Source organism: Hyaena hyaena, unplaced genomic scaffold (genome assembly GCF_003009895.1).
Source record: "Hyaena hyaena isolate Hyena2069 unplaced genomic scaffold, ASM300989v1 scaffold_549, whole genome shotgun sequence".
Classification (NCBI taxonomy): Eukaryota; Metazoa; Chordata; class Mammalia; order Carnivora; family Hyaenidae; genus Hyaena; species Hyaena hyaena.
Window position 1 is genome coordinate 655,806 of NW_024081180.1, and position 144,179 is coordinate 799,984.

A 144,179-nucleotide genomic window follows, 5' to 3' on the forward strand; every position below is an offset into this window, starting at 1 on the left:
CAAACAAAAGAAATGAACATGACAGGAAAGTGCAATTTTGAGGCAGCGCCTGATGTCCTAGACACTTGGAGATTGCAGGTGGCCTGTAGAGTTCCTTGTGGCAATAACATCTGGCCTTGCTACCACATCAATAGCTTCACACTAGTTTTAGAATTTGTCAGGTGTAAATGTACAACTTTAGTGTTGTCTTCAGAATCTACCTTTGTTGCCTAGGATGGGCCCTGTGATTTAGGCAAAAGAAAATATGTTTTGGAAATAAGGGAATTTTTAAAAAATGAGCAGTTTTGAGAAAGTGATAAGAGAGAATTTATTTGTTTATAAATGTACAATGGATATGAGAAAATTGTTTGATTTTCTGATCTGTGTATACTTGATTTTATGATTTGGGATCTGACTTGAAAACAAGCATTCTTCCTTTTTTATTTATTCAGGGGAACTGTAAAGATAGGATATTTTTACTGGTTTCCAATGTTTCTATTGAGCAGAAGACTAAAATTCTGTATTTATCAATGGATCTATACCATAGCATTATATTAGGTTTTTGATTTTAGACATCAAATAAGTTAATGGAGACAATTTAGCTCTATTTTTGCTGAATATGCTGAGCACAAGATGCTTCCTATCAGCAACTAAACACATTAATAAAACATCTAATTTTTAATAGCATAGCTGAAAGTGTGCCAATATGTGAAAGATGGTGTTATAAACTATAACAAAGTAGAACAGATTTCATTACATAGGACTGCATACAGTGGGCTGCTGCTGCATGTATTTGAAAAAAGAAAAGCAAATATGGAAGAAATGTATGCTTAATATAAAATAATACTTCATAGATATTAATTGATTTTAGTAATTTTTTTCTATTCGGTAGAAATTGACATAAACAGTTTTCCTTCTTGTTAATGATTTCATGTTATTTATGTTTCAAACACTGGCTGACAGTGTGTTTGAGGAGGCAAAAGGCATCCTTAAAATGATATTAGTAATATTATTACACTTTATATTTCTATACTTTATATTAAATATGTATTTTATATATTTTATTATTGAACTTTGTATTTCACATTTTTAAAAGGACTACTACATCCATTTTTATTGTATCTGTAATTCTTTTATAAAGTAACATAAAAAAGTAGAAATTCATGTAAATTTTGGGCAAAAAGTTGAGTAGACAGTATTGCCTAAACATTGAGAAACGTGACCTAGGTGTTAAGGAGGGCAGTAATATTGATTGGTTTCAGATAGAAAGACCAGTTAAGGTGAATTAGCATTACCAAATGTGTTTTTATAGAAAAGAAGACAGTGAAATAAAAGAAAAGGTAAAAAAAAATTATCTTGTTGAGAATTACGAGATGATACAGGCATTTGAGAGAAAACTGGAAGATGTGTTGGGATAAACAGATTAGAATGGCAATTCTGTTTAAGTTCATATTTGTCCACCATGCTTAATACAGTATTTTTAGTTGCACTTTTAGTTTATTACAGGTTTGCATAAGTCTACTCCTTGTCTATCAAGCTAGGAAATTCCTTCTTCTCTTTTGCTGTAATGATTTAACATGCTCCAGTCTAATTTCTTTCGTCATAAAGCAGACCCAAGTAAATCACACCTTAACTCCAGACCCTGCTCTGAGAGCCCCTCCTCCTGCACCACAAAATGGCTCCTCTCTTGCATGGCCCACATTTCACATCTGCAATTTCCTACCTCCCATTCTGTTCTCAATACAATGAGGTCTGAATCCTGTCCTCACAGCTTTTTTGAAACAACTTCTGAGAGATGACCAGATGACCAGAAGAATATCCAGAAAGATGTTCCAGATCACAGGAACATAGGGTCTTTAGATCAATTGATTTTGTTGTGGGATTTGATATAATCACACCTTCTTTTAATTCTCAACTCCAGCATCAGTGTGTTATCATTTGCTCTGTTCTTTATTTACCTCTCAGTCTGTCTCAAGTTTCCTTCACCACTTCCTTAGCCTCTGCTCTCTGGTTAAATATTGATAGTTGCGTTCAATCTCTTCTCTTTAACTGTATTCTCCTAAGGCCTACTCACCCATGCTCTCAGATTTATTTATTAGATGATTATTATTCTTCAATCGATATCTCCACATTTCATACATTTTAATCAAGAACAGATTTATATTTCAGATTCCCTTGAGTTCATCTCCAGCGAATGTCTCACACATCTTAAAAAGAACAAAACAGACAAGCAATTCTATTCTTGCCTGTGGTAGATTCCCTGGGTAGTGATCTTGTCCTCTCCGATCCACCAAGAGAAACAAGCCCTTCACTCACCAGCTTCCTCCTTCTGGTTACCACGTTTTGTGGCTACTACTTCCAAATAATCTCTGGTATCCATCCCCTCCTCTCCTTCACCTCTTTATGAGTTAATTCATGCTCTAGCTATTTGGAAGTTAAATTATAGAATTTTATACCCACGATTTTATACACACTTAAAACTGCTACTCATGGGAGTCTCCTTCTCTTTACTCATTAAAAAATTCCATCTAGTCACTGACACCAAAGGCATCTTGTAAGGCAAAAAGAAATCATCACATTTGCTCTTCTTAAAATCCTTACCAGGCTCATCACTGTTTTCAAGATAAAGTCCAAAGTCTTGTGCATGGCATAGAAGGCCATTTGCCATCTGTGCCCTGCCCACACACCTCCCCAGTTTCTTGCCAGAGAACACAAAAACTACTTAGAGTTCCCCAAACAGAGTATGCTTTTTCATGCCAGACTCATGGCCTGTGATGCCATCAATCCTCTCCTATCTTGTTTCACTGGCAAAGAACTACTCATACTTGAGAAATTAGTTCAGGTTATATAGTCTGTACTAATACGTTCATTTTATATAAGAGGATACCAGGACTCAAAGAACTTAAATTACTTTTCTAAGGCTAGTCTATCGTGAAAGGATTTGTTTTTATTTTATTTTATTTTATTTTATTTTTTGAGGGTCTAGTGGTACTTGTGTCTTTACTTCTACCTATTTTGAATTTTCTGAAATAAAGCTTTTCTTTTTAAAGCCACCCCGACCCTACCCTGGCTGCTGGATGCCTACTGGAAACATGGGGCAGAACGGAAGCAGTAAACACCAAACATCTGGGAGGGAGAGTCCAGTGAGGCGCGAAGGAACAACAAATGCCCCCACCTCCCTCTAGAGGGCGCTAGAACAGGGCTATCCTTCGTGTTCTGAAGATGGGTAGGCCTCCTACTAGATCCCATCAGGCGTCGAAGCCCTGAAAGCTGAGCCAAGGACATGGGTCAGTTCAGGGTTCATATCCAGGCCTCTGAGCTGCGTGTAACCCTGAGCGAGCCTCTCCAGCCACAATTTTCGGCCTCAGCTATCTCTGCTGGAAAGTTGGAGCACCTGGTGAGTTGCGGAGAGGGGGGAATTACAGAGTTCACTGTGTATATAGCACACCAGGCGAGCCACACGCTTTCCCGTCGTCACATCACCATCGGGACCACCGGAGTAGGGGACCACCTTAGTTACCTCATTTTACAGAAAGACATCTTTTCTTGTGGGGTCCCGGTGACGAGCCAGGGTGGTATCCTGCAGCAGAGCAGCCCACTGCGGGGGACAGTGAGGAAGGGGCCGCAAGCGCCAAGCCTCTGAAATCCCACTCACCCCCCAGCAGTTTGGCGTGTCCCCAATTGGTCTGCGGTCTTGCTCTCAAGCGCTGGTGACCAGCAACTTTTGCGGCCCCAGACGCCCCGGAGGGCCACCAGCCGACCATGGGACCCATCTGACTTACAGTGCAGGGACCCCCCACCAGAGAGTGAGCCCTGTCTGGCCTCACCGCCCACTGTGGTGGGAGGATTTAAATGCAAGTCTTCCTATCTCCATAGCACGGGCTCTTTCCAATACCATTCACGAAATAAGGCAACCCCAGACCTATTTCCTAGTGTTCTCCAGTGACTTCATTTATTCAACTTGTTACAACTTGTAGCCTGGGTAAATTTGACCTACCTCCAACCTTTGCAGAACTGTATCTGATAAAAGGTAGACTAGAATTTAGAACATCCTTTAACAACGGGTATTTGGGTTAATCAAAAAAATCAGCAAAAAAGAAAAAAATGTGTCATGATATGACTTATTTTCAAAAGATAATTTTCAGGGGAAAACTGAGCCCCCCATTTTGCTGGTGTATTGTAAGTCATATGTAAGAAATACAATAAATATGTATTGTGGGGAGCAGATTGTTAGCAGATGCTAAGGTATCTCAGACCATGTCTCATCATTTTTCCTCTCCTAAACACTACTGCTTATGGAAAGAAAAATAAGTACACTTAAAATTTTTTTCAATGTTTATTTATTTATTTTTGAGAGAGAGAGAGAAAGAATGTGAACAGGGGGAGAGAATGTGAGCAGGGAGAGAGGCAGACAGAGAATCCTAAGCAGACTCCACAGGCCCAGGACAGCTCAGAGCCGGAGGAGGGGCTGGAGATCACCAGCCAAGAGAACATGACCTGAGCCAAAATCAAGAGTTGCTTAACCAACTGAGCCACCCAGGCGCCTGGAGAAATAAGTACCCTTTTTAAAGCCACTTATACAAGATTAAATATTTTTACATACTTATTTGACTAAATGAGAAATATTTATTAGCCCACTAGTTATTAACAGGTTTGTTTCTTTTTTTAAAAAAATGACGATTTATGGGGGCGCCTGGGTGGCTCAATTGGTTGAGGATCCAACTCTTGATTTTCAAGTAGGTCACGATCCCAAGGTCATGGGATTCAGCCCTGTGTCTGGCTCCTTGCTGGGCATGGAGACTGCTTCGAATTGTCTCTCTCTCCCTCTGCACCTCTTCCCTGCTTGCGTGCTCTCTCTCTCACACTCTCTGAAATTAAAAAAATAATAATAATTTATGAACTGGGGATAAGAAATAACAGTATATGAGTTTGGAATAATTTAGCAGCTTATTATTATTATTTACATAAATGAAGCATAAACATTTTTAGAAGGTATTACAATTTACTTACAAATGACGTAAGTTTCTAATGCTTTCATTTCTTTGGCATTGGATATAAAGTGTTTATTGTGTCACTGACAAAAATATTATCAGAGCATTACAGAAAATAAGCAGAGTGACTCCTAGGCAAGTACCTATCTAACAATCCTTAAATGTTATTAGGAGAAACTCAACTATTCCATGTAATTATTTTGCAAAGGAAGAGAGCCCGACTGGGGGTTGTAGGGTCTGCCTAAACAATTGAATGGATCACTATACCAAGCTGGATGCTTACGAGAAGCACATAAAACATGGTCTTTTTGCTTGTCATTGCAATGAATAACACTCAAATGTAATATTTACTATAATATTCTCTTATAATAGAAGTGTTTCATTTTCCTTGTATATTATATTGGAGGTTTTGATTTCCCAAGGCAAAAAGATGATAGTTTCTTGTTTACCAGTGGCAATAATAATTAGAGCTAAAAATGAACCATTTTCATATTTAAATGTATTGGCTTAGTAACTGAACACTTCTTATCCTACCTTCAAATAGTAAAAAACAAAAGAAAGTATCGCTAAGATTAGCCCAACTTGTGAAAAGACAGTATTACATTCTTTGGGATTTTAAATTAAAATCAGTATGTCTTTGGTTTGTGTTTGGTTAATAATGGAAAGCATTTCCTAAATAAAAAAAAAAAGAAATCTATACTGTATTAACCGAACTAAGAAAAATTATCACTCTGTTACTGCATCCTACCAGACGTTTTGGGTCCAGATGTTATTTTGTATTTATTTTGCAGTGTTTATTACGACAGACCAAGCCCTTTATGTTTTAAAGATACATTGGTCAGTTTATTTATAGAGAGACAGCTTCTCCAAGTGAAGACAGTTTACTCTGGGTGTGGGTTAAGCTACAGAGCACGAGAAGCAATGGGTGTGTCTGGGTTTCTCTAGTGTGTTCTCTATCACTCTTTTCATTTCCCTTCATTATGAGGACTCTTCCTTTCTTTTCTTTTCTTTTCTTTTTCTTTCTCGCTTTTTTCTTTTAATCGTGTAAGGTTTTACATCGTTTACTTGTGAAGAAGAGTTGCATTCCTGCAGCAATTACCTTGCACAGGGAATGAAAGAATCCCAAGATAGAATGGGTGACTGGGCCTCCATGCATTTGCTTACAAATCTGGCTCCTGTCAGAGGTGAAACTGGAGTTTGTCCCAAGGCACCCAGGTTACAGAGCAGATAGTTGGGTTTTGATACAATCGCTAGTGTATCTTGAACCGAGCTTAGTACTGGCTGTTGGGCAAGGGGAGTGCAGGGGACTGGGTGGTTGTGTTTGTGCAGTGAAGCTCCATCAAGGGTGTGGAGGCCCCCTGCTGAAAGCTTCTGTTATCCTTTTCCTCCCTGTGTTGCAAAATAAAACAATATTAAACTGTAACACCAGTATGAGAAAGTTCAACAGACTTGTCATTTTTCCCATTGTGACTACTTCCATGCCACTTTGGTAATACTGAATAGCATTTTCTTTTCAAAAATTGTTTTGTAATATAGAAGAGCATTTTTTTCCCCCAAAATTGTTTTCCTTACCTCTGTTGTGCAGAGTGCCTCAGAGCGTGCTTAGTCTTCCTGTTGGGAAATCCAGCGCTGAGCTGTGGTAGAGCCTGGGGGCATTGCAAAACAGAAGCCAGGAATGTGGTATCCGGTGAAGGCTGAGGGCAGTCTGGGATTCGGGCTGGTGAGGCATCTTTAGAAAGTTAAGTGCAGCACTTTGCAGTAAGATTGAAGCTTCATCTTGCAAATTTAAGTACATAGGGGATTTCACTTTTCATTATTTTCTTCCACTTTAGTATTATTTTTCTTCCTACATTTTAAGAAGTGATTTGAGAATGAATTGGTTTTCTGAAGCATTCTTCTCAATTCATTTTTAACTTAATGATTGAGTCTTGCATAGTTTCACTGGCTAGTTTAGTGGTTCAGTCATGATTGCCTTCACAGATAAAGACATTTTCCTTCAAACAGATAGTTAAATAAATCACTTTATCTCTGCAAAGTTAGGCCTACATATTTTCACATTTCCTGATTTTTTTGTTATCAAAACTAATAAAGTTATGTGACTGCAGAAGCAATAATATGTTTTCTTTATCTTTGTACAGCTTGGAAAACATTAATATTTATGAACACAAGGGTTGGTAAAGCAATTATTATAAAATAACACAAAGCATTTAACCTCTACCCAGAAACCTGCTAGAAAATTTTAGGAAAATATTTATGTAGCCTATGCATATGAAAATACTAAGTCTAATTGGGTAGCTCTTTTGGCCCCTTCAAGCACTATTGCTAATTAGCTATACAATAAGAAAGGCAGTTTCTATAGTTTCATTATTCATTTATTTAAATGATACTTCATTAATGGATGGTGCTATGGTCTAAATGTGTCCCCTCAAAATTTGTATGTTGAAATCCTAATTCCCACTGAGATAGCATTAGGAGGTGGGTGGGGCCTTTGGGAGGTGCTTAGGTCATGATGCCAGAGCCCTCATAAATAGGACCAGTGCCCTTATAGAGGAGGCTCCAGAGAGGCCCCTAGCCCTGTGCACCATGCAAAGACACAAAGAGAAGGTGCCACACATGAAGCAGAAAGTGAGTCCTCACTAGATACCAGATCTGCCAGCACCTTGGTCTTGGACTTGTAGCCTCCTAAAGTGTTATCTATAAACTAACCAATCTGATATTTTGTTATAGCAGCCCAAACAGACTAAGACAGGAAGGAAGTACCTCTATTGATTGCTTTTATATTCATTTCCCAAAGTGATTTAGTTCCCAAAATATTAAACCTGAAACAAATGATGCTCTTCTATAGTAATTGCTCTTTAAGTTTATCAATTTTTAATTCTTCTTTGTCAATTTGGCTTTTATTTATTACCTAATTGACTGGTTGTTTTGAAGAATGGAAAGAGTAGAGACAAGGAAACTGATACTTGCCCGGAATTTCAAATTGCTTAGGATTGCAGGAATGTCGATGACCAAACAATCTATTCTGGTGATTGTGGGAAGGATGATTTTTCATAATAAATTTAGAAATCTGGAGACCTAGAACAGCATGTTCTAATGGTCTCTTCTTTTCTATAAATAATACCATCTCAAATTTGATTGGATCATACAGATATACAAATTCTATTCTTTTCGCCCTAACATGTTTGTATATTAACCTATGCTTTAAACATTCCACAGTCAACAAGTGGAAATATTGGTTTATCCCAATAATTCATTTTTCTCCTTCTATTCTAAAAACTCCAACATTTAAAAGAGACTAGGATGGCAATCAAGAAAGCTAGATTTCATTTGCATGAAAATAACTCCCTTTCCTAAGGATTCTATTTCTCTATTTTTTTTTTTTTGAATCATAAACTATTCTCACTGATGGTTTGGATAAAACTAAAATCTATTTTCCTATAGCATTAGGTATATGCCTAAAGTGAGTCATAATCATTTTAAAAAAGTTCATTTATTTTTAGAGAGAGAGAGAGAGAGAGCGCAGAGGAGTGTCAGAGGGAGAGAAAGGGAGAGAGAGAATCCCTACCAGTCTTTGTGCTGTCAGTGCAGAGCTATATGAAGGGCTCAATAGCATGGACCGTGAGATCATGACCTGAGCTGAAATCAAAAGTTGGGTGCTCAATCCACTGAGCCACCCAGGTGCCCCACCATTTTTTTTTTTTTTTTTTACTATGGGAAAAAGATCAGTAGGAGCACTTAGTGATAAATAGGACCTACTTCTAAATAGTTACCACATGAGGAAATTTCCTTCGATGTTAAATACCAAGTGTTCTTATTTTTGTTTTCCTAGTTTCCTTTTGTTTTGTTTTTATTAAACTACTGCTTTAAGACGTGTAAATAATATTCTTTCCTTAGTTTTATATTAAGAGTAGAGGAACTTGCTAAATTATTTTCCAATGTATTCCTACATTAATTTTTAAATCATTGGGTAATATTTTTTCTTCTCAAGCTAGTCAACCAAAAAACATAAACAAGCAAGTACAGGACTGAAGTTGGGAAAGAGGCCAAAGGCTAGGGTGATTGACACTATCACCAGGGAGAGGCCAGTGTCCCAAGGCTAGAAGCATTTTTTTTTTTTTTTTTTTGCATAGCATTTTAGGGGAGAGGCAATGCATAGTTATCATAGAGTAGCTTTAAGGATGAAAATAAGACCCCTCCCTTCATTTCAGAATCAGAAGTTTTGTATTGTCTTCTCTTTTGCTTTCTTCCCTTCCCTTCCCTTCCCTTCCTTTCCCTTTCCCTTTCAAATACTGAGGCTGTCATGGCCAAATGCTTGACGGAGATGGTATAAAACTTCCTTCCTACCTCTTGGGAGGTTGGAAACAACCAAGAGTATGCATGATCTGGGGAGAGAGAACATGTACAGTACCATCAACTAACTCAAAAAGGTCCCTGGTATAGATTAAAAATTTCATTGTAGCTTATGTTTTTATGTCCGGGCACCACAAAATTTACAAAGTGAAGTGGTGGTGGTGACTCCTGCCCCATTTTTGACAAAGTTCCAATGATAACATTTAAAGAAAAATATGCCGAAGGAAAGTCTGCATGCTGCATTCTTAAATATGTGGTGACTTCAAGCATTAGTACTTTTATTAACTCCTTCTTGGGAAAAATATGAATAATTTCCTCTATGAGTAAAGTTTCCAGTGAGGCCAACAGTGTGAGGAATGAGGAAAGGCAATAAATCTGTTGTTGCAGCTAGTGACAGGCTAAAGACAATAGTAGCTTATATATATATATATATATATATATATATATAGTTTACAATTTCAAAATATTTATAAATGTGTTGTATTATTTTAATTTTATTATGGAGGTAGATACTCCTGTAAAATTTTTAATGAGCTGTTAAATTGTTTGAAAAAATCTATCTCTTATTTAAAATCTATTTGTGATGGAAATTTGATAGGGAGAACTAAAATAGTAACTGATATTAAAGTATAAAAGCCAGTTCATCAGTTAAACCTCAATTAACCATAAATCTTTGATAGTTAAATTTATTACTTATTCCACTTAGCTTAAAATTTTTCTAATACATACTTGCCAATTTTCTATTTTTAAAAGTAAAATGTAATCTTCAGTAGATGATTCAATATCTTTGATGGTCTCAAAATCAGTTTCAATAATATTTTTCATTGCATGCAACTGTAGATATAGAAGCATAAGATTATTTTTCAAGCTGTTGGTATATCATATTATTTTATGGTCATGCAATTCTGTCTTCTGAAATTATCATGTTGCCAATTTTCCCAGTGAATGGAATATTTTTGCTAGTTGAGTTTCTTTTAAAAATATATTTTGATGACTATAAATAAAAATGTTTACTATTTTTGGCCTCCTTTCTTCTTTCTTCCCTCCCTCCTTCCTTTTTCTTTCTTCCTTTTCCCTTCCTTTTCCTTCCCTTTCTTTTTTTAACCTGCTTATATGATGGATATGTGGACCTATGAAATGCTTGAGAGACAATATGGGTAAGAAAAGGGATGTGACAATTAAAATATTGATACTGAATGTCTAAAGTCGTGGGGAGAAAATGAGGTATTATCTGCAGGAAGTTGTTTTGGCAGTTCCATTAGCAAGAAAGACTTGTTGATGTTTCTTCCTGAATCATTTTAATTCTAAGCAGAAATTCAAGGAAAAGATGGTTGTATTGGCAAATACCCTGCTTACAGTGAATGAGAACTAAAATGACCATCAGTCCACAGGCATAAAGGGCTGCAGTAATCCATGACTTCCCCAAGGAGCCATACCTGCTGATCTGCTGTTCCTTTTCTGTTTAAACTTTGGTCTTTTCTGATGGCACATAATTCTCATTTCTCCTTACCTTCTGAACATACTTGCCTGCTCTCATCCACTTCCCCACCAGGTAGCCCACACACAGATACAGGCACACATATGCACCTTTATACACACATTCAGAGTTGAGCCTTATCCTGGGTTAAGGCCTCTGTGATTTGACTTCTTAGCTTCTTCTTCATGAGGTACTAATTCAGATCACAGAAAAATACTTCCATAGTGTGTGCCATGGACATTCTTGGAATTAATAATAAATATGATTTTAAAGGAATATGATCTAGGGGAAGGAGCATGGGCTTTGGAGTCAGCCAGAGCAAAGACTGACCTCGAGGCTTACTGGTTGCTACTTGCATGACTCTGGATACTTCCCTGTGCCCCAATTTCCTCATTTTTTTCTTCCAAGATTTTTTAAAAAATTTAAGGTAGTTAACATATTGTGTAGTATTGGTTTCAAGAGTAGAATTTAGTGATTCATCACTTACATATAATACCCAGTGCTCATCACAACAAGTGCCCTCTTTAATGCCCATCACCCATGTAGCCTATCCCCCGCCTACCTCCTCCATCAAGTCTCAATTTGTTCTCTGTATTTAAGAGTCTCTTACGGCTTGCCTCCCTTTCTGTTTTTATATCATTTTATTTTTCCTTCCCTTCCCCTATGATCATGTGTTTTGTTTCTTAAATTCCACATATGAATGAAAAAAGGAGATCAAGAACTCAGACTGCTTTGGGGATAATTACAGAATATAATTTAGTCAAAGGGTAAATGGCTAGCACAAAGAAGCTACAATTCTATGAACTCTGATTATAAGAAGCAACAAATCAGCCTTAGAAAGAGGACTTTTCCCTCCTAATTTGCATAGAAATAGTTGCCATTGTTTTGAGAAAGTCTAGTCAGTTCTGCTATTAAAATATATTAATGGGAAAGACAGGGTGTCTTTATTTACACTAATTGATAAAATATGTATGCATACTGGAAAGAATAAGTAATTTCTCAGTTTTAAGAGGATTTAAGACAAACTTGTATTTTTAGTTATTATTATTGATTTAATTTCCATGATTCTTACATATATAACTTGAGATTACTACGTGTACACTTATATGGATATTATCACTTACCAGCAGTTAAGAAATAAAATTGATTTATATGTGTGACTTGTGAAATTAGTCATTACTTTTTTTTAAAGTAAAGGTGTAAACATTAAAAAAATATGTTTATTTATTGAGGGTAGAGAGGGGCAGAGAGAGAGGGAGAGAGAGAGAATCCCAAGCAGGCTTCACACTCAGTGCAGAGCCCAATGCAGGGCTTGATTGCATGACCATGAGATCATGACCCAAGCCCAAATCAAGAGTTGGATGCTCAGCCAACTGAGCCACCCAGGCTCCCCCAAATTAGTCATTACTTTTTTATTGTTATTTATTTATATACAGAATAGTTATTTTATATTGAGTGATGAAACTTTTAATTCTCCCAACAACTTTGCAAGGTAGGTGTTGCCATTTCCATTTTGCAGATGAAGAATGGAGGCTCTGAGAAACCATACAACTGGCTCAGGGTCACACAGGTTATTACCAGTTAAATAACAGAACTAAGATGTTAACCTAGACCACCTAACTTTAGCTAAGGAGAATGTCCCACTTTTTTTTGAGATCTCCCTTTGTGGAGAAATCTTGAAACTTTCTGGCATTAGTTGCATTTACATATTCCTTTTTTTCTTTCTCAGTGCTATTCATTTCAATATTTTAACAACAAGGAATGTGAACAACTTTTAAGTCAATAACATCAGACTTCAATCTGTGTCCTTTAAGAGCCTATAACCTGCATTTTTTTTGGGAAAAAGCAGAGTTGAAGAACCAAAGGACACTCCCAACTGAGGAGTACTCATTAAGGGCACCTTAAACTAACAGAGAGGTCACATGCTTCCCTGGCAGTGATCACCTCCAGCCGACTTCTCTCAGGTTGCACTTAAGAAATAGAAACCCAGAGCCATTGTGTTTTGCCAATGGTTAACACCTGGGACCAGAACCTAACTTTTGATGATAGAAAAGAGACTCTCCTCAGTTATAAAGCAGAATTTGGAGACCAGGAGTGTAGATCTGACGTAGGCAGATTAATATTGCTGTGCACTCACTCTCCATTCTCTGAATCGCGAATTTATTAGCCAGCCATTACCATCAACAGTTTACCAGTTCCCATAGACAGAATGATGGTAGAAAGCTAATGCATTCTGTGACTAATGTGGGAAATTTCCAGAAGGTGATCATGAGTTTTTGCTCAAAGGTGAGTAGGCTGCCAGTTTGAAGATCACAATGATTCAATGTTCTCAAGATCTATTACAGATACATTTAAAATTAATGTTGCCTTTGTCTTCATTATATTTCACCCAAGGTGTGTATATTAATGCTAATTTTTATTTTTCTTTTGTAATAATTCTAATTTTATTTAAGTGCTGCATCAGGGATTTAGATTATATGCTATTTTCTGGAGGATCTTGAGGTATAAGTCTTGAGTCAAAACACTTGGGAAGACATGATAGTCATTGTCACAACTTTTGCATCCTTGTTGACTTAAACCTTTTTCTAGCACCCCTTTTGCAGGCGTAGACATTCCCAGTAATTGGTTTTTGAAAGAATGGAGACAATGATAAACATAGAAAAAGACACAAATCATTTGCCCACTTAAGCTTGATTAGATAAATTGAGGACAAAGATGGTGTCTGAAACCATCCAAAAGTTCTAGAACATGGGAATATGCTTCCATTTAATGTGGTTTTCTAGGAAAATGTTTATTTCTCCTTGGTGATATAAGTAGTAGTTGAAAATAGAATTTTTTGTGCACATTGGGAATTGATCTAGTTGATTGAAACACTTATCTCATGCAGACTAGGAAAGAAAACACCAGAATAAGAAACAGAAATGCATCATTCAAAAATTTTATATCTTGGAAGACAAAAAAAGAAGTGAAAAACGAATTAAGGCAAGCAGTCCACATGAACAGTACAGTTGGTAGGAAAAGAGTGACCAGAGACAGGCAGCCAGAAGCCAGATTCATTGCCAATTCTTCAGAAACCATGATCTTTAGAGGGCTGGGCAGTGTAGTGGGCAGACCAGCCATGCATCCTTCCATTACAACAGGAAGGTTAAGGTGGGTCATGAGCTCCTGAACTGCTTGCTCAGAGATGCCTCCTCTTGCCCTGGGCTGGCTGTGTCCTCTGTGAAACACTGGTGAGGCCTTCAGCTAGGGTGACTTCAATCCCCAAAAGAGATCCACAGACTGAGAAAATACGGAGAAGAAAAGGCCAAATGTTCAAGTTGCAGGAGGAACTAACATACAAGGAAAGATGCTAATTTCTAAGCAATGAAAGGGGAGCAGTGAAATAATTTTGGGAAGCCTATGCATCTGTGGTAGAATTTTGTTGAGTAAGAGAAAAGTTGAAAAAATATCTCCTAATATTCTATAAGTAAATCTCTAAGTACTTACATAAAGGTGGATTCAAAAAGCAAACACTGAGAAAAGTAATATGTTCATATTACATAGGATACAGAATCCTCTTTCCTAATTCACGAGTCTGTAAGAGTTACAGCTTTCCAATAAAAACAAACAATGAAACAAAATGAGCAAAACTTTAAAAACTATCAACAAATATATTTATTGTGGTGGCTTCCCCCCTACTAGATACACCTCGTTAGAAAGTAGGATCCCTTTTCGTTCCAGGTGGACCATTAAGCAGGTAATAAAATTGTTTTTCTCTCAGAAAACACATGACTTTGCAAACATGTTCTATTCTCCTGGCTTTAGTCTTTGTTTTCTATGAAATCAGAATTTTCTTCTAATAAGTATGATTTTGTTTTTGGAAGTTACAGGTACATGTTTACAGATTTATATAACCCAAGGGGTAGCAGAGGCTGAACCACACAGTGCTGACACAGATTGGAGACCTGTTCCCAGTAATCACAACCCTTCACAGTCTTGTAAAGCACGGAAGTCATCTCCAACGCTATGGTTTCTTCCACATTTTGCCTTTCTCCAATCCCACAGGGTGTCCTTAACTCTGGTGTGCACTCTCACGTTTCTTGCAGAAGGACAGGGTGAGGGCAATAGAACCAATCTTAACATGGTTGTTTCTATAGTGAGGATTCCTAGGATTCCAAGTGCCAGGCCCTACTCTCTGAGCACTCTCTAGATCTCCTGGAAAAAAAACAACAACACTGTTCTTTGAAAGATGTTTCTCTTCCCTGATCTCCTATATTACTTTGAAGGGATACTGCATTTTTGAATTTGCAGAACTATCTTTCGCTTCTTAAAGCAATAGCTTGAACAATTATTTTTATAGGGAAAAGGTGTTGCTTCTCCAGATGTCATCATTATGTTGTTACATCTTATAGCCTATTGATAGTTATGTACAAGATTTCTTGTCTCTCAGAAATGCACAGAAGCAAGTAAGATAACCATTTGAAAACATCCCTTCTTTGAACTTTTGGCTCTTTGTTGTTAACTACGCTTGTATGAAGATTATAGCAACTATTTGGAATGTTGTTTAGACTGAGCAGTAACTGACACGTTGTCCATTTGTGGTCGTAATGGCTAGAGCACCTGTCCTGGGCATCTGGTTGAGATAGCAGCATCATGAGTTTACAACAATCTCATGGGACCCTCTAATGTACAGTGCTGACTGATACCGATTTCTGTTGTTTGTCTTGGACCCTTCGCTTCTTCTGCTGCTGTTTGTCTTTGTTTTCTCGCTGTTCTGGAGTTTCTCTGCTGGGTTCCAGACCTTTGTTATCAGGTATTGCGTCCTTACTTTCTTCTTTATTAAGTTTTTTTCTTTTCCTCTCCCTTTCTTTTTTTCCTAAAATGAAAGAATACACCTTTAAAAATATATTCAATTATGCACTCTTTGGTTATTCTAAGTTTTAAAAAATGAGTTAAATTTTTCTGTTGCGTATCATACCCATAGATGCCAAATATCTACTATTTAATTTTTTTTGCTTTTATTATTTATTTTTGAGAGACAGAGAGAAGGAGTGTGTGTGTGTGTGTGTGTGTGTGTGTGAGGGGAGGAGGGATAGAGAGGGGGAGAGAGACACAGAATCTGAAACAGATTCCAGGCTCTGAGCTGTCAGCACAAAGTCTGACGCAGAGCCTGAACTCACAAACCGCGAGATCATGACTTAAACTGACGTTGAACACTCAACTGACTGAGCCCCCAGGCGCACCCTAAATATCTCCTATTTAAATCACTCAACTACTTTTTATTATGTCTGTCTTATATTTTAAGAAATGTAAGCAGGAAGCACAAAACATAAGGAAGCAATGGATATATGGTAGTTCTGAATAGTAGAGGGCTCTATAGTTAAAGTTTGATAACTATTTTACATGATAGTTGTGAATATTTACTATAACATTTTGAGTACATTTCTTGCCATATAAGAAATTTTAATTGTATTTTGTTATCTGGCTCCTATTTAAGCCACTATTTTGTATTAAAAATTTTCCAAGTAGCAGTTACATATTTGCAGTTTGCTGATATAACTGCATGCCATCTATTAAAAGAGAACTGGTTTGCATAACAAATATGCAAATCCCAGGATAACAGTACCTTATTTCAACACAAATGTTTATATGTTGAAATTAATTTCCTTTGCAATTACATGCAGGGGTGGTGGTAACTATAACTTGTCAATAACCCTATGGTATAAGCTACAAAAGCAGAACATTGTGTCTCTATCAATCAAATGAGCAAATATTTATTGGATATGCACTGGATTCCATGGAGGTCTCTGCTCTTGAACTGGGTTTGAAATATAGATTTAGTTAAGAGTCACAGTATGGAGCATTTTAAAAAGCGAGTCAACACGATTTTAAGGTTTGGATGTGGAAAGACATACTGCAAGGGAACCTAGAGCCAGGGCAGAGAACTGAGTTTCATTCTGTTGGTATTGGAAAATTGCTAAGAGTTTTAGGGGAAGAAAGTAATCTGAGCAAAGTGCATGAGACTTGCACCAAATTGGATAGACTGTTTTTGTTTATTTCTAGACAGCAAATTAACTGTCTATTATCATGTAAACATTATACACACACACACACATTCTAAAGTGCCAAATAATTTCTGAGGGAATGGTTTTAGTAACGTCCATTACTACCTATATCCCAATGAGAAAGTACTGAATTAAATCAAAATCATAGGAAATGAAAACTAGGAAACTACTAACTCCTTGATGTGGGACAAATTCTAATAATGCATATCCCTACAACTGAGATGTATAAAATTTGAAATTAGTATCTGTCTGTAAAGAATCATGTTGGACAAAAATATTCTGGAGACTTTATTTGCATGAGAGAACCAAAATATTTTCATGTCCTGAAATAGGCTACAAATATTGAATTCAGTGGTTTGGCTTTCTTTTTCTTGAGCTCTGGTTACAGAATCCTAGGGAGCAGTATTATTAATACTGCATATGTATCCTTAGCCAACACAGTCTCCTTGGATTAATGATTTTATGCCACAACTAGCTTTGTCTGAGACTATATTTATAAAACCTTCCAACTGATTTATGAAAACCTGCCTCGTTGGGCTCGACATAGTGCACCTCCAAATTCTAAACTCTAAATAGACAGTTAACAAAAATTCAGACCACTGTAAGGCAGTCAAATTGTTTTGGATATGAACAAAAAATGTTAAAGAGTTGAGTATTATGCCTAGAGCTGAGCTAGTGGTACACTGATTCACCAATTCCATTATTCTTTTCACTTAAAAGAATATTGTTGGATTTATAAAGTTTCTGTGGAAGGAATCCAGGGTTTCCCCCCCCTCGTTCTGGCTTTAATTATTACACCTTTGAAGTGTTAACGTGAACTTGGTAACATAACAGAGAAAACTGAAGAGTAAGTTTACCTTCTTGAATATGTTGCCTAATGTAACTTTCATGAAAACTGTACAAACTGAAAGAGAGAAGTGCTGGTTTTCATGATATGTGCCTGGTTTTCAGAAGGACATGGCTGCAAAGGTTAGATTACATAATATTTCCATTTGAGGAGCATTTTGGAGGTGTTCAAGTTCAACTGTAAAAAAATCGTCGGTGAAAATCATTCCAGAATTCCATAAAAACTACTGACCCCAAACAAAATTTTTATGGAAATTATCCAAAAGTTAGTGTTTGACATTGTTTTCTTGGTGATGGTCCAACATCTTACAGCTGTGATCTTAACCATAATGTCCCGGACACATAAGAAATATATTGTTTCTTTCTTGGTTACAGATTGATTTATATGGTTTTTAGCCACGAGTGACAACATACTCAACTTACAGTGCATTTCTGCTTATTAGCAAACTGATATGATTATTTCTTAAGACAGGCAGAAACATTTTTGGAAGTAGCTTGAAATTCAGTATTATAGTTTTATTATCCAAGGAATAACTATTTAGTCTGGGCGGTGAGTGTAAGGGGAGGCTCTAGTAAAGCAACAGGAAACTAGCACATTGTACATTGTTGTTGCCCAACAGAGGGTGATTGCACAATAGAAAAATGGGATTATTATTTTTTACATGCCATGTGTTAGTGGTTGGAAACACTAACTACCCTTTTGCATAAATAATATATTTTCTTCTTGTCCAAGAAATAAAATAGAAATGAAGAAAAGTGGCTGCAGTCCATTAAAAATCATGTGCAATTGGGGAAATTTTGTAAGGTTTTCATTAAAGGGGACGTTTTTCTATTCTGATGACTTTTTACTGATGTGACCAATAGTTATTTTTATACTTTTTTTTGGATAATTTTGCAACCTAGGCATTCCAGTTATCACAATATGTTTGTGTTTTGCCATTCACCACTTATGCATGTGTACACACACACACACACACATACACACACACACATACACACAGAGGCATCGGAATTGGATTGTAGGGTGTTCTAATGATTAAAAGAATGGTCATCATCCCTTGATGTTCCAGGTATGAGGGTGGTGTTAGATAGACACTGTCCAAGAGAAATTACTATTAGCAATCAAGTATACTCTGAGCCTTTGCAGAGAAGCAATATTATGCAAATATTTGTCTAACAATGCTGTTTTTAAAGTCAGAAAAACACAGTGTTCAAATTCTAGGCCTGTCACCAATGAGTTGTGTGGCTTTTGGCAATTTTTTGATATCTGTCAGGATTAGTTCTCTGATATTTAACATATGGATAATCATTACTACCTGCTAAATGTTGTAAAGATTACGTGAGATAAAGCACTTAGCATAGGGCCTGGCACACATTAATCATGGGAGAAATAAAAGCTAATGTTATTAACTCATTACACAAATGTGAATTAAGCCTCTACTCCATGTCAAAAAGTGCACTAAAACTTGGGGATACAAATGAGATATGGCTACGGGCATAACAATTATAGTTACAAGCTAATGCTAAAATAGAGGGAGGCATGAACAAGATCCTACTGGGAGCACACAAGGAAAGCACTGAACTCTGCCAATGGAGATTGAAAAAAATTCCCTAGACGGGGTGATGTTTCAGCTGAGCCTTAAAGAATGAATGAAGATTTGCCAGGTCTCGGAGGGTAAAAGGGCATGTCAGGCAGTGAACAATATTGTCAATGAAGGCATGCAAGGACATGGTGGATCTGGGGAGCTGAAAAAGTAAACTCCCTTGGTTTGATCAGAGTCTATATATAGGACATTACTCAGAGAAGCTGGAACGATATACAGGACTCAATTGCCATGTTGGGAGTTTGTCCTGAGGATCAGTGATACTGAAAACTGGAAAAGGGCAAGAATCAGAATCTGAGAGCAAGGCAGAACTTGGATGTTTCCGTGACTAGTTTACAAAAGACCAATGGCATATTCTGACATGTGACATTAATTCTTATTTCAGGGACACTTTTGAAAGTAATTAGAATCCATAGAGGGAGTGGAGGCAGTGACAGGTATTTATTTTTGAGCCTTAAGCTTTAAAAGAGTAGCTAAAATCCCTGTGCATACCATCTAGCCACATATAATTTAAGATTTCATTGCAAACCAGTATCATGTAATTGAATACATGATTGATATTTTTGTGGTAATGAAATTATTTCTTATTAATACAGAAATATAGAGTCATTTATCTAAGCACTTCCTAGGGCCTTCTGCAGTCCAGTTTTCCAAGAATAGATGAGTTTGAAAAATACATATTCCTAGGCCCCACCCTGGAGATTATGATTCAGTAGGTCCTATGATAGGCCCAGAACCTATAGTGAATAATAAGTTCACCCCTAGTTTATTCTGATGTGCAGCCACAATTAAGAACCATGGCCGTAGGGGCACCTGGGTGACTCAGTTGGTTAAGTGTCCGACTTTGGCTCAGGTCATGATCTTGCAGTTAGTGAGTTTGAGCCTTGTGTCCGGCTCTAGGCTGACAGCTCGGAGCCCGGAGCCTGCTTCAGACTCTGTGTCTCCCTCTCTCTCTGCCCCTCTCCAGCTCATGCTGTCTCTCTCAGTCTCAAAAATAAATAATAAAATATTTTTAAAAATTAGAAAAAAAAACCATAGCTGTAGACTGAGAGGAGATCCACGTTTTCTAAATGTATACTCTTAGAAATTATTTCACATCACATGGTTTCTCATTTAATTTCTTATATATAAAGTATGTTTTTTTTTTTTTTTCACGTACTGTAGCTACTAATTTTTCAAGGCAAGTTTTCTGGTTAGGTGTATTTGGAATAGACACCTAGATTAGATACAAAATGAAAATTAGTTGCAGATTGTTTTTTAAAAGCCTGTTCAAATAGAAATGTAAAAAAGAATGAATAGAGAAGGGAATGGTCCTGAATTATTTTTCCTAAATTATGTATTACATATTTAAGTTCCGAGTGAATAATGAATACTATGGAAAATTCTCAATTATCTTTTAAAATGTAATAAGGTTATAAGTGAAATTTATATGAATATTAATTCACAATTTTCTGAATGTTTAGAGATGTCTGTGCAGAGGTCTTTATGAAAGCGGCTTCTTGGTGAATTTCTTGCAAGACATCACTAAGGGGAGCCATTGAGCTTTATGGAGCTCCCCTTCCAAGGAAAGTTGTTAAAAATTTTCTCCAAAAGCTAAAAATGTATCCCACACTCTAGACTGAGGTTTAAATATCAGTCTATAACTAAAAACAATTAGGTAAATATCCCCTTAAAATATAAAGTTTATTTCTAGGTCTTTTCTCTTTATTGGGTGTGGAATGAAGTTCAACTGGAAATGCATGGCTTTATACCTTAAAAAAGCACCAGTGGTGTGAAAATGGGGATAATCTGATGATTTTTAAATCTAGAATTGACCTGATTTTTATATAGAGAGGATGGAAATTCCAAATATTCATCTTTTTAGTTAATATATCACTGGGGAAATTTTGCAGAGGGGGAAATTGCTACAGTATAACTTCTCCAGCAATTATGATCTAGTAGGTAGATATATACTTAAAGGCTTTTGAATTGTGGGCTATACAAACACAGGACAGCCTGACCCACTGGTAAAGAACAGGGTTGAAAGTCAGAAGGCCAAATTCCTTGTCAGCTGTATTATTACCAAGTAGAATTAACTTGAGAAATGCATTCAAACCTTTTGTGTTTTGTTTGTTTTTTAAAAAATAAATTAAAATACTCATTTCCTTGCTATTATTTTAATCTAGGAGTTTATAACAAATATAGTGAAAATATAAAAGAATGGGTAGCTTTTAAAAAATAGGCACTTAAATTATCCAAATTGAAGTGTAAAGCTACCTGCATTATTTACTCTGTGGTTTAATACCTGAATTAATTTAATTGTATTTCTATTTAACTTCCAAGATGCTTCTGATTAATTATTCACATAAAAATAATTTGGCATAGCATTACAGACCCTACCAAATGCTGTTAATTTGGGAAATTACCTTGAACGGTTTTTGCAAAGATAGCTCTGATCATTAAAACATACTAAGACCAAGATAGCATTTCCCCATCATTCGAAAAGGTAATATATGAGAGGCAATCTATATGTGTCACATTCTTTTTGGGAATTCAGAAACAAGATTGCCCTGACTGTAAGACACCGAGTATAAATTTTAGAAGGTGAAAGCAGGTAAACCCAAGTTTCTTCAATGGCCTCATACTCCTCTTCTTACTCACCCCTGCACTTCACTCACCAGAACCCACGGTTTACTGACCCCATGTGTTTGATACATTTAGTAGAATGCATTCTCTACCATCCCTTGCTCTAAATCAGATTTTATGTTTAATTCTCTGCCCACATGTCATTCCTTCCAGGGAATCTTCCTCTCTCTCTCACCTTTTCCTGCGCCAGGTTATTTATACGTCTACCCTTTTTGCCCAGTAAACTCCCAATTACTAGCTGGATGCAGTAACCACAGTGAAGATGACATACCAGTCTGTTTCTAAAAATAGTAAGAGTAATGATAATTAAAGTTTAATGGACACTTACACATACCAGACACTTACACATACCTCTAAGTGAGAGCGCCATATCTATAAACTCTACTATCACCTCCATCTAACAGTGAGGAAAATGAGGCTCTTAACCACAGTGCTCTTCTGTCCCCACATCACATCTCAACAGAGCACGCGGTGGCATAGCATCCTGGATTTAGTTCACACTTAAACTACTGAGTAAAAATAAGGGAGGCAAGGGTAGGGTGTGGACTAACTTAACACAACAGAGAATTTTATAGAAATTATGTTTTAGAATATGCTTTCTTAACCTCTTGAAATTTGAATTCTGAGCAGCAAGTTGCTCATCAGATCCTAACAGCATTTTGAAATAGATGTTTTATGCCAACACCATCCAGTCACCTCATTCTTTCCTCTCTTCCTTCTTTCTTACTGCTACGGATTATTTATTTTTCCATCACCTTCCCAGTCACAAAAAGGTAGGATGTAGTATTGTGAGTTTTGGAAATTATTTACATATTATGCCATTTATGTCTAATTTAGAAACTTTATTTTACCTTAAACTACCACTGCTACATTTCTGAAATCCTAATAAAATTATCAGAGATGTTTATATTTTGTTACACTTAATACCAAAAGAGAGAAAGAGAAACTCTATTAATTTCAGTTTAAAAACCCCAGTAAGGCATGAATGCAGTCCTAACATAAATCATTTTGTTTTATAGCAGACATCATAAATATCTACAATCACAAAGTTTTAGAACCTTTATTTTCTTGATCTACTTTAGCACAATAAACTTTCTTTTATGAAATTAATTACTTTCTTTAGCAACTGATTATTTTCAGTATGCCTTGACAGATTTTTTCCTCTATCGTTTAAGTAATTTCATCCCTGACTGAAGATGCAGAATCTGAAATTTCGAATTTTAGCTCCATGTGCTGACAGAAATTTCCATGGCCCTTTCACCCAAGGTAACTCCATTTCATCTCATTGCTTCTGTTGACCAGAACCTTAGCCAGGACTCCTTGCACTCAAGAGAGACATTAGCTAGAGTCCCAAAGAAACTGTTAAAGATACTGGGTATTGCATACTATGCATACTACAATGTCTTCCAGTTGTAAATCATCAGTGTTAAAAGAATAGTTAAAAGTGCAAAGGAGAAAGTACCCAAGGATTTTTTACTATTTGCAGTATTTACAATCTATTCATTGGAAAGGTAAAAGGTAGCCTATATTTTATTTTATAATAATAAAAAAATAGCAGAGCATTATAATTTCTATAACTATTTCCCGTACATAACTACCTTAAGTTTCATATTCTTTTATGTAAGCTTATTTCTCTTGAATCAACTACCTTTTGTTTAAAATTCATTTTTAATTAATAATTGCAGTGTCTTTTGTTTGTTTGGTGTTTTTTTCAATGCAAAATCTCTTGACTTTGAAATTTCTATCCACCACAATAAGTTAGATTACAAAACTCTTGGAAACTAAATCACGCACATTAATTTAAATGTTGAAAATTTCTTGATCTAAGCATGTTTGTATAATGTGTTTTGAACTAGATCTTGGGTCTTATAAAATTGTACCTATTGGATAAGCATGTAAACTTATTCTGATTTTGACTTGTTGTCAAATGGTGTGCTGGTAAATTTTACCTCTTAAATTCAGTCAAATTTAGTTTATTACTTCGGCCATAAAATTCATGGCTACTTTGTGGAATGAATATTAACTGGTCTCTTAAGGAAAAAAAATCACTCTGCGTATAATATTTTGATTGTTTTATATAGTTTATAAACTTATAATGGGGAATTAATGTGTATATTGCTTTCTATAGAAATTTAGACAATGGTGTGGCTGGCTCCACTATTTCAAAAATCACTGAAGCCTGCCTAGTTGCACTGCTAAATGTCCTTCCTGAAATTTTCAGTTTAGACGAGTCTTCTCAAAGTATTAATGACTATTTTTAAAAAGTTGATGTGTTTATCCTTTTGATCATTCTTGCCTCATTGCCCATCCAAGGTTCATGCTGGCTACTGCTATAGACCATCAGCTTATATCTCAAGGTAAAAATATGCCTGAGTCTACAGAATTTTTATATCAAATATTGCTTTCACATCATCCTTTAAAAAATCTATTGCAGCAATTTAAATATTAAAAAAACAGTAAAATAACCTCTTTGATAATTCCTATCACACACATATTGCCAGACCTAAAGTATATAAATAGTATCACAAGTAAGCTTTCTTATAAAGTTATTATAAAGCAGAATACACAACTGTGATTCAGACTACAGTGATTCCCTTTAGAACTAAGTCTGGAAAAATTATTTCTGTAGGTTTACATTATAATTAATTCCTTTGTAAAACTTTTCACATTCTTTTTGAAATCAAGTTTGCTTGATTCTGTGTCTATTTACATTTTAAGTATGTATTTAATATGTCATTAATCAACAATTAAGTTGCAAGTACTGCCTAAAGTGTAGGTTGCTTTGAAAATCTGAGTCTTAGATATTTTTTTTTCCTGGTTAATTTCATTTTCTTGCTCTAAATCTTTCTGAGTTGACAATCATGCTATTCCTGTCCTCAAAACATGTTAAAGTAACACAAAAAAGAATCCTTAAATTTGTTGACTTACACAATTCATTTACCTTAGAAAACCAAAAACCTCAGTTGTATCAATATTTGATTCTGAGAGTTAATAATGTCTGAAATTTTTTTTGTGTCCTTACATATTCCTCTCAGGAGGGAGCACAGTATAATATTGAGTTTTCATTCAGAGCTTAGAATAACACTGGTATTTGAACTGTCCCCATTTTTCTTTAGTTAGGTATGTATATAGGCTCACAGTTCAGTCTTTCACACTTGAAATACATGTTCTGGAATTTGTTTAGGGTAAATATCCACCAAATGCCTCTCTCTCTCTCTGTTTTTTATTTTTTTAAAAAGAGAATCACTAAGCCAAGAGCACTGTCTTCATCTTTGATGAAATATAGCTTTCCAATTAACAGAAAAGTCCTTCATTTCAAAAGGCTGAGCAAAACGCTACTTGAAAATTCATTCCAGCTGGTTAAGCTGAAGAACTGAAAGAATTCCAAAGAAAGAATATTCTCTTGGCATTTATCATTTGATTTTCATTTGGATAAATATCGATTTGTTCCAAGAACTTGTCTCAGAATTTTGTTCTTCTGAAACAGTAAAAGAAGTGTTGATAGCCGTGTTTGACTGTGCTGTACTTCCTCCCTAACCCACATTGTCTACTTGGTTATACTGACAGAAGGGGATGGCCTCATACTTGCTGACACATTTGCAGTGATGGATTATACAAGAAACATTGATATTATTCTAATCTCTTTCATCATTTTATGCACTAGTTGATCCTGATGTCTAGTCCTCATTGTACCACAGCCCATTCTTTCTTTGCTTTTTCATTGTTCTATTGGGGGGAAAAATGAAACTCTAATCTGGAATTATATCACAGAGGGAAAAAAAAACTACCAAATCTCCTATTTAGCATGTGTTACTCAATGATATTTTTAGTAGAGATATCACACACATCTATAGCTATAATTTAATATTTTCAGCTATTTATTGATTACCGATGTAAAGCTCACTTTTTAATGTGCCTCATTTTCAAATGTTTTCACCTTGCTACAGTATTTAAAAAATATTTTTAGATTGATTTTTTTTAAGTAGGCTCCACACATGGAGCTCAACATGGGGCTTGAACCCATGACCCTGAGATCAAGACCTGAACTGAGATCAAGAGTCAGATACTTAACCAAGTGAGCCACCCAGGCACCCCTCAAACTACTGATTTCTTAACTAGTATGGAAAACAGAAAAATCTCACTTTGCCTATACTACATGAAAATTTATAAGAAATTTTATTCATCATGCAAATAAAGTCATAAGTGGTGTATTTCCCCTATGGCAGATAATGCAAACTGTTTTAAGTACTTTTCATCCTACTCTGTTGGTGCAAATATCTGTTCTTAATTAGAAATGCTCTCCACATGCATTTCTATAACCAGCAAGATAGCTCCTTGTAATTACTTCCTCAGTAGTTGTCACATAGACTTGAGTGGAATACAACTGACTTAATTTCTCTAGAATATTTTAGCAATTGAATGTTCACTAACCTAGAAATATTGGCCCTATAATTAAACAAGATTAGTAAGATTTTACCATATCTCATTTTACAGCTTTCACTGTATACCTTTTATCACTGCATTGATGTGTGTTAGGGTGGGAGAGGAGAGCTGAGGAGATGGGCACATGTACAGCAAATGTGTGTGTATGTTTGTGTATAAATATAACTATATATGTACATATTTATTTGTAGGTTCTTTTGCACAATAAATGGAAAAGTTCTATTTTTTCTTGTGGATTTAAAATATCAATTCAATTTTTAAAAATGTTTATTCATTTTTGAGAGAGAGAGAGAGAGCTCACATGTGCATGGGGAGGTGGGGCAGACAGAAAGCAAAGGAGATAGAGAATCTGAAGTAGACTCCAGGCTCTCTGAGCTGTCAGCGCAGAGCCCAACACAGGGCTTGAACCCAATGCAGACCTTGAACCTGACATAGGGCTTCAACCTGACACAGGCTTGAACCTATAAACTGTGAAATCATGACCTGACCCAAAGTTACATTTAACCAACTGGGCTACCCAGGAGCCTCAGATGCTTGAAACTTTAAAATTAACAGAATCTACTAGGGTATATGACTTTTAACTTTTTCTAATCAAACATATTTTCCATATGCCAAATTAACATTTGCATCCTCTTTTTTCTTCGCAAAGTTTCAAAGTGGTGTGAGAAAAAAGAATACAGTCCTTTAATAATCATGTGATTAATGCAGAAAAATTAAAGAATTATTTCCATTCTTTGGAAACTCAACCTTTTATATGTGGACTCTCTCCCAACGTTGATATTATCCTAATTTCCTACTTCTTTGCTACTAACTAGTTCATTTCTTTCCATTGTTTTGATTTGGTCCCTAAGTGTATCACGATGTACTGTCTACTGAATTTTTATCCATATTCCTAGGTGCTTTTTTAATATGTCAAGGTGAACTGAACAATACTTTTACTTTTTGTGATATTAGGAAGAACATGTAGTAATAAGTGCAAAAATGATGAACTTAATCTTTGTAGAAAGTCAACTTTAATTTTGATTCCCTATAAAGATATTTCAAAAGAAATAACTCTCAGAACAGGTTATTTTGTTGGTGAACAAAATAATATCCAGAAGATAATACTGGAGTTTCTAGCAGTAGGTTTCTGATTCATTTGCACAATTTTGTACACAGAGAACTTTGAAGTATATGAGGGTCACATACCAGGCACACAGGTAAGCATTGCTACCATTGCTCAAACCATTGCTCCAAAGAGTGGGGTAAGGGGGTAAGGTTTTTTTTTTTTTTTTTTTTTTTTTTTGGCAAGAACCTGTATGCAGTAGATACTCAATAAATATTTATTGAAAAACTTAAATGAAATATAAATAATACTCTCTTTTCTTGATTTCATGCCTATCATTCTATTTGGGAAAAGCACAGATATATAGAGATGCTTTGATGTTATTCTCACATATGCAAGCATGCCATGATTACCCAGTATTTCAAACAACTTGTCTTAATGAGTGCTACTTATTATTATGGAATCCTCAGCCAGTAAGCCACATCTGTTCCAATATTAGCTTCAAGTGGCAACGGCCCACTCCAGAGAGCTACATCGTGGTCTCGGGGAAATAATTTGACTTACTATGCTCTAGAAGATCATCTATGGGACCAAGCCAATGACAAATAACTAATGTATCCATAAGGCTGCTTCAGGAAGAGAAGTTAGAAGTCCAGGTTGCAATGAAGAGGTATCCTACTGTCTTCTATATTAAGAAGGAATTTAAATTCTAGAACAGTTTCAGAGATTTGAAGGCTCTGACGTTTTACTGAGGTGGGGAATGTGGACCCAGGCCCAAACTGAGAAACAGTGGCCTTACAAAAAGTTTCTGAGAGTGGAGAATGAGCAGTCGGGAGGGAGAGCGTAGGAAAGGGGAAATGGAGGAAAAGAGGGAGGGACTTTGGATGATTGTGAAAAATTGAAAGATGGCAAAAAACCTTTTTTTCCCTTAATTTATCTTCTATAGCAGGCATGAATGATGCTTTATTTGGTGGAGTTGGGAGTGTAGTCTTCTTTTAAAGTAATGAAATATGATCCTGGCTCATCTTGGCCCAGTCTTGGAGCTTTTGAAGTGGCACTACGCTGTCTCAGAAGCCTGATTCCACCCTCCCCCCACCTTGATTTTGAATGACTGTGGCTTTTGTTGTAATCTATTAAATTTTGCTTTTAGTGGAACTCTATCCAAATAAAGGGCCATTGGGTAGTATGATGAAACTTCCAAATTAAGAGGGTGTAACAAGGGCAGCAAATAGTATGTGTAATGCAATTAATGGGGAGAGAAAGTCCTAGGAAGGACTTAACAAAATGAGCTAAAAATTAAAAAAATTGTGACAATTTCTGAAGGAATGAACTCTGTCTTACTCAATCTTCCTGAAAATGAGTATTCATTTGAATATTTAAGAATCAAATAAGATGACTTTGAAATAAAAAGGCCAACTGAAATAGAAAAATGTTTTAAAGGGATAAATGCTATTTGATAGCAATGGTTTTGGTTTTTATTTTCTGAGCAAAGTGAACAATCTTCCTGTGTACCAGAAGTTCATGTTGAGGTAGAAAAGGGAATACGTGATCAATGATTGTATATAAGCCTTTCCCTTATCTTCAGGGCATTTTTAGGGAAAGCGGTAGTGGTAGGAGGTGATTAAAAGTACTGAGGAGTAAAAATACTTAAGGCAGAAGTAAGACTGGCAGATTTGTCTTTCTGCTGTGCTGGGGGGTAGGGGTGGTGGTGGATGAGAAGGAGAATTTTCTCCAATATACCTCAGTCACCCTTAATCAAATGCATTCAGGGTCCCTGCAAGCTATGTTGGTACTTTTTAGCTGCAAGAGCCTTGAGGAATTACACAGAATGTTTACTGGACAGTCTTTCTTGAGTATGCACATATCTGGGTATAGGTGTGTGAATCTGTCTAAACAGACAATATCTGTGATTTCTAAAAATCATCAAATATTTCAGGGGCACCTGGGTGGCTCAGTGGGTTAAGCGTCTGACCTGGGCTCAGGTCATGATCTCATTGTTCGTGCGTTTGAGCCCTGAGTCGAGCTCTGTGCTGAGCTCCAGCTTAGAGCCTGGAGCCTCCTTCAAATTCTGTGTCTCCCTCTCTCTCTGTACCTCCCCTGCTCGTGCCCTGTTTCTCTCTTTCCAAAATAAATGAACACTAGGAAAAAATTTAAAACTCATCAAATATTTCATAGATCACTCAGATCATGGATGATTTTCACTATCACAACACATGGTAAACAGTTGTATTCGTTATGTAAGTATATTTGACATTTTTGATTCATACATGGAGTAATATACTGTACTTGTTAAGTGGTCTGAAAATCACTTGTGATTTTATACATCTTTCAAGATACATTTCCAAGGCTGCTTTCTTCATGAAGGCTTCCCTAATAATTCTCCAGCAGGCAAGCAAGGAAACAGTAAAGTATGGATTCTGTAACCTTGGACTTTAGGTCTCAATTAGATCTGAGTCTGATTCTCTGTCAAACCATTAAGCCATTATCTATTCCTAATGTTACATAAACTCTCAAGACCATATTAAAAAAAAACTGTGTGCTTTAAAATATGTGTGTCATTAAATTAAATATCAAAAATCAGGGGGCACTTGGGTGGCTCAGTCCACTGAGCGTCCGACTCTTAATTTCTGCTCAACTCATGATCCCAGGGTCGTAGGATTGACTTGCAGTGGGCTCTGCAATGAGTGAGGAGCTTGCTGAGATGCTCTCTCTCTCTCTCTGCCCCTCTCTCCTGCTTGTGCTGTTTCTCTCAAAAATAAGTAAGTAAATAAATAAATAAATACTCTGAAGTGGTTATCAGAAAATGTGCATTTTAGACTTGGCTATCTTACTTAGCTATGTGGCCTTAAATGAAGTACTTTATGTGCTTTGACTGCTTCATTTACAAATTAAAATGGATTGTTCCTGTTATTCTCACTTTTTGGCATAGGTGTGAGGAATAAATGATATGTAAGTACTTAGAAAATGGAAAGAATTGTGAAATTATAACCCTTTACATAATGATAATGATGATTTCTGTAAAGATGTATAATAGTTGAGTGAATCAAGTCACCTTTGAAAACAAAACAGCCTTAATCTGAGTAGGATAAAACCTCAGGGAAACGTAATTCTCTTAAGACTTTTGGTGGAAGTCCATAGCCCGCTCAAGTCCATCTGCTTTAGTAAAATTATGAAAATTTTACCTCTCACATATCCCTCAAATGTGTTATTCTCTCTTCATTCTCTTTTAGTTCAAGCCTCATATCTCTAGAATGTATTTTTGCAAAACTAGGGACATTGATTTTTTTTTTCTTTTGCTTCTAGATGTTTTCCACCTTGTTGACAGGTTATTTTCTTATAGCACAGGGTGCTGGTCTGTTGTTCCTGTTAGTCTCTTGTTTTTAAATCTCCCTAGTGCCTGTACTCCCAAATTTTATAGGGCATCATTTCTTTCCCTAGTTTGCTTCTGTGTTAGCCACACCCCATATCTCATGATTAGTTGGTCATAGCATTCTCTTGTTTCTATGCCTTGGAGGCTGCTCCTCAAAGGAAAGCTTCTTTAGCTGGAAATGTTCTGTTTGTTCTAGAAGAGCCAATTACAATTTACCCCTTTTGTTTCTAGAGCATCATACCCGTCATCTATTTTGTCACTGTTTGTTTACAATCAACTCTCCCATTAAATTATGAACTCTCAAATGAGTCTCATATATATTTGTGTATCTTCCTTATCATTTTCACTTCTAGATCTGGCAGGGATTCTGGCATATAGTAGTTACTTAATACACAAAATCAAATGAAAGTATGAATAGACAGTATGTTCAGAGCTAAAATCATGCAAACCAAGATGGTGACACCACAAGGTTTAATCTAAACAGTTCAATGACAATTCTATTCATAAACACAAATTTTTAGTAGGACAAGGTGTTTTATTAGACTTACTTTTCCTTTGTCACAATTATATTGCTTTGTCAGTTTCTTTATGCTATTTTCAGTAAAGAAATCTTCTCTTTCTGGGGATAATGTGATCCAAGAAATAAAACTGTCCAGCTAGATCCCTAGCTGGGAGCAGTGAAGATACAAGACTAACTTGTCTACGCAGACTATTAAAACATAAGTACCTTAAATTCCTTTCTGGAGACATTAACTGAATTTATTGATAACAGATACAGAATAATAAAGTAACCAAAGACAGCCAAGTTTCAAAAAGAATGCATAATAATTTTTTTTAAGTTCATACCTCTTTTCTTTATCCAACACTTGTGTGAACCAAAAATGTGCTTTTCCTAAAAGTGATCTGATAAATTCTAAGCCAAATTGGAAAATAAGATGGGTCCTCACCATTTTATTTTTACATATATGGTGAATACATTTTCAGTGTCAATTTGCGAACAAGAGTTCCTATTAAGCAGAAATTCATCTGGACTGTATCATCTGCAAGATCAGCTTTAACAGAAATGAAAGAATGTGAAAACAGGGAGATTCTTTAAGAATGAAATTATGCCTTCCTCTATGCGCCCACACCGATGTGGTTACAGAACTTTGGGGAATTTATGCCAATGTTTTCTGTACTCTTGGTGTTCATTGCTTCAGTTCTTCCTATCAGAACCTCCTGAGGTCAGAAAGTTTTGCCCTTTTCAGAGACTTTTTTTTAGCCCACAAAGGCTTCTGAGCTCACCAGAAATCAAAATGGGATGCTGCACTATGTCAGAACTGCGTGTTTAGTCTGCCTTCCTAGAAAATAATCAAAAAAAGTTATATGTGAAAAGACACAGATGCTCCTTTCCCAGCAATATTTTCATACATTTGAACTATAATATGAAAAAAATCTAGTTGAAATCTAGAAAAATATGTATTTTGTTTATCCACATATTTTATTGATTTCAATTTTAAAAGTTTTAATATAAACATCCTTTAGAAATGCCTAAAATTATGTATGTAACATAATATTACATTATATATAATATGTAATAGAAGGCAATAAACGTCATGTTATGTGGATGTTGACTCTTAGCCCAGCCTGTTTTTCTTTGAAAAGTCATAGGGAACTGATATTCCATTATTTATTCTGACTTATAACTGAACATATTTATAGGATGAATGATTTTATTTATCAGGTTTCCAATCATTTTAGGGAACTCTTTGAAGGGATACGCCAAACTAAGTTGCTCCCAATATAATCATATGACTTATCTTTTATTTTTTGATCACGTGCAAAAAGAGGGTTCAAATTAAAACTGCTTTAAAACATACATTATGTTAGAGTTTAGTAAGTAAGAAGCTTGTGTACATACATCACAGATTCTCAAGGAGTTGTCTGTAACATTTATAGTTGTTCAGCCCAAATTCTACAAAATGTCTCCACTTGTCAACTATAATATAGAACCTATTGTTTAAATATCTATGCAGTGAAATAGAATTAGTTAACATTTTGATATTTGGATTTAAGTTAACTATAAAGGTTCTCTCATAGGATGGGCAGTCCTAGAAAAGCAGCTAAGTAAATACTTATTAATATTTAATGAATACCGGGTTCACGTCACACTTCATTGCTATTTCAGAAATGAGCCAAAGAAAGACTGTATCCCACAGATTATAATTTTTTCTTAAACTGAGGTCTTCACCCCCCCACTGGCTTATTGCTTTTTCTTTTTCTTTTTTAAAAATATAATTTATTGTCACGTTAGCTAACATACAGTGTGTACAGTGTGCTCTTGGTTTCAGTGGTAGATTCCTGTGGTTCATTGCTTACATACAACACCCAGTGCTCATCCCAACAAGTGCCCTCTTAGTGTCCATCACTTATTTTCCCCTCTTCTTCCCCTCCATCAACCCTCAGTTTGTTCTCTGTATTTAAGGGTCTTTTATGGGTTTGCTTCCCTCTCCGTTTGCAACTATTTTTTCCCCTTCCCTTCTCCCATGATCTTCTGTTAAGTTTCTCAAGTTCCACATATAAGTGAGAAAGACACAGAGAGTGAGCAGGGGAGGGGCAGAGAGAGAGAGAGGAAGACACAGAATCTGAAGCAGGCCCCAGGCTTCAAGATGTCAGCACAGAGCCTGGTCCAGGGCTTGAACTCACAAATTATGAGATGATGACCTGAACAGAAGTTGGACGCTTAACCGACTGAGCCACCCAGGCACTTCTGTATCCCATAGATTGTGAGACTGATACTAGTATAATAAAATTTTGTTATTCTCTCCTTTTGTTGAAATGCAGACAACAACAAAACCCCAATAACAAAAAGCAAAAGACCACTGTTTGGCTCTCTCTGACTCCCTTCCTTGGATGGCCATTAAATAATTGGCTTTGGGGGAAAAAACAAACATATTTGTAAAAGTTTGGCTTCCTCTGAATCCTTTCTCCATTTGTTTTTCATCATTTGCACTCAAATTATAAAAAGAGAGAAAGTAGATTAAATCTTTTCAATGTACAATTTTAAAACTTTGCAGTTTTTAAAAAAATATCTATTTTCGAAAGAGAAACACAGAGCATGAGCAAGGAAAGGGCAGAGAGAGGGAGACACAGAATCTGAAGCAGGCTCCAGGCTCCAAGCTGCCAGCACAGAGGCCGATGCGGGGCTCAAACCCACAAACCATGAGATCAGGACCTGAGCCCAAGTTGGATGCTCAACCAACTGAGCCACCCAGGTGCCCCCAAATTTTGCAGTTTTTATTTCATCTTTTTAGTTTTTGATGCAGCTCTCATTATTCATTCTTATAGTTTGTTACATATTATAGTCACACCTAATCAATAATTCTAATGGAATACAGAATCAAGTTCTTGTGACAAGCACCTACTACTGTCATGGAATATTTGGTGTCAACCTCAAATCAGTTCTAGATTACATCTGTATCTACACCCTCTTTGTGACTGGGCACTACTCTCTGCTGTCTTGGGACAGCAGCTCCTGCCTGCTGTATGGCCAGCTGGGTTTACGGAGGCGGCAGAACCTCATAGTTGACAACTACCAGATGAATGCGCCCCTTCTGTACAGCTGAGATATGGTGAGCATTTAGTGCAATTTGGTAGCTGGAAGGCTGAGAATTCGCATTTGTGATATTTAACAAGATTTTAGTGTCATTGGCTAAGTCCCAAGAATTGGGTAACATGTTATAGTTTTTGATGATTTGTTGGTTATTTGTTATTCTTTTAAATTCCCAAGAAATGAGCAAAATATCCAGTGGGAGCATTGACGTGAGCAATAGACTCTGCAGTCACTTTTCATGAGCCATCAGCCATGGCACATCACGTTAAAACCTCAAAGGCAGGCCAAATTTGGGTAAAGATTCTCCCCAGTTAGAGAAAGTTCCTACCATTAAGGAAGGACCAAGGACCAAGTTCAAAAGAAGTCTTGGCTTATAATGTAAGGTTTGAGAATATTAGTGGATTGGTGGGGGGTGGGGGTGGGTAAGTATGTTTATTGAAAATAAAAATTTGCAGCCACAGGGAAACATAAGGATTATCAAGAGTATAGTAATTAAGGGGCGCCTGGGTGGCTTGGTCGGTTAAGCGTCCGACTTTTGCTTAGGTCATGATCTCGCGGTTCGTGGGTTCGGGCCCCGCGTCGGGCTCTGTGCTGACTGCCAGCTCGGAGCCTGGAGCCTGTTTCAGTCTGTGACTCCCTTTCTCTCTCTGACCCTCCCCTGTCTCTCTCTCTCTCTCTCCTAGAAATAAATAAAACATTAAAAAAAAAAAGTATAGTAATTAAGCTACAAGGAATTCATGTTTTGCAACAGGTGTCACCTGAGCTAATTTAAGATGAATTCTTACTTTTATTTGACATTAAATAAATATATAAACCCTGGAGCAGAATGTTTCTTCTTTAAATTGTGTCTTTGGGCTTTCTCAATGTCCAAACCCTGGATTATCATAAATTTATCCTAAAATCATTTCTGTTGACTCCTGCCTGAGATAATTCCCAAGAAAAAGTTCCTTTTTTCTTCCTAGATATTAAAATGCAATGTGCTTTTTAAAAAAATTTTTAATGTTTATTTATTTTTGACAGACAGAGCATGAGCAGGAGAGGAGGGGCAGAGGAAGAGAGAGACACAGAATCTGAAGCCTGAAGCAGGCTCCAGGCTCTGAGCTGTGAGCACAGAGCCTGATGCAGGGCTCGAACCCACAAACTGTGAGAGCATGACCTGAGCCAAACTCAGACACTCAATCGACTGAGCCACCCAGGTGCCCCGGAATGTGCTCTTTTAAAAGTCTATTTTTTCCACCTGTTGGATCATATCAGTAATGGTCATGAAAGATAGCTGACCTAAACAAGTGGGATTTTAGGATCCAAAGAAGTTGATAGTAAGGAGTAAGTATTTTAGGTCTATTCACAAAAAAAGGAAATAAGTTTCTTGATGCTGGAGCTCTAACCCGTTTTGTTACAGGCTTATACTTCAGCTTCCTTTTCTGCTTAGTCATTGCTTTAACGCCCACTCTGAGATTAATTGCATGATCCTTGGAGATGAATGATCTTCTAGTTAATCCGAGCCAATGCAATCTGGACAACCTCAGGGTTGGTAAGGCTCCTCTTGGGTGGTTTTCATTTGTTTTAAGAACATTAAAGTATCTCATAAATCTATGTTTATTTATTGGTGAGTAATCTACTATAATTAAATATGAAATGCTCAAGACAATGTTAAGGTAACATTGGGGTCACAAACCTTTTTTTTATGATGGTTTCATGGCTGCAAAAACACTCTTGAAATTTGCTTTTCTCTTTATGTCTGCATCTGTTTATCATTTACGAAGACTCCAAGAGCGTATCATCTTCAGATGGGCACTTTATAAGTGTTTTAAAATAATAGTGATGGTTTTTTGATGATAAATGCACAATACTTATAAGGAAACATTTTAAGATGAATTTTGGAGAGAATATGGTTAACAATACCCTCATCCAATATAATGTGTCTTCACTTACCAGTATTACACAATTTGGTGAGCCATTCTTAAAAAAATACAACCTTTAAGATTATCCAGATTTGGTGTTAAATCTATTCTTAGTAGTTTTCAGAATGAGACTAATATGGGGATGCAGAAATCATGCTAAGTAATAAAAAAAATAAGCTTTATTTCATGAGTTTGGAGTCTACAATTTAGAACAGACTGTGATGTGTGCTAAAATTAACCTTTGCAATATTGTCAGGGACAAAAGGGGTTTGTTAAGCATTTCAATATTGAAATAAATGGTTGCTTTTAGAGGTATTTAAATTATCAGAAAATATAAAGTTTTCCAGCACTTTATACTCATTTACAAAAATAATCAATGTTATTAGGCAGTATTATTTGATAACTGAGGCAGCCATCTAACCAATTTCCAATTGTCAGCAATAGATAAACCATATTCAATTTAAGCAAGTAACAGAGCTGGATGTCTTTCAAATGTGTTCTTTAATTCACAAGAGCAAACCTCCTACTTCTTTGGATTTTCGAAGTTTTCAATATTCAGCAAGATAAATATCCTCCCTTGCTCTGAAAAAACTAAATAATTGCTTTGGGATGTGGATAAAGGTCCTTCAATAAAGGGCCTCTATTTTCTAAGTTAGACAAATAAATAAAATAAATGGGCATAGCTGAAGATAAACACTATATAGGAGTAGAAACATGAATACACAAATAATCACAAATCATAAATAACTCTTGTACTTGGAAAATGTATATATTAAAGGATGAATAAATTATAGAATGTAAAGAAAATGAGGTGAGCATTGATTGCTTCCAATAAGCTGGGGGGAAATCACTTCTTTTCATGTTGAAATGTGCTGTAAAATCTATTCACTGAAAAGTTTTAAGATTGAATAAATTTTCATGCATCTGTGCTTAAAGTCAGGGATATAAATGAATGAAGTCTAAGGGTTCTGTACTTAGATGCCATGGCTAGTTTAAAGAGTAAAATAAAGCCCTGAAGATAGAAATCATCTCCATAAGTCTAAACATTATTTTTGTTGGAATTCCTTGAAAACTGGTCTAAGAAAACTTGACTGAGTACTTCAAATGAAAATCAGTCATACAGCGAAGAATAAATACAAATACATCATAAAACAGGCTTTGTTAAAATAAAGGTTGGTGACTATATTTTCAGTTCTCTGACTCTGTACATATTATTTTAAAATACTGGGTAGAACACGCATACTTAAACTTTGAGGAAGATGAAGACTAGTTCCATACTAATGGTTCTTAATGGCAACAGAGGGGTCAACCTGAAAAGCCATAGGACATCTTCCCATAAGGACAATAGCAACAACAACAATGAAAATTCAGCATGGAAATAGTTTTATATATATAACTATTACCATGATTTCTTATTATTCCATGTTTCCTTTGCTGTCTTCACACCTTTTGGTCTTTTCCTGATGGGAGCTTATTCACTATTCCAGTAGGAGGCTAAATGAAGTGTTTGTAAAACTACACGAGAAATGCCAAAATGCCAACTGCCAATTTGTTCTTATTTCCATTAGGACATCCTTGAATTTGAAAATCTCTAATTATGTTTCCAGTGCCTTAGACAGCTTAATAGACCACTAGTAGGTTTTACCACATCTTAATTCTGAAAATCTGTACATAATTTAAAGAAACATATCCATGTGTTTCTGACTAACTTGCCATTAAGCTTATTTTGTGAGTTCAATTTCATGTCTAAAAAATATTTAAAAGCCTCTTTAAATTTTTAAGCCTTTGCCAAGAGCGAGGTATCACAAACACACATACCATTAGAAATGGGCTGTTCTTTGCCCAAACTACAGGCTGTAAATAGAAATCTAACAATACTACTGGAGGAAATAAGTGCTCCTATTTTTCTTAACAAACAAATAGCTTACTACCCTCTGTTTGCCTACATGGGTGAGCATTCTGTATATTTATAATGTAAGAATAATAATTTCATTCTTACTATATTATCAGCTACTATATTCTAGGAGAAATCTTGTACCATTGCCTCAGTCTCAATCTCATGTGCTTTCAGCAGGTGTCTACTGCAATGGAGAGCAGCAGGTGACTTTTCCATACAGTTGTGAGCTCTCAAAGAACAAACCAAAAGTCATGCTGCATCTATTTTATTCAAACATGCACATCGTGTTCTCTCTTGGAACTCTATCCACTTATATCTTGCTTCAGTCTTGGAAGTCTCCTAGGGTGGGAACTTTGCTCCATGTCTGGCATATCCACTGATTCACACAACACTTGGGAGACCATACAGCCTTTGTAAATTGAGTAAAAACTTTGAACCTTTAAAATACATTTTTTAGTGAATTTCATTTTGTGTTTTCAATGCTATTTTAGTATATTTGAATGCGGTGTTGATTTTTATAACATTTTAAACAGCCATACAAGGTTTTTTATTAGTATTCATATTTAAACATAACCCTGTGAAAAATTGCACAATGCTCTTAGGGCTTGAATGTCACGGACTCTATTGAATTACAGTGCCTTTGTTTAGATAGCAAGATGCTGCTAACATAACCCCTCACTGCATTTGAATATGATATTGGCAATTTGTGAAAACCATTTGGCTTTGAAACATTAGTATGACTTGAAATAAAAGGGGAATCATTGGTCAATTTGCTCATTAAGTTCAAGCTTGTTCTTTGAACAACAGAATGTTTGTAAAACAGAAAGACTTAGGACATTTGGTGGTAGAAATAGAACATTCTCAATTTTATCAGCAACAAAATGGCAACAATAAGAAATAATGGATAATTCCAACCACATGTGTGGTGGGTATAATTAGAAAAGGTCAGACACAAAGAAATAAATGATCATCGTGAACTTGGGGGAAGAGTGTTGGAAAGAGAGTAGAATGAAGGCTGGATTAATAGACAAAAGATCCATGTCCTAATCCTGTTTCACTTATTTACTAGCTAGCACTCTTAAGGTAGTTATCAATAGTTTTCACTTCATTTACTCGAAAACTCACTAGACTTGGAGTCAGGTCTGGGTTTCTGTCCTGTGTCTGCCATTTGCTACGTGTGACATTAAGTCTACTGCTTACACTCAGAGCCTTAATTTCCTCATTTTAAAAATGGAATGGAGAACAACAATTCAGAGATGGCCTGGAATTTTTAAAGGACTACATGAGGTAATTATGCAAAACTGCCAAGGTTTAGGCAAATCATATTACTGAATCACAGCCCAATTGGAAAGAATCTATGTCAATGGATATGGTTATTGGATTTGAGCAAGGACTACAATTTAAGCAAATTATTTTCCTGTTTTTTTGGCTTTTTGTTACATGATTTTGAGTCCACTGTAATTCCTATGGAAAGCCATTTTTACTTCTTATTAAAACTGGAAGTCTCATTTCTATTTTAATCATCTTATCAGGTTCTCAGAATAATATAATTACATAACTGAACTACTGTGTTCTAATTCTTTAGTATCCAGAGATGAAGGAATTCCCTTCCAGTTGTTATATTATTTAATGAGGTTCCATGGGACATAAAGGTTTATACTATCTCAGAATTTTGAAATTACATTTTTCAAATTTCTAATTTTAAGAGCTGTACATGCTAAACAATTTGGTTTTTGACTGTGAGATTGATAGTTAAGAACATACTAATGATTCATCAGCCTCTTTTCCAGAGAACTGCTTGTGAAATAGGCATTTTAACTTAAAGGAATAGAGTTTCATGGCAATCCAATGTTTAATATGATGAATCAAAAGTACTTTCATGTGTCTTATGGAACTTGGGGTGTTTGCAGTTAGAGGATTCTGGATCACGTGTTGGTAGTTTTATTCTTTTCATTATTCCAAATATATATATGTATATATATCTATATTTATATATATTCAAGTCCTTTGGGCCTTTAACTTATTTTTAAAAAATTTAGCGTTGCACGCACACATTTTTAGTTAAGCAATAAACATCTGTCATCTGCCATTTATTAATATTAATTATAAATGGTCAGTGGCTCATGGGATCCAAGTACAGCAGCTGAGATCGTTCTAAATTTGACCTCTTAAGAGTTTATATAAAAAGTGTTCCTAAGCTCCTAAGCTCCAGCCAAGTTTAGGCTGGTTTGCAACCTAGTATTTTGGATTATACGTTTAGCAATCAAAAAAGGAGAGATAAATGACAGAAATTCTAAAAAAGCATTGTGCCAGGTAGGTAGGACCAATAATAAGAAAAGATATTCAAAATGATTCAATGCATTACATTTATTACAAATTAAAGGTCATGTGTACAATTGCATGTGTTAGGAATGTCTTTTTTCCATAGTTCTGCTGCTTCAGATGGTAAATATGGAAGCTACACTCCCATAAATTAGTAAAAGTGAATACAGATTTGAGGAAAAACCAAGAGACAACTAATACAAAGCCCATCATGTTAGTAGTTCCTGAAAGAGCTAGTGTTCAAACCTACTTATTCCTTGTCACCCTACAACATCCTACAGCTATAGCATAATACACATTAAGATGTCTGACAACCTCTGCATGATGCACACTGGGGGGCACACTGACATATTTTTCCCTTCCAGGATTCAAGTAATTTTCCTAAGAAAAAATACTGTACTTTAGTAAAGTGTCCATACAATGTCAAGTTCAGGTTTTACCTTAATCTAACTGAAAAACATAAAAGAGATTTCATAAACCATCTTATTTGATGATTTCGGAAAGAGTACTCTAGCACGTGGCAATTGGTTAGTTAGCACTACTTCAATACAAGCACTTCTGTATTTTTAAGTTATTTTACATTGCAGTAAAAGGCAGATGGCAAAATTTATCATCTTAATCATGTTTAAGTACACAGATCAGTGGTATTGAGTACAGTGTTGTGTAACCACCAGCACCATCAATTTCCAGACATCTTTTTGTCTTGCAAAACTGAAATTCTGTACCCATTAAATAACAATTCCCCATTCTCCCCTACCCCCACTCCCTGGCAACCACCATTCTACTTCCTGTCTCTATGAATTTGATTATTTAGGTACCTCATATAAGTGGAATCATACAGTATTTGTCTTTGTGTGACTGGCTTATTTCACTCAGCATTGTGTCCTTAAGTTTTATCCATGTTGTAGAATGAGACAATTTATTTGCTTTAAAAAATTTTTTTAAATTGAAGTAATTGCCACATAACATTATATTGGTTTCAGGTATTCAACATAATGATTTGTTACTTGTATATATTGTGAAATGATCCCTACAACAAACCTAGCTACCGTCTATCACCATATTTACTCTCTTGGCAGCTTTCAAGTATGTTCTATATTATTGCAGTCACCATGCTGTACATTATATCCCCATGACTTATTTATTTTAAAATTGGGATTTTGTACTCCTTACCCCCTTTCACTTGTTTTGCATACTCCTCTAACCACTCCCCTCTGTCAACCACCACTCTGTTCTTTGTATCTATGATTTTGGTTTGGTTTGGTTTGGTTAGTTGCTTTTTAGATCCACATATAAATGAATCATATGGTACTTGCCTTTCGCTGTCTGACCTATTTCACTTAGCATAATACCCTAAAGTTTCATCCATCATCCATGTTGCTGCAAATGGCATGCTTTCATTCTTATTTTATGGCTGAATAGTATTCCACTGTGTGTGTGTGTGTGTGTGTGTGTGTGTGCTGTAAATAATGCTGCATAAACATGGAAGTGCACATATCTTTTCAAGTTAGTGTTTTCATTGCCTTCAGATAAATACCCAGAAGTTGAATTGCTGGATTATATGGTAGTTCTATTTTTAATTTTGGGTGGAACATCTGTATGGTTTTCCATAGTGGCCATATCAATTTACACTCCTACCAACAGTGATTGAGGGTCCCCTTTACTTCATATCCTTGTCAGTACATTATTTCTTGTTATTTTGATATTAGCCATTCTAATAGGTGTCACTATAACATCTCACTGTGGTTTTGATTTATATTTCCCTGATAATGAGTGATGTTGAACATCTTTTCATGTCCTCTTAGCCATATATATCCCTGCTTTGGAAAAATGTCTATTCAGATCCTCTGAATAGGGGTTGTATGAGTTCATATCCTTGTCAGTACATTATTTCTTGTTATTTTGATATTAGCCATTCTAATAGGTGTCACTATAACATCTCACTGTGGTTTTGATTTATATTTCCCTGATAATGAGTGATGTTGAACATCTTTTCATGTCCTCTTAGCCATATATATCCCTGCTTTGGAAAAATGTCTATTCAGATCCTCTGAATAGGGGTTGTATGAGTTCTTTATATATTGAGTTATATGAGTTCCTTATACATTTTGGATATTACCTACTTATCAGATATATGATTTAGAAGTATTTTCTTCCTTTCAGTAGATGATTGTCTTTTACTTATTAAAAAAATTTTAAATGTTTATTTTTGAGAGACAGAGTGCGAGTGCGGAGGTACAGAGAAAGAGGGAGACACAGAATCTGAAGCAGGCTCCAGGCTCTGAGCTGTCAGCACAAAGTCCTACGTGGGGCTCAAACCCACGGACCACAAGATCATGACCTGAGCTAAAGTCCAGATGCTAAACTGACCGAGCCACCCAGGTGTCCCATGGCTGTCTTTTAGATTGAAAATTTCCTTTACTGTGCAGAGCTTTTTAGTTTGATGTAATCACACTTGTTTATTTTTGCCCTTGTTGTCTTTGCTCCTGGAGTCAGATACAAGTTTTTTTTGCCGTTACTTATATCAAGTATATTACCAACTATGTTTTCTTCTAGGAGTTTTAGGTGTTACATTCAAGTCTTTAATCCATTTTGAGTTAATTTTTGTGTATGGTGTAAGAGAGTTGTTTATGTATGTGGCTGTTCAGTTTTCCCAATACCATTTAACTGATGAGACTCTCTTTTCTTCATTGTGTATATCCTGCCTCCTTTGTTATAAATTAATTGACAATTTTTGTGTGTGGGTTTATTTCTAGGTTCTCTATTCTGTTCCATTGATCTGTGTGTCTGTTTTTATACCAAAATCATGCTCTTGATTACTATAGCTTGTACTAGTTTGTAATCAGGGAGCATGATGCCTCCATATTTGTTATTTGTTAACATTGTTTTGGCTACTCAGGGTATTTTGTGGTTCCATACAAATTTTAAGATAGTTTGTTTTATTTCTGTGAAAAATATCATTGGAATTTTGATAGGGATTGGATTGAATGTATAGATTGTTTTGGGTAATATGGACATTTTAATAATATTAATTCTTCCAATATTTGAGCATGAAATATCTTCCCTTTTCTTTGTCTTTCATCAATAATTTATGGTTTTCAGTGGGCAGGTTTTTAACTTCCTTGGTTAAATTTATTCCTAGGTACTTTGTTCTTTTCGATGCAATTATAAAGGGACTATTTTGAATTTCTTTTTCTGATAGTTCATTCTTGGTATATAGAGATGCAACTAAATTTTGTGTACTGATTTTGTACTCTGGTTCTTTAACTGTCGGTTTTTTTGGTGCCGTCATTAAAGTTTTCTGTGTATAAAATCATGTCATCCACAAATAGTGACAGTTTTACATCTTCTTTTCCAATTTAGATGCTTTTTATTTCTTTTTATTGCCAAACTGCTCTGGCAAGGACTTCCAATTCTCTGACAAATAAAAGTGGGTAGGGTGGGCATCCTTGTCTTATTTCTGATCTTAAAGGAAAAGCTTCCATCTTTTCTGTTGAGTTTGATATTAGCTCTGGGCTTGTCATATGTGGCCTTAATTATGTCAAGGTATGTTCCTTCTATGCCCACTTTGTTGAGAGTTTTACCATAAATGGAGTTTATGAAATGCTTTTTCTGCATCTATTGAGATGATCATATGATTTTTATCCTTCACCTTGCTAATGCTATACATCGCATTATTTAATTTGCAGATGTTGAACCACTATTTCATTCTCTGGAGAACTTCCTTCCTTTTAAGGCTCAATAATATTCTGTTGCATTTGTATACACTACATTTTGTTTATCCATTTATCTGTTGATGGACACTTGGGTTTCTTCTAGCTTTTGGCTATTGTTGATAATGGTGCTATAAATATGGGTGTACCAAGATAACTTTGAGACCCTACTTTCAATTATTTTGGGTATACACCTAGATGTGAAATTGGTGGATTATATGGTAATTTGATTCTTAATTTTCTACAGAACCAGCATGCTCTTTTCCATAGTGGCTCTACCATTTTACATGTTTTACTAACAGTGCACAAAGGTTCCAATTTCTCCGGATCTCCCTAACAGCAAGCAATTGTACTTTTATCTATTTTATATATTGGGATACACATAAGATTTCAATAAGGCAGAGGTTTCTGTCACTACAACCCATTTTGAAATTATTTTTCTAATCCAATCTTCTCATCTTGCAAGTATCTATAAATAGTCCAGCAATCTATTACCAGGAGCAAAACAAGACTCAGTAAAATGCCCATCCAAAAGGCCACTCTTCTCTCTATGAGATACCTATTACATGCCTCTTCATTACTTTTTTATTTGGTCCCTTTTAGTGACCTTTTCCAGAACACATTTCCAGGGAGAACTCAGCTTAACACTCAAATCTACTTTACAGAATATCTGGCCCTAAGTCACTTCAGGCAATGAGAAAAAACTCACTGCAAAAGATTTATCTCATTGAGGGGAGACTCTCTTTCCACTGTAGCAACTAAGGGTAGTTCAAGCAAATGGATTCTTTTGCTGTTTAAAAATAGAGCTGATAAGAAGTGATTCAAAAAAGGAGAAAGCAGGTAAAGTTAGTATACTGAAACATTATTAAATATCTGTATAGTTCCACAAATTGAATTACTAACATCAACAGAGTTGTTTACAGGAATAATAAAACAACAGAAAATATGATGTCGATAAGCAGCATGATATAGTGAAAAATGCAATGTACTGGGATTCTCATTCCACTTCTGTCATTACCAGCCTTGTAATAAGGTCACTTGGGCAAAGTTACTTAATCTCTTTAGGTCTTGGTGTCATTTATTGCCAAAAAAGACTGATGAACCATTCACCAAAAAAGAACCATGTCTTTTCACTCTCTTATTCTGGTGTTTCACATGGCACTTCCATTATACAAGAGGAATAAGATTAGTCCTAACATAGACCTTTTTTAAATTACATCACCTGAGGCAAAAGTGAGTTTATGAGGGACACAGGGCAAGACAGCTTGTATTTATGTATACCCAAATATATTACACTAGTGTATCCAGCACTGTCGAATACACAATGCTGCCCAACAAATGTTTATTGAATAAACACTCACACATTTAAGATTACAGTATCTAACAAGGTTTTTAAAAAATCAGCAACCTAGAAGGAAAAGTTGTAATTATTTATAAGAAAATACACTATAGTCAAATAAATAACAAAACAGGAAAAATATTTGTTATATACATGACAAAAGGTCAATATCCCTATTATACAAAAAGTTCCCACAAATGATTCAGAAATCACTCAATAGAAAAATGGGCAAAACACGTAAAGAGGTGTCCTACAGAAATGCAAATAACTACTAAGTACGTGATTGGCCTTACTAGTAGTCAGAAAAGTGCCTGTAATAAAACAATAGGATATTATTGTTAATCATCAGATTGGCAATAGTTTAAAGGACTAACAACATCCATTTCTGCAAAGATAATAAAAATAAGCATTTCTGATATACTGCAAATGTGAACTGTTAAAACCTTTTTGAAAAATAATCTGGGAGAGTTAATTTAAATTTATATTTAAAATGTGCACATCCTTTGATTTATCCATCCAGTGTTTGGGACTCCATTTTATATGAGACCTCACAAATATTAAGAGCTTACCATGTGCCAGATACAAGTCTGAGAGTTTCATGCACACTTATTAACTCCTTGGTATAACTTTGAGATATGGTTACTTTTATCATCCTCATTTTTCAGATGAGGAAAATGGGGTATATAAAGGCTAAATGATTAGTTTAAAGTTATAGAGTTAGTTAAAAACACAATTGAGATTTAAAAACAGGTACTGTGGTTTCAGAGCCTGTATTTTTGTTTGTTTGGTTGTTTAAAGTTTATTTATTTATTTTTGAGAGAGAGAGAGTAGGGGAGGATCTAAGAAAGAAGGAGAGAGAGAAAGAATTCCAAGCAGTCTCCATACTGGTGGTGTGGAGCCCAACGTGGGGCTTGAACCCACGAACCATGAGATTATGACCTGAGCTGACATCAGATGCTAAACCAACTGAGCCACCCAGGTGCCCCTCAGTGCCTATACTTTAAATACTATGATATATCTCACCCCTTCTACCTTTGAAGGAAAGTGAGTGCAACAGTTCACTGACTTTATAGAGATTTTAATTATAGTAACGAGAGTAAAAAGGAACAAATTTTCCTATCCATTACACCATTATGGTACATTGGTATATATGCCAATATTGTATCTATACATAACGTAGCATGTATACCATTATTGATATTAAAAAACAGTGCTTTTTGTGAAAACTAAACAAAAACCCAAATAATCAGTAAATTCAGAGTGGAACTAAGATGGTTTTGCCTTTCTAGGTATTTTAGTACTTTTTTACTTCACACCAAGTTGACATCGCAAATATTCAACATTATTATTTTGAAGACTGTGAACATGAAAAGAAATGATTCCACAAGGAGACAATTCTTGGCAAATTGAGGAAGTCTGCAGGGATGGCAGGAAAGGATGATAAGGCAGGAAGGGAGGCATTAAGGGCATCAAACATGGTAGGAAGCCAAAGGTCTGAGGGAGAGAAATTAAATAGAAAAACTCCCTCTTCCTACACAATTCAAAGAAAAATTTGACAAATTGAACAAGTGTAAGTCTACCAGAGGTTTGCCCATGAAATACTTTAGTGAACTGTGTTTTAGCTATTGGAATAAACCAAATTTGAAAGAAAACAAATCCCTTTATGATTTTGGTGTTGGTTGAATATGATATACATCATAATAGATGTTTACAGTATATATTTTTTATTCTGAGGAATATTTCACTATCCTATGTACATATTCCATAAAAGAATTAACTACCTAATTAGCATTCTGCTAATGACATTATGGAAAACTAGGCTATTATTTGTCAATTAGGATAATAAGGTTGCAATTAATTAGATATTAACTGCTGATCTTAAGTATGCATATATTGTATGTTTTATTTTTGGAATTAGCAATTATTTACATTTCCCAAGTGTGTGTTTGGTTATGTTTATATTTCCTTGCCTAAAATGTGGTATTATTCAAAATATCAGTGAGAAATAAGTAGCATTATGCTTCTAGACATTAAATTTTATGTAATGCAAAAATAGAAAGAATATCTTATTTAAAATATACATGTCTTGCATGAAGATATCAAATGTAACTAGAGTCTGTTCAGAAACTCTTAAATCTGATCCTCTGCGCATATAAGAAAAGCAAACTTCTCTAGCAGAAACAACAAATAAACAAAACAACCCTTTACAAGGCATATTTCTCAATTATGGCCGTCTCAGCTCACAGAAGCTAGAGTTATGACCGGGTGGTGTATACACAGTATAAACACAAGAGTTCAGTAATTAGGTTTGAGTTAAATTTTAAAGTTCCAGTGACCTGGTGCATAATCAAGCAAAAGGTCATTACCCACACTGGTACTTTTCACACAAAACACTCGGCAGCTAGAACTGGACACGACTTTACTTAAGCTTCTACAAATCAATCCCAGAAACCACTCACAGGAGTTGTGGATTCTTTTTCTATTCACTTCAGAGCCATTTTACTCACATAAGAATGTTTCCAGCAAAACAGAGAAGTCAGAAAACAAATTAGTTAAGTTAAAGTATTATTAGAATTATGCTGGACATGCCCCTCCAGTCTAAAATAGAGAGAGAAGTACTTTGGTTACTAGTCCTCACTTAATTTTTTTTTCCATGAAAAATTGGACAAATATTACCCTACAGATGTGTATAAACCCTCATTTTTAAAATTTTGAATTTGTGTTTTTGAAGGGCGTGATTTTATCATTGTTTTGTCAGCCAAGCATCTTTATATCTATGTAGAACTACCACTCAGAATGGCCCACATGTCCCTTGGTTTCAAAGGTAGGCATGCAACCTACTGGTGGACCAATCGTAGGACTCTAGTTCCCTTGCCAATGATTGGCTCAAAGGGATGGATATGTGACCCAAGCAGGGTCAATTTGAGTCCTTTAATGAGAACGGATAACTAAATACTAAAAGGGAGGGCATACTATCCTTTTGTATTGAGAACAATGTGGATATAGAATTAAGGTTGCCTTTCCTTTTGAGTAGAGAGAGGTTCAGCAGCAGAAGAGAGCAGGGCCAATAAACAAAGGAGAAAAAAAGAAGCAGGATGAGTTGAAATGATGAGAAAGAACAAATGATATTGTTTGAGCACTTAGAGCAACCTGTGCCTAAAGCCAATCCTTTTCTTATTGCTTAAGTTAATTTGAAATCTGTCAGTTTTAACTAAAATGTCTTGGCGAATACAGATGGGGTAGCAGTGAGCTTGATAGAAAAGGACTCTTATTGGGGCATAAATACTGCATATTGTTTTTCTGTTAGAAAAATAATTGCTTTTATTAGCAAATAATGTTTTTGAAAAAACTGATTTAAAAAAGCACAGAAAAGTATTTTTGGGGTGCCTGGGTGGTTCAGTCGACTAAACTTCCAACTTTGACCTAGGTCATGATGTCACGGTCCATGAATTCAAGCCCCCTGGCCGGCTCTGTGCTGACAGCTTAGAGCCTGGAGCCTGCTTAGAGTTCTATGTCTCCCTCTCTCCACCCCTCCCCCGCTCATGCTTTGTCTCTCTCTCTCTCTCAAAAATAAATAAACATGAAAAAAAAAACTATTTTCAGTGGAAGATGTGAGAAATGGAGAACTTTAAGCAAAAAGTTAAAGAAACCAAATTGAAAAGTAAATGGAAAGAGCAATAGGGGCATTGGGTGGCTTAGTCAGTTAAGCATCCGACCTGAGTTCACATTTCGTGGGATTGGGCCCCATGTTGGGCTCCGTGCTGACAGCTCAGAGCCTGGAGCCTGCTTTGGATTCTGTGTCTCCCTCTCTCTCTGCCCCTTCTCTGCTCACGCTCTGTTTCTCTCTCTCTCTCTCAAAAATAAATAAACAAAAAAATAAAAATAAAAAAAGAAAGAAAGAAAAAGCAACATACATAAAAGAGAGCAGAAACATAGTGGATTAAGAGGTTTTGATGACTTTACAATTTATACTCACTTTGTACATGTTAATAATAATAGCCCACTGGTGCCAGACACCGTGCTAGAAACTTTATGCTTGGATTTGTCCATCATTAAAAATCATACCTTGTGGCACCTGTGTGGCTCAGTCGGTTAAGTGACTGACTTCAGCTAAGGTCATGATCTTGAGGTTCATGAGTTTGAGCCCAGACTTGAGCCCCTCGTCTGGGCTCAGAGCTTGGAGCTTGCTTCAGATTCTGTGTCTCCCTCTCTCTGCCCCACCCCCACTCGTGCTCTGACTCTCAAAAACAAATAAAATGTTAAAAATCTTTGAAAAAGGTATAGCTCATTCTATGTGGGGTATGGTTTGATAGCAATGTATAAAGATTAAACTGTTTGAGTGGTGCATTTCCATTCATGATGCAAAAAACTATACAGTTTTAATGTAAACAAGTTTAAGAATGTTTCTGTTTCAATGATGTCACAGAATTTAATTGTAATCTGGTTGTATTTTCCTGGTCACACCTCTTGGGAGGCCTGAGTCTTTTCTGCAGGCTACAACAATCTACAAAGTTAGTCTATAATGCTTCCATGAAGAGGTTGCTAGAGGAGATAAACAGAGGACAAGATAATGATCTATGGAAAGAATAATTCTTTTGTGCCTTCAAATGTGGGGTGTCTTCTCTGCCAAAGAGGTTTCAGCAACACCAGCAGTTTCAAGGAGTGACTGTGTTGGGGAGGTGGGAAGGAGGACAGAAGCATGAAAGGGGGGAGTGTCTTTTTGCTGGAGAAATGTTTACTTTGTAATTAGCAAAGGACAAGAAAGCTCTTTTGGAAACTGTACTTGGGGGTCCAGAATTTAAATTTATGCTGATGCTCTCCCAGTCTCCCTCTAGGGAACCCTCCTAATTGGCAGGGATCTTAGTTGGCTAGAACAGGCTGCAAATGAAGCCAAGGTCTTGGGGTCATTTCTCCAAAGGGCCCTGTTAACTCAGCTCTGTTCCATTGCCACAAGCTGTATCTTTAACCCTGCTTAGCTGTCTTACAAACACAGATTAGCACATCAACATGGTGGTCACAGAAGAAATACATATATTCGCCTTGAGACCGAAACAAAAGTAGTCCAAGATATTTCATTTTTGCCAGCATAAACGAAATGTCTTTGTGACTGTGTTAGCAAACTCCAGTCAAGACTGCAGTTGCTGAATGAAGCAAACTGCAAAGACGAAAACTTAACACAGTTATAGGCTAGAAGTGAGGGGATCATAGGTAATCACTACCTTGAAATGGCATAAATATGATGCCAACATCTAAAATAAGAGACCCATGATGGCAGAGACATTTGCCTCATTTTTCACTGCTATATCCTCAGCCTACACATAGCCAGTGCTTTAATAAATATTTGTTGAGTATGAAGGCACCTTGGCCTGTTTTTTTATTTATTCTTCCTATTCTTCCCATTACAAATTGGAAAGAACAATGGAAATAGACTCCTATACAACATCCCCTGTATTAACTATTGAGTGTGTTTTTGCAAAGGAAGAAACAGTACCTTAGGGGAAAAAAAAGTTGAATGAATGAGCAATCACACTCACCTAACTGAAACCAAGAGAAAGACCTCTGGCAGGTGGCAAAAATGGTGACAGCTCTCCACCCATCCTTGTATATGCAAGCCACTTTAAAAAGTAATTTTGCAGCTTCTCCCACCAACTGGTAAAATCTATTTCTTCAACTCTCAAATTAGGACTGGCCTTATGACTTGCTTGATAGGCTGACAGAATATGGTGAAAGTGAAATCATACTAGTTCTGAGCCTAGTCTCAAAAGGAAATCCTTTTACTCTCTCTCCTGGAACCCTGTAGATCCCTTCTCCATATTATTGATGACAGAAACCCAACACAATTTCCTCAGTCCTCTAGCCAGCCAACCAAGTGAGGGAGCCTGGCCCCAAGTGCAGAGTGGATCTAGGTCTGAATTGCCCACTCACATTCATTGTTAAATAAATGGTTGTTCTTTTAAGCCTCTATGTTTTGGGGTTATTTGTTAGGCAGCAAAAGCAACCGAAACAACTTCACCCTCATGCACAGGGTCTAAACATTGGCAAGATCATCGCTTGCTTACAGACTGAAGAAAGCTTTTGTATAGTACAGCTACTACTCTGTTCAGTCAACTGATTAGTGCATGCCATATTACACATACCACTGGGTTGAAAAGCACTAGTTACTTATAAACATTACAAAAAAGAAGTAACAGAAAATATAGGCATTTACAAGGATAATTTATCGTAAAGACTTTTTTTTTAGAATAGGGATGATAGGGAACACACCAACAAAACAGAGAAGCCTAAAAATGATTCTATCACCATAGCAAGGAAGGGACTGCACAGATAATGCTAACACTTAAGTATGTCCTACAATAAGTATGTCTACCCGACTTTGACCACCATGGATAATGTCACAAATATCTTGGATAGCCAGAAAAATGGAATGAAACTTGGCATTTATTATAAAGAGATTATGACTTCTGATTGAATGATAAAAATGGTACAGTGCCTAGGACTGCAAGGCATGAAATAAAGGCTTCTCATTTTCTGGCGAGCTTTTCCTTCAACACTGAGAAGTTTAAGAACATACAATGGGATTATAAAATGTGTTAGAAGTTGGGGCACCTGGGTGGCTCAGTTGCTTAAGTCAGTTGGTTAACTGACTTCGGCTCAGTTCATGATCTCACAGTTTTGTGAGTTTGGGCTTCAGGTTCTGTGTCTCCCTCTGTCTCTTCCCCTCCCCCACTCGCAGTCTGTTTGTCTCTCTTTCTCTCGCTCCTTCTCAAAAATAAATAATTTTAAAAATGTGTTCGAGGCAAGAAACCTAGTAACTGTCATTTCATTTTTTTCAACATCTTTCTAGGTGCTGCCTGTGATCCTTTGGCTCTGTTTTATAGAAGGGAGTAAACTGTACATAGAAAGGATTGTGGCATGGTTTACAACTCACAAACTTAGGCGGCAGAGAATGATTGCAAAGATCCTGCCATTATAGTATCAATGCCAGAAGAAATGGTGAAAAAGGCTGGGGCCTGTCACAGCAGCTGTAACTTTCTTTTATCTGTATGGATAATAAGTTATGACATGTATCCATTGGGTTTGCAAGCTCTTTGATACTTCAAGGATTCAGTGGCAGTTGGTGGGAAAGAAAAAGGAACAAAAATTGAGTAATATAGCTAAGGAGAAAAAAACATAATCAGATAAAATAAGGGAAGGGGACTTGAGTGACCATGACTGAAAAGGATCTGAAGATGATTTATGAATTTATGGGGCTCTTTAGAGATTAGCAGTACCTACATCCTTCAAAAATAGTAGTACACCTGTACTATTTTTAAAAGCTTAATAGTTAAATTAGGTTGAGGTATATAAAAACTCTAATCTTTCAGTCAGTAACAACCGCACTCTAGGTCTGCTTCTAGTACTTAACAAAATTCAGAGAGATAAAATTTTGAAGTATTAGGTTGAACCATATGAAACTGCTAATATTTGGCCATTTATGACCTACAAAATTTTTGTGGCAATTTCATATGACTCCACATAATAGGAAGGAGAATGTTAAAAAACAAGAGATGGGTATAGCAACATAATTACTTTGGTGCAGAGAAAGATAAGTAGTGATTTAACAACTGTCAGACTTCTCCATTGAGGACATGAAATGAAAAATTTAGCTTAGCTTTTAAGAGGAGGTACATACATTTATACTAAGAACCATCTCTCTGAGAGTGAAGGGTGTTATTTACTGCAATGGACTATCTTTTTCCAAGTTTTAAATATACCTGAATATTTTTGTGCTGGAATATTTTAAATTATACAGTACTGATTTTTAATAAAATTGATTATTGCCTTTATATTGGGGAGCAAAATTTCTCCCTCTGTCCCACCATTTTGTCCTTCTCAGCAACGAGTCGCACCGTATGAGGTTTTTCATTGGTGGCAACTGGTCTGCCCCAGAATTGAACAGACAATCCATACTAGTAGGGTCTGGGTAGGCCCTAAGAAGGGATAACAAACAGAGATTGTTGAGTTTATATCAGGGATTCTCATCCTTCTACTATTAGCAGATAGTTTTTGTTGGGCGCAACTGTCCTCTGCATTGTAGTTTAGCAACATCCCTGGCCTCCACCTACTAGATGTAGTGTATGTATGTATGGATGGATGTATATATGTATGTATGTACATATGTATACTAGGTCTGTATGTAGCATCTCCCCCCAAGTTGTGATCATCAGAAATATCCCCTGGGGAGCAAAATCATGTGTGGTTGGGAATCACCATCTCTAATGCCATTATTATTTCTGCTCTGTGTTTTTCTGAATTTTCTCTGACCTATCTCAAAGGCTAGTTTATTAATTAGGTGTAGAGAAAGAGCAGAAAACTCCCATCCTCCAGTGCTAACACAGGATGAGTGTGTAGGCCAGCTGGTCTTCCTCCATGAGGTGAAGATGGGGAGGGGACAGCATCTAAATACTCAGGCCAACTGGCATACTACAAATTTGAGCTAATGAATCCATCTAGTTGGATTTTGATAAACTGTTCTGGGAATCTTTGATAAATGTTTTGTTTTGAATTTGAATGAATATTTAATATAAATCCTTCCTGTAGAAAACTCAACTATTCTTTACTGGAATAGTCGTTATGAATATTTTAAGAAGTAACCTAAAAGACAGAGAAGCAAGCCTAGGAACAAAGGAGACTCATTTTTTATTTGCTTATTTTTAAAAGCTGACTTTGCTGTAATTTTAGATACCATGCTTATGATAAAACATAATGGATATTTTTAATACTGGTATTTGAAAAAAGATTAATTACAATTATAGATTAGCATATAACACTTTTTCTTTATGTGAAACAAAGATGACTTTTACAACTTCGCTTTTAATTTGGAGAAGGCACATAAGGCAACATACAATATATTCAAATAATGCATACATTCCCCACACTTATTCAATCCCTGGAAATGTCTCTGGACACTTTATTTATGAGCATACTTCATTTTATTGCACTTTGCTTTATTGCACTTCACTGATACTGCATTTTTGTTTGTTTTTGTTTTTTACAAATTGAAGGTTAGTTGCAATCCTGCACCCAGCTAGTCTATTGGCACTATTTTCCCAACAGCATTTGCTCACCTTGTGTCTCTGTATCATATTTATCCCTACAATATTTCAAACTTTTTAATTAATATTGTGTTTGTTATGGTGATCTGTGCTCAGTGATTTTTGATGTTACTATTGTAATTATTTTGGGGTACCACAAACTGCACCCTCACAAGACAGTGAATTTAAATTGATAAATGTATGTGTTCTGACTGCTCCACTGACTGGTTCTTCCCCCATCTGTCTCTCTTCTCAGGTCTTCTTATACCCTGAGATACACCAGTACTGAAATTAGGCCAATTAATAACCCTACAGTGGCCTCTAAGTGTTCAGGTGATAGGAAGAGTCCTACATCTCTCAGGTGAAACAAAAGCCAGATATGATTAAGCTGAGTGAGGAAGACATTTGAAAAGCTGAGATACACTGGACGCTAGGCTTCTTGTGCTAGTTAGCCAAGTTTTTAATGAAAAAGAAAAGTCCTTTAAGGAAATTAAAAGTACTACTCCACTGGACATATGAATAATAAGAAAGCAACACAGCCTTGTTGCTGATATAGAGAAAGTTTTATTGGTCTGGAGAGAAGATCAAACCAGTCACAACATTCCCTTAAGCCAAAGCGTAATCCAGAACAAGACCCTCGCTCTCTTCAATTCTATGAAGGCTGAGAGAGATGAAGAAGCTGGAGAAGAAGTCTGAATTTGACGTGGTTGGTTCATGAGGTTTAAGGAAAGAAACCATCTCCATAATATGAAATTACAAGGTGAAACAGCAAGTGTTGATGTAGAAGTTGCAGCAAGCTATCCAGAAGACCTACCTAAGACAATTCATGAAGGTGGCTACACTAAACAATAGATTTTCAATGCAGACTAACCAGCCTTCTACTGGAAGACAATGGCAGAGGGCTTTCATAGAGGGGAGAAGTGAAGCCTGGACATGTGACTGAATTATTGCAATCTCATGCTGAAACCTGAATGGATGAGGAGTTGCTTCTAATGGATGAACAAAGCAAGTGATTTCTTGAGATGGAATCCACTTCCAATGAAGATGGTTGAAATGACAGCAGAGGGTTTACATTATTACATAAACTTAGTTGATATAACAACAACAGGGCTTGAGAGTTTTAACTCCAATTTTGAAGGAATTCTACTGTGGTACAATGCTATCAAGCTACAGATAGATCCATTTGTGAAAGAAAGAGTCAATTGATGTGGCATACTTCATTGTTGTCTTACTTAAAAAAATTGCCAGCCACTCCAACCTCACCAACCACCACCCTAATCAGTCGGCCATCATCAACACTGAAGCAAGCCGTTCGTTACCAGCAAAAAGATTATATTATTAGCATTTTTTAGCAATGAAGAATTTTAAAATTAAGGTATGTACATTATTCTTTCAGACATAATGCTATTGCACACTTATTAGCCTATAGCATAGTGTAAATATAACTTTTTTATGTACTGGGAAACCAGAAAATTAATTTGACCCATTTTATTGCAATATTTTATTTTATTATTAAGGAGATCTGGAACCAAACCCATGTTATCTCAGAGGTATGCCTATATTTATACTTTAATAATTTCTTTTCTTTTTCTGCTAGGAAGGATGTTATTTTTTCTTTAGTCAAGAAAGTAGACCTTCCCCCATTTCTTCCATGACTCTTTTCTTCTTTCTCCTTTCTATCCCAAGATTATGCACTACATATAATTAATTAGTATATTCTTCATACAATTCCAAAGAACACAATTTCTTTCATTCTTGTGAATTTCCTTAAAGCACAGAAATCTATAAGAAATTCTCTTCAGTTAAAGAAATGTACAAATGAATGAGAAACATGTTTCGTGATCTTCATTCCTCTGACCCCTCCATACCCCTACACATATAGTAACACCCTTTTGCATCAAATGTATATATATATTTCCTGTTGTGTTGCACTTCCCCTTAACTAAGATGATTATGTGCAGTATATCAAAAGCTCATAAATATAAGTTGACAACTGTTGAACATGCATTTTCTCCTTGTTTACTTCCATTTCAATATACAGTTTTAATGCTCATGTGAGACTAGTCTATTTGTTAGCCTTTATACTCTCTTAAAATATATGTTATGTGTCTGACATTTCAGATATATAATTTCATTGAGATAGGCTCAAGCTAGACAATACTGCAATGGTAATAACTTCTTCTTATCTTCTTATCTATAGCATAATGTAATTAAGGGAGAAATTAAGGCTGATTGAAAGGTAGTATGTCCAGTAAAAGAAATAATCCTAGAAGAGGCAAACATCAGATAGAAATTTAGGGGGCTATAAAAATTACATTTATATCATCAAATTCATTTCTTAGAGCTAAGCATGAGTAGAATGTTAGTAAAAAGAGTGGATGTGTGTAAGATTTTGCAACCAAATTTTTCAACATATATTAAAATACATCTCACAACTTGAAGAATTCATTGTTACTAAAAACTACTTCCTTCAATTCAGCTTCTTTGTGTACATTTTGAAAAGTCATTTCTGGATCTTATCATTCTTCCCCAGAGACCTTGCCTTTGGCAATTACAACACAGCAGAAAAAAATCCTGAACACATGCTCCATACCTTTTCCAAATATGAATTATCTACCTCTGTTTATTGTGAGCCTCTTAGACCCTTTAAATTCAACAATTTCAGGCTAAGTTTTATTTTAAAAGCCTTATCTTTTAGTTTGATCATCTAGAAATGTTGAAACCATGAACATAAAAGATCTCACTTTATGAGACTGTAAGCATTTAGGAGCAACTTGGGTATTAGCTTTTCCAATGGCAGGAGAAATCACATTTTTATCACTTTATTGTATTTGTCTTCATATAGCTTCACAAGTATTTATAATGTATATCTCAGAATTTTAATGGGAAGACTCTGGGTAACATTATTATTTTGATATGATATTTGATATAGTGGCATGTCCAGAGTTCATAATTACTTTTCCATTTGGTTTCTTCATGTTCAGATAGAATGTTTGGTAAGTTATGTAGAAACTAATTTGACAATAAACTATTTGTAAAAAAAAAATATATATATATATATATATATCTCTTAGCAACCAAAAAAAAAAAAAAAAGAATGTTTGGTAAGTTATAATTAAGAGAAGCTAAGAAAAGTATTAAGTTAGAGAAGTAGGAAATGAAGGGAGAAGTGACTTCCTTCCTATCTTAAATTTCTGGGCCACTGGAGAAAAAATTTTGAGACATATATAAAGATGAATAGAGATTAAATAAAAGTAGAACTAAATCTGAAATTTAATTATAAATGTGATCTATATTTCCCACTTGATACTCTATGCATTATCAATTCTGAAAAAGAAGAAAGCACCCACAGTTTTCTAGTCGTATAAAGTTCTCTTTGTAAATGTAAAATGTCACTGTATTCTACTCAGAGAGGAGGAAAAAGGACCAGAAGAAACTTTAAAAAATTAAAAATGTTTATTTATTTATATTGAGAGAGATAGTGCGTGTGTGTGAGGGAGAGGGCCAGAAAGAGGGAGAGAGAGAATCCTATGCAGGCTCTGCACTGTCAGCACACAGTCAACCTGCGGCTCGATCTCACCAACGATGAGATAATGACCCGAGCTGAAATCAGGAGTTGGATGCTTAATTGACTGAGCCACTCAGGCACCCCAATACCAGAAGAAACTTTTAAGCCAAGCTATGTCACAGGTTATTTTAAACTTCTTGTGGCATTATTTATGTACGGCTACTTTTAAAAACTGACATTTTCAATGTTAATATTTAAGTCAAGTGCCAGCAAAATATATTAGACCATATTCTCAAATAAAAGAATTAGTATCAAAATTTAATTTTTCTATTGGATAAGGTTTTCTTTACTTATATTTTGAAAGTCAAGTATACTGAATACTTATTAGTAATATAGAATCTTTGTGAAGTATAATTTGAGCAAGGACCACCTGTAAGTCATTAAATTCCAAGAAAATTTAGCAAACATAAGTAAATGTACAGCTATGGGAGTTTACCAACAAGTAGAGTGATGAAATACTTGATTTCTAAATCCAACTTTTAAAATTTAAGATGTTTTAAATTATTGGTAACAAATGCCAGAAAGACCTTTTTCACTAGCCAATTTTCACTCCTTAAACCTAATTTTAATCAAAACCTCTTACAAATTTACAAAAGCTTGAAGTTCCTTTTAAAATCATCCATATCTTCAAAAATTTTATCACATTAATTACTTGATTACTAATAGCAACAGTAGGCTGGATAGATTCTGATAATGGCCAACGGTTTTGATATATAGTGAAAGACACTTTGCAAAGTACCAGTGACCCAAGACTTTCTTAAATGAGCAATGTTCAAGTATGTACAACCACCTCCTCTCTGTTCCCATTGAATTTTGTTCACATATCTATAATCTTCCTTTTGTATATGCTACTGTTATTATATATTTAAACATCTCATCTCTCCATTGGATGCTGTGTATACCTTCAGGATAGGGATAGCACCCCATTCAGTTGGGAATTCCCAGGACTTAGGGCTGTATGTGGGCATAAAGTAAAAATTCAATGAAACCATGTTGAATGAATGAATGAATGAATGAATGAAATAAGCACAAGAAATTCAACTACAGAGGCAGCCAAAGTCCTTACAAGCTGCGATTCATTGAGGATCATTTATTGGCTCAACAGAACTACCAACAGATATATAAAGCTACATACTATCTTTGTAGGCAGTGGAGTTGAGGACATTAGTGAGAAAGATGGAAAAATTCTATTTTAAAGATCAACAACTACAGATCTAAATGGAAGCTTAATTACCCTAAAACACTGTATTAGATGATACAATGATGTCTTCTTGGCAATCATAAGACATCAGAACAAGCTCTGACACAGTTATTTACGACTGATCTAATAAGATCTGTAACTTAGTGTACAAAGTTAGTATAACATGAAAAAATATCTGGGGGTCAAACATCATTAATGCTTGTATATTTATAAAATGTGGCCTTGGTCATTTATTTCAAATGTAAAGTCAATATTAAAACCATATATTCATTTAAATGTTTAGGGGCGCCTGGGTGGCTCAGTTGGTTAAGTGTCCGACTCTTGATTTCCTTCAGCTCAAGTCATGATCTTGTGGTTTGTGAGTTCGAGGCCCGCATCTGGTTCCGCCTTGATGGTGTGGACCCTGCTTGGGATTTCCTCTCTCTCTCTGCCCCTCCCCAGCTTGCTCTCAATCTCTCTCTCAAAATAAATAAATAAACATTAAAAAATAAACAAATGTTTAAAAAATATTATGTAACCTTTAAAATCCATTTATTTAGCTAGAAAAGTTTACAAGCTAATTGTACTACTTTGTAGGCAATGAAAAAAGGTATTAAGTTGATGGCTGGTGTCTCTTCACTATGGTCTGGTACACATGGTGCTAGAACGTATGTTTATGAGGGTTCTCAAAAGTCTTCTAGGCACCAGGAAGGTGGATGATAGGAAAGATGATGACCCAAAACCAAAAGATAGGCCTAAATATCGATAATGCAGCCTCCTTCATAAAGATTTAATTAATACACTTCTATAGTTTTGATATGACTCCCATTTTTTTAAAATATTACACATCTATATTCTGTAAGTTACAGAGAACATATGGTTTGGTTGGTACACATTTTGAGGTCTTAGACATGAGCAATAACACTGTTTCCTAAGAAATAAAGCAAAATTTGCATCACGCTGTGAAGCTTCAAATAAGCACATTTTGTTAGTATGATTGTACCTCGTTCTCCCTTCTGACACTTCTTTCTTTGCACTGTACACTTTTTTGTCTCACTGGTGGGGGGACACAGGTTACCCTTGGCTGACGGATGCTGTGTTATTTCTCGGACCCGTGTTTCAGTCCCTCTTTTGAAGCCACATGTTTTTCCTTTCTTCATGCATGGACTCCAAGGACTCCATTCACTGGCCTCACAGTGCACTGAAACAGAACAGCAGAAACAAACTTGCTCAAAGTCCAAACAGAAATCTGTAGAGCAAACTTGGGCATGATGACTTAAAAAACAAACAAACAAAAACAAAAAGAAAGAGAAAGAAAGGAATAAAATGTTTTCACATTTTTAGTGCTCACAGTGCCAGGTAAACTCATTCTTGCATTAGGTTTACTTTTCACTCTAGATTTATTAACTCAGGCACTAATCTAATCACTCACAATTGACCAATGCTTTACAATTTTTAGAGCACTGCTCTAAGTTTTGATTGATCCTGACCATAACTTGATAAATTAGTCATTATTATGTGCTACAGATCTGCTTTTTTAGTGTGCAACAGAATCACCTGGAGGGCTTGCTGAAGCACAGACCACTGGACCCCACCCCTAGTGTTCCCTAGTCAGTTGTCTGGACTGGGGCTTGAGAATATGCCTTTCTAACAATACATGTGAGATTGATATGCAGGTACCAAGAATATGCTTTGAGAACTTCTGTGCTAGACAATTGTTAAGCCAAAAATGCATCCAGGTCATTGTCTGCAATTCACTTCCTTTTCTACTTCATGTGCAGTTGAGTCCTTAAATATTATCATTAAAATGTTTAATTTTTAATATATTTTTAATGTTTATTTTTGAAGGAGAGAGAGACAGAGACAGAGACACAGAGAGAGGCAGAGAGAGAGGAGGAAGACACAGAATCCAAAATGGGCTCCAGGCCCAGAGCTCCAGGCACTCAGCACAAGACCTGATGCGGGACTCAAACTCATGAACCGTGAGATCATGACCCAAACCGAAGTCATACGCTTAACTGACTGAGCCACCCAGGTGCACCTAAATATTATCATTTATTAATGGGTATTCTTCAGGCATAGCAGCATCTATTTGAATGAATTCTGGGTCAGTTTCAGCTGATAAGTTGCTTCCAGAATTAACTTGAAGGAGTGATTCCTAAGATGAACAGATGTAGCTTCTATAAAGCTTCTTTTGTAGATTTTTCCCCCTTTTTCTGTATATTAATACCTTCTTTTCATCATGTCTTCCTAAGGTCTTATAGCAGATTTCTGCACTTCTAATGAAAATAAATATCTGCAAGATGCTATCATTTTATTTATGTTCATACAACTTCCTAATTTACAATAACTGAAATAGCTTGCAGCAATAATTCTTGAGATGATATGAGATTCTCTTTCCACAAGTTTCCACTAACCCTTCTTGCTGCCTTCTGACTTAAAAATCCTTATTTTAGAGCAGAATGATATCTTTCATGTAACCTCAAAAAATATAACCCAAATGCTTTAGAAATTTAAATCGATTTGACATACATTTTTTCCATGTTTTATAGTTACCATCATGTACCTGAATGTAACACAGAGTTATATGAAAATTACTAGATAAGTGAATTTAAGTTTCTATGAACTTAAAAATATTAATTTTACTGAACCACTCTTAAGATAGTTTCATGTCCAGTTATAACATGATTTGAATTAAAGACTAGAACAGTGAAGTCACTTACTGATATCATAATCTTTTGCCAATTAAGGACATATCCCCCATTCTGATATTAATGACACAAGAACAGTAGATCTTTAACACAAAACAAATAAAACCACCTCTGAGAAAGAAAATAGAAAAACAAAAATCAAAGTTTGTGAGCTGTCACTTTGTCCAGTATTCATTTAAGAGGACTAAAAACAAAAACAAAACAAAACAAAAAAATGTTACATGATTGAAAAGGGCCAGAACTTTGGGGCTTTTTTACAATTGTAAAAGTGGTCTAGGCAAATGGATATTTAGACTTCAGAAAAAAAGATTAAAATTACAGCTCTAAGTCCTTAGTCATATGATAAATGGTTCTAAATATTAAATTCGAATGATAATCTTAAAGAATTCCATTGAAGAAGAAAATATTTAAAATGGATGAGTTCAGACAGTAAAAAGCTCTAATAAGAAGGGATAGTTAAAAAGCTTTTAGAAGAGAAACTTTCCTAGAGAAATACTGTAGAATGAATCTATATAAAAAATATTTCTGGAAAACTTGGAAAACATGGAAAGATAACAAAAAGGATGATTTAAGTTACATTCAGGTCATTAACTGAACAATGTAGAACTGGGGCATTATTTTGTTAAGAGGTAATTAAGAGAAAAACAAAATTAGTCACTTTTCCTATTCTGTTTTCTGTATTAAGAACAATTTTAACACTGGAAATCTTAACATAGTTTTTAAAAATTTATTTACTTATTTTGAGAAAGAGAGAGAGAGAGGCAGTGCAAGTGGGGGAAGGGCAGAGAGTGGGGGAAAGAGAGAATCCCAAGCAGGCTCCACACTGTCAGAACAGAGCCCGACTGGGGACTCGAACCCACGAACTTTGAAATCATGACCCAAGCCGAAATCAAGAGTAGGGCACTTAACCAACTGAGCCACCTGGGAGCCCCTATTAATCTTTAACTATTCACTAATGAAACAAGGATCTCAAAAAAGTAATTAGCTTCCTTTTCCTGGAAATGGTCATTCTGTGATAGACTGTCAACCTACAATCCTATAAAAGGAATTCTTTAATTGGAGAAAAGCTGAACTGTATGTTCCACCAGTAATGGCCTTACAATACCATTACTCATTTGCTCTCATTCTCTTTGACCAACTGCACGACTACACTGAGAACATAGCAAGGGCATGTTCCTTGCTATTCACTGTTTAAAGCTGGATATCTCCTTCTGTGACTACTTGAAAGAGGCCAACTCTCCTAGAAGAGCAATGAGTCTACACAATGACAGTGCAGAAAGCCAGTATCTACAGCATAAAGTAGAAGAAATATATTCTATAAAATTGGGTTCAGCAGACATTTATGCCTAGTATGACAGAAAACCATGAGGAGTGGATATTTTGAGGCAGAAGTCTTTCACCCTAGCTCTATATCAGGGTGGTAGTTTATCTGTTTATCGCTTTTCCTCTTAATAATAATCTGGAAAAAAACAAGTCACGTAATGTAGATTTCAGCAAAGAGAGGGAGGGACACAGTCTTCAATATCTTTGGTGAGCACTAGAGAGATGGAGTCAAGGTACTAAATATAGCACTGACAACACCTCATTCTGTGTCCTTGGAATCATTATTTCAAGCTCTCTAGATCCTCATTTCATATTTGTTAAAGGAATAGGCTTTAATGTTACTTTGTGATAATCAAGCAGGTCATCATTTTTCATAAACTTCTGGGGCGAGCCTCAGTCATGGCCCACCTACTTCTTGTTGGCTATAGAGCATGTGATGGGAACCATCACTTACAGCCAGCCAGAGCTGGCCCTGAGCAAAAGTTGTGGATTTGCCCTGTGTCCTAGGTGATTTATACCCAACTGTTCAATGAGCCAGATTCGCTAACTGGCTTTTAGATTTCTAATCCCTATTCTAAAATATATACATTTCTTAAATTTCATTGTTTTAAGAAATATTTTTTGTCTAAGTAGTAGTAAAAGTTACCAATAAGCTTTACTAGCTAATCTAACAGTGCCAGGTACTAAATGCTCTCTATGATAGAAAAGCATTTAATACATTTAAGATAAAGAGCCTTTCAAGGACTGAATGCTACACTTTAAACAACTAAGAAAATTTAGACAAGTGTCCCTTTTTCTGGGTAGAGAAATGCCACAAACTTTCTGTAACTCATCCTGAGTTTCTGTCCTTGAATACTCCACAGAATTGCTTCTTATTTTTTCCACAGTTTGGAACTTATTACCTTTAATCATCAGCCTTCAGGACTTAGAAAGAGATGAACTTAAAGTGCTTTCTCATGTAAGTTTTACCCCGTTTCTAAGTAGTTTCTCTGTGTCATTATTGACTAGAAGGAAAAAAAAAAACTAAACCAAAATGAACCATGGAATGTTTCATGCTTGTTTTCCAGATGCTTCTGATATTATCTTTGAAATATCATCTATTTGTTTCATTTTCTTAGAAACTTTGTTTAGAAGTAAGTGTTTCCTGTAGACGTGAAACAGTTAAGTCACCACTTTGGAGTTATTACTCCAGCACTTTTGATTCTAATGGGGGACCTCTCTGTGGGGACCCCAGGGGAGACCTGGAGACTATCTTGTACTGAATCAGGAGGACATTTGTGTGCATACGCCAATATCAGTGCAGCATCAAAGGTTCTCATAGCTCTTGCCCAGGGGTTTTTGAGATTGAGTATGCTGCTTTCCCATTTGGTTGAGCATCTGCTCCCCAACTGTTCATCAAACTCGTCGTTGTAGTAGCTGCACAACATTTAAAAGAGAGAAAATAAAGCCCGACAGTGATCCGTTATTTAGACAAACAACTGGTCTGAGGGACCTCCCCTCCAGGAAATTCAGCCTGCATTTAATCGGACCCTATGACTGTGTCCTTCTGACAGTTTGAGGAAGTCCAAAATCCTCTCCTTGTTTCTGAATACCTATGCAAACAGGACATTTCAGTAAAGCAGGACGAGAGAAAAAAGTGAGATTTTTAACTATATCAGTTCCATTTCTGTAGGTGTTTGGCTCATCCACTGAGTACCAATGGGCTATAACCAGAGAATGTTTCCTTCCCTTAAGAAAACAACTTTGCTGGGATGCCTGAGTGGCTCAGTCAGTAAGCATCTGACTTCAGTTCAGGTCATGATCTCCTGGTCTGTGGGTTCGAGCCGAGCATCAGGCTCTGTGCTGACAGCTCAGTGCCTGCTTTAGATTCTGTGTCTCTCTCTCCCTCTGCCCCTCCTCTGCTCACTCTCTCTCTCTCTCTCTCAAAAAATTAATAAACATTAAAAAAAAACAGCTTTGCTCACTGATTGACATTAGACCTAAGTGTTATGTGAAACTCATGTCTTAAAGTGAAAATTTAGTTTAAGACCACATGTGCATGTGTGTGTAACATATGTAATATATGCAAGTATGTATATATTAAATTACTGTAAGTAAAAGTTCATTAAATAATGATATGAAATAAATCTGTAATGATTAGAGTGTCCAAAGCAGTTATTAACACTCCCTAAGAAATAATGGAGCACACAGGAGGTGTTAAACTGTACTGTGAAACGTCCTGGCTAAGGCTGTGGGAGCACTATTAAGATGGTATCTTTGTAAGGAAGGATGAAGGAAGAAAGCCTCTTGGATATGTTTCTTCAGGTTCTTGTGAAATAGGACTTTGAGCAGCACTTCCCTGGAGACTGACATTGTTGTCTGAGGTGTTTGTCCTCCCCTGTCAATCTTAGAAATCCTCCTCACCAATACTGACGCACTCCATGGTATGGTTGTTGGCTTCCAACCCTTCTGGGCAATTGTCAAGGCACTTCCCAAGGTGTAAGTAAAATCCACTTTTACACTTTGTGCAGAAATTTTTGTTGAAACAGGTATCACAGTCAGCTTTGCATTCTGAAAGAGAAAGACAGAAAAGAAATATGCTCTCATTATCTTCACCTACTTATTGCTGGTCCAGGTATGTATGCTTACAACACAGGCACATGCAACTTTTGTGTCAAACACAATTAGGATTCAAAATTATTTTTCCAAGTTAAATTATGGATTCCTGCAGAGTCATTTAGTTGGTACACATCAGTCATTGATTTCAAAATTACTGTACTGAGAGTCCTATGAAAAAAATTTGGCAATATGTCTACTGTCAAGAATGTTTATAAGACCAAGCATCCACTTATATAAAATAACAGTAAAAAATGTTTCATCAGAGCCTTAATGAAACATACTAGATATTGCTTTAGTGCTATTTTAGAGGTCTATTCATTCGTTCAAGAAGTATATGATTGACCACTATGTGCCTAGCACTATTCTAGATATTGATTGACAGCAGTGCACAAAAGAGAGTTAACGACTTCACAAAGCTTACATTGTAGGAGGGGAGACTCAATAAACATTGACAATAGCTGATCCGTATATGGTGATTAGTAGTCAGATATTGCTGCAAGTATTTACAATATTAAGTCACTTCAACTTTACAATAACCCAATGAGATAGTCCCTATTATAATTCCCATTTTACAGATAAGGAAACTGAGACTCAAAAAGTTTATGAGTGGTTTTTGAAACCAGGCAGCCTGGTTCCAGAGTAAGAGGTGGTTTGGAAAAAATGACAACAAAAGGTAGGAAAAAGATATGGAATATGACTGAGAGAGGAAAAGTTTGATTACTGTGAGTTAACTGGTCATGAAATACCTCTCTGCAAAGATGACATACGAGCAGAATCTTAAATGAAAGAAAAGAACCAGCCATGCAAAGATGTGGGCTAAGAACTGTCAGAACAGTGAGTGTAAAACAGCACCTTGAGGTGGGAAGATCTTGCAAGAAGGCCAGTGAGGTCGGTGCAAAGTGGGTGAGCTGCAGTCACAGGACAGGAGTTTGAGAGGTAGGCAGCTATATGTGGTGCATGAGAGAGGAATGGTGTTTCCTAACCTATATTTTCAAAGGTTACTCACTCTACAGTGTGAGAGTCGACTTTCGGTGTCCAGATGAAAGGTGATATGAGAGCATTTTGAACATTTATTTCCAACAAATAGATAAATGTTTTTAGTTGTTATACTGGGATTTTTCTTGAAGCAAAAGTAGCTGAATTTATTCTTTAAGTCTTTAAATACTTGGATGCTGTGACAGTAATGGGAACTCAGATGGCATTAATGCTTATAGTGCTTTTTGGTAGGTTCCATGAATAAGAATCATGTTCTCAGTTTTTGCTTTCACAATGGAAAAAAATCCCCCACAAAAGCCGAGTGTTTTTTATAAGAGGTGAAAATTTTCTTACTCTGAGGGCTAAGTCCATGTATGCATTGGCCTAATTATCCGGTAAATATTATTATTAACTTAGCACTGAATATGCTAGAGGCCATTTCAAATCTGGAAAGTCCCTAAGGATGAGATAAAAACATAATTCTGTGTAGCACTTACTTGTACACTTATTTATATCTGGATATCGTGTTCCATAATATCCACTTGGACATGAAGAGAGACACACTCCAATCTGCTTCATGCCAATTCTTTCCAGAACAAAAAATAGTCTGGGCTTACATGACAAACATCCATTGTAATCTGAACACGTCGCACAGCCTCCTTGGCAGCCTTGACTGACGTTAGGATGCACTGAAGGGACAAATGTACAAAGACAAAAACAAATGTTAAATCATAAATATAGAAGTTCAATGACATTCTCTAGGCAGAAATACATTTGTTTTACTAGCTTTCAATTGGTGGTAGTAGGTGAATGAGTTGGGATTTTTCCCTTCTCTTCTTTGTGATCTAGCATTTCCCTTAAATACATACATATATCATTTTTAACTGAAAAGTTAAAAAAAAGTAAAAAAGTAAAAATGATTAAATTTGGACATTTGGAAACTAAGAATATACTGCCTCAAACTATTTATAGATCATATATGTATTTATATGTAGTGAAATATTCTCATTGAACTAACACCCTGACAGATTGGAGACTGGGTACTTTTGAGCCTAATCACTAAAATCAATGCATATTAGCTTTGCTCATCATTTATGCAACGGATGATAAGCACACATCTAATTTCTTCAAGCAAAGATGACAACATAGAAAAGGCTTAACTTGAGTAAGGACACTTTGCTTTAGGATATCTTTTTTCAACTATGGTCTATTAGAGAACACAATATTACTCTTTGATCCGTTGCAAATCGATTCTGAAACTATGTAGGTCCTTGGGACTCCCCCACCTCCATACTTTCTTAAAACATTTTCTCTCACATAAGTTTAATATTTATCAGTTCAAACTGATACCATGATGGAAACATGATATTTATCTTACCACTATTTCTACATGATCATGTGGTTATTTATAATAATATTTATAGTTTATATTTATAACGTTCAACATTTTTCCTTTGGAGAGAATTTTTCAGGTCTTTTGGTCCTAATCTTTAAAAAAATTTTTAAATGTTTTATTTATTTTTGAGAGAGAGAGAGAGCAAGTAGGTGAGGGGCAGAGAGAGAGGGAGACACAGAATCCGAAGCAGACTCTCAGAGCCTGATGCAGGGCTCGAACTCACAAACTGTGAGATCATGACCAGAGCCGAAGTCGGACACTTAACCGACTGAGCCGCTCAGGTGCCTCCTTCTCATCTTCTATCTACTCAAGTGAAGTATTTATTTGGTAAGGGCATGACACTAAAGACTACTGTTACACACATTCCTAAGAATTCTAAGGTTTCCAAGAGTCATCGATGTGTGTGGTGAGCTATTTGTTAGCAAATCTGAACAAATGTAAACAAACACGTGGAAGAGTCATGTTTACTTGAGATCTTCACAAGTTTAAGCATTCTCATGATTAACTGGTCATCAACACCTATGAATGAGCTGATGTAAAATTGCTGACTAAAGTACATCTCTCATGTAGCTAGTGTTTGGGATGATTTCTTCTAATGAATTCTGTGCTCAAATACACTGTAAGTAGCTTTATGTCCTTCTAGGAATCCCGAAGGCAAAAATTCTGACCTTTATAAGAAACAAAGGTTGATACACAAGGAGTGCAAAGGCATCTCGGTGTATTTCTGATTTCTTTTGTTGGTGGTGTGTGTGCGTGCGTGTGTGTGTGTGTGTGTGTGTGTGTTGGGGTGGGCTCTGACGGGCCTTGCCATTATCAGGTCTGTCTTCAGAGTGATGTTTGGTTCTTGCTAAGTTCTTTACCGTGAAAACAAATCCCACCAGGCTAAGTTAGAAAGGGTACCTATAAGCCCAATCAGCCTTACCACAGGGGTGCAAGGGTTAGCTACAGAGAGGTCATTTGGTTGACCAGCATCCTCTGCCTGGAGGAAAGCATCCCTGAATCAGCCACAAGAACCACAAGCAGCTCATTCTCATTCCAAGGCATTCTGTAAATAAACTGAGGAAATGTGTGGGGGAAGGGGAGTCTGCTTTTCCTGTACATGTTCCTCTGTGGGGTGGGATGAGTATGTAAAGTGGCACAGGAGGATTAGGCAGTATAGGACTTGGGGGACTTGTAAGTGAAAACTGTTTTCCAAGTAATAGGGTAATTTTTCATTGCAGTAACTCAGCATTGCAGACTTACAGAAAATGTGTACATATTTTAAGTAGCCAAAGGCCCTAAAAAGGAAAGGGATGAAGAGAGCTTCTGGTGCTCAGACTCTAGTCTGGTCCATTTTAAGATACAAGAGGTGTAGGTAAAAACCTGTGAAATCTTGTAAGAACTGTCTGTGGACCTCAGTTTGAAAGAAAGTCACTCCAAGCCCAGGGCACTAAGTGACTCTGAGTTTGAATAAAGTTAGGTTTAACTGTCCCAAAGCAACCTCTCTCTCTCTCTCTGAAATGCAGTTGCTAACATGAAACAAAATTGTAATTTCAAGCACCTTAAAACTTTTGTCAATTATGATATAACTTTAAATGAGGTATAAGAATAAACATGATTTACATATGCAAAGCCTCAAAAACTGATATACCTTAAAATAAATTTCACTCAAACAATGGGTTTTGGGGGCGCCTGGGTGGCTCAGTTGGTTAAGTGTCCAACTTCAGCTCAGGTCATGATCTTGTGGTTCACGAGTTCAAGCCCCACATCTGGTTCTCTGTCATCTTGAGCCTGCTTCAGATCCTCTGTCTCTCTCTCTCTGCCCTTCCTCCACTCATGCTTGTACTCTCTCTCTCTCAAAAATAAATAAGCATTAAATTTTTTTTAAAAAAATTGGTTTTGGATGTTTGTGAACTTCTTCAGGAAGGAGTTCCATACAGGCCCCCTGACTGATCACAGAGTCATGAATTATGAGATGTGTCAAAGCACCTTGCTCAATTCTTTCTTTAAAACTTTTACTGATGAAATCTAGCATAATCAACTCATAGTGTAGTGCTACATTCACTTTGCTTGCTTTTTTCATATTTTGCCTTTTTAGACAAAAATTTTTGGCAAAACAGATTTTTTGGAAGAGTAAAGAAGCAAATTTTATTTCTTCAGAAAGGGTTCAGTGTTATGCTGTGCGAAATGAGAATAAGTAAGACTATGAAGCTCAATTTCTAGGATTATAGATTTTTTTTTTACAGCTGAGTAGAGTAGCGATTGTTTTCTTGAATGCTATGTAAGAGTCATTCAATTTTTACAGTCTGTATTACACAACTAGACACAAATTCCCCAAACTTCATCTTAAGGCAAGTTTTTACTTTTTACATGAAAACCACAGAAAACTTTGGTCTGGATTGACTGTAACAGTTCTTTCAGCCTTAAAATCTTAGGATTCTAAGACAAAAAACAGAATTCTACTTTTTCATCCTTCTTCCTTTTCCATTCTAATAATAACTTCATTTTGTATTTCCAAATTGCCTTTTTTTCAATGTTTTAGTACTATTATTTTATATAAGCAATAGAGGTGTTAGTGGTGAGGAGGTTTCATAAAATATCTAAGGTTTAAACTTAATCTTAGAAAATAAGTTGAAGTTATCAGTATATAAGTGACCATCATGAGGCCAGAGGAGGGAACACCCCAATTATCCACAGCAAGGAGACTGGCATGAGTTCAACATATCTGATGCATAAAGAGTGGTTAATGAAAATATGATGAGTATTAAAAAGATTGGAAGCACAGGGTAGATCTAGATTATGGAACCCTTTGTTGTTTGTGCCAAGGACATTATTCTGTAGATATGGGGAATTTCAACCTGGTGAATGATGTGATCATATTTGTATTGGAAAGGTGATCTCCCTGACAGCATGGAAAACACAGAAACTAGGAAGACTAATATAGCGATCAAAGTAAAAGACTGATGATAGCATAAAATATAGCAAAGACAGTGTAATGTGGTGAGGAAGGTATGACTATTTCAAGGATATTTAAGAGGTGGAGTCAGACATATACGGTGACTAACAGAATGTGTACCGAATAAGAATGAGGATTTGAGGAGTGTTTTGAGTTCCAGCCAGTGAGGGAATAGAAGAGGAGAGGGACGGCTGGGGGAGTAAAAGCCTGCAGTTGGAGTGTGGAGGCAAGTACACAGAATTATGAGAAGTCTAAAAATATAAACATGGCTTAAGATCATTGATTCTGAAGAGTTTATGAAGTATCCAGAAAGTGATCGTTAATAGATGGAACTTAATATTGTACTGGTTGCTAGAGATGTAAATGCGAGTCTCTAACTATAACTACTTAGAGAAGACATCTGAAAGGATAAGAAGCTGAAGAATGCCAGAAGAAGGAAACATAGTCCAAAATAAGGGATATTTGCTAAGAAAAAAATATATTTTCAGCTGATTTTTAACAACACTTTGAATTTCTACACTTTTGCTTTCAAAGCATGCATCTCATAGAAAGCTAAATCAACTCCTTATTAGTAAAAATGAAGCCATCACAATTATTTATCTTGAAACCCCAAACTAGGACTCAAAGAACTTCTGAAACTACAAGACAAATAGCAAGTTGATCTCAAAGATTAGAACCTAGATCTTTTATATCTGGTAACAATTTCTTTATATATAAGTAAAATCTAGATGTGTAACAAGGGTAAATATGAGTGAAAAAACAGGCATAAGTCATGAAAACTTTAAATTGGGACTTTTTTGTTTTATAAATGTGTCAAATACGTGGTAAAATTGGTGTATCCTTCCCTCAAATTGGGAAAGAGAAAAGCATATTTTCTTAACCTGTATGCAAAGGTTAAGGATAAAAACAGTATATATTAATGTATAACTTAAACCATTTTTCAGTGTGTGAACTGTCAATACCCCCTGAATGAGTGAATTCAATTTTCCTAGCTGTTAAGCCTTCCTACTATTTCTCTATTTGGTAATCTTATGATGCATAACTGATACAATGGTTCATAAAAGCTATTCTCCTGAGAAGAGTTAATTCAACTTTTGTGATAAAACATCCAGAACATAGAGTTTTACATGGTAGAGCATTTGGTAAGTACACAATCTTTGGCTAGTTATTTTCAATGTTTATGATATACTTAACCAGTTGCAGCATTGAAATCTAAGTTATGTTTCTGTAACAATTTAAGTGCAAGCTTCAAGGATTTGCCTTAATTTAATCCCCTTCTAAAGCCCAACTGCAAATATACTCACATCTATTACAAATTGCTATGTGGAAGAAATCCAGTGTTGCATGCTGCCAGTTACCTCTGATGGTCATTTATTTGTGGCTAGAGAGTTTCCAGAAGTACAAAATGTAATAGACTTCAGGTTTATAAAAGATTTGATTGAAGTTTAAAGTAAGTGCTAAATATATGAAAGTAATGTACTGATTTTATAATCCAGAGGATAAAAAACAATAAATTAACAAATATGATAAAAGTTATTTTTTAATGATAATAATAAAAAAACCCAGATTCTTCCTAAAGTATTCTTGTTTTCACAGCATTCACTGCTTGCTTTTCTCTATGTGGTGGCCTTCAGAGACAGGGTAGGGAGAAGAGGCCAGTGGAATTCTAGAAGCAAAGCTATTTTCATTTCTGTCCTTTCTTCCATGTCCTCTCCTTTTGCAAGGATGTTCACATTGACCGGAAGCTTCTTGAACGTAGGTCTGGTCCGTCTTGATAATGTCTCCTAATTTTTTTGATAATTCTCAGGTTCTACATAGGGAAGCTGTTTATTAAATGGGTTAATAGTGAAGAATTTCTGATTACCAAAGAAATGAAGGCAGTAAACATAAAAGATAAGCTATTTGTTTTTTTTTTAAATAAAGATGCCAAAGAGGTAAACACCTAATAGAAAGTATTTATGATAATTGATTTTAAGTGGGCGGTGCACATAAACACCCGGTAAAGGAATAAAGTTTCAAATCATATACAGTTTGAAGATGTTTAATTATGAAATAGATCATTCATTGATAATAAGTGATAATAAGATAATATATAAGATATGTTATAATATATAACATAATATATATAAATAATAATATAATATATAAGATAATAAAAGTTTTTCTAGGTGCCATTTATGTCAGTTATCTATTCACCTAAAGAAAATATACACTTGTTTCTTGCTTATGCAAAGATAGCACATTTATATCATATCTAGGGTCTTGATTATTATGGAATAATTTTTAAGTTTAATATGGCATTATGGTCATAGAAAGAGGTGTTTCATGAGTCCCCTGAATGTTTAACATTATTCACTTTAAGAAAATTCTAGTGTTAAAATTTTGAATTACTTGGCATTCTCTTTCAAATTCTATTGAACCAATACCATAAAATATTGAGAGTCAACATTTCTTAATTATTCATAAGTTAAAGAAGCCAAGGCAGAATAGACAATGGTTAGATCTCCATAATGATTTGTTAGGTATAGACAGCACAATATGGAAAGGTGTTTGAATGGATATAATTACTTACTGGTATATAATACTACTTTACATTCTCAAATGATGATAACTGGATCAATGTAGGTCTACCATCGTTCTCCACTATTATTTCTGACTACTAACTTGTTGAGAGCCATAGATTTATATATACCAACATATATAGATTTTGATAGTTTTGAAATACAGTATAGCATCAGATGGTATGTACATAAGTATATGTATTGTATGTGTGTGTGTGTATACACACATGTAATTGGACAACGATGTGTACACACTTTATATAGTCTTCTAATAAAGTTAATAGCACAGACATAAGTTGACCTGAAGTAGTTAGGATAATAGAGTCTGTCACATCTTTTGTCTCAGTGAATCAACATTGAATACTCTGAAAATTTGTGCCCACACCAATGGGTTCACAAAATTCCTAAAGTCTCAGAGAGAAATGTATTCACCAGCTACTGAATACAGCCCAGTTAGGGCTCCACCATTATTATGTGGGGAGACATACTGTTTTTAATGGAAACTATTTCTTTGAGAACTTGGAAAATCTTTCTCTTTCTCTTACTGAATAATAATTTCCTAAAGGGAGTCTAATATTTATATTCTATAAATACTTTAAAATAAAACCACAGTAATAAAACAGACCTAACATTAAAGAGCAATTAGCTAGACTTTCCACTAAAATCAAGCCAGCTCAAAATATTAAGAAAATGGCTAGCAAATGATGGCAGATATAGAATTCCTGAAATCTAAGCTATGATGAATATTTGGTAACTAGATGCCAACTTGGTGGCCAATGGCTGGGCTTTGTCCATCCACAGTCTACAGAATTAGGACTAGAAATGAAAGGCAGACGAAAGTGGCTGCATTATCTATACATTGTGAAGACCATGATTAAGGTTTTCAACACAGATTTCTGATAACTTACTATGTGCCTAACACTACACATGATATAGTTAATCTGGTTTACTGATCTTACGATGTTAATTAGTCAGTAAACAATTAGATGCTTAAAGATTGTGATGGACAGTGTGAGTGAAATAAATAGGTGAATATAACAGGGAATAACTCTGGGGAGCTACTTTACATAGAGTGTTTAGGACAAGCACCTTTTAGAATGTCACTCTTGAGCTGAGACCTAGAGAATGAGAAAGAATCAACTATGAAAACGTGAGGGGGAGAAGGTATTCCAGGTGGAACACCAGCAAGTGCAAAGATGTTATGGCTATGGGAAAGAACCAGGCATAAGGAACAGCACAAGGGAAACCAATGAGGTTGCAGCATTGCGAGTGGTAGGGGATGAGGTTTAAGAAGGAGGGTAGAGCCAGATCCTACAGAACCGTGGGCCAAAGTAAACAGCTGGGATTATATACCAAGTGTATTTAGATTCTATGTTGCTACGTGAATATCAGAAGGAAAGAACACATTTTGCCTGACATCGTTATTCGCTTTAATTTTTGTTAATTTCATGGATCATGAAATGGAACCAGCATCTCGTGTTCCTTGAAAACATGTTGTTTTACCAATTTTTATATTACAAGAGAATGTTCTGACAAGCCACAAGATAGAGATTTACATTCAGATTCTAATCTTTGAAGAGAATGTACATCAATTTACATCTTTGCTCTTGGAGATAATTTTTCCTTTGTTTCCTTTGTTTCTCCTATCTGTCTCTGGCAGTAATTTGTGTTTGCTTTGGGGTTTCACACTTTCATGCTTTTTTACTGGAGTGGAATCATTCTTCTTTATTATAGTGGTGGTGGTAAAGATAAACAAGAAAATTATGAAATTCATAAGAGAATAAAAATAAAACATTTTGCAGTCTTGCATATACTCTTCTGCATTTTTCTGCATTCTTGCCATTAGTGATGCATATTGACAAAATAGAACAACAGCATTATAGTTTTCACTTCTAATATAGTATTCTTTTTTAGAATTTCTTTATTCTGTTCTTTTTTCTGTTAAATAAATTCATAACCTGTGAGTTCATTCCCAAGTTCATTCTTCAGAAGTAGTGAAAGCCATATTAGTTTTCCTGTGACCTACCAGATAACTATAGTTGATTCTGCTGTTGAGGCTGCAACAGAAAGCATTTGTAGAACCAAAAATAGTGGGGTTTTTTCTTGACCACAAGTAGAAAATCTATCATAAGGTTAATGCACCCTGTTACGGGTGTAAATGTAAGGTACTGAATCAGTCAGCATCTCCAGCTGTTGCTAAGGAAGGGAAAGCTTCCCCTTTCCAAGTGGCCATGTTCCCAAGTGGAGGTGAACAGAGGACAAGAGGGAGTGGATAGGGGTAACAGAGACCCAGATTCCGTACAGAGCCAGGACCTGTTGATGAGTTAGTGGGTGGTAATAACAGCGTTTTTCATGAGACAGATCCAACAGTGTTCATCCAACAGTGGGAATCATTATGTGCTCTGGTCTGGCTGGGAGAGCCATTCCTTTTTTTTTTTTTTAAGGAGAGAATTAATTAGAAATCAACATAAACAGAAAATGTGATAGTTTAATGGTAATGAATCTGCATGGGTGTGATTCCATAACTACTAAGTTAGCATTCTTGAAAGAAACAAACCTCAGTTTGTGCTAAAAACAAACTCTACTTTGTTATATTATGAATAAACTTGGATCTTCTTGCCACATAGCATGCTAAAGCAGCATATCTGATGGCTGAAGTCTTAGCATAAGCAAACAGCAGACGAAAGACTTGTGGTATTTTAACAGGCACAAGATGATGTGCAAATAGAGGGTATACCATTAAATAAATCCAGCTTTATGGGTCACATCTAAAATCCTGAGCAGAAAAAATAAGTGGGTTTTTCTCTGAGATTCACAAAATTACTGGCAGAACAGAAGGTGCTAGACATCCACTTTTGTGCATATGATACATTTTTGTGTATGGATCACTGCATCACTACCTCATTCAGATATGGGCCCTGCACACTTTCCAGAACAGCACAGGGACTGGGAGGTAGAGAACTGGCTTTGGGTTCATACAGAGTTCTGACATTTACTAGCTGAGTCACCAAAATTGATCTCTTCATCCAGCTACTAATTTTGACAAACTGTCCAACATCCACACGCTGCTAGTTAGTGAGCATCCAAAGATGAATAAAACCAATAATCTGTGTCAAGGAATTCATAGTCTAGTTAGTTAGACAAAAGTTGTGTAAGCTTTTTGAACCTAGGCTTTCTCATCTGTAACATGGGAATATCTATTTGATAGGTACTGGGGGGATTAAGTGAGATCATATGTAAGCACATAGCACTCTTACAGGAACTCATTACAAGTCAGTATATATAAGGCATTTTGTTTTACCCAAGAAGTAGTAACTATAACTTTGTGCTATTTCTACTCTTATTCAAGGCAGCTGTGAAGCTTTAGTCAATAATGACTCTCTCAAAACCCTCCAAGTAAGGAAACTGGAGAGAGAGCAGAACACTGATGCTCTTTCTAACACAGGAGATTTGGGGAAACTCGGGGAGCCTGGAACTCACTAACAGTCATAGGAAGGGGCTACCTTTCAAGGACCACAGATACAGCTTTTAATGAGTATCAGCTATACTGGTCTCACACAACATTCTGGGCAACAAGTCCTCTGGGACTCTAGCAACCCACTGAAGACAGGGACCTGATTAAATAGACAGAAAGAGGTAAGACGTACCACAGAAATGACACCAGAATGGTGTAGAGACCCTGAAGATCTATGCCAGTCAAATTCTAAAACTGTACCATGAGTAAAATTGAGCTGAAGTACTTTTTAATAATGTGAATGCATAGACTTCATTCCAAAAGATTCTGATCCAGGAATGAAGAGGTGAGCCCAGGTAGTCGCATCCGTATGAAGTACCCCAGGTTAATGTGACGCAGGTGATACAGATACCCACTTTTAGTATCACATCATTGCTGTTTTCACAAATAAGTACTTATTCAGTGATTACTCTTCTAGTGACTGAGACAAAGCATGGTCTCTGACTCAAGAAGCATACCATACGGTTAGTATAACAGTCTTTTCATATTTTAAGGCCCATACATATACAGACTAGAAATTTAGTGCAACAGAAATCACAAGGCAATTACTGATGGTTGAGGTATCTGAGGGTGGCAGACTGTAGTTAGGAATAGTTATGAGACTTGAAGGAAAAGAAGACCTTAGACAAATGGGGAGGGGAAAGAGAATGTTATGAGCAAGAGTGTTATGTATGAATATGTAAAGAAGATTTGGAAGAATGGTGAATATAACTGTGGAATTTAAGAGGATTTTACAGTTCTTCCTTCTCTCTTAACTGTCAGATGAGAACACTGTGGTCCACATAAATAATTAGCTTTTAGCTGATAGAATCAGAAACCCTTGAAAGTTTAGAAAGATTTAGTTCAAACAGCTTCCCCAGAATAGTCCATTTAATCATGTCTAGTAAAACAACTCTTATGATATTTGGGGGCAGCCAATATATTTATTTTATAGCATCTCTACTTATTGAACATCTTAAAATCTGTGCCTATATTGAACATAATCTGTCTTTCAGGAAGTTCTAGTACCATAGAACATACCGAATACATTTTTCTCCTTTTTCCTTAAGATAGTTTGTCAAACAAAGCTTGGTGCTTTGGATGGAAAGATAGACAAGATCTAGGAGTGTGAAGTATGGTGACAGACCATAAAGTAAAGCGAGGGTGGTAAATATTATGTACAAGGCCTTGGCTAACCCTCTGGAACCACCTAGTTAGGAAACCTGACATCCAGTCTGGACTTTGAGAAACATGAGGAAACTGGCCAGGGGTTTCAACGTAATCTTATATATAACTTAAGGGATCTGTCTATACACAAATCAGTGACATGATTTAATTTTGTTTTACGTGAATAATCTGATGACAAAAAGAAGAATTTCTGAGGAAGAGAAACTAAAAGTTGAATTAATAGGATGGTATGTTCTATACCTGCACTGATATTAGCTAAATTAGAATAGCATTAATGGGAAAAAGGAAAAAGGAAGGCGGGATTTTAAAATTATTTCCAAAGATGAATGGGCAAGGCTGACAGGATCTGACAATCAATTTTACGTGGGTAAATGCAAAAAAAAAAAAAAAACCCTATACATGGGGAAGCAAAGGAATAATAAATATTGATTTGGGAGTTTCTAACTGGGGAGATCAGGGGCACAATGAGGTAATTAACTGAGATAAAAGTATTCAGAAATATCAAACTAGAAGGACAGGTGAAAGGAGGAGATCAGGTACAAATGATTATATTGAGGTCCTAGGGGATTGGACTTATCTTATTCTCCTGTTGTATTCCAAACTCATAGCCTAGGACTAGGCATATAGATGGATTAATAATAAATAATAAAGAACAAATAAACCCCTTCATTTAATAAAAAATAATCCCCTCCCCCAAATCAAGAGCTGAGATTAGGGGATTTGAGTGACTTCACAAGGAAGGATTGCCTGGCCTTAGTGTTATTCTTCAGAGGTTTTTTTTATTTCACTAAAATGTAAAAACTATGGAGAGAAATAGAGGGGAGAAAAAGTTAAGATCAGACATGAGGAGATGAATAGGAGGTTAAGGAGTTAACTTTGCTGTAAAGATAACAAGGGAACACCATGGTTTTGAAAGGTTATGGAATTTTAGGAAAAATTCATGTATTATAGGAGTTCAGAAAACAAACTGGAGGGGATTCTTCTAACCCAGCATTTCAACCATCACACCTGAGCATGCATGAATTTAGGTATGGAAACCAAGAGTTTTCCAAAGCCAAAGAGAGCTAAAATGGTGGAGTTAAGCTTAGTTTCACACAGCATCAATATCCGATTACATTTTCCAGAGTCTGAGATCTTTCCCTAATGTTCAGCTCTGGTGAGTAGTCACAGTAGAGAGAGGTCCTGGAAAGTTAGTCACAAAAACTGCCCAGAGTAGGAGCAAAGACAACAAAATTCCTCTGATTTTCTGCCTTCCTCACTGGATAAGAGACATTTTTCTGTGGTCCATTAGAAATGATCACTATACATTGAGACTACAGAGCCAAACTCTTTTGTTACAAAAAAGAGACATAACCTGGCTCATTTTGCATTCTGTCTCCAATAGGCATGTTGGACTGTACACCGTGTCACGAGAAGACACACTAATCAACTTTTAGGGGGAGCTAATTTCAGAATCTTAATTCATTACTCTATATCTAACAAAAATACTAATTACAGACAGTGAATAGCAAAATGGGAAATGTCTTTTTAAAAAATCATTTCACAGAGTATTACAAGACCCCCTTATGTGCGGTTTTGCTTTCCACTGTTTCAGTTATTTGTGGAAACCATGTTTTGGAAGCAGATGATCCTTCTTCTGACACAGTGTCAGAAGGTCAGTAGTAGCCTAATGCTTATGTCATTCATTTCACTTCATCTCATCATGTAGGCATTTGGTTATCTCACAGCATCACAAGAAGGGAAGAAGAGTACAGCAAAACATCTTGAGAGAGAGAAGAGAGCACATTTACATAACTTTTATTACAGTATGTGGCACTAATCATTCTGTTTTATTATTAATTGTTATTATTAACTTCTTGCTGTGCCTAATTTATAAATTGAACTTTACCATAAATCTGTATGTGCATGGAAAAAAAACCCCAGTATATGTAGGGTTTGGTAGTATTCCTGGTTTCAAGCATCCACTGGAGAGTCCTTGATGTGTCCCCTGCAGATAAGGAGGGACAACTTTATATCACTATGAGTCTCTATTTTTTTGTTTCTTTTAGTTTATAAAGACTAGTAGGTGATCCATGGGCCTAGAATTTTACTTTTAGATTTGAAAGCATTTTCTTTCAGTCTTTAAAATAACTTATTCAGCAGTCTTTTCCTTCAGCATCTCTTTCCCCCTGGATGGGTTCACACATGGGTACTTAAATGGAAAGAAGCTTAATGACCTACCAATTCACCTGTCGGCCACTAAGAATAATCTAATTCATAAAAAATATCTTCCCCAATTTATATGCCATTATTGTCAAATCCAAAAACATCATACTAATAGGAGGAACTTCATAGGAGATAAATGGGGATTGTGGCCATGCAGGAAAGGCCACAGACTTGTGAAACAAAACAAATATGCCCCTATCAGAAATTTGAGACTAAGTTCTGCTCAAATTTACCAGCTTTGTGATACTATACAAATCATTTAGCATCTTTGAGATTCCTCTGTAGAATGAGAATGGTAAAACCCTGTTCTGCCCATTTCACAAGGGTATCAGAAAAAAATCAAATAAGACAATGTTAATAAGATGTACAAAATTATATCAATATGTTATAGTTAATAGTGGGCATAAATGATATTCTGCCAACTCAGGGCCAGATTTGAATCTAACTATTCCCAAGAATAGAATAAGAATACATTTGATGAGAAAACCAGCAGCTGTATTTGATGAAAGTGTGTGTAACTGGCTTGTTGTTTTAAATTGTGCCCCATCATGAGTCCTGTTAGACTAGGGCAACAGGTTATAGTAACTTTTTAGATTTGGATCTCACAGAGTAACGAAATAAAGAGATTGTGAAATAAGTGTTGATCCAGCGAGCAGATAATTCTCTTTGAAATGACCATTAATTATACAAAGAAGAATCAGAATGCCAGAAGAGCCACAGAACACTTCTTTGGAAGTCCAGTCTTGGAACTATGTGGCGTTTCGTGTTACAGAATGGCCACAGGAGTTATTTCTACTGTCTGGTCCACTACAAAATGGCTTTAGTCAACTGACTTATTTCTCTGGCCTCTCTTTTTCTTCTTAAGTAATATAAGGAGATTATGCCGCATACACTGCTTCCCAAAATCTTCCTATTAAAACATGTTGTACGTTGAATCCACATGTGCTCTTTCTCTAGTATTTTCTATTATCATAAATGGCCCCGATCCAGTTGCTAAGACCAGGAGTCTAGGATCCCCATCTCCAATCACTCTTCCCTATGGATTCTACATCTTTAACTAAGAGAGCTCACATCTTTGCATTTCCCACCACCACTATGCTACCATTTAGCAGTTAGAGTGATATATATATATGTATATATATATACAAACACATATAATGTTTATTTACATTTGACAGAGACAGAGGTAGTGTGCCAGCAGGGCAGAGGCAGAGAGAGAGGGAGACAGAATCTGAAGCAGACTCCAAGCTCTAAGCTGTCAGCACAGAGACCCACGCAGGGCTTGAACTCATGAACCATGAGACCATGACCTGAACTGAAGTTGGCTGCTTAACCCCTAGAGTGATCTTTTAAGAACAATAGTTCTGATCTTATCAGGCCCCTGCTTTAAAAACAACTTAAAGTCTTCTCACTGCTCTTCCCAAGCAACCACTGCTGACAGCGCAATTTACTCTCTCTCAACTTCATTTCTTGTCTGAGGAGCCATTTGCAGTATCATCTCAGCTGTAGAGAGAACTCTCCATTTAAACCTTCTCTGGCTTTTTCTTCTGAGTGAAAACCAGAGTGTAATGGGAAAGCTGTGCCTTAAGTCAGAAGGGCCAGGTATACTCTTTCTTGTACCATTGTTGGCTGTCACTTTGGTCAATTCCTTAATGGTTTTGAGCCTCAATTTCTTCACTTATAAAATAATTAAAATATATTATGAGATTGTTGTGAGGTTTATAAGAGATAATACATATAAAAATACCTGATATTTACCTTTCTTTACTCAAAAGTTTCACAAATTAGTAATAACATACAGAAAAGAATTGGATCATGCTATTTTCAAGGCTCTGAATTCTGGCAACTGACATCTTTAAAGCTATCAATTGATGTTAGGTAAGGTCATCTGCAGACTTACATAAGAAATCCAAATAATGTGTTGATATGAGTTTACCAAATTGATGCTTTAAGCAGATCGGATTATATGTTCCCTGTAGTGGTCAAGGGGTTACCATAAAAGGTTTGAAAAATGCCTCTGTGAGATGGACAAAAATGCACTATTTTTAAACATACAATATTTTAATATTTGTTTGGTAAAAGTAATTCCAGTTAGTGAACTAGTGGGAAAGTTCAACTATAGAAATTAGTCAATGCGCCGAAAATGGAAATTTGCTCAGCTAAACTATGGCACTCCATTACAAGCTTTACCTAACAATGCCAACTGCGTTTACAGTACGCATAGCATACTTCCTATGATTGTCACAGATGTCATGCTAAACTATGGCTCTTATTCATTGGTCATAAATTTTCAGACAAGATAATACTGGGAGGCCCAATACATTCCAGTGTTTTCAGTTGATCTTCCTTCCACCTTCCTGCTTCGACTTCATTCCTCACATGCCCTCTGGTATCTTTATTTCTCAGAGGAAAATCTGAATGTGCATTGACTCATTTATAAACGATCTCATTAATTTCCAATTCGGTTTAAACAAGCCTTTAAACGAAATGTTATACAGCTTAGAGTGTCTAACACCTCTGATGTATCTTCAGCTGAATAATGTTTAATTCTAGGTTTATATTTTCTTTCTTTAACCATTGCTATACGCCACAAAGCCAGGTTGAATGTGTGCTTTGCTTACTTTTGTAATCTCAGCACATACTAAATGTTCAATAAATGGCTACTGAATGAATGAATGTATGCTGTTTCAATGAGGACTAAGTTTAATTTCAATTTGTCCTCATATTTTTTTCCCAATAGAATTTTGTTTTCACTGTTTAGCTTAAAAAACCTATGGTCTAAATAACTCCATGGAAGTATAAAGAGAAACTCATACTTTCGAATTGAAGCCTTAACTCCATACTGAAGTCGTGATAGACAACTATCTACCTAAGGGAAGAGCATGCTACCAGAAGGAAAAGGCAGAGCTCTTTAATTTTCTTGTTGGAGGAAATATTTTGCAGTTCACATTACATCTCCTGCTTTGAGATAAGTGAAAGATTATGAGTCTCATTTTATAGTGGGTACAAAGAAATCGTAGACTAAATAAATGGTTTCTCTAAATTATACAGCAGAATATTATTAGAAATCAATCTACCTGTCCCCTAATCTGGGATTTCTTGAACTAAAGTCCAAACTCAAGAAGATCTAGATCTTAAAATGGCAGTTAGAAAGATGTTATTCTTCTGCAATGAAGCTTATGAAGTTTCCATTTCTTCTCCCTTAAATATCTTTTTATTGGGGTGCCTGGGTGGCTCAGTTAGTTTAGCGTCTGACTTCGGCTCACATCATGATCTCATGACCTGTGAGTTTGAGCCCCACATCGGGCTCTGTGCTGACAGCTCAGAGCCTGGAGCCTGCTTCAGATTCTGTGTCTCCCTCTGTCTCTCTGCCCTTCCCCAACTGGTGCTCTCTCTCTCTCTGAGGCTAGAATACCACCCTATTTTAACAAGTGATATTTGATATAAGCACTAGAGCCCAGCCATTATCCCTTTTAATAATCTTTAAATAACAATATATAAACCAGACTTCATATCAGATAGGATCTCAGATATATTATTACTTTGTTTTGAAGGGAGCGTGTAGAAATAGCTAAGAACTGCATTTGAACCTGCTGATAAAGAGATCTGTAATTACTACCCCCCCAATCTTTTTATAAACCATTAAAACACCAGTAGCAAATTTTTATTATTTTCAATTTAAATTAATCCATTTCTCCTACATTCAAATTAAACCATGTCCCTCTAGCTATACCTTAAGACAATACTTTTCAGTTCACAGTATGTAGAGTTATGTGTAATTCCTGTCTTGATCTTTTTCCCTTAGTCTTTTCTAGTGTATTGGAATCTGGGCATCAGATAGCATAAGGCCTGCTGTTGCAAACATTAATAAGATCTATCATTTAGAAGCAGTTACTTACACTTTGTTTAATCTCTAATGGAAGGATTTCTCTAAATATTTACACCAGAACAGTTGACAGAATGAATTCTGCAAAATTGCTGGCATACTCCCAGGAGTAGGGAACTGGTAGGGGGAGGGGAGATTCCTGGTCTCTGGTCATATAATTTTAAGCAGCCCTAGAATTTCAGGGAGCTGCTTGATAGAATATGAAGGGTTTGTATTAACAAAAAGGTACTTCAATGTGCAGACCAATTCAAGTAAAGTATCTCAACAACCACTTTCATTTATTGCTCTTGTAAAAATAACTCTCCATTTGCTTCAGGTTTAAAGTAAAGGGATTATTTAGGTTTCATAGACCCAGTAAATAAATCGTATAGGAGAAGAGAAACTTGTACAAGTGTGAAGAAGCACCTTCTTTGCATTGCACTTATTCTGTGCAATGGTTCCCAATGTGCTTAATATGTAGAAATGACTTGTTGCTTCCATGAATCGCTGAATGAGAGTTAGCATGCAGGAATTAGACAGGAGAGAATTGAAATCTGCCAAGATAAATGCAGCAGTGGTTTATAAATTAACTCAGCTGTCTGTGTGTTTGTTTTTTCTTTGGAAGATTCTAAAATTAAGACTGTTCAACTCATCTTCGTAGTGGTTTAGAATTTGGAGAGTGTTTGAGGAAGTGATTTGGGGCTAGGGTAGAGAAAATATCTTGCATTGGAAAATCCTGCCAATTTTCATTTGAAATGTGCTCTTACCTGAAGAACAATAGTACTTTTCCCCCTCAGCCTGTTAATTTAGTAGTCTGGTTGAAAACTATTACATAAATAGCTTCTAGGATTATGTGCTCTCCATTTATAGTATGAATAGTATTAAGTTCAAAGGCAGTTTTTAATTAATTTCTGGAATTTCGGTGAGATGTGCACATGGATGCTGAAAATGGCGGTGGTAGCCTGAAATGGTTGGGAACTTCTTTTCCTGGAACTGTTCTTTACTTTATTAGAAATTAAACTTTGAGGTTTGGGCTCATAATGCTCACAAGTCTGAAAACAGATATGAATCAGAGCTGGGTCCTGGAGCCTCAGTGCAGGGTAGAATGGCACATGCTATTGATTATTGATACCATGGTCAAGTATACATCGACATGGTTTATAACTGGCTTTCTAGGAAATCCCACTGATCTATGTTAAAAGCTTGGGTCTACATCAGGCCCTGAATAGAATTAGAAAGCTAGGGGGATGTCTTGGAAATGTGCTATAGGAAAGAGAGACTGCCTCCTCTTTATGGAAGGGGCTAAGAGTTACCCCAAGTTATTCTGAGGATGGCATGAAGTGAGGGGGTGAATGGAGGTCAGGGAATCTAAGGATGCCACCTGTAGGGTTTCTTGTTACCAAACAGTAATGAAGGTCCTTTTGGACCTAGATCAACAGATCAGTAATAAATTAAAAAAACAAGATTGAGGGGCGCCTGGGTGGCTTAGTCGGTTAAGCGTCCAACTTTCGCTTGGGTCATGATCTCGCAGTTCGTGGGTTCGAGCCCCGCGTCGGGCTCTGTGCTGACTGCCAGCTCAGAGCCTGGAGCCTGTTTCAGCCTGTGACTCCCTCTCTCTCTAACCCTCCCCTGCTCACGCTGTCTGTCTCTCTCTCTCTCCTAAAAATAAATAAAACATTAAAAAAAAAAAACAAGATTGAATTTTGTAAGAAGCAAATATGCAGCAGCTCAATATGTGCTCATACAGCTTGTGGTCAAGCAACGTTTGTCTCTATCTTTTGTATTTAATGGCAGAAATGACATGCCATCAAAAGATAGTGACACAAGTAAATAGAGGTCACAGTTCTGCTAAATTTCCAAAAATTAAACTTTTCTATTCTTAGATTATCTCATGGTCAAATTCAAGGTCCAAGAAAATCAAATGTACAGTGCCACTAAATTGGTAATATAATGACCTGTTTATAGGTCATTATAACTCTTCAGCGTGCACAGTGCATGAGGTCAGGGTTTATTTGCCAAATGTAACCTGGAGGTTGCCAGTTGCCAGAGAAAGCTGGCCAGAAAAAGAGTATGACCGCCTGCCTCTCTCTGGATTTAAAGTAAGCAATATCTCCCATCCACATGCTGAAACAAAAAGAGCTAGTGATCCAAAGTCATAGGAGTATTGAAATATACTGAAATTATTCTGAATCATAAAGGAATGTGAAATCAACCACATTTAAGGACAATGAACAGTGGGAACTCTGTGTCTTTGTACAATTAAAGATCCATCACCTAGAGTGACAGAGTCTCCTTTCTGGATATTTGAGGTAATTGCCAATAATTTCAAAGGTGAACTTTCCCTTAGGTTGTTAAGCACAGATACATTTGTGCCACGTGAATATTTCCCTACAGAAAGGTTTAATAGTCTTATAGCTTCTAACATGTTTAAAGTTTAAAATTAGGGGCACCTGGGTGGCTCAGTCAGTTAAGCATCTGACTTCGGCTCAGGTCACGATCTCACGGTTCATGAGTTTGAACCCCGCATCGGGCTCTGTGCTGACAGCTCAGAACCTGGAGCCTGCTTCAGATTCTATGTCTCCCTCTCTCTCTGCCCCTCCCCTGCTCAAACTCTGTCTCTCTCTCAAAAAAAAAAAAAAAACCATTAAAAATTTAAAAAAAATTAGAGTACCACTTATTGATAACTTCTCTTTAGCTACATATAGCATCATGTTTCTAAATGATATTCTTTTCTTTTACAAGAAATCATAAGTGCACTCATGGCCCCTTTCCTAGTTCTGGGGATTTTAGAGTACTTTTCCTGGAAATGTATTATGATTTTCTTATTTCCAAATTTTACTTCAGTAATATTATATCTAAATTGAACTTAGGATGTTTACAAGGATCTCTTCCCTTCCCATCCTACCCAGACACCTCTTCTACAAAGACTCAGAGTAAACTCGTTAGGTCCTTCTTATCTACTGAGGATGGGAGGGAGAGTACTTGCAGCGGAGACAGCAGGAGCTCCGTGTGTGTGCAAATGCACCCTTGCAGGCAGACAAAGTGGTTGTTAAGTTGATGGTGACATGGCCTGTGGTGTATACCGGTGGCATAGTTTCATCTCTTGCATGCTTAGGGTAAACAATCTATTGATGAAAAAAAAAAAAGTGGTGGAAAAGCATTGTGTTCTGGTGGATTTCCTGCTCTCTATAACTCATGATTGCTCCCATTCCTTAGGGACAAGTAACTAGGTCTGACCACGGAGCAATGGCTCAAGTGTGCTGTGATGACCCTCCTCCCAAGGAGCCTGGCTTTCCTCAGTCTAATTACTTTTGGCAATTGTGGTTATTGGGATTTGGCCTGGTGACTCACTAGAACCCAAATTCTCCCAAGGAGCCCCCTTAACAAGCAGAATTAAGTCTGACAGGAAGCCCAGACTTCCACTTCACTTTTACATGGAGATTTCCTTGGTTTATGACAAGGTTTGAAAATCCTTCATGGACTGGGAAAGAATAATAGAGGAGATGTAATGAAGATAACCACCCACAGAAGAGCACATTAAAAGAGAAGTTAAAAAGCAGTAAGTTCATGAGTAAACAACCTACCACAAAACTTAACCCAGTAACATGGAGTTAAAACTATGTTATTTATAGTAGTTTTACTCATCAACAGTAGTCTATATAAAGTTAGTCAGCAATTGTAGAATCTATAAAAGAAAGGAATGTTTATTTCTTGTTAGGCAGTTTTCTAACCATTACGTGTGTTCTAAAAACAAAGAGGGCTCTAGGGCACATTACCAACCATTTGGTAAGACAGGAAAACAATTGTTTATTATTAAGTAGCTTTGAAAAAAAATTTTGGTATGACTGATCCCCATCTTCTATCCATTTACTGACTCACTTACCCAACGGAAGAGTTCAGCAGCAAGCAGGCCTGCCTCTGGGTGCATGGTGCCCTGTGCAGTCAGTGTTAAACTCACTATTGTGGCCTACTGTGTGCACTTTGCTCTCTTTTCTTAGACTCTTTAGTGAGACAATTCTCTGTCAGATAGTCTTATATGTGCTGGTCAGTGCCACAGGTTTAATTAACAATATTCTATTGATAAACAAGATCAGGCTATCAGACTACTTTATATTTTAAACTACTATCTGCTCAGAGGACATCTATCTCATCTCTTGTCATACCTCACACAAGCCCATTTTGTCTGTCTGACCTCCATGAAACTGGCATTGTTTTTAACAGTTGCTCAGCTGTAATAGTTATTCTTGTTTTTAAATGTTTTTTTTTTTTTTACAAATAGTTTATTGTCAATTAGTTTCCACATAACACCCAGTGCTCATCCCCACAAGTATCCTCCTCCATGCCCATCCCACCCCCCCCCACAACCATCAGTCCTCAGTTTTTGTCAGCATTCAAGAGTCTCTCATGATTGCCCACCATTTCCCCCCTTCTTCTCCCCCTGTTCCTCCGTCAAGTTCCTTCTAATCCTCCTATACATGCAAACATATGATATTTGTCTCTCTCTGCCTGACTTATTTCGCTCAGCATAACACCCTCAAGGTCCATCCATGTTGCTACACATGGCCAGATTTCATTCTTTCTCATTGCCATGTAGTATTCCATGGTATAGATAAACCACATCTTCTTGATCTATTCGTCCGTTGATGGACACTTAGGCTCTTTCCATGTTTTAGCTATTGTGGAGAGTGCTGCTATGAACATTGGGGTACATGTGCTCCTATGCATCAGCATTTCTGTATCCCTTGGGTAAATTCCTAGCAGTGCTATTGCTGGGTCATAGGGGAGTTCTATTGTTAGTTTCCTGAGGAACCTCCACACTGTTTCCAGAGGGGCTGTACCAGTTTACATTCCCACCAACAGTGTAGGAGGGTGCCCGTTTCTCCACATCCTCGCCAGCATCTAGAGTTCTCTGATTTGCTCATTTTAGTCACTCTGACTGGCATGAGGTGGTATCTCAGTGTGGTTTTGATTTGTATTTCCCTGATGAGGAAGGATGCTGAGCATCGTTTCATGTGTCTGTTGGCCATCTGGATGTCCTCTTTGGAGAAGTGTCTGTTCATATCTTCTGCCCATTTCTTCACTGGGTTGTTTGTTTTTCGGGTGTGAAGTTTGGTGTTTTTAAATGTTTATTTATTTGTTTTGAGAGAAAGAGAGAGAGAGAGAGAGAGCATGAGAGCGGGGAAGGGGCAGAGAGAGAGAGAGAGAGAATCCCAAGTAGGCTCTGCAGGGTCAGCTGCAGAGGCTTGAACACGAGGCTTGAACCCACAAACCATGAGCTCATGACCTAGCCAAGATCAAGAGTCAGATGTTTAACTGACTAAGCCAACCAGGTGCCCCTGTAATAGTTATTCTTGAATTAAGGGTCCAACTGTAGTTCTCAGTCTTGGGTGCAAAGTAGAATCACCAGGACTACTTTTGAAAATACAGATGTCCAGGCCCATCCCCAGAGATTTTTTTTCATTTGGCCCAGGGTGGAGTCTGGCATTAGTTTTTTGTTTTGTTTTGTTTTAAGGATTCCCCAGGTGATTCTAATTTGAAATCAGGGTTGAAACGCACTGTACCAAGGCCCATAAAGCAAGATTTTGGAGTGGAGGTTACTGTTAATACTCATGGTAAAAGTAATATAAACAGCAGATTTTATGAAGCACCGTAAAGATAACTTTTTTTGGAAAACAAAAACTAGCCAGTCAAATATCTATTGTGGTTGTAAATTACATAGAAGGTTTTTGATATTTAACTGCAAAATTATAGACTTTCCTACATCCTCATGCCTAAATTAATCTTCTCCTGGATATGCACACAGTGCATGAGAAGAATAATCCCAGAGTATAAGATGTGCTATTTTGTTTCTAATGAAAAAAAATCAGCAACTTTTTATGTTTAAAAACCATCAGTAGTAGGGCAAGTTTAAAGAAAAGGAGCAAAGGAGTAGAAAAAAAGGAAGAGAAGTAGGAGAAGGTACTAAAACACCAGAAATGACCTCTATAGTAAATGTTAGGAAGCAGCTATGGTTTATGAGAGGAGGAGGAAGAAAGAATGAGCAAAGAGAGAGTAAGGGAAATAAAAGGTGAGCTGGGGTTTGAGAAAATGCACCATTAATGTCTCAAGTACTAATCCCAGTAGCTGAGGAGATGTGAAGAAATCAGGTAAAGACATGGGCTTTGGAGCCAAACCTGGGCTGAAATCCCAGGTCCACCACATCTTTGGTAAGTGCTCTTAGGCAACTAACATGAGACTATTGGTTCCTTCCTTACAGGGTGAATGTGAGGACTACATGAGGTAACATTTGCAAAAACATCATGTACATTCACCGGTGATTAAAACATGGCAGCTATTTTTTTTAAGTCTATTTATTTTGAGAGAGAGAGCTGGGGAAGGGCAGAAAGAGAGATAATCTTAATCAGGCTCTGCACTGTCAGCACAGAGCCTGATGCAGAGCTCCGACCCACGAACCAACCACTTGACCTGAGCCGATGTCAAGTGTCAAACGCTTAACTGAATGAGCCACCCAGCTATATAAATAATAATCAGTATCTCGACACTCATGTTAATAAATATAAATGTATAGTAAAATAACAAATATATGAAATAACAGTGACCTGAGGACTACAAAACTATAGTTTGCCACAAGGCATTTACACTCACTTTGGCACACCATTTTTGTCTGTTTCATATCAGTAAAATGTGACCAATACACCTTCCCTTATGTGAAAGCCTTTGTCAAGATTACTGTATTCATAACTTTGATGTCCCTTTGAATAAGAAAGGAACATAACAATGAGAAACGAGCTGTTCTTTTTCTTACCAACTTATCAAGCATATGTTAAAAAAACAGTGTTCTAAAATAAGCATCTCACAAATTTTGTTATTTTATATTGTGTGGTGGTGGTTTGTATTATGTGGTTATAAAATGGGGGCTGCTTTACCACTTGCTTTCAGGAATGTGCTTTGTATTGGGGTATAATTATAAATATGCTTACCAGCTAGTTTTTTGAGGACAGTTTTTAGGAGTGAATATAGTGCATTGCATTATTGGGTATTCATTTTAGAAAGATGTTTTAAGGTAACTGAATTGAATCCTATACCCATGCCAAGTGCTCAGAAGAGAACCAAGAGAACAGACACACTGGAAAACACTACCTGTTTCTGACACAGAAGGCCAAAATTGAATAGGAGCAGAGAGGGGGTGGGGTCCTAGCTGTTACTAGGGCTGGATAACTACACAGTATGGATGTTGCACGGGGAATCCATACACTGTCCAGATGGACTGGGCTCCTTTAAGTTCCACCCCATCCTCAGAACCTCTGATTTTAAGACAGCACACTTTGGAGAGAAATCTGCTTGAAAGGAGAATGCCACTGTTATGAGGAGATGCTAGATCCCAGTGGAATATTTTTTTAAAAGCATTTTTATACCTTTTGGGAACAAATCTTTCATTATCATAAAGTTTCTTAAGTCTCCTATGATCTGTGGCAAAGTAAGACAGGTCCATAGGTGATAAGACTTCCAAGTATGATGTTCAGTTGCATGATTTGGCAACTTAAAATTGCAGCTCAGGGGCACCGGGGTGGTTTAGTCAGTGGAGCATCTGATTCTTGATTTCGGCTCAGGTCATGATTCCACAGTCGTGGAATCCAGCCCCAACTCCAGCTCTGTGCTGAGCATGGAGCCTGCTTAAGATTCTCTCTCTTCTGTTCCTCTACCCCACTTGCATTCGCTCTTTCTCTTTCTAAAATAATTTTTTAAATGCAGCTCAGTGACCATTCTCTTATGAAAATGAGAAGCTGTGGTTGAAAATGCTGTATTAGATTCTTTAAAATAGACAAAGTACCTTAATTTAATTAATTTTATTTTGATGCTACCAATAAGAGCAAATCTCAGTGTTAGCTATGGAAACCCTTTTATTAACAATAAATATGGCACCAATAGGTTTTATTTCATGCATTCAACCATCTCCTTTATGTGACTCCAAAACACATATCTTCAGCCCTGACTCTCTGAAACTTTGATTCTGAGCTACTAAATGGTCTACTGGCCCTCTAACTAAAGATAGCTCAAAAGAAAAATAAGTTCCCTACCCAATCTGCCTCTCTCACCTTCCCATTTTTCTGTTTATCTCCATTGCTTTTCCATTCAGCCAGATCTGAGTCCTTATAAGACAAAGTTTACTGCCAAATATGTCCATCCATTTTCCCTTCATATTCAATTAGTTACCAAGACCCTTACATTTGATCAATAGAAATTATCTGTTCTATACACTCCCTTACTCAATCAGTCACTATCATAACACAGGGCCTTATTATCTTAAACCTGGGCAATTGTAACTGCTACTTCCATTCCAGCACAAGAGACTTCTGAAAGCCTGTCATGGTAGGGGAGTTCTGCAAGATCTCTCTATTGGATTCCAAACCGGCTCCCTATGATTCCAAGCCCAAGGACAAGATGGACCTGCTGAAGACTGAGTATGCTGACTGATGCTATGGTTATGGTTTTTGGGCACTAGAAATTATGAAGAATGAGAAATATCATAATTAATTCACTCTGTACTTTGACAAGGTGCTTATGAATTAATCTTTATATGCATTTCATTATAATAAGTGAATACTTGTATTTGTTTGCATTCTTCATCTTCATCCACTAAACTTAGTTGAAAAAGACAACTAAGAACTGTGTAGCTCACTAGCCATGACTTATGTTCTCAAGCCAAAAGCTTATAAGTTGAAGAAACTATAGGAATCACTTAGATATAAATTTTTGAACAACCGCCCTACTTCAAAGATGAGGAATTGCACCCTAGTGTGGTAAAGGGGCTCGCCTGCATCATCCAAATATTAGTAAACATGCTGGATTTAGAACCCAGGTCTTCTACTTCTCAGTTTACTTCTCCAGCACACCCTGATTCTCCCTCATTGGCACCTTAGGTCCCAGGTTCTACCATGAACTTAATGATGTTGCTCTTCATCACACTCTTAAAGGTCAGATGGAACATTAATAAGCTAATGTTTCAAGATTGGATTAGATTTTTGCATAAAGCATAACAACAATTAAAAGCTATTAAATACATATATAACTGGAGAATCATTCTGTAGTACCATTGAGTTTTCTCTATAAAACTTCCAGAAGAATTTTAGTGACAGCAGATGGCAACTAGGTCCCTTGTCAAGACTACATAAAGCAGAAATGCTCCTATCAGATTAGAGGCACCTGTAACCATATTTTTTAAATGAATTTTTGAAATCATTCAAACTTTTCAAATGTGAAAATGTAGGTATTTTGCTCAAAAGTTTCATGTTGTTGCAAACTCTTTGGAGCAGAAAATGGAATTTCCTAGTACTCAATGGCACTCAGACATTAAACACTCTCAGCACCCCCCACAATCCTTGGGAATAGAATATTCCATTCTTTTCAGTATTGCTGATCAGTACTTTAAGCAAAATGCTAGTATCTTCCTGAATAGAAAGATCTGATGGGCAGGATTAAGTAAAAGGAAAAAAATGGGAAGTAAATTTTACATATGTACATTTCACACTTCATATGTTTTGTTAATGTATAATTGCAAAGCATTTCAAACTTACTAGGTTGTCCAACAGATGGTAAATTTAAGATAATCCAATCATTTTAAACCTGAAGAAAAAATTCACAATTAAGAGAGCAATCCACATTTTTCCTCAAAATCAAAACGCAAGCTAAAAAAAACTATATAATTTATGACGCAACACTTTTCAAATGATCATTCTCAAAAGCATACCAATGTAAAATGCACTGTTCAGAGAAGAAATAGCTCTAACCAAGTAAAACATGTAATTTCAACACACTGTCTTGCATGATCCTTACCATGCTCTCAGAACCGAATGATGTTTTCCTAACGGTAACCAAAGCTGATTCTTACATTTCATGAAATATAATACCCACTCTGATGGCATTTCAAGAATTCACTACTTGGAAAAGGATTTTTTGGGGGTGGCATGAGTTGACAGTGGGAAAATAGGAAGAAAGGTTAGGACAACATCCAAAATGAAACATTTAGATAGAGATAAAGTGGGAAAAGATGATTTAAGAAATCACTATATGTAGAACAGTTTTATTGTTTGATATTTCCTTCTTACAACTGCAGAGGGATCATTTGGTCTTCATGCTACTTTGGGTTCTGATAACTCCATACAATATATACATAAAATTTAAAATAACACTGCATTAAAAAAATTAACTGGAAAATATTTTTATTTAGTAGCAATCTAGAAATCTCTGTCCAGATTCAAATAAATGATCAGATGACTAATAAATTTGTTTTGTAGTATCGTGGCATGTATGGTTTCCCCATAATAACTTGAAAATCAAATGAAACTACATGTTGTAATCTCCATTTATTGCTTCCCGGGGACCTAATTAGTAGAATATTAAATTATGGGTAAATATTTAGTGGAGAAATGATTTAGCAAGAGTTATCTACTTATAAATTGAAATACTGTTCATATTTCATGCTTAGAGGAATAATGAAATGATGACATTAAGTCAATTTCACACTCCTTCTTATATTCTTAATTACATAGAATAGTTTGTGATTAAAAAGACAATATTTAAAAATCATCATTAATATTCTAAGTAAAATCTTTCCTAAGGATTTAAGTTTAAAAGGAATTAAAATAGTTAACAAAAAGACACTTTAAGAAATAACTCTGATGGTATTATAGTGACTAGAGCAGAATTTACAAAAAATAAATACCTTTTGAGTGTATTTAGATATTGCCATTACTGTCTAAGAATTTAAAGTTGTGGCATTGATTCACAGATATCACATGATATGTTGCAGAATATATTTCTCCAGCTCATTTTACTCATGTCCCTCATCTATTAAACAATATTTCTCCCAAAAACAAAGTAGACTGGTAACAAAGGCAGACAGGTAAGAAAATGCATTGTAGCCAATATCCAAACAATATTTCTATTCAAAATTAATACTACAAATGCATAGTAGAATGAAAGTTTTTTCTATCCTATAGTTAAATTGTTATTTACCAGAATTAGCAGTGTAATTATCAAGAGTGTATCAGAATCCCAAAGAATGGCACAACATCTCAAATACTGTCATGAGCAATGACCAGAGTATTCCAATAAGGTTTTATTTCATTTACCATTAAAATTATTTCTCCTGTATTCTTACTCTTTTATTTCAGACATATTTATGAAAGATTTTTAAAAGTTTCGCAGATTGTGCAATGGAAGCTTTATAATTATTATGCACACAATGGCTTTTCACAACTTGCGTGTATCTACAATCCAGATGATTAAAACCCAATTAATAGATGGATACTACAAAAGCATCTGATGCTTCTAACAATAACCTTCTGGAATAATATGATCCTACAATGCCTTCTGAATAATCAAATAATGCTATTATATTTAGCAAGCTTCACTATTACTATACATTATTATTGTTATTACTAGATAATTAATTATTTAACATTGGTATCAGTCAACCAGAACAGCTTCTTCCCCAAACAAAGTGGATAAATGATGGTCTGGAGACCATCAGATTTATTACTTAACATAACTGACATCTTCTCTCTGACATGGATCAGCAGGTAGTGTAACTAGCAGGAGACAAATTCTACCTACTAGTTGTATGCTTTTGTATGTAAGTTACTTAGTCTCCATTTTTCAGATTCTTTCTCCGTAAAATGGGAATATTAATGCCTGAACATCACATTACTACATAGGGATCTGAATGAGTAATTCAGGTGAAAGTGCAACATGATAGTAAGGTATTGTGGTTATTAGCTTTATGGCAAATATGACCTTTAGTTTTATTAACATATAACCTGAAATTCAGAAGCTGACTGTTGCACAGGCTAAGCTGTAAATGAGTTAAGAACTGGATTTGGGGTTCTTGATTTAGCACTGTACTTAAAGCCAAGCCTCGCCTCTGAAAACACTGCTGGTTGAGGAATTTTAAGTAAGAGTTGTATTTCATTTTTATCTTAAAGTCATTAGTCATCTCTAGAAGCTGTATATAAATCCAAATAGGTAAAAAAAAAAGTTATTGTATGTTTGCTGCACTCATAACTCCACAGATTTTTTAAAGTACAAAATTCATGTTTAAAAATCACTAGTTTTCACAAACTACAGACAAATGGGGCAGCAGTTGTTTCAGGAAAACAGGAGAATACTGATGTGACTTTATCTGCTACGTCTTAGGATTAGCCATAGTTCCTTAGACTTGACAATATTTAACACTGCAAACAAGTGTCTTTTTTTTTTGGCAAGATACCTTTCTACTAAAACATTCAAGAGATCATTTAAAAAACATTGAAAAAACAGTTCTTACACCTTGATTTTCTACCTCTTGTATCCTTAGTTAAGATTTTAAACGTTTAGAAAAGTAAAGCTATTTAACTACAAGCCAAAAAGGATAGTTTTTTGAAAAAAATTCAATGTTTATTTTTGAGAGAGAGAAAGAGAGAGAGGGAGAAGGGCAGGGAGAGAGAGGGTGACACAGAATCCAAGCAGGCTTCAGGCTTCAAGCTGTCAGCACAGGGCCCTACGTGGGGCTCGAACTCAGTGAAGGCTAGATCATGAGCTGAGCGGAATCCGAAGTCGGACGTTTAACCAGCTGAGCCACCCAGGCATCCTCAAAAAAAATACTCTTAAATGTTCACATTAGCTGTCTCCTTTAGGTAGTAAGGACCGCTTTTTTTTTTTCCTAAAATACATTTGACTACTACATTATCTTTCATAAAAATGTTTCCCCTAGACCGTGTTTGAAGAAAAAGTTTTTATACATTTCCTTCCGAAATTTCCAAAGAAACTCGTATATATACATGCAATTTGGCCCTAAGTTTGCAGGGACATTTAGCAAAGATCTCTCCTTACCCTCCACTCCTTCCAGATTCTCCAAAAATCATACTGCACCTGCCAAGAGCCCCGTCTGTCTCCTCAGAGGACGCAAGGGGTCGCCCCTGTCCCAGTATTGCACCAGCAAACCCAGCCGCAAAGGCCGACTCCAGGGCTAAGAAGCAAAGAGCATCCCTTGTTATGGGAGCTCCCTTCCAGCACTACTCCCACAGAATAATTGGAATTTCAACCCAATGCCACCCACCCCTTCTCCCATCCCCTCTACGCAACCAGAGGGCGCCTCTGACTTGGCCTTGAGATGATTAAGGCAGGTCGGAAAGCAGTTCCGCTTCTTTGCGATTTCTGCCTAGTATGAGCCCAGAGGTGCGCCATCCCTTGCTCTCTGCAGCTTTGGGGGGCATCACCCTGCAGCTTCCCGCACGGTTGTCCCCAGGGGGCGGGCGGGGAGGGTCAGCTGGGGGAGGCAGGAACGAATGGATGGCCAGGTTTCTCTCCCGCCAACCCCCGCGCCCCCGTGTCTTCCTTCATTAACAGGGTCCCTTAAACAGCAATCAGAGGCATCTCTGCCCTGACGGTCGGGACCCTGTCACGTCTCAGCATTTGCGTAGCTCCTGCCCCTGGGGTCCTTAGTGGGGTGAAGGAAGTAGTGGGTAAGAGCGGTGTGGAGCAAGAGGCTGCCCCTGGCCCCGGCATCCGTCTCCCAACAGCCCAGAGACGAAATCTCCGCAGGACGCAAGGGCAGGGCTCGAGCCCCAGGCCGTTCCTTCTGTGAGGCGGCCGCACGGCTTGCCTGAAGGGGTGGATGGAGCAGTTACTAAGAACACAAACCATTCGGAGGCCAAGAATAATAAATCGGATGCCCTGACATGTTTAGCTTGGGCCCTCCTGCCCCTTGCTACGCGATACTAGAGGCGGGTGAGACCGAGCCGGATCCCCTGGCGCTTGGGCCCAGCTACGGTTTTTAAAGGCAATTTTCAGGTGAATCAGACCTTGTCTGCCCGAGGTGAGTGGCACAAAGGGAGCTTTCAGGGGACTCTCACGTCCAGGGGCAGGGCAGAGACAAGCAGCGGCAGAGGAGCGATTACTAAATCTCCATGCCACACAAGCCTGTGCTGTGTGCTCGGCGCTGCACCGGCGCCCGCCGCGCCAGGCTCGGCGGGTCCGCGCTGCACGAGGGGTGCGCGCGCGGGACGCCTCGCCTGCAAGCGTCACTGGCTCTCCCGCCGCGGAGGTCCGAGGAGCCTCCGCCGGAGCGTCGCTCTCTGCCCCCGGCGAGCTCCAGGAAGGTTTCTCCCTCCCGGTCCCTAGCAGCGCCCCCCCACGCCGGAGCCAGGGTCGCCCCCGGCCCTGCAGTTTACGAACAGACTCCCCGTGGGGGCATAGACGCCAGCGCGCCGGGCTACTGGAGCGCAGGGAGACGTCCCATTCGCGCGTCTGCCTCCTCGTTTCTGGAAGACGCCACCTTTCAGACAGAGCAGCCCGGGTCGAGGGTGCCCTGGGGGTACCTGTTTAATTCCAGCCAGGGCGCTGTTTTATGACGCCTCCATAAGGCAACCTTGCAAGGAACAGGAGTCAGAATACGGGGCAGCTAGGAGGCGAGTCTTTGGGGGGACTTCCACCTTCACTCGTGTCTGCCCCAGGGGACCCTTGAAAGGCCCTGAGATGGTCAACGCGCTCACGCGTGACGGGCAAGATCGTAACTGGAAACGCCGCACTTCGGGCTCCCAGCGGCGGGCTCCGCAGTCCTTGGACCCCCGGCCCCTCCCCCGTCCCCGGAGCGGGACGGCGAGCGGCTCAGCCAGCGCGCAGACCCGCGCACCCTGACGCCCCGCGTGCCCGCCGGCTCCGTCGGTGCGTGGCTGCGGAGAGCCGCCGCGCAGGCGCGTGCTCGCTGGCTCCCAGGCTGGCCCCGCGGGCGCGTCGCAGCCCGTGCTGGGTCTCCCCGCGCGAGGCGGCGGCGCGAGGTGAGCGGGCGCTGTGGCCGCGCCTCCCCCGGCGCTGACGCAGCGGCCGGGGGCGTCTCGCGGGCCGGGCGGCTCGGATGCTTGGGGCTTCGGGCCCCTACCCGAGTTATGGAAGGAAAGCACAAATACCTAGAACTAGTCTAACGTAAGACCGAACTTCTCCTCGAACTCCAAGTAAGAAGGGGGCGGGAGCCACGTTCGCGCCCCGTCCGCCCGCTTTAGCACCCGCGAGGGTGCGGGGGAAGAGACGGGCCCGTAGGGGCCGGCGTGGAAGGCGCCGTCGGTACAGGAGCCGGACTACCACCTCCTGCCGGAGGCGCGGGTGCCAGGCGGGAGGACCCCTGCAGCTGGGAGCTGACTCTGGACAGGCTGAGAGACCCGACAGGTGAAAGCGGCGGGAGAAAGCAAACGTGTAATAAAAAACCTGCACTTACTTCTTCGCTGGCGCCTTCCCCGAGAGGCGTTTTGGCTGCCGATGTATTCCATAAAGTTCAAAATGATAAAAAACCAAGAAATCAGTCGCAAGTGCATAGTAACCCAGTAATGTTTCCTTTCCTTCTCTCCTTTTTTTTTTTTTCCTCGTTAATGATATTAAATGTTTTAGAAATATAGGTAGGTGTTGGGCGTATAGAGGGAGAGAACCCAAGCCGCGGACAACTTCTCCACTCAGATCCGATAGGCGTGCTGGGACGGCGACGAAGCGGGTCGGGTGCAGGGAAACCAACTATTGTACTTCCAAATTGTCCGAGCCCTGAGCCGCGGCGGCTCCGCAACGGTGGCTGTCAACGCCGCGAGCGAAGGTTCCACGAGCAGCGAGCGGCCTCGCCGGGACGGCCGCAGGTAGCATGGTGGGCGGCGGCGGCGGGTGGGATCCGGGCGGGCGGCGGCGGCGGCGGCGGCGGCCCAGCGGGCTCAGAGGCTGCGGCGGCTGCGGCGGCAACGGCGGGGGCCGGGGGATCGTAGGGGAGCGGGCGCCGTCGGCACCGAGGCCATGGCCAAGGGGCGGCGGAGAGACCCCGAGCTGCTTCTGCCGCTCGCGAGTAGGAGCCGCTCCAGTGGTGGAGGGAAGGAGGGAGGGAGGGAAGGACGGGACGAGGGAGGGGGAAGTGGGGGATGGCTGCGGGGGGCGGGGGGAGCTCGGGGGCGGGGAAGGAAACTGCTGGAGCAACAACCCTGAGCGACCTCAATAACTTTCAATTTCAAGAGGGAAAGAGGGAGCTGGAAAAGTACAGGCGTTGCGAATTGGCAGAGGGACGGGAAGAGGCGCCTAAGGGGTCCCGGGTCTGCGACGGAGCATCTCCGGCCACTGCAAAGAAGGCGGAGAGCGCGCGCCGGGGGGGGGGGGGGGGGGGGGGGGGGGGGAGGCACTGCGTGGCGTGGAGAGCCCCTCGGAAGGCCGCTCTCGCGGGGAGAGGTGGGCGCGTTCGCGCTGGGAGTGTTGAGGCCGAAGGTCCGGCGGACGCCAGACGCCCGCCCCCCGCTTCTGAGCCCGCTACTCTCAGCGGCCGCCGGCGGGGCGCACCCCGCTCTCCCGAGCCGAGCGCCCCAGCTCCCTCGCGCCTCCGCTCCCAGAGCCGGCGCTCAACGACTGCTCTCCCCTTGCCACCTAGCAGATCGCTGGAGGCTTTCCGTCTGCGGACTCCTTTCCAGTTTTATTGAAGACCTTCTCTGTAGCTTTGCTCCCTTTCTTTCTTCCTTTCAATAAAGGTAGCTGCCCTTGGGTGCTGGGCGGCTGGTCCGGAGGTGACTGGGCGCTGACGGTCACCTCGCTCGCGAGTTACCTGCCGGGAGTGGGTAGGACCCAGCGGTGTGTGCGTTCAGGACCGTCCCTTTGGAAATTCAGTTGTGTTGAGGCTTTCTTCCAAATTGAGCCTTTGCTGCCGCTCTGGAAGATTCCTCCACTCCCCAGGCGGTTCTCTCCTTAGTCTGTCCTCGCTCGCTCGGCGCGCACTCTCTCCCTCACCCTCTGTCTCTCAATCTTGAGAGGATCTGTTGTGCAATTTGGTTTCTCATCTAGGGGACAGGGAATCTTATTTGGAAAGATTTTTTTCAGTCTTGGGGAAGGAGGGGAGGGCCCACTACTTCCTTCTGTTCCCAGCGCAGGTAAGGGCCGCATGACATCTGGGGAATAAGGTTCACTGGTCCATCCAGGGATGGGAGAACCGAGGGGAGACGTTTCTGAGCGGTATACACTCTGGCTGTTATTAGTCAATGGTAAGCATCCCACCTCTTTTATCCAGTAGCACAAGTCAATGAGCTTCCAGAATTTACTGAAGAAGTATTTAGTTGAAAGCCACAAGCCCTCAAAGTGATTTTAATATAAACTAGTAGGTAGTTGTATTTAATAATAACCGGAGGACAATACTTTACAACATTAGTTTTACACAGCCCCTGAGAGGTCCCTTTGAAAAAGTCCCTGATTCATACACACCTTGCTGTTATACTCACATGATTTAGGTTTAGAAAATAGCCAAAGCCTTTCTGGGAAGCAAGTAAGATTTGTATTTCTCCGTTTTTCCTCAGTTTATAATCCCTAGACTGGATTCCCTTCTATTTATGTGTTTATAAATGAGAGGGATGAAAAGGTCATCGCTCCTACCCCATCCCATTTTGCAAGCTTGTAATGCTTCAGATTGTTGCAGGTCTCTGAAGTCTTCAATGGTGTAGTTGTTATACATCCCAGAAGAGAGGACTGAGGAGATGAAGTGACCTGGAAGCAAAAGAAAGGAACACGAAATATACATTCTTATTGAAAAGCTACAAAGTAGAATCTGAGAGGCCGGTTTTTCCAGGCTAATTCCTTAATTAAATATAATTATTTTGTATACCTGTATTGGAATTTTAAAGGTAGGAGTTTTCTTTAGATTTCATGTTATAGGGAAGAGAACAACTCCCTCAAGATTATGATTTTTGAGTTGTTTTTAAGAATTGCCATTTGCAACCTCTCTTTCTCTGTGGGGGAACTGTATTTTCTGTACATTGCATGCACATGTGCACACCCACACCCACACCCACACCCACACCCACACACACACTCCCCTTCGTTATCTGTTGCATGATGTCCAGTTGCAAATGACTGAGTTTATCACTTTGAACCTGAAAAGTTACAGATAATAGGACAATTCCAATAATGAGTATCCAAACAAGAAGCTACTCTATTTTTCTAAGCCCGTCCCAGTCAGCTTTGCTTTCCTTCTTACTTAATACCTCAGATCCTGAATATCTGCACCATAAAATGTGGGGGATTTAAAGGCTGTGGGAGGCTCCCTTTGAAAAGGACTCCAGAGACGGCCTTTCTAATCCGGGATACTTGAGCCGGATGGGATGAGATTGCAAAAGGGATGTAAAAAAAGCAATTTGGTGAACAACTTCAGGGAAATAAACACGAAGAAAGACATGTACTTTTCACTCTGTATTGTGCAGACATATGTTAGTTTGGATGAGAATAGAAATGGCAGTGTAAATAAATAAACAAGCACAGAGACAGGCTGCAGTTCTTGGGCCATCCCAGAAAAGAAGTACTAGATGCAGTGTGCAGGAAAAGCTTGTCAGGGAATAGGCACTGTTCTGAGGAAACATAAGGAAAACATTAAATAAATGGAGAGTGTATTCTTTCTCTCTTGACGCTATGCTTTAGAATAACTTTTTCTTGATCCATGTTACCGTACTATTAAACGTGTGTTTACTTGCCTGGCTGAGCCGTCCATTCCCTCAACTGTCCTAGCTGCTCCTGGAAAGCATGCCATGGCCTATTTTGTGCAACATAGTATTCCCTCCCCCCCATCTTTTTTTTTTAAATCAATAAAACGACACTCAAAGAAGCCTGTGGCTGCTAGTGTATTCCAGGGCCCAAGCCTAAAGCAAGTTATAAACCATAGGCTCAGCATAGAAGTCAACGTTTGTTATTTTTCTCCAGAAAACATTAAAGTCCCAGGGAGTTTGGATAACCAGGAATTTAAGAGAGTCGGTCAGGAGAATAGAATAGTTTTGGATAAAAATGAGGGACTAAATACATCCAGACTAGTTACTACAACTTCTTATCTCACCTTTACCACCTCCCCCACCAGGCAGTGACAACAGTAACAAGTTATTTTTGTCCATTGCAGGAGTGGCACTTTAAGGAAAGAAAATGATTGTCATATTGTTGAATCCATTCTCAAATATGTGAAAGGGGGTGTGCTCCAGAAAGAGAGAGCAAGCCCAGTCGTTTGGAATGGGATATAACTAGTAGTGATGAGAGATGTTTGGCAAAGTTCAAGCTGACATCAGTCATTATACCACAGAGCTAACATGCAGATCCTGAAAATGCTCAGCTCTCCACTTACTCAGATCTGGAGGCATCTGAGTAAGTCAAAACAGGGTATTGCTGGCGGAGTAACTGACGCAGCTAGAAGTCATCCCTGAAATATAGAGCAGACGGCAGTGTTTAGAAACCATTGAAATTAGCCGATGAAGGACAGCTACTATTTTTAGAGTGAGAAATAAAGAAGACAGAATTATTATAGCAATTTTTAAAATGGTTAAATGGTTATATAGCATTAAGAAAATGAGAAAGTCAAGACCAATGATGGATTACTTTCTATCAACGAGAAAGAATGTTCTTCCTCCCAGATGAAGTTATAGGATACTTACAAAACTGTGGTGAGCACTGTCTAGAGTGCCTATTTTTAAAAACTTCTTTCTTTCACAAATAAGCTAATTGCTGGGGTCATTTAAAAAACAAATATATAGTAGTATTGATATAAAGAATTTAATACCTCAGAAATTTTTGATTGCAGAACTTTAATATAAAGAGGTTATGTGTTGCAGTAAGGAGGGCATTAGACTAGCAATCCAGGGATCAAGGTGAAGTTCTTGTTATGCATTTGTCATTGGTTTCAGGTTTCTTCATCTGAAAAATGAGAGAATTCAGTTAAATGATCTCCAAAGTGCCTTTTAGCTCTGAAAATAATGACAATATATCCAAAAAAGAAAGACAGACTTGTAATTGCAAATGTCAATGCTATTTCTAGTTATGTGACATCACAGCTTTCACTTACAGAATTGTGTTTAATTCAATAGGCCCAGATTTAGAAATCTGCTTGCAAACTTGTTGATTTTCTGGAAATGCCTAACCCATTACAAGAATCCTAGATGACTCTGGTCTAGCAAAATGTGTCCAGAACCAATTTACTCTTTCTAGATGTCTCTAGGCTTTGGGACAAGGAAGAACAGATTTTAAGCCTCAGATTGTGGGCAGATGCTCGGAGTGGGTAAGGAAAAGACTTTTGAACATTCTGGAGATAACCACTCAACCTCAGTTCCTGTTTTCAAAATTCTATAGATGAGGAAGGAACAGGGATTTCCTTGAATGAGGACTTTCCCTTTTATTTTGTGTTATTCCTTTCTTTTTTTCTATCTAAATGTTCAGATGAGGATTTATATCCATGCCTCTTTTGCCCCAAGAACTCTTCAGAAAACCAACAGTGAGGTTTAAGTGACTATGGTCACAGCTTTAGGTTGAGGGCTTACTATCAAAGACATAAAAGTGCTATGAGATGGAGAGTGCAAGGCTAGAGTAAAGATACTTTTAATGAGCATGTTTTAAAAAATTTTTTTAATGTTTTTATTTATTTTTGAGAGAGAGAAAGAGCAAAAGCAGGAGAGGGACAAAGAGGGAGACAGAATCAGAAGCAGGCTCCAGGCTCTGAGCTGTCAGCACAGAGCCCCAAGTGGGGCTTGAACCCACAAACCGAGAGATCGTGACCTGAATCAAAGTTGGATGTTTAACTGACTGACCCACTCAGGTGCCCCTAATGAACATGTTTTTGTAGTTGTTTTAGCATGTGTTATCTCAAAACAGCCTCAAAACACTTGTTTCATAGAGGAGACAACTGAAGTGAGCAAGGGAAAGTCACTTGCCTAAATTTACATGAAACTATTCTTGTTATTTTATATTATCCTGACATCTATTTTCTCTGTCCTCCTTTACCCCAGGATGTTGACTTCTATAGACCAGTCATCAGAGCTTTATTCTTCTGCTTTCTGGTTGAGTTCAGTCAATGGGGACACCAGAGGGAGCATGCAAGGAAAGAGTGAGTCAGCTCCCTCCCTGCTTTGGCATCATTCTGGAAATCAGTGTATCCCTCAGGGTGACTGAGGGCCTTTGTCAAACAAGCCTTTTCCATGGCTTTAGCTCTCCCAAGTTTTAATAACACCCTCTACCCTCCCTGCCTAGGAGTGGAAATGGCTTCCCATTGTTCCTAGTCCCTGGGTTCCTCAACATCTCCTGTTGTATCCCTTAACTCTGCACTATTATAAAGAGTCCTTTTGTAAAAGTATCTTCCAAAAATTCTTGCTGGGTTCTTAAGTAACACATAAGTGTCAGAGCTGGGACTTGAAACCAGCTTGCCTGGTTTAATGCCAGTGATTTTTTTTCCCTTGTCATCTGGACTTTCCAGAAAATGTACCCTGATTAAAACTGAGTTGGATGAAGGGGAGGGGATCAAGGGAGACTGGAGGGTTAAAGCCAGAAAGTCTTATCATGTAAAGAAGTGGGCACACAACATCAGAGCAAGGTCATAGGCTAAGCCAGAGACAATAACTGGAATCAGAGTGGCAAGGAGCAGACCAACGTTCATGTTCGAAATTGTAGCCCAGCATTAGAAACAAGGTGATAAAGAGGAAAAGAAGGAGCAAGGCGGGACACAGCAGCAACGTAAGATGACATTGATTTAAAGGCTGTTTCGAATAAATCACTTTAAGAAAAAGTCTATTTATTTATTTATTTATTTATTTATTTATTTATTTCTGCTGGATCTAAAACTAGTCTTGAATAATTCATAGGTAAGTAAAGGTACATTGTTGGAAAGGGTAGTAAAGGGTGGCAACTAAGGTAAATCAGTCATCCATTCATCCCATAAATGTTTGTCAAGGCTGCCTGCTATGGTTGACTCCAGGCTAGACAAACAGAAATTTTATTTATGGTCCTTAAGACAAGAATATTGAAGAGATGACTTTATAGTTTGTGTTGGTCTTTGGGTTAAAAGCCATGTTACAGTTTATGACAGAAATAAAATAGCATGTAGAGGCACATATGGAGATGCTCAACAATAAACTTTAGGAAATATCTCTTTGAAGCACCTCTATTAGGGGTGTCTGGGTGTCTCAGTCAGTTAAGCATATGACTCTTAATTTTGGCTCAGGCCATGATCTCATGAACTGTGTGGAGCTCTAAACTGACAGGGCAGAGTCTGCTTAGGATTCTCTCTCCCTGTTTCTCTGCCCCTCCCCCACTCACATAAGCATGCTGTCTCTCAAATCAATAAATAAACATTAAAAGAAAATAAAGCCCCTATATTAAAAAATAAAACCCTTTCTCCATCTGCATAATTACCTATCATTTATGGTTTACATTTGTTACCACTGATGTGTTTGGGTAGCCACTTATGGTCAGCTGGTTACTCTTATTCCAGCATTCACTGAACATGTGGTGAATACTGTGCTACTTTCTAGAGATACACAACTATGAAAAGTAGGGCCCTGCCTTCAAGTAGAACACCCTCAGTGAGGGAGGGAGATGTATAAATCATTGAAGCTTACATGAAATAAATGCTATGTGATAGAGGCTATGTGGTATGTTTTGGGAAGAGGAAAGAGAAACAATGCATGGGGGTGGGGGGCTAGAGATAAACTCTGTGCTAGGATGTACCAGCATTTATAGTATTTGATGGTAAGTCTTAAAGTAGATAAGGAAAGACTTTTTCCTTTGCTTTACACTGGTGCTGATTTCAGAGGTGGAGGTGTAAGATCTTCTGTCTTGTTTTCTGGAGGTTAGTGGTCACAGTTCGCTGCCTGCCTGGGAGGGAGGCAGCCATACTCTGGGAGTGATATCAGGACTCCTCCTTCTCTAGCAATTCAAGGTGGCTCAATAGTGACCATGTGGGAATGTTGTTAATGGCTGATACCTGTGTGGGGGCCTATGCAGGTTAATGATTTGACCAGTTTATTGTAGATACACTGTGGGTAGATTCTTCTCATGTGAGAAAAATGACACTTCATTTCTCCTATTTACTACATGGGTTTGAGTGTATTTCAAGTAACCAACAAAGAAATGAGGAACAGACTCCCTAGGTGTCTAGCTGCTCTCATTCTCCTGCCCCAGCCTCATGGTCCACCATTCCTCACACATTCTAGAATTCCTTTGCAACTTGTTCTCACCAATGTTTTATGCCCCCATCCTTACCCAGAAGTTCCCTGCTGAGCCTTATCCCTTTGGCTGTCTAGACCACCTCTCCATATTAGCAGATTTCTACTCTGAAACCTAGCCCTAGCTCACGTAGTGGTGGCTAAGGATTACCTTAGTTTTGCCCTTCTCTCTTTCTTCTTTTCTTTCTAGGAACACATTTTAATTTTACATTGGCCTGTGGGGTATGCCACAGATGTAGGGAGTTAAAGTCATTGTGGGGAATAGAAAAGATTCTCATTGGCTGGTCTATTTGCCAATGAGACATTTACATGCTAGTCTATTTTCCTTTTTTCCAATTGCCTCGGTGAGAAGTATTCTGTAAGAAAATGAAGGAAAACAAATGATTTTCCTCCTAGGGAGATTGAATCCTGTTACAAATTGCTGTAACCACCCTGAAAATTTAGTGCCTGAAATTGTTGACTATTCATGGCTTCTCACAGTTTTGTGGGTTGATTGGTTCTCCGGCTGGTCTCTTTGCCTATGCTTTTTTTTTTTTTTTTAAATTTTTAATGTTTTATTTATTTCTGAGAGAGAGAGAGAGTGAGATAGCATGAGCAGGGGAGGGTCAGAGAGAGAGGGAGACACAGAATCCGAAACAGGCTCCAGGCTCTGAGCTAGCTGTCAGCACGGAGCCCAACGTGGGGCTCGAACCCATGAACCATGAGATCATGACCTGAGCCGAAGTCGGACACCCAACCACTGAGCCACCCAGGCGCCCCCTCTTTGCCTATGCTTATATGCTTCCCTCATATACTGTATGCAGGTCATTGAGTGTGGGCTCATCTGAGATGGCACTTTTCTCCTCAGGTGGTTTTTCACCCTCTGAGCATGGGGCTCTCTGGGTTCTAGATGCATGAAGAGGGAGACTGCAAGGCCCTTTGGAAGTCCTCCAGTGTTATCTCCACCACATTCTGTTGGTCAAAGTAGGTTTCAGGGCTAGCCCAGATTCCAAGGTTTACACAATAGATGCTGTCTTTTAACATGAGAATTACTGGCTATTTTTAACCCATCACAGAGGTAGTGAATAGGTTATTTATCCCTGTATAAAGTCAAGATTTCAAACCCTTTGGGATGTCAGAAAACTGATACCAAATTGAAATAAGAAAGCAAAATGAGATTTGCCGTATATCTATAAAGAGTATTCTGGTTCTAGGTAAGTTCTTTCTCTGGATTGAGTTTAAATTCTAGTCTTGAGACCTCAGAATATTGAATCAGCACAGACTACTTTTGCAATGAGGCTTTGGCATTAAGTCCATTAGTAGAAGAAACATTGTTAGAGCATTCTGATTGTGGGTGAAGTCATCAGGGCTTGCTTTATGTAGAGATAACTTCAGCATGTTGTTTTCCTACCTTTCTTTTTTTTAAAATTAAATCAAATCAAATTAAATTTTATTTTATTTTTTAATAGTTTGTTGTCAAGTTGGTTTCCATATAACACCCAGTGCTCATCCCCACAAGTGCCCCCTCCATGCCCATCACCCCTCTTCCCCTACCATTTTCCCTCCTTTCTGTTTGGTCTCAAGACCTCAGATAGGATTACTAAAGATTTATGAATACAACATAGAAGTCTCCTCATTAAAGAGAACCACTGCGTACATGCCTTCTTGTTGGGAAGCCTTTCTCCATTTTAGTAGAACATGGAGCTACTATATTATTAAATTCAGTAATTTTAAGATTTAATGAAATGGATACACTGATTTTGCCCCACAAAATAGATTTTCCAGGGTTTAGGAAGGGAGGCAAGTAAACTAATGAATTTACTCCTTCACTCTTAATTGATTCTCTAACTTAGGAATGATAATGTTGATTTTGCATGACTTCTGGTGAATTTTCATTATTTATGGTCCTAAGAAACAATATTTTATTTTTAGCAACATTACAAATTACATAAAATATGGTCATTCATGATTTTTTTAAAGATACATAGTATAATAGCTAGAAATTCAAGGCCAGACTAACTTCTAATAGATAATAACCTGAGGACGTTTCCCTAAATAATGATACTTATACATATAGCTTGCTATACTCTGTTATGAATGCGTATGTATATTTTCATATATTTTTACTGATGAAATTATGTATGTCCTTATATGCACTACTTGAAATCATCACACCTGGAAATTTAAGTGCAAATACTCTCAAGAAAGTTAAGAACTCATGAATTATTTTAATTAGATTATTTTCTTTGTAACAGATCTCTGACATTTGGCAAGCAGATAAGGTCCGTCCTGTGCAGGGCATTATGAAAGGTGAGTATTTGGGAGATTTGCATCTAATAAGGATGCTTAGTGATTATGGGAGGTGAAAAATGAGGGCAGAAACAGAAACTGTAAGAAAAAGCAGTCGGAGAGGGGAGGTATATTTCAAGGATGAACTTAGTTTTCTAGAGATCGCCCAATAAAGCATTAATAAAAATTTAGTTTACACACTCTGTTGCAATCTCCTTAGTGTAGGAAGAGATTGCATTAAAGATTATAAAATGGATTGTTCTAAAAAAATCAAAATACCCTAACATGATTCACCTGAGTAGGCATGTCCTATGACACAAGAAAATTATCCAAAAAGTGCACTGAAGATTAAGAGTAGATGAGTACAAATGCAAATCAGAACTAGAATGAGTTATCATCTCAAATCAGTCAGAATGGCTAGTATTAAAAAAAACAAGCCATCCCAAGTAAGTGTTTGCAAGGATATGAAGAAAAGGGAACCCTCCTGCACTGTTGGTGTGAATGTAAATTAGTACAACAACCACTATGAAAAATAGGTTTCTCAAAAAGTTCAAAAGGGAAATACCATATGATCCAGTTATTCCATTACTGGGTGTTTACCCAAAGGAAATGAAAACACTAATTTGAAAAGATACATGTATACCTATGTTTATTACAGTATTACTTCGATAGCCAAGATATAGAAGCAACACAGATATATCCATTGATAGATGAATGGCTGAATAGGATGTGAGATGTGTGTGTGTGTGTGTGTGTGTGTATAATAGACTTTTACTTAGCCATAAGAAAAGGATGAAATCTTGCTTTTGTGATTACATGGATGGACCTAGAGGATATTATATTAAGTGAAGTAAGTCACACAAAGAAAGACAGATACGATATGATTTCACTGAAATGTGAAATCTAAGAAACAAAACAAATGAACAGTCAAAAAGAAACAGAGTCTTAAAGACAGAGAACAAGCTGGTGGTTGCCAAAGAAAGGTCGGGGAGTGAGGTGAAATAGGTGAAGGGGATGAACAGGTACAAACTTTCAGTTATAAAATACATGTTATCGAAATGAAAAGTATAGCATAGGGAATATAGTCAATAGTATTGTAATAACTTTGTATAGTGGTCCAAATATAGAGTTTCACTAAAAGTCATAGTGAGAAATCAGCACTTAAATGATTTCCTTATCAGAAGGAAGTGGGAGTGGAGAGTCTTTCTGGAACCAAAGGAGAGAGGAAGGGAGAGTATGACAAAGAAGTCACAGTCCAGTCTCATATTGACAGTTGATCACTCATGTTCCTTTTTATATAATAGAGGTGGAATTGTCATAGATACCTCAGACCTTGTGTAAAATGTCCATGAGGACTTTATAATCAAAGGTCAGAAGAGGAACAAACTTCCTCCCTATGCTGGTGGAACCTAATATAATAGTTCAAGACCAAATTTACTTGGGGGCCAAAGACATCTTGTACAGCACTCAAGCATGGGTATAAAGTGACCAAAAAAGGTTTCTCTTTGCTGCTGGCCTTGACATGGCCTTCTGTGGTAGCTATGGTGCTGTCCAGCAAAGTTAGCTATAGAGTGTATACATTGGAAGAAATGAGAGCAGAAGTGACACTAATTCATTTGAGATAAAAGTTTTAAGTCAGGGTAGATTTACCACATTCTCGTTTTAATGCTGTCATGATCATGGGAGCACTTGACTAAATTAAGCCTTTATTGGATTAGTTCACTGGGAACATGGTGAACAGCCCTCTCACTCCCTAGCATCTGATGACTATGCTGGACATAGTGCATGAGTGAGAAACATACTTTGCAGCTATGGGGCCTCTGAGGTTTCACTTAAGTCAGATTCTGATTCCTTCCATCAGCATAGAATCTAGCATAAGCAAACCAAAATTAGTATGCAGAAGAGTAGTAAATAAGGGAATTAAAATAGACAGTTTGTATTAAGATAACAAAGAGGGAAGTCATGGATCATTTTCAGTGTAAGAGTCAATAGGTCCTTACAGATAATGTGCAAGACTGACTGAAAAGTGGAACATCTGGATCCCTTGGAATAAAATATATTTTCTGTTGTTGAATTAATTGAATGGATTCTTTTATTTCACGTCCATTTTGAAGGAATGGTCACCTTTAAAAAAATTTTTATTGATTTATTTTTGAGAGAGACAGAGACAGCATGAGTGGGGATGGGAAAGAGGGCAAGGGAGGGAGAGAATACCAAGAGGGCTCTATGCTGTCAGCACAGAGCCTGATGTGGGGCTTGAACCCAGGAAACTGAGATCATGACCTGAGTTGAAACCAAGAGTCAGACGCTTACCTGACTGAGCCACCCAGGCACCCCAAAGAGTGATTACTTTTAATACCAAGTTGAAATACATGTATTTTGAAGAACTTGAACAGTTTGGCAGTTAATTTAATCTTTCACACTTGGCAAATGTTCAGTCTGTTGTCACAACTCCCTCCCTCAGAAGTGTTCAGTATTGATGTGATCATGGCACTCTGAACCCTCAAGTGTTAAGGGCTTTTAGGATCGTTTACATATCGGGCTCTGTGTTATGACCATCAATCAATGGGGGCTGGAGTACAATAGGGAAACCTATTTGCCGCTTGAACCTGAGGTAGGAGAACATTTAAAGCATCTCTGAGAGAGGAAAGTGTATACTGTTTTTAAAGACCTTGGAGGAGTTTCCAGTCTTCTATGTAGGCTTTTAAAGATGCAGAACAAATTTCATTTCACACCAGTGCAAGCTATGCCAACATCAAGTTTCTATGTTGAATTGAAATTTCAAAAGCAAACTAGAGTCTTTGCCTAGAAACTGGTAAAACTTCTGATTTTTAATGTAAGTTTTAGCTTAGTTTGGCTTGCAAAATTCATAGAATTCAAGAACTGTAAGGACTCTTAGAGATCATCTAGTATATATTATTTTATTTTGTACATGAGGAAATTGAGACCTGGAGCCTCAATGGCTTGCCCAAGGCCCTATGGTCAGTGCTGAGAATAAAATCCACTCCTTTTCTTTTCTTTTTTTTAATGTTTATTTTTGAGAGTGAGAGCCAGAGCCAGAGCATGAGCTAGGGAGGGGCAGAGAGAGAAGGAGACACAGAATCTGAAGCTCCAGGCTCTGAGATGTCAGCACAGAGTCAGATGAGAGGCTCGAACTCATGGACTGTGAGATCATGACCTGAGCTGAAGTCAGTTGCTTAACCAACTGAGCCACCCAGGTGCCCCCACTCCTTTTCATTAGTAGGATACTCTTGATCACACCAGGATTGTGAATGCTGTTTCATTACTTATGCTACTTTAAAAATTGGGGCCCCTGGGTGGCTTAGTCTGTTAAGTGTCCGACTTTCACTTAGGTCATGATCTCGCGGTTCGTGGGTTCAAGCCCGGCGTCGGGCTGTGTGCTGACTGCCAGCTCAGAGCGTGGAGCCTGTTTCAGTCTGTGACTCCCTCTCTCTCCCACCCTCCCCTGCTCACGATGTCTCTCTCTCTCTCTCTCCTAGAAATAAATAAAAAATATTTAAAAAAACATTATTAAAAATTTATATCCTTTTGTTTCATATCAGTGGAATTTGAGAACAGCTCATTCATTCACTAGTTCATTCACTCACTCACTTATATTTATTTAATATTCCTTTAGTATCTTCTTTGGGCATTGTCCTCAATTCTCATTATCAAATTCCAATGAAGAACTCTTCATAGAGTTTAAAATATTTATGAATTTATTCATATCTTTGCATTTAATTTTGTTTTTTTAATACTTCTTTATTGATATTGATATACTTGCATTTTAAAAGTCTATTCTGAATATAATAAAAGGAAGTTCTAATATTCCTGCATTTACTTTTGGAAATGAAGCCCATATTTGTTTTTATAATAGAGAACTTCAACATAAATTTGCTCTATCAGTGGCCCTGCTTTTATTTTTTAGTCATACTTAAGGGAAAAAATTATAACTTGCCCAAATAAATAAGGCAATGTGTTTATTCCATGTATAAGCTAACTTGTACTGTTGAAATTTATCCATTTATTTTCAACTTACTGCAAATACAAAAATCACTTGGAATTTGCTTCTGCACTGCCATTTGGTGAGAGTACTGAGTATGTATTGTATAGGCAATAAATTTAAGTTTATTAAATGTTGTGAGAGTTCCACAGAAGAAATAAAGGTCACTGGTCTCCAGGAGCTCATAATTTAGTCAAGAAGAAGATATAAAGAAATATATAGACCATGAAAATTTTATGTTACATATCCTTTCTTATCCCTAGAAAAAGGTTGCTCTTTAGCCTACAGATGAGCAGTTCAGTCAAGGTACCAGTCTTTGTTTTTTTTTATAGTTTATTGTCAAGTTGGTTTCCATATAACACCCAGTGTTCATCCCCACAAGTGCCCTTCTCCATGCCCATCACCCCCCCTTCCCCTCCCCCCCCATCTGCCCTCAGTTTGTTCTCAGCATTCAAGAGTCTCTCATGGTTTGCCTCACTCCCTCTCCCCCACAATTTTTCCCCTTCTTCTCCCCCATGGTCCTCCATTAAGTTCCTCCTAATCCTCCTATACGTGCAGACATATGGTATATGTCCTTCTCTGCCTGACTTATTTCGCTCAGCATAACACCCTCAAGTTCCATTCATGTTGCTACACATGGCCGGATTTCATTATTTCTCATTGCCATGTAGTATTCCATTGTATAGATAAACCACATCTTCTTGATCCATTTGTCAGTTGATGGACATTTAGGTTCTTTCCAAGGGTACCAGTCTTTGAAGACTGGAGTGTCAATCCAGATTTTGAAGCAAATCTCAGGGAGATATAGGGAGAGGGCAATTGAGGTGTTATAGTTATTCCTGTTCAAAGGAAAGATTGAGGCTCAAATTCTTCTCTCTCTTTTGAGACAAACTGAATGACCCACTCTGTGCATATACCCCCTCACAATGTTCAGATTCACACTCAGGACCAGTTTCCGAGAACTCACGTTTCAGGCTCTACATCAGGTACCTGTGTCATGTTGTCACATTAGTTCATCTAATAGTTCTCCCATCTAGACAGGTTGGCGGGTTACTCTCAATCTTCTCTTCCATGCTATTCATTTTAATTACTACTGAAATGTAAAATATATAAACAATGTGTGTGGGAGAGGGAGAGGGAAAGGGAAGGTGAGTGAGTGAGTGCTCTAACTCTGGCTCTCGTCCCAAAGATATCACTTAATAGTCTTAGGTACTCACATGTGGTCCACAGACCAGCACCACAGACATCATCTTGTTAGAATGCAGAATCTCAGGCCACACCCTAGACTTGCAGAATAACAATCTACTGACTCATTTTAACCATTTCCCAAGTGATTTGTATGCACATTAAAGCTTGAGAAGCTGCTTCGTGATATAATCATTTGGGGGAGCTTTTAAACATAGTGATGAATGAGGTCTATTTCAATCCAGTTAAATCAAAATATCTGCTGACTGGGGCATCTGTATGATTTAAATACTTCCCAGAGTTTCTAGTGTGCCAGCAGGGTGAAACACATTGCTCTACTCTTTCCCAAATAGACCTAAAGATAAGAATCACCTACAGCCCTTATTGACAAAACAGATTCCAGAGTCTAGGTCTGGGACCTACTGAATCAGAAATCAGAATGTTCAGTATATTGAACAAGCCATTTGTTAACAAGAAAGCCTGGGAAAAACTGGTAATCCTTTGGTGTTCATCCCTTTTATCTGGTAACCTTGTGGGAGATCATTTTTTCCTCAGAGACTCTCTGTCCTTTAACTAGGTGACAGGAGGGAACGGACTGACGAAGTGGGGAGGTCACCATGGAAAAGAGAGATTGTGGGATGAGATTCCAAAATATCTGATAGGGTGGGAGCAGAGGTGGAGTTAGTACTCAAGTGAGGCATCCCCTTATCTTTATCAAGAGCTATTGCTGCTCCTAGATCAGTGACTGATTCTCAACACCTCTAAGTCTCTTTGTTTGGGAAAGGACTGGTGCTGAAAGGGAACATTTCAGACAAGATAACCATAGTTTTTGCAGGAAGAGAGAGAGCAAATCAGAAAGATTAACTTGACTCTGAGTCTTAGGATTTATTATGAAGGGAAGGGGTAGGGACTCTTCAGTACTAGGAAAAGCTATCCTTTGGATTCCTTTTACTCATATTTGAACACCAGATTGTGGAATATTGATTTCAAGAATGTGTAGTCTCTTTATTGATAAATGTGACATAAAGGGAAATAACACATTTTTAATACTGGTGTGGATAATACTTATATTCAATATATCTGCCATCTTGACATAGAAAACCAGGTTGGTTTGACAGGTTATTTCTTCATAAGATTGTTAGTTGTTGTGCAAGATCTTGCATTGATTCTGAGAATTACTTATATTTTTATTTGTTATATTTTGTTAATAGGAAAATACCCTGTATTTTAAGTATCTGTATAATGAAATATGTGGAGCATTTTTCTAGGTGTTATAGATAAAAAATATTGGAGGATATAGCCCCTGCCTCTGAAGCATTTAAAATTTATTGGCATGGGTAGGGGAGATTGGTTTCAGAACTAGTGTTGCACAAAAATCAAATAGCAGTGGAGCAGAGCATATACTGAAAACCAATGGAAGATTCAGAGAGTATGTGCAAAAGAAGTTGAGGGTGCTGTTTTGCCTGCCTGTGCGTATTGTGCCTTGTGCTCTCCCTCTAAAAGATGGTTATGTTAACTAGGAGAGTATATTCTGTTTCATCACCTGTTCTCACTTTTAACTTTAACAATTAGTTAACTTCTCTGAATATTAGCTGAATGACAAAGCTTCCTGGATTTCCCCTGGTTCAAAACTTAAAGGTACTTCAGAGACAAAATGACTTATCAAGTTTGGATAGCTAGGGAAATTATAAGACCCTAAGATAATTAGCCTTTGTAATATGCTCACAAACTGGACACTTGGCAGATAACTATTGTCCTGCCTTCTCATTCTAGCAAGGGGTTGTGATTTCCCAACAAAGGCAGAGGAGTTGCAAAACAGCAGGACTTTGCTACAGTTAGTAATTAATGAGGTGCTAAAAGTGCCAGAGCAGAGGCTCCTAGACGCAGTGTGTGACTCAAAGGGATAAGAAGCACCCAGAATTTCAAACAAGAGTGTCACTAAAATAAACAGAAAGTCAAGTAAGTCTAGTCTGTGGAATGGGAAATGGTCTATTGACATCAGGAGTCATCATACAACTGTGTAATACAATATAATAAAGATTAGTCACTACATTTTGCAACTTGTGAAAAAAATGGAATTTTTTTCTCAATCCTACGGAAAGTGAGCAATTCTCTGCTTTGCAGTATTCAAAGAAGTCAGAATGAACTCTTAATGCCCCAGTGTTCAAATAAATAACCAATCTGTTATAGGTTCCCACCAGCATGACTTTCCCCTGCCTCTTTAATGTATATTAATCAATCAAGTTAATTATTAATATTAGTAGACAAGCCAAAGCACTTTACTAATCAACTAATAGCTGGGGACTAAAAGCCTAATGAGAGCTTTCTGTACTGGGAGAAACATTACTGAGAGAGAATGACATAAGGGGTAATTTTGGATCATGAAAGCTGCCTAAAATGGAATGTGTTTTCCTGCAGAGTGGAATTTCTGCATACATTGGGATGAGTGTTAAAGGTATTTTCAAATTAAGGTTTTATGGTTTTTTTCTTCCATGTTATATCCAAGTTTCTTTATACTGAATTTGGTGGTGACAGGTAGTGAAATAACACTGTAATAGGTCTACCAACATAGGCTAACAGAAGCTCATTTAACAGAGTTCACTAATATACATGTATATCCATATTTATCTATGTCTATATCTATATATTTATGTCTATGTCTATATCTATCTATAGCATATACACACATACTGTATATGCTTTATGTATTTTCCTCACTAGAATGGGAAAGGACAAAAAAGATTGGATGTAATTTGATTATCCTACCATGGATATTATTCCTATGAGGGATTTCATAAATACTTCTATAATTATTGATGTATGGTACTTCATGCTTCAGTGAAGTTGAGAAAAATTTTATGTTGAATAAGTCTACCTCAGACTGAGAATGCACATGAAAGAAATCTCTTAAATGTGTTCAAGGCTTAAGATTTTAGGAGAATTAAGTAAGTTAATTGATTTTCTTTTTGCAATAGCGAACGAATACATGCATATCCTGCCATAAGAGAACTTACATTTTCACACTTACAAATGAATAATGTTGGTTATATATGTTCAGAAAAGCTGAATCTCATTGAATTAGGTTAATGAACTTTTGTAGAAATTGTAGAAAAGTGCTTCATGATGGGTTTATTTGGTTTGATAACAATTGCCAAATGCTATCTCATTAAAAAAACAAAACCTGCCTTATACTAATCGTATTGCTGTGAATTCGGAATTTTAATACTTTAAATTACAGAGCCAGCATTTAATGATGTACTTTAGAGATCTCTGGTCCTGGTATCAGTTGGTGAATGAATTAGAGATATAAATCAGTAGTTTACTCAGCAGAAACATTTTAGCTCTATCCATTAAGAAAAACTGGTTGTTTTAGCTTTTTTTTTTTTTTAAGAAAACTTAAAGATTTTGCAGGAGAGGGAGCATATTGTATCATGAACTTTCCATGTTTTAAAATGTGTATTGGAAAAGAATTCACTGGATGAAGTCTTTTCCTCCAACATACTCTAGAGGGAGTCAAATCTAAGAAAGTTATGTTTAATACATTTCAACTGCTATTGGTTCTTTTTAGAAATTTTCTTGGTGGCAATGTTGTTTTGACCTTCTTAGTTAAGGTCTAGTCTAGGAGTTAGTTACAACCTGGGAGCTAACAAGGTCACATTAGAGACTGACTCCCTAAAAATTAGTGTCTTACCTAGAAAATACCCTCTTCCTTGGTCATAGACTGCATGAGTCAGACTGTGAACCAATGCATATTTTGGCATGAGTGGGGAGAGAGTGAGGGGGTAGATGTGGAGCAAGAGAGCATTTATGGCCCAGGGAAAATCCTTCCTCCTGGACTGGAATAATATACTCCACACTGTGAGTCTCAGCACTGCCATTAATTAGCTATATGAACTTGCAAATACCATTTATCCTCTTTGAAGTTCAAGTTTTCAATTCTGCTAAAATAAAAGTTTGAGCCAGAAGGTCTCAGATGTAAATGTAATAATATAATTTCAACAGAAGGTAGTTTATGGTTTGTCTAAAAGCATGCCTTGAAAATCTGAATATAAGCCAGTAGCTCCTAGAAAAATCATAGAAATCTAGCATTTTGTTCTTAATATCCTGAACAGGCACACTAAACATACACAACTAGACTGTATGTTCTCCCCCCCGCCCGCCCCGGCCCCCAGTATATCTTGGGCTTTTTCATGTTTGCTTCTTTTATTACAATTTTTCTTTCACTTGGAATTCCTTCAATTTTTCTCTATGATTAAATAAATAGTACGTGTTCTTCAGGGTTCTACTAAGCTGGCATGTGCTCCATGAAAAATGTCTTGCTTCTATGATTTCTACTTCCTCTGAACGTTCCTGGCATTTTGCTTTAATTTTTAAATTTTGTTTTGACATCTTCTGCATTGCATTATAGTTGTTTTTCTGGATGCATCTTACCTCTTCAACAAATCATCAAGCTCTGTAAATGTAAGGATAAAGTGATCTAAACTTTACATTCTTCATTTTAAGCAACATGGTTTGCCTATAGGATATGCTCAACAAAAATGTGCTGACAGAATGAATAAAAGAAAGCTATTGAAAAAGCACACCTAGTTTGTGAAAACTTACTTAAGAAGACATGGAGTCAGTTTTACTGTCACGAATTGCAGTTTCTCGGGCTTCATACTTGAATGGTGACACAGCTTCTATATTTATGAGGAAATTGGGTTTATGACATTTTCTTTTTAGGAATTAAGGGGGGGAATATTTTATACTTCTTTTTCTTTTGCATTTTACATATTTATTTCTAAGAAATCATACAGCTTCAGTTTTGGTCTGTGGCAACTCTAAGTTGGTATTTACTCAAAGCAAGCAGATTTTACTGAAAGCTTTTCAGATTTGCATAACATTTTCACACAGTCAACCTCCTGTAGATGTAGCCTCAGACATGAGGAGTAGTCAGCATTTTTCTCATCAGGCACCAGTTTATTTCCATATTTCAACAGGATCAAATCTCCAAATAGAGCTGGACATGAAATGAGAAATTCTTACATTTAGCACAAGATAGGTTTTAGGATTTTGCTTCACATTTTCTTCATTATTTCTATAACTTTGATTTCTGTTATTATGCCTTTTTTCTGTCTTCCTACTTTCATTTCTACATTTTCTTTGTTCCTTATAGCCCACAGCTACAGCAAGACATTTATATACTAGGTGCCCAATACATACTTTACTTGCTTTGATTCTCACTGTTCGTTTTCTTTAACCAGTGTATGGAAAATTCAGGGAAATGAGTGACATATGTGGACTATTTTTTTTTCTTACAGTTACCTCTACTCTCAGTGGCCTTTTTTATTACTAACTTATCATTCTGTATTTAGCTTTTATGTATTTCTTTTTCAAGAGGCTGCCATTCTGTTCCTTTCAGGTATTAGCTTACACTGTGGGGTATGCTTCCCCTTGGTAATTAATTAATCTTGGGTTGAGATTTTTGAGCAGGAAGGCCTTGTGTATCATCATGTCCTTCATATTATCATTCTACAAACATCCATGGCTTTACCAAGTGGCTTTACCAGTGGCTGTGGGCAGGTGTTCTTCCTTCTACTTACATTGAATCTTTTCGACTTCGTTGTGGCTTTCTTGCCTCCTAGCTCAGCTCAACTCAGCTCAGCTCAGGGCTAGAGATCTAGGTGAGATCTCTAGAGAGCTAGAGATCTAGCTCAGGTGAGATCTGCAGCACCGTCTAAACTAGGCTCAACTCAACTAAGTGTGTGAGCACTAAAGCCAGTGTGATACTACTAAGAAGAAGTTGGCTGTCTGCCTTTACAGAATGGTATCATTCTTTTCTCTTGATTTTGGAACCTACTTCAACAGGCTGGTTCCTTATGCTACTGATAAATATATAAGTGGTAGTAAAGTATATGTATATATGGCCAATATATACATATATATATATATATATACACACACACACACACATATATATTAATAGAGTGGAAATAAATTTTATCATGGAATTGACCTACTGTTAGTATTTCAGTTTAGATTGTGTCATCTTTTTTCTTTCTTCTTTCTTCCTTCTTTAGTTTCTTTCTTTTTTTTTAGTTTATTTATTTTTTGAGAGACAGAGAGAGAAGCAGCCTGGGGTGGGGGGCAGAGAGAGAGAGAGAGAATCTGAAGCAGACCAGCCCAATGTGAGGCTCAAACTCACGAACCATGGGATCATAACCTGAGCTGCAATTAAGAGCCAGACACTTAACTGACTGAGCCATCCAGGTACCCCATATTCATTTTCCTTATTAGAGAATGTAAAAATATATTAATAACTATTATTTGTTTAGTTATTCATCTTAAATTCTGTAATTAGTGTATTAGCATAATTTAATACACTGACAGTGGAATTAAACACTTGTGTGCCTTCCCCCATGGGACACTTGATCAGTGATCTCCATTACCCTGTGAAATCACCGCATTCCAAAATACCCCTTGCCACTTCTGGTGTCACTGGCAGGAAGTCGGGCATTATTGCACCTGATCAGGTGAGATCTGCAGCACCATCTAAACTAGGCTCAACTCAACTAAGTACATGACGGTCCTCTCCCTTCCCACTGGTTCTGCATTCAGATGAGCACTGAGTATTACACACGGGATCTGTCTTTCCCAAAGATTCTTCAGATGCAATGAGTAACATGACCCAGAAGTACAGGGGAGTTAACTTATGAGAAAAAAGTTGACCACTGAGGAATAGGAGATGAGAGAGAGAGCTGATTCTCTAGTCCACTCCCCAGCCTACCCCCAACTGTTCCACGGTGCAGATGTTCCATGTGGCCTGCCAGGACATGTCCCCAGCTATGCTTTCCCATGAAGCTGTGCCAGCTCCTTCCTGCCCCATATTGTTTTTGCTTTCCTTACTTCTCTGCCTCATTTTCTGGTTTTTCCCACTCCTGCAGTCATTGACTGCTCTCTTCCCCTCAGTCAGGCATTAAGATCCAAGCTTTACCTTACCCTCTGTGTTTTAGGAAATCTGGGTTTTGACAGATAATATTTTTATTTTAAAATAAATCCCATAGAGATTTATAAAATACAGGAGTAAAAACAAAAATTCCCATTCTTTTTCCACTTTTCCAGATTTTGAATAGACACTTTAATATAATTAGGGCACATAATAATATGTGTCTTTTTGCTTTGTGGAATTTTTTAAAAATATATAAATGGAATAAACTTGTATGTATTTTTCTGAGTTGATTTCTTCATAAAACTATGACTTTTGGACATTGTTCTGTGCCAGTATATAGTGTTCTTTCTCATTTTTAAAAACACAGTACTCCATAGCATGAATGTACCATATTGATTTACCCCATTCCATTTTTAACTCACATTTACATGTTTCAAATTTTTTGGTGTTACAAATAATGCTGCAGTAAATTTTTTGGAAGGGCTTGTTTGGAATAGAGAAATATATAAGATTGTTGGACATGAGTGTTATGCACATTATAAACTTTACCAGCCACTCCTAAACCCTGCATCTCTCATCATCTGTACACACTTTTATTGTGATCAGTTTCACTGATTTTTCAAATTCCACAGCACTGGATAATAAACCTCTACTTATGCCATGCTCATATGTGAAAGAACATTCCATTGTAATTTTAATTTATATTTCCTTAATTAGGAAGACAAACAGCTTTTCATATTTCCTTGCCCTTAAAAGTTCTTCTAAGAAAGCCTGTTCTTATTCCATCATGCTATCTTTTGGGCCCACATGTATAATGAGCTCTATGGGAATTTTTGACTCCTTTTAGCCCTTCTTGCTACTAAGGTACTGATTTGTTAAAGTATTGACTTTTATACAGGATTATTATTAGCAAATAATTATTTTTTCTTGTGGGTTCTCATTAGGTTTAACTATCAAGTAAATATTTCTGTTTGACTCTATGCTTTATAGAGTTCAATACTTAACCTTCATTTTTAATATGATTGCCTATCAAGTGCCTTCTTAATCTGTTTCCAAAACATTTTTTAATTTTAACTTTCATTATCCTGTTATGACAAAAGCAGTTGCATACTACAAAAATGGGAATTTAAAAAAACCCCTTCATACATGTTAACATTTTGCCGTAAAACTTTTTAGACATTTTCTATGAATATATTTGCAAAAATACACATTTTGTCAAAAAATGGTTCACATAATACCTATTGTTTTATAGCCTGCTTTTCCCACTTAACTGTGTAAGGCAAACATTTCGTGAGTATATCTGTTTTTTTCATAAGTGTTGCAAGGGAGGGATATTTCTGAACATTAGAACATCTTCAGTTTTGCCTTCATAGATGAATAATAACTTGGCTCAATATTAAACTATTGGAACAGAAAGTTTTCTCTCAACTCTTTTTGCCAATTATTTTAGGGGAAAAAAGAGCTGTGTCAGCTATTCTTTTTCTCTTCTTTTTCTTCTTAATGTTTGTTTATTTTGAGAGAGAAAGAATTCATGTGAGTGCATGAGGGGAGGGACAGAGAATGAGAGAGAGAGAGGAGGGGAGAGAGAATCCCAAGCAGGCTTCCCACACTCAGAACAGAGCCCAGCATGGGGCTTGATCTCATGAACCATGAGATCATGACCTGAGTCGAAATCAAGAATTAGATGCTTTACTGATGGAGCCAGTGAGGTGCCCCAAGCTTTTTCTTTATAGTCATCATGTAAAATTTTTGTCTATGCTATTTTTTCCTTTATGGATAACAAGTCCATAATGTAACTTATCAAATCTTTTATCAAATTTCTTTTTTTTTTTTTTACTTGACTGTTTCTTTCTTTTAGATATTCTTTTTGAGAAAGTTTATAGCATAGTGGCTAACCACAGACTTTGATGTCAGATGGCCTTGGTTCTCTCCCTACTAGCTTTGTGACCTTGGGCTAATATTTTTTCTTGCAATTTCTATATCTATAAATATGACAAGGATGGAGTATTGAGAGAATTAAGTGGGTAGAATGCATGTAAAATAAAGTGCTTTAAAAGATGCTCTTTAAGTGTTAACTATTGTTACATTCTTAGATATTTTTTTAATCTTGCCTACATATCCATCATTTAGGTTTTTTCTTTCTCCACAGTATTTTGGGATTTTTCAAGCCTGTCTACTACATCATTGGTTTCATTTCTCACAGTGTTCATATCATCACTTATGTCTTTCAGTGTAGATTTTAAATATGTTATTGCATTTTAGCATGAGGAAACAATCTTTTTTTTAATCTCACATATATCTTATATTAAACTAATATATATTAGGTTAAATTTAATAATTATTAAATTATCAAAGTTCTCTTTCTTCCATTGGGGCTTAGATTTAGTGTAACCTTTCTCAGGTCTCCATTACTTCTTTTTCCAGAAGTCAGCTACCTTTTGTTTTGTTTTTTGTTTTTGTTTTTATTTTTCTTTTTTGATTTATTCACTCTTGGTATTGGGCAACACACCAGGTGTGTGATTTGACCTTTGGTCTCCCGAGTCTGTTTACTTTAGTGACGGTTAAGTCCACTTCTCAGACTTACGGCTATAATGGCCAGAATTTGTTTTGTTTTTAATTTCTGCAACTGTTTATCTAGTGTCGCTATCTAAGATGTGATTTACTTTTTCATTCCACTGCCTTCTATGTCATTTTGAGCACATATGCACATTAAAAACCACAAACTTCAATATCACCTGCTTCCACAAATCTTGTCTCTACCTATACCTGTCATGACTCACTTGTAAGAAGTATACTTTCTAGAAGTAAATGTGCCATTACAATTGTTCTCACACTTTATTCCGTAACCAGTTTCCTAGAGTTTGCAGGATTAAACTAGATGTAGAAAAGAAAGTCCAAATGGTGGGTTGGGAGGTGGAGTGGGAAGAAGCCCTCCACCTGCTTCTAAAACCTGCACTTACAACTAAGGATGTATAGGTATTCCTTCTGGAGAGTACGCTTCTGCTCTGATGAGTTGTGATGAATTACTTTCGTAACTAAACATCTACTGCATGACTTGATACATGGTAAGTACAAATGTATATTCCTTCTGCTTCATGGTGGGCAGTGCCACTGACTTTGCATTTAGTGAGGATCCTTCCCAAATGCTTCCTAAATCGTGGTGTTAGTTTACTGTCAGTCTTAATGTCAGTGTTACGTTATCTTTTCATTTATTTTAGATAGTAAATAGTGAAATTTACAGATGCTTTCCAGCCTTTTCATACTGAATTATGTATATATATCTTAGAAATAATGCTTTGGTATCAGATAGGGAATAAAGTTGAGGAAACAAGAGTAGTTAGTAGACCACATTCATGACATTCATGATTTTAACCTTAAATGAAAAATACTTGATCATTAGTAAGAAGATTAAATAGGAGAAGAAAGATTGAAGAGCTGTTTGGTGGTATAATGACAATACTAGTAATCAGTCATTTGTCATATCCGGGGAGACTGGTGAATAAGAAAAAGAGACCGACAATAGCTAACAGATTCTAAGTTGCACAATTGATTGATTCAATAATTTAATGTGTGTCAGGGTGGGTAGGTTGCAGGGAAAGAAATTTAAAAATTTAGTTTTTGACATGTTAAGCATACGGAGTCTGCTGAATGTCCGTTTGAAGATATTCAGAAGGTGGTTGTAACTATGGATCTGTGGTTTAGGAGATCCGTTGGAACAGGAGCGATGGGTTTGGGAATTATCAGCATATGGAAGTAGGATTAGAGTGAATAAATGTTGTTTGTAAGGGGGCAGATGATAGGGAAAAGCAGGACTATAGGCAGAAGATCAGTAAGGATGTTCAGTAGTCTAGGAAAGAAATTATCACTGGTTTTTCCCAAACAGTAACAAAATAAACAGAGGTAAGTTTCAAATTTCAGGAAGCTTACTTTGAATGTACAATTAAAAACAAGGTATGGAGGTTAACTACCTAAATGGAAGAAACTGCAGCAAGTGTAATGGAGCATAGAGCCTAAGGAAAGAAGTGAAAATTTGGAATGTCCAACATGAATAGGAGGCAGAGATAAAGACCTGCCAGAATCCAGCAATTTTTAGGGGTCATGGTTCTCACAATAAGTGATTTTCATCTTATTTCCTGGTTGTTAAGAAGGAAGAAGGTATATTTGTTAAACTGATAAAAGTTTGGAGTTTTTCTAGACAAGCACTGCAAAAAGACCAGGAACCATGTACTGGCAAAAACACAATAAAAATATGAGGCTATAGGGGTATAGGTTGTGTAGAGAAGCAACTAAAACAACTTATGTTGGACATGGGGGTACATAGTTAATATTCTAGGAGAGAAGAGTGAAGGTAACAGAGACCTTAATTTGGTTGAAGGCTGCATGTCTTAGTTTTTGTAAAAGAAGTTTGGAGGAGATAAGCGTTGCAATGAATGGTAATAATAAGATGCTTGTATTTAGACTTCATTTACTCATTTTCTTTACATACAGGGCATGCCAGGTATCAAGTGCAGACCACATATGAATGAACAAAAGGTGGCTTTACTGTCCGAAGCAAAGAACAATAGGATAGTAAAACATTCTAAGATGTGATCTTTCCATTTTTGTTCATGTGGCCTAGCATCACCTAAATAGATCTATGCTGATTTCTTAGTTACAGTTTGGCTATGGCCTGATTTATCAGTGTAATAATTATCCTGTGTACAATAACAGAAGTGGCTGTCATAAGGATGAACTTCAACAATAAGTAAATCAGATGACTGTCTGATGCTGTTTGATGGCTGTATGAAGAGTCTTCAACATCTTTATTATCTGTTTACCTTGGCTGTGCTATCTGAAACTTTCCTTGGGTTACTTTCCTTGGATTAACTTTCTCAGAAATATGAACCTCATGATGGCAGTGAATTCACCAGGTGAGAGTAACTTAACAGCACCTTTACACAGGCAGAAAAGAGTGACCAAGTCAAAGTGCTGCGGGCATGACGAGGCTGAGGATTATAGTGGTTACAGCAAAACCACAAATTATGATTGCTATTAGTTTTAATATGGGCTAGTTTTTATATTCCTAGTGTCTTATAATTTAATAAAAATGAATTACAAGAATGAGTCTAGCCACTTGTAATTTTGTTTTGCTTTCAGCTTTGCAAAAGCATAGTAACATGTATGTAAATATATTTTATATAAATATAATATTTATAAACATTTTTAAAATTTCGATAGGTCAAATCAGTTAATAAATGTAGGAAGTTAAACCAACTAACAACCTAAATATTTTTGTTGGAGTGGCAATTTGAGTCTGCTTCTATGATGGTCTGTTTCCAAAGATAACTGCCTACTTTAAATTCCTTTAGGGCAGGGATTTTGTTTTATTCATCATTTGGTGCTCTGTGGTAAGGAAAGTGCTTTAAATATAGTAGGTGATCAATGACTTTTATTGCACGAATAGCAGAGAGTAAAATGTAAATTCTAGGGGAACACACTTCCATTGATAGAAATAAGGAAACTGCTTCTTACCCAGGACCGTATCATGCAGTCTTGAAGACAATGAAAACTGTGAATTCTAATATGTAATTATTGGTATAAACATTTCGTCTTTTGTGTGACACCAAGTTAACTAAGCACAAAAATCTTGTCTTGGCCAATTTGGTGTGGTCAGAAAGATGGCTTGATTCTTAACAGGGATTAGTTGGGAAGGGCCCACTATTCCACATTGTCTCTAAAACCTTAGTCCTTTGGTCCAAGCTCGGAACAGCTCTTTTGGCGATAATGCCTTTGTTTTTGAGTAGGAGGACTTGTTAGACCACAAACTTCCAGATTCAATTTTTGTATATCCTGATGAAAATTCTCAAATTTCTCTACTGAATGTAAACAGATGTGTGATGTGTTTAAATTGAAACTTACTGAGTGTTGGCAAAGTTTCCCTCAAGTGAATAGGGTGGCGTATTTGTATTGATTGAGTTGTTTGGGACGTTAAAGTGATAAGACACAATAATCTAAACTTGGGATATACTAGCATGTCTGCCTCAGGCCATCACCTGCCCTGTCACATTTGCTCCTTCTGGATTTCTCTGGACTTTACTGCCCTGTTTACCTATTTGTCTGACATTCAACTTAAATCCCTTCATTTTGTTGTTTCTTTTATATTTACATATTATGACCCTTTATCCTCTGCATTTGCATCTCTCTAAAACTGTATTCCAGGGTGACTACCCGAATCTAGATATAATGCTGATAACATTCAAAAATGAATTAAATTGTTTAGTCTGGGCTGCTTACATACCATCCTGACTGGGGAAGACATGAAAACTTTGGGGCCATGTGAGCCATGGCCACAGCCAAATTGACAAGTACTGGAAGCACCCCAGAGGCTGAGGTAATGCTGGTGGCATTCATCATCACAGGATCAACGTTGGCAAATATCACTCAGGTTACTCTGGAGAAGTTGGCATGAGGCATTACCACTTAAAGAGGAACCAGAACTTCTGCCCAGCTGTCAACCTTGATAAACTGTGAACCTTGGTCAGTGAGCAGACAAGGGTAAATGCTGCCAAAAACAAGAATGGAGCTGCTCTTATCATTGATGTGGTGTGATCAGGCTACCATAAAGTTTTAGGAAAGGGAAAGCTATCAAAATGGCCTGTTATCATGAAGGCCAAATTCTCAGTAGAAGAGCTGAGGAGATTTATGGTGTGTGTGTGTGTTGGCTTGAAGCCACATGGAGGGGTTTTCATTAAATACTAACAAGTACTTTTCAAAAAAATAAACGGATTAAAAAAAATTCCAAGGAACCTCGTAAAGAGCACTGTGTATATATGGTTCATACTTCCTAGAGTTTTTAACAAAAAACTTACAATCTCTATCTAGACAAATGTAGATATGACAACTGAAAAACAATAAGTTGATATAATTCAATTATGAATTATTACTATTTGAACCTAGCAAATGAACATCTTGAGTATATGAATAAAAATGAAGTGCAAATTGGAGTAGAAATCAAGGATACTGAGGTTATCCTTTGAAACTCAGAGTCAAAGAGGAAAATTCATAGGATTTCTAAACCAAAGTTTAATCTACCAAGAGAAAGTCTTATTTAGGATAGAGATAATATACTCAATGCATATTTAGGTGTGAATGGGTTTAATTTTAGTAGCTATGCATAGGATTCTGAAGTAAAATTGGGTAAAGCCAATATTTTTGGTGTCTAAAATATCAAACATCACATAATGTACAACCATCACATAAAATACACACAATGGTTAGTCTAAACTTTTAATTTTTCCCATGCCTTGGTAAAGAATCACTTCTCACTACAGGTAGTTAACAGAGGTAGGTCTCTCCTAAGATAACTCTTTTGTAAGCAAGTTATTTTACATTATTTTTATTTTCTTTGAGATTTTATACCCTTTCAAGCTAATACGTCACTCAGATGCTGGCAGAAGATATAAGACTCCTGTTTCAGAAACAAAAGAGCTTATCATCAGCAATAACAATAGCCAGAGTATCAGCATTTTCTTGTGCTGCTACCTCACACCACAGTTGCCATAATATTAGGTAATGCCTGTCCATGCAACAGCGGTGTTAAACTAGAAGTATCCTAAGAATAGGGGACCTGAATCTTTTAAAAAATATAATTTATTGTCAAATTGGCTAACATAGTGTGTGTAAAGTGTGCTCTTGGTTTTTGGGGTAGATTCCTGTGGTACATTGCTTACATACAACACCCAGTGCTCATCCCAACAAGTGCCCCCATAGATGCCCATCACCCATATCCCCCTCTCCTCCACCCCTTCCCATCCACTCTGAGTTTGTTCTCTGTATTTAAGAGTCTCTTATGGTCTGCCTCCCTTTCTCTCTTTTATAATAGATGACAACTGTTCCTGTCTTTTACTCTGAAGATAAATATGCTTTTTATTATACAAGATGATAGGCAAATCTGCCCTTTGCTTTGGTGGGAAACACTGTCTTCATCTTCCAAGGCTTTTGTTTTATAAACGTCCTTGAAAAGATATTTTGGAAAAGTGATAGAAGGTGCTTCTGTGCTCAAGATATGGAAAAAAGGAAGAGATCCATGAATTTTGGCTCAAAGCAAAATTTGACAAAAATGTGCCCCTTCTCTAGATATCCTGTGCTTATATCACTGAAGCTGAGAAGTCTTTTCCTTTTTTTCTGCCAGAACAATGATAATAAGGTGACCTCAGATGGTACAGAGCATCTTAAGAGGATTTGACATTTTTGTCTTCTCTACTGGATAGCTACAGTGGCAAACATACAACCAAATGCACCTTTAAACTGACTAATCTACCTACGGTTCGAGATCTGCAACCCCCTCCCTGACTCCAATAAAATATTCTGCTTCATTTATTCACATCCAAGATAGTAATATCATAAACATTTCACTATCATCCCATCTTCCACTCTGAGTTCTGACCAGTTCATGATCCCTTTAGCTGCTGACTTTTTGCCTTCTTTCCTGTCTGTGTTTTTATATTTCTTTTTTGAATCTTCTGTTTAATAATATTCTTTTGGTAGTGACTGGTAATCCCTGTGATAATACTAGTGCTTGCTCCTTGACTTACATCTGTTGTCCAGTGCTCTGCAAAACAAACCTGATCCAGACAGGCCTCTTGGATTCTCTCTCATGCTTGAGAACTAGTCCACAAGGTTCCAGTCCACACCCAGTTTTCACCAGCTTTTATGAAAAGAAGCCAGACTCTGCCCAAAGTATGAACACCTTCTGTAAGATCACCAGATGGCCATCAAGCTTTTACTTGATTTGTATCTTCTGAATTGATAGTATACAGTCAAAAGAATCAACTAGTAACACACATTTGGGAGTTAAGATCCAGACCTTGGATTTAAAACTGATTACAGTGTGGATCAGATATATATCCATTAAGAAGTGTAGAGAATACATTATTTTCATAAGACATGTGATTGTCCAATCCTGAGTGCTTCAAATATGATCTAGGACCTAAGAAATAAGTGTATGATGGGTCTTTTCCTGATTGAGATAGATATTTTGTAAGAAAAGACCACAAATAATTGAAAATACATGACTTTGAATATAATAAATATAGCTTCACTACCCCATACAAAAGTCTGTGATCATTAAGCATGAGGAATGTCAATGTTAATAACAATATAGATTTTATCAATCTATTCATGTATTTGTTCTGTCTGTCTTTATGGTCTTGACCTCCTACTCACAATTTCCTTATGTTAATTTTTATATTAATTTTTTCCATATTATCTTATATATTCTTCAAAATTGTAAATTAAAGCAAGATATGAACATATACATAACATCTTCACTGATTTTGTTTATGTTTATTTAATTCACCTGGATTGGAATACTTTGAAATCAAACAAGGCTTTAGCTATATGTACTGTAAATTCTAGGTTCTTCTTTCCTTCTTTCAGAGTGCAAGGAGAGTGTACTGTACTTAGAAATACTACCTCAGTTTGTCAACATAAGAATTCCTGCAAGTTGTTTGGAATAAGAAAGTCATAGAATTATATAAAATATTAAAGCCTTAGAAATTAGAAATGAACATTTTTTTTCTGAACAAAGGAAAAACTGAGCTCCTGGGGACTAAAAATAGTCTGATACAAATAAACTTGATACAGCTGTACAATTCATTAATAAGAAAACCGGGACCTTCATACAAGTCTCCCTCCTCAAATTCAACATTTCTTTCCTAGAACCTGCTGTGATTATTTTATCTGGATATCGAAAACTGAATTAGACTGGAAGAATTAAAAAATGAAAGCCAATACTACTTAACAAAAGACAAAATAATACTCTTACAGAATGTGGAACTAATGCATACTGAACTACTTGGGGGAAATTGAACTTATAGCCAGTACGAAGAGACCGGTCGCCAGGTTAAAAAGTGAGTCAGAGGTGCTGGTTATTGGGACACCTGTGTGGCTCAATCAGTTGAGTGACTGACTCTTAATTTCAGCTCAAGTCATGATCCCAGGGCCGTGGGATCGAGTCCTGAATCAGGCTCCTGGCTGAGCATGGAGCCTGCATAAGATTGTCTCGCGCTCTCTCTCTCTCTCTCTCTCCACCCTCCTCTGTCCCTTTCCCTATTCATGCTCTTCCTCTCTTTAAAAAATATAATAAAAGTAAAATAAAATAATAAAATAAATATAAAATGCTGGATATTTTGTGACCAATAGAATCTGAAGTTATAAAAGTCAGATAAAGATGATCGAAGCTCATGCCACAGCACATAAATTGATTGCTCCTGGGACCCAGCACCTCCTTCCTCTCCCTCATGAAGTAATTTCTTGGCCCTTAGAACTGTTTTCTGGCGATTTATTCAAAGTGTTGCTGCCAGAGTCCCATCCCATTTGGCAGAAGTAAGAGAACAAAGCCCCCAACAACTGCACTGCTTTCCACAAAGAACTTGACTCCCACTGTCTCTTCATTTCTTGGCTTTGAGCAATGACAAATTGCAGACTCAGATGTTGCACAGAAGTCTTGATAACAGCTTAGAAAGATGACCATTGCTTGCTCGTTCTGTCGGGTTTCTGTTTTCACTGTAAGTTTACTAGGTATGCTTCTAAGCACTAAAGAAAGATTCTTAGCGCTATCTTCATGGGTACCTAATTCTGTCTGCAGCCGTGGAACTACTAGCCCTCCAGAAAACCAGACTGATGTTTCTGTAGGTCTGTTAACTCATTTCATAGGATGCCAGTGCATGCCAGTTACTCTAAGAATTCCCTCGGCAACTCTTTTGTATTTGAACCTGATCTGAAAATAAAAATCATTTGGCCTTGCAAGTAATCAAACTGAGGGGAATGTGCTTTCTATAGGAGAAAGGGTACATACACATCAGGAGTCAGAATTTCTGGGTTCAGTACAGGCTCAGCTGCTTACCAACTGTGCTGACCTAAATAAGTCACTCCTTAGTTTTACTCTACTCATCCATAAAATGAGACAATACTTCTTTCTCTTCCTACAGCACAGCAGTGTGTGAGAATTATATGGGAAGATATGGATGAAGGTCTTCTAAAAACTGGATAGCACTTTGCCAATGGGAGTTATCATTATTACCATGTGAAGACAGAGGAGGGGATTAGAGAACAGTTGTGCCACAGACAGCCAGACTGGTGAAAAATTTCAGCTTCCATTTGTCTTCAAATTATTGTGTATTTATTCATATCAGCTCTGTAATAATGCTCTTTGCACTTGTGATGAAGAACTATTGCCTTTTCATCAGGACATTCATCATCATTGACTGTGGTAAGTGCAGGGTTGTAGAAAGTACATATATGGTGATGTTTATGAAGACAGACTTTCTGGTGTTGAGAGAGGTACCGGAGAAGAAGATATTTTTCAAACCACACTCATGTGCAATATTGTTAACTTAAAATTCTGTGCAGTATCTTGAACTAAAGTGAAAAAATACTGAAATAGAACTCATGAGACCTAGGTTCAAGTTTTGCCTCTGACTAGCCCTGAATAACAAGGCTGATGATGATGATGATAATAATGATGACAGTAGTAATAACAATAACTTTTAATGAGTAGTTAGCCAGGTAGTATAGTAAATGCTTTGTATACATTAAATCATTTAATCATCTTAACTACTTTATCAGGTAGTTACTGTGATGATCCCCATATTACAGATGAGTTGACTGAGAATCAGAGAATCACATATAGAAACCATTGGTAGTAAAAGTCAAAATTTAGTCTTTTAAAAAAGGTTTATTTATTTTGAGAGAGAGAGAGAGAGAGCTCATGAATGTGAGCAGGAGAGGGGCAGAGAGAGAGGGAGAGAGAATCCCAAACTGGCTCCATGTTGTCAGTTCAGAGCCCAACATGGGGCTCAGTCTCACAAACCATTAGATCATGACCTGAGACAAAATCAAGAGTTGAAAGTTTAACCCAGTAAGCAACCCAGGTGTTCTTCCTCCATTTTTTTAATATTTAAAAGCCAAAATTTATTCTTGACAATCTCATTCTAAAGCCTATGTGTTTACTGAATATTGCCTCAGATTCAGTAAATATTCTGTGGCTTGGTAATTTCCTCTGTAAAATGCAAGGCCTAGGGTAAATTCTCATGAAATTTCTTCTGACTCCATAATTTTGTAGATATGATTTATTTTTAAAATTGTTTTGCAGAATACAGAATTCCTAAAACATATTTTGGGTATTTTATACCTCTGGAGTAAAAAAACAAAACAAAAGAAAAATAAATAACATTACCTGAATTTCCCAACATATGTTCATAGCCATTTGAATCATTTAATGTTTAACTCTGCTAGTCCTTTTTGCTGAATAGGCAAAGATTCAGACAGGGAGGTTTTTTTCAAAATTAAATATGCTGTTTTTACTAAGTTAAGAATGCATTTTAAAAAATTTGTTTACTATTTAAAAAATTTTTTAACATTTATTTATTGCTGAGAGACAGAACATGAGCAGGGGAAGGGCAGAGAGGGAGGGAGACACAGAATCTAAAGCAGGCTACAGGCTCTGAGCTGTCAGCCCAGAGCCTGACACGGGGCTCGAACCCACAAACCACAAGATCATGACCTGAGCTGAAGCCAGACGCTTCATCAACTGAGCCACCCAGATGCCCCAAGAATGCATTTTTAAATGAAAGAAGTATGAGGATGAGGCATTCAGGAGAAAGTAAAGGAAGGTGAGGAAGATCAAGCACTGAAAGTACCAGTCAAAGAGCCCATTTTAAAACCCTGCTTCTCCATCAATGAAGGAGTAAGGTGAGTTGTTCAATAACATTGTTATACAATGGAAATGCAGAAAATATTAAGAGTTGGATGAGGTCTTAGGGAATATCTAGTCCCACAATTTTATTTTACAGTTAATGGAAGAGTGGACTAGAAAAAGATTAACTTTAGAGTCTGACATATCCACATTTATATCTTTATTTATTTGCAACTTACTAAGTATTTGACTTTTGGCAAATTATTTAATTTCTGTGAGGCTTTTCAAAGAACGAGAATAGTACCCTTTATCTCATTAAGATATAGGTAAAGCAGGTAGGATGGTGTTAAATGTCTAATAAAGATTCTGTAAAAATTACTTCTCTCCCCACTTAAATATCTGATCCTTTGTGAGAGTCCCAAGTTCCACCTCACCAACCTCACCTGTCCTCTGACCTCCACAATGATCAATGCTACCTGGGCCCATTGTGGATTTGCCCCACTCTGCTGAAGAGGGTGGCAATGCCTGCTTTGTTTCTTCTTCAAATACCCCTACCCACCTTGAGGTGCCACTGTGGAAAAAAAGGGCATTATTTAGCAGGAAAGAGAAAAAGGGGCAGGGAACTTTTATATTCCAACAAAACAAAACAGGAGAATTGATCTCATCTTTTGGTCTCTCCTGGGAACTTCTTTCTTTAATTTCCTGTTTTCCCTGATTCCTTATCTTTGTCTATGCACACAATGAACAACATTGCAGTTCGTTATCTCAGTGCTTTTAAAGAATCACTCAAGGGCTTCTTTTTTATTATGAACATTTTAGTTCTTTGTACATCTAATTATTATGAACATTTTAATAATTTCAGTATTATAAAAATTTTTTACTTACTAAAATAACTGAAAGAGTAGTAATCTTTACTTATTGTTCATTGTTTCTCATTTATTTTGTAAGTGTTCTTATTCTTACCAACTCTTCTATATATAAACATGTCTTTTACCTTTTCTCTCTTGTACAAATAAATCAAAGTTTTTCAACATTTTCTTTATTAATTCCACACTCGTCATGTCCATTTTGTAAGGACTTTAGTATTTTTATTTTACTCAAACTTTACATTCAGTTTTGCAAGTATCTCAATGTCATTAAAACAAAGTTTATTATTTTGCCAGTTCTTCTTGTTCCCTGCCTCTGGCTCCCTACTCCCTTAAACCTTTTATGTATGCATGTACGTTTGCATGTATGTATGTATGTATGGATGGATGGATGTATTTAGTTAGTTGTTTGTTTATTCATTTATTTTTGAGTATCATTGGCACAATATTGCATTAGTTTCAATTGTACAACTTAGTGATTCGACCAGTTTATGTGTTCTGCTGTGCTCACCACATCTGTAGCTACTATCTGTCATCATACAGCACTATTACAGTACCATTGCCTATATTCCCAATGCTGAACCTTTTGTTTTTTGTTTCTCTGACCTATTCATTCCCTAACTGGATGGCTGTATCTCTCACTGTCATTTTGCCCTCCCCACCATCATGCTCCCCTCTGGCAACCATCAGTTTATTCTTTGTATTAATAGGTCCGATTCTCTTTTTTTATTTGTTTATTCTTTTTTTTTAAAATAGCAATAATGAGTGAAATCCTATGGCATTTGTATTTCTCTATCTGACTTATTTCACTTAGCATAATACCCTGTAGGTTCATACATGTTGTCACAAATAGCAAGATCTCATTGTTTATGGCTGAGTAATATTCCACTGTGTGTGTGCATGTGTGTGTGTGTGTGTGTGTGTAACACCTTTTTCATTCATCTATGGATGGATACTTGGGTTGCCTCTATATCTTCGTTATTGTAAATAATGCTACCATAAACATAAGGGTGCATATATCTTTTCACAGTAGTGTTTTTGTTTTCTTTGGATGAATACTCAGTAGTGGAATTATTGGATCATATGGAATTTCTATTTTTAATTTTTTTGACACATCTCCAAACTGTATTCCACAGTCACTGCACCAATTTAAATTCCCATCAACAGTGCATGAGGGTTCCTTTTTCTCCACATTATTTCCAACACTTGTTATTTCTTGTCTTTTTGATTCTAGCCATTTTGACAGGTGTAAGGTGACATCTCACTGTGGTTTTGATTTACATTCAAGGAAATTACTGTCTTTGCTCTTTTCTAGGAGTTTTACAGTTTTGGGTCTCACATTTAGGTCTTTAATCCATTTTGAGTTTATTTTTGTGTATGGCATAAGAAAGTGGCCCAGTTTTATTCTTTTGCATGTAGTTGTCCAATTTTCCCAGTAGCATGTAATGAAGAGACTGTTTTTCCCCCTTTGCATATTCTTGCCTCCTTTGTCATAGATTAATTGACCATATAAGCATGGGTTTATTCCTGGGCTCCCTATTCTATTCTATTCTATTCTATTCTATTCTATTCTATTCTATTCTATTCTATTCTATCCTATCCTATCCTATCCTATCCTATCCTGTTCTATTCATCTATGTGTCTATTTTTATGCCAGTATCAAACTGGTTTTTTTTAATATTTATTTTTGAGAGAGACAGTCTACGGCCATACCACCCTGAACGTGCCCGATCTCGTCTGATCTTGGAAGCTAAGCAGGATCAGGCCTAGTTAGTACTTGGATGGGAGAGAGACAGAGCGAGCAGGAGAGGGGCAGATAGAGAGAGAGAGAGGCAGAGGGTCCGAAGCAGGCTCTGTGCTGACAGGAGAGACACCTATGCTGGGCTCAAGCTCACAAACCATGAGATCATGACCTGAGGTAAAGTCAGGTGCTTAACAGACTGAGCCACCCAGGAGACCCATATATTGTTTTAATTACTACTGCTTTGTAGTGTATCTTGGAATCTGGAATCATGATACCTCCAACTTTGTTCATCTTTATCAAGAGTGCTTTGGCTGTTCAAGGTCTTTTGTAGTTTTATACAAATTTGAGTATTATTTGCTCTAGATCTGTGAAGAGTGCTGTTGGTATTCCTCCCTTAAACATTTAACATAATCTTATTTTTCGATTTTCCATTGCTGTTTGTGGTCCAGCAACAATATGAGTTTTGGGTGTTTTTTTGGAATATTTCACTTGAGCAACAAGTCAACTACTCAGCCAAGTTAATTGTGTCATCACAAAGTCCTTCCTTTCCATTATCATAGATAATATTCTAGCACAAATTGTCATCAAATCATTTCTAGAATGCTTTAGTTTTTTTACTATTTGATCTGTTCTTCCTTATTTGGTCCATTTGCATGGTTTTGGCAGAATAGTTCAGCTTTGTTTTGCCCCCTTTCCCCTCAACTGTAAAAGCTTAGACTGCTTTTACATTGGCCACTGAAATAACGCCAAATAACGTTTTAAGATTGCAAACAAGACCATTTGACCCCAATTATATCTACTAACTGACTTCACATTACTCCCAATAAGTCTTCCAGTCCAGCCAAGCTAGTTTCTTACTGTCGGCACTCTTCCCATACGCCAGGCTCATGGGGCTGCTGGGTCTCCACTCACATCATTTCCCCAACTAAACGTGTATTCAAGGCTGTAGTATATTCATGGTTCTTTGCAGTTTCCAGAGCACTTCTGCAGGCATTATTTCATTTGATCCTCCCTACAATTATAAGACAGAGGTAGGTATTGTTCCCATTGTTCCCATTTCTCAGATGAGAAACCTGAGGTTCAAAAAGGTTAACTGGCTTTCAAAAATCTGAATTGACCCAAAGTCTTGTGATTTCAAAATATTGTTTATTGTTTCAGCACACTACTTAGAATGCTTTCCATGGCTCATTATCTTTCCATTTGTTTTTCAAGCCCAACTACATTTTCTGTCTTTCTTAGTTTCTTATGGCTACAAAAGCCCACTAAGAGCTCATCTCATAGTAGAAAACTAACCATAGATAGCTAACAAATGTATTCATTTTTTTTATCTCTTAATATTCCTTCCTTCTTGTGAGACCACAAATCTAAGTGCTAGGGTAGAGTCGTTTTATTTTTTCTCTCCTTCTGAGTGCCTCTTATGATGCTTTGATGCTCATATCATTTTTGTTGAATTAATTATTTCTGCTCTGTCTTTGTAGGTCAGACTTTCCTATGCCTAGCACATATGAAGCATGTGTTCACCTTTGTCTTTAATTATTGTTATTAATTACTATTTAAAAAAAATACTGTTAGTGTTTAAAACAGGCGTATTTAGAAAGATAGCTTTTGTTTTCCCCAGAGGAGTTCAGTGGTAGAATTAACACAAGAATTCAGATAGCTGATACAACAAAGTCTAGTGTTTTTGCCCCTTGTCTAATGCTTTTAATTTTAATATGAGAAATGCAACTTGGCTTTTCAATCTCATTCCAGCTCTTAGTTATTAAATCTTTTCTGAGAACAAGGTGTGGTTTATCAGTTTTTTTCTGAAAATGGAGGCGATGTGGATTAGCTAAGTAAAAGTGCTATTCCACTGTGATTAACCCCAGAATTGATAAACAGAAACCCCACTGGCTATGTTCTGTAACCTTAAATAGTCTTTCTTAGCTGTCATGCTACTTTTACATGGCTAAATTATCTTTGCTTGGCTTGGACATATTTAAATGACACAATTATACATGACAAGCCAAGAACAGACAATATCAAATACATATGAACTAACATTTCTTAGTCTTTTTGTATTCAACCAATCTTAGGAAAAACACTAACCTGGAAATTCTTTTTTCATATGTCAAAATTGCATTGTAAATATTATATAAATATACTTTGAATGAAGTAGGTCCATATTAAATTATCTACCTTTAAAGTACTTACCTGTAATTATCACTGACTTACAGATTTGTCAACGATTCTTCCATAATTATATTTCCTAGATGCTTATTCAATGTATAGATTATAAACACTCAGATTTTTAAAAATATATTACTCATAATTACTTTGGGTAGAGTATTACAGAAGTCATATCTATTAGTAAGAAATAAAACAAGCTCTGAGCCATGCCTCTGACAAGAGATGCTTCCAAAATCATCTCATCTCCAGATTATAAATTAGGTGGTTGGTTTCACTTGCAGAAATTCTAACTAGTATGTCTGGGATGCTGTATAGGCATTTATATTTTTTACTATATCTGCAGATGATTCTTTTAATTAGTCAATGTTTTGTATTACAGTTTTAGAGAATTGCCACCACTTTTACTTAGGATTATTGTTTTTATCCAAAACTTTTGCAGGTTGTTTGCCTCTTGTGTGAACACGTCTTACTTCAAGTGTGTTTAAGCAAAGGAACTCTGACCAACAAAACAGAACAGAGTTTATTCTGTTTAATAAACAGAGTTTATTCAATTAACAATTAAAATTGAATTAAAAGTACCGTTGTAGGCACTCAGAATCCAAAAGAGATGCTATTCCAGCCCTTTGCCTGACTGCACATTCTTTAGCGAAACCAGCAGTCTATTGAGATTAAAAACATTTTAATTATCAACAGTAGCAAAAAGGTTATAATCCTTTAATTAAACTGGGATTGTTGAGCATATACTTAAACAATGGCTATATTAGATTTTTCAAATGATGCTACCATGGTTGAGAAGTAGCTCCTGCTGCCATCTAAGGACTTACCATTATAATAATTAGCATCTGCATAGGACATAGGAGGATAAGACAAGATTGCAGAAACGTATAATTAAAGGCTAACTCTATTACAGGTCACACAGGATTTTAGAAAAGAAAGCTATAAGCCAAATTAAATGATCAAGAAAGACTGCATGAGGAAAATGATATTTAGGGTAACAATGAATGATAAGTAGAAATTTGTCAGATAGAGATGAAAAAGGACAGTGCTCCATAAACAGAAAAAAAAAGAGCTTAAGCAAATATTCTAAGACTGGAAGACACAAGGCATATTTGGGAAACAGTACAGAGTTTAGCCTAGTTCAAATTTATGGCACAAGAATAGCCTAGAATGAGTAGGAGGTCAATGAACCAAGTGCCCAAATGTTGGATAGGTTTTGAAATTACCTAACATAATATAGAGCTAGTGGTAAAGAGAACGATGATAAAGTATTTAGTAAATGAAAGGGAATGAATTAGAAGTTAGAGAATTGCAACAAGGAGGGGTTATCACATATTAGAGTCTGATAGTATGTACTTGGAAGTAGCTATAATTTTGGGGGGAAGTTGGAAGAAGCAATAAAGGACAAAGAATATCCCTGAGTGGAAGAAAAAGCCATCGATTGAGAGACATACAAGGTAACTTGGATATGATGGTGAAGAGAAATAATAATAGGGAAGAGGTTGAGAATATTGAGTTTATTGATGGTGACAAAACATGAGTTTCAGAGGGCACAGTAAAAAAGTTGAGTATTGACAAGATGTGGAAGCCTGAGTTTGACTAGGGGATGTATAGATCCAAATTAGAGTAGAAACCTGCTGATACACAGGGAGGCTGGCTTGCCAATGGTGACTGAGGGAAACCAGAATGCAGGGCATGGTGTGATTCAACTTAGTCATGTCATTGGGAACATAATAATTTCTGTTACCTATTTAGCACTCAGAAGAATCCTATAAGGTACATTTTTTTTTAGTATGAATTTACAGATGAAGAAAGCTAGAAATCAAGGAATAACTTGTATATGGTTCTATGCCAGTGGAGCCTTATTTGGATTTGGGTTTTCTGACTCAGAAACTTTTTCTTCCCTTCTCTCTTCCCCTTATCTTTTCTCCTCCCTCAAATCATGATCCTTTCAAGACAGTCCAGGAAAGTACAGTGATGAAAAGGTAGAATAGAAATGTGATGGTGCAGCCTTTTAAAAAGAAGGCAGATTGTTTCAGGAAGAAGTTAATCAATGGAGTAAAATATCTGAGCCGAATCAAGAATGATGAAGACAAAAGAAAGACCTTTGAATGATACTCTGAGATAAGCATTTCATTAGATTAGATCACATATGGCATGATTGTATAATCCTTATAGTTCTCAGAGTGCTCCATATATACTTTCTTCTTACATTGACAGTAGGCTAGTGAAAAAGATATTTCTCTATCTTGCATAAAGAAACTCAGATTAATAGAGTAACTATAGCTAGAAAGTGGTAGAGGAAAGATTCTAAACATAAGTCTTTTGAATTTAAATCCTCTTCCCTTTCCAAAATCCCTGAAAATAAAAATAAAAATCCTTCAAGTTTCCAGTTATACTGACAAATCTAATGCCTGAAGAGATACATGTAATATATTTTTACTAGGGGTTTAGTATTGTTTTTCTCAAAGACATAATTTCCAAAGAAGTTTGCAAGTTTGCTTAGAAAGATATCACTGTCATGCTGTATTATAGAAGGGAGTGCCCTAGCACAAGGGGGGAGTTACATGCATGTTCTTTTTGATTCATTAGAAACATCAGTGATCAGCAGCAGAGACACATGTAATTATTTTCTGAGATCTTTTATTAGACTGTATCTAGCAAGGCAGCTCTGGTGGCATAGTATAAGCTTTACATTCAAAAAGTCTTCCAAAGCTTGTAGTGCATGTTTTGACTATATATATTTATTCTCATTGTTCATGGTAGTCATGTTCTATAAAATCATGGAAAACATGGAATTAACAAATACTGAACATTGCTCCTAGGAGAAATACAATGTTAGGTTCCTCTGGTCACTATATTTTTGACAATTGATTGGTATATAATCTTGTTTTATTTATGTTTCTATTTAAAGACATTTTATTTAATATGTGCTTTTGATTGCTAACATTGAACGCATGGTCAACATCACCCTAACTCATGATAACTCATGTTTGAACAAAACTTATCGAGTGTACACATTTTCTCCGTTAATGCACATTACAGTCTCTTGCACTTAGGAAGACTAAAAAAGACATCAGATACTACATTTGGTGACCATTTAAAATGGCAAAATTTTGTCTCACATTTAGGGCTTTAATCCATTTTGAATTTATTTTGGTGGTTGCCAGAGGGGAGGTGGGTGGAGGGGTAGGTTGGATGGGGATTAAGAATTCACTTGTCATGGTGAGCACTGGGTGTTGTATGTAAGCACTGAATCACTAAATTGTATACCTGAAACTAATACTACACTTGAATTCAAATAAAAACTTAAATAGGAAGCACCTAGGTGACTCAGTTAGGTGGGCATCTGACTTGACTCTTGATTTCAGCTCAGGTCATGATCCCTGGGTCATAGGATCCAGCCCCTCATGGGACTCTATGCTGGGCATAGAGCCTATTTGGGACTCTCTCTTGCTCTTTTCTCTCTCCCTCTGCCCCCTTCCTCCACTTCTGTGTGTTTTTTTCTCTCTCTCTCTCTCTCTAAAATAAAAAAAGAGGGTGGAGGCACCTGGATGGCTCAGTTGGTTAAGCATCTGACTCTTGATTTCAGCTCAGGTCATGATCTCATGGTTCATGGGATTAAACCCCACATGGGACTCAGTGCTGACAGCATGGAGCCTACTTGAGATTCTCTCTCTCCTCTTTCTCTCTCTCTGTCCTTCTCCTTCTCATATGCACTCTCTTTCTCAAAATAAATAAGCTTTTTAAAAAAAATTAAAAAAGAAAAACTTAAAATAAAGATGGCAAAACCACCAACCAAATGCATAAAATTAAAGAAAGTATTAAATAGACTGTGAAAAAGTACTTGCTTATCATATGAGAGCTAAAATAAGAAGACAGGAGATCTCCCTGTTTAACCTCCCTTGGAAGATATGTCAGCTGGGGACTCATATTTTTCATTGTTCCGTACATGTCTGTGAATGACAGGGAAAGCAGTGCAGAAATTGATTTGTGGGATATAAGTAAATTTTAGTGAACAGGCAAATTCAGAAATACAGAATCTATGAAAATTAAAAGTCTTACATTATCCAAATCAATCCACAGATTCAATGAGATTCCTATCAAAATTCTAATGGCACTTTTCACAGAAGTAGAAAATAATTATTCTAAAATTCATATGGAATTACAAAGACTCCAAATAGCCAAAGCAATCTTGGAAAAGCACAGCAAAGCTGGAGGCATCCCTTCCTGTTTTCAAATTATATTACAAAGTTATAATAAACAAAACAGTGTGGCACTGTCATAAAAATATACACATACACCAATAGAACAGAATAGAGAGCCTAGAAACAAATCGGTGAATATACAATCAACCAGTCTATGACAAGAATGTCAAGAACAAATGATGGAGAAAGTATAATCTCTTCAATAAATGGTGTTACTGGTTATCCACATGCTTAAAAATGAAACTGGATTCCTATCTTATACCATTCACAAAAATTAACTGAAAATGGATTAAAGATTTGAATGTAAAACCTGAAACCATAAACCTCCTAGAAGGAAACATGGAAAAAATGTTCTTGACATTGGTCTTGGCAATGATTTTTTTGATATGATGCCAAAAGCATCAGCAACAAAAGCAAAAAATACACAAATGGGACAACATCAAACTAAAAAGCTTCTGCACGACAAAGGAAACAATAAAACAAAAAGAAAACCTATGGAATGGGAGAAAGTATTTGCAAATCATA

The 144,179-nt window shown here is 37.1% G+C and overlaps 1 protein-coding gene across 1 annotated transcript; it reads right to left on the reverse strand.

Annotated features, from left to right (window-relative positions):
* Positions 1-13,726: 13,726 nt before the first annotated feature.
* RSPO3 (R-spondin 3) lies at positions 13,727-100,322 on the reverse strand. Its single transcript, XM_039255848.1, has 5 exons — positions 99,861-100,322; positions 67,465-67,656; positions 65,798-65,944; positions 60,364-60,561; positions 13,727-15,652 (listed from the first exon to the last, which is right to left on the reverse strand). The coding sequence occupies exons 1-5, from the start codon at positions 99,955-99,957 to the stop codon at positions 15,459-15,461; spliced, it is 828 nt and encodes a 275-aa protein (XP_039111779.1). The 5' UTR covers positions 99,958-100,322; the 3' UTR covers positions 13,727-15,458.
* Positions 100,323-144,179: the final 43,857 nt, after the last annotated feature.

Excerpts from the sequence above, each read along its gene's own strand:
- RSPO3 (XM_039255848.1), bottom strand. The coding sequence starts at position 99,957 with ATGCACTTGCGACTGATTTCTTGGTTTTTTATCATTTTGAACTTTATG. Across the intron at positions 60,562-65,797 it reads CATGGAGTGCGTCAGTATTG|TGCACTGTGAGGCCAGTGAA; the intron begins GTGAGGAGGATT and ends GTTCTGTTTCAG. Across the intron at positions 15,653-60,363 it reads GTGTCAGAAGGGAGAACGAG|GAAAAAAAGAAAGGGAGAGG; the intron begins GTACAATCATAC and ends CTTTCATTTTAG.